A 144,179-nucleotide genomic window follows, 5' to 3' on the forward strand; every position below is an offset into this window, starting at 1 on the left:
AAATATCAATGAACTATAATATCTTAAAGGTGCTCTATGTAAGTTTTTGACTGTACTAAAGCATAAAAATACCATAATATGTTTGCAGATATTTATTAAACGTGCTGAGTTCACATACTCGTTTCTCTGAAAACCAGTGCTACAGCCAGTTATTTTACTTTGAAATTTGCATTCCGTGTCAGAATTTCTGTTTTTGTTTCGGTCTGTGCAAGAACAAACTGGGAAAATACAGCAGATTGCAGCCATGAACAAACTGGGTCAGAGATCGCAGACTCTACCCGACCTAAAAAGCCTCAGCATCCATCTAAAAATCTCGCAAGTATATTAAAACCCGATATCAGCTCATCATAAATCAATAAATCAACTAATTATCTTACAGTGTGTAAGTCTCCTCGTCTTCCAGTGTCAATTGAGCTTGCACCTATTGCATGTCTTCAAACTGGCAACCCACGAGAAGTCTGAGGAGGATATAAAATCATTGTATATACTGTACCTCTTGCTGATCATACTGCACCTTTGATTTGATTTCAATTATCCGCCCACATTGGTTATCGCCTTAAATATATAAAGCGTCTTTAAAAAGAAATAAAAAGATGATAGGTGCCTGGCAAAAAAATGAAAAAAGGAGGGTAGTGAGGGAATGTGAAATCATTTACATGTAAATGAGTAATGAGGGATTGTGTAGGTCATAAACGGTGTTTCGCATGAATGATAAAGTGCTCTGCATTTTTCCATTGTATTGATGTCAAACTGGGAGATGGAGAAAGGTCCCTGGTAGAACAGAATCAGGGGTCTCTCCAGGGTCACTGAAGGCGGAAACCAGGTCATCCATATTTAAAACTTTCCAGGCCGAGCATGGATGAAGGTCTCTGGCACTCTAAAGAGAGTAATATAAACTTCAGGACTGCAGGCAGTAGTCTACTGAGGGACCAGAGTCATTAGCTTAGATACTAATGGCTGGTTGGTCTACTTAGCTTTGGCTTCACCTCAGGTCTGCTGAATATGTACTTACGCTGAAAAAGAGAGCAAGAAAGACTGAAAAGGACTGGTCACTAGCATATGTTGTGATTTGGATGCTGGTTCATCAGTCTCTTCAGTTACTTTGCAAGTAAACAGGACAACTAAGATGTTCCACTAGCTAACAACCCATCACTACTATTAGATTGGGCAAAAATCAAAATACTGGCTCAATTGTCTGTCTGTCTATCTATAAATAAACCTATATATATATATATATATATATATATATATATATATATATATATATATACACACACACACACACACTCACCAGCCACTTTATTAGGTACACCTTGCTAGTACCTGGTTGGACCAGCCTTAATTTTTTTTATGGCATAGATTCACAATTTTTGTGGCATAGATAACTGCCTTACATTTTTGGCATAGATTCAAAAAGATGCTGGAAATATTTTGGTCCATATTGTAATCACGCAGTTGCTGCAGATTTGTTGGCTGCGTATCCGTGATGCGAATCACCCATTCCACCACATCCCAAATGTGCTCTATTAGATTGAGATGTGACTGTGGAGGCCATTTGAGTATAGTGAACTCATGTCATTGTCAAGAAACTAGTTTGAGATGATTTGAGCTTTGTGACATGGCGTGTTAACCTGCTGGAAGTAGCCATCAGGAGATGGTTACACTGTGGTTATAAAGGGATGGACATGGTCAGCAACAATACTCAGGAAGAATGTGGCATTTAGGTCCAAAGTGTGCCAAGAAAATATCCCCCACACCATTACAATACCACCAGCAGCCTGATGGATCTATGCTTTCATGTTGTTTACACCAAATTCTGACCCTACCATCTGAATGTCACAGCAGAAATTAAGACTCGAAATGTTTTTCCAATCTTCTATTGTCCAATTTTAGTGAGCCTGTGTGAATTGTAGCCTCAGTTTCCTGTTCTTAGCTGACAGGAGTGGCACCGGTGTGGTCTTCTGTTGCTGTAGCCCATCTGCTTCAAGCCTTGACCAATTGTGTGTCACAGATTCTCTTCTGCGTACCTCAGTTGTAACAAGTGCTTATTTGAGTAACTGTTGCCTTCAAACCAGTTTCAAACCAGCTCAAACCAGTCTGGCCATTCTCCTCTGACCTCTGGCATCAACAAGGCATTTTTGACCACAGAACTGCCACTTATTGGATATTTTCTCTTTTTCGGACTATTCTCTGTAAACCCTACAGAAGTTTGTGTATGAAAATCCCAAGAGATCACCAGTTTCTGAAATACTCAGACCAGCCCATCTGACACCATGCCATGTTCAAAGTCATTTAAATCACCTTTCATGCCCATTCTGATGCTCAGTTTGATCTTCACCATTTCTACATGCCTAAATGCATTGAGTTGCTGCTATATGATTGGCAAATTAGATATTTGTGTTAACGAGCAGTCAAACAGATGTAGCTAATAATGTGACCAGAGTGTATAAATATATGTCTTAGTAGGTTTTAGTTTTTAGTTTATTTAGTTGTAGTTATTTTAGTACTTCAACTTTAACTAAACAAAAATGAGGAAATATTGTAATGGCAACTAGCAGAAATAAATTACATTTAAGCTTTTTATATTTTATTTTAGTTCATGTTTATTTTATTTTAAGTAATGTTTTAGTAGTTTTAATGACCCTGGTTCAAATCTGCTCAAATCTCAAGCTCTATTAAAATTCAAATATAATTCAGGAATTTAAGAGGCATTCTCAATTCAATTCTTCTTGGCACACAACCCAGAGTAAACCAGCCTTGACAAGAAAGGAAATATTTGTGCTGTTTTAGTCTTTTCCGTTGGTAAATTGGCCCACTGCACCCTAACATACCCTCTGTCCTTCACCATTAAACCCTGACCTAATGAGTACTACACTCCTCATGGAAGTATCCTATAATCCTCCTCTCAGCTTGTGTCAGGGCACTGGATCGGGTGCAACTAAGAAGCAGAGTCTACAAACTCACAAAGGCGATTATGGACTTATCCAATTTTACCTCCATCCCTGACTCAGCCCCCCAAACACCCCAAACATCCCACCCAAAAAAAAGAAGAAAAAAAAAAAAAAGATGTTTTGATTGAGTCAGTGAGGCAGTGAATTTGATGGAGCTTTTAAAGCCTGTGATCTCCTGATCTAGCTTGGCTGAACATCAGGCAGTGACCATGTTTAGAAGAAATAAGACAAACACATTCTGAAGTCTGCACACTCAGCGGGGGTTTGCTGTCCTCTGAGGGACATTGTTGCTAGTTGGGTCAAGGTGACCCAAACCAGCATGCTGTACACCACAAACTCATATCTCCCAGGGGTCTACATGCTCTCCACACTGCTTCCAGGCAGCAGATAGAAGGTTTTGATCTTGATTTTAAAGCGTGACCGATATTCTTGCGGGAACACAAGTGCCACGCATCTAGAGATCCTATAGAGTTTTAAAGAAAAACAAAAAAATAAAAATGTTATATTCCCAGCAGTGTTAGTAGCAACTTACTAAAAGTAGCAACACTACTAACTTAACTACAGTACATTTTTCATATACATGCTTTCAGAAGGTGCCTTTATACAAAATGACATACAATGCATTCATGGTTTACATTTAAAGTATCAGTATTTTTAGTACACTCTAAAAATGCTGGGTTAAAAACAACCCAAGTTGGGTTGAAAATGGACAAACAACAAAAAAGGTATTTTATCTCTGTATTGAGAACAGCTTTACAACAGAGTGAGAGGAGGCAATAAGCGAATATGCTCTCCAAAACTATTTTCTCTCTTGTGGCATTGGAAAGTCTGATTCAATCAAGTGAATCAGTTTGTGCAGGTAGTTCATAAATGAACTAATCATACATTGCATTCAAAAGACATATTAGAGTTCAAAAGAGGACAAATTGTTGGTGCGCATCTCTGTGACCAAGACAGCAAGTCTTTGTAGTGTATTGAGAGCTATGCTATCCAGGATAATGTGGGCATACCACCATTGCAAGCCAGTGTTGAACAATCTATTCACACAGCCACATATTGTGTTTGAAAAGGTACACATATCCTCCTTTATGTAGTATGCTGTAGTTTTGGTTTTTACCAGTGTCTACAGATCTGAAATAGGTACCAGTGCTCTATCGACCAACAGCAGTGGATGTGAGGCTGCAGTAAATGATGCTTTTATATGGTGCTTCAAATTGAATTAACTCCCCCAATGGATTTACAGCTTCTAGCATAATGAAGCCTGAGAGCAGACTCTCCTGCACAGTAAAACACCTGATCTAATCTCTGTCATTCCCTTCCCCTCTTTCTCCTTCCACAGTGTTCATTTAGTCTTTCTTACTTTTTACCACACCACACTAGCCTGGTGATCTTTTGTGTGTGGTTTGCTCTTTGACCAGAATTTGCTGGCAATCATCACTGTGGTTTTTGATACACATTTATGATTGATTTAAAAGTGTTTTAATGGAAAGTGCTGTATTGTTGAGCAAGTGTGCAAGTCTGATAGGCTCTGTTCAGAATAAGAATGACTATATGCTCAGATAAGAATCTCCCTCATTCAAACCAACCTCTGCGGCCTCCTGCTTTTGTCAAAATACTCAATAAAGGATTTCACAATAATGATGTTGACTTATCAGTTGGCCGTCTATTAAAGAAGGGTGATGTGATAGAGCATGTCCTTCCCATACGTGAACTGAAAAACCTAAACCCAATCTTTCAGCAGTTACAGAAAGTCCGAGAGACTTTATGACAAAGTCATTCTAATTAACCTTGAATAAAAGCAACAGCACAAAAGCATATTGAAAAAAAAAACAGCTTCTTTGTTTGAAAAAATGACTATCTACTCCCTTCATTTCAGTCCATAAAGGCAATGTGAAAGGACACTCTAAAAGGAGAGTCTAATGGTGAAATGATCTGGGGTCTTTAAGAGTCAACGCACAGCATATGGACCACATCTCTGCATTAGCAGTCACTCATGACCATTGAGTGCAAACAGCAGCAAAGTGCTATTTGCACATACTGTGAATAGCATGAGGTGACTATTTTCATTTTGTGTGAATTACACATATTTTACAGAATTCATTTTGTTCAAATAGTTTCTGGCTGTTAATTTTCATTTCAGGCCCCATGTGCCGTGAAAAGGTACATTAGGCCAACTATGAAAAACCATATAAATTAAACAGATTATACATCCCTTTTTTTTTTTTTTTTTTTTTTTTTTTTTTAAGTGAATTTGCAGAATGTAATGTTAGAATTACAACATTTGAATGCATAGTTCTGCTTATTTGTAACTGTAATTCTGCATTTGAACATTGCAACAAATTAAGTTGTTGTAAATGTTTTAGTATATTGTTCATATTGCGATCTCCTATATCTTCAAGCAATCCACAGGCACTTGTTAGGAAAGAAGAAGAGACTAAAATTTTGTAGCAGCTCAGCTATGACATTTTTGGGGTCTTTTTGAGCAGTACTGATTTCCATAGTCTTTCATTCAGTCAGCAAAATCCCTCAGCTTTCTGTTCCATACAGTGACAATGCCAGAGAACGTAACGTTCATCGCGCCACTCTTCCCTTCTCTACTTCTAACTCCTCTCAACAGATGGACGTTAGAGTTGGCTTTCTTCAGAATGCTTGTTTATTTGAAGGTAACTGCTCAGAGTTTCTACTCAGCACTGTTTACTTTGTTCCTCTAGCCACGGCACCATTTACCTCAGAGAATTTATTGTCTATACTCATCAGCAAAATCAAAATTCAGGGAAAAGCTGGCCTAATATGACATATTCTGAATTACTATGCTAAAGCACTTCACTCAGAGCAGTTTCCTTTGAAATCTCAGTGAAGGTGAAATACAGGTAGATTGTTGATGTATTTAATTTACAGTTGTCAATTTAACAAGGTAATCAACTGTAAATAATAATAATAATTAAAAAATATTTAAAAAATAATAATAATTATATACTAAATGATTGATAATAATATGAAAATATACATAATATAAAAACAATTACATTTTTGTAAGGCTGTCATCTTTGAATTCTCTTAATTTCAGGGCCTTTTCTTAGCAAATATCGGTATATAAATATATGTATATAATTTTGTCACATAACCTAATTAGTAAAGACTGAGAATAGCAGTCAATTAGCCCTGCAATATCTGCCACATCAGATCTCTTCTGAATAAGACTTATCTAAAAGACTGAAGCTCAATTGAGCAGGGAGAATTCAGCTGGAGAGGTGAACTATGGATGAAGCAGTGGGCCTCTAGTTAGATATACAAGCAGTGCCTTTCTCTCTCTCTTGCAGTCTCTCACTCTGTCTGTTTTTCCCTTGGGTGGTAGCACAGGGAGAACACACACTGACACACTGTGTTCTGAGCAAAGTGAGACTGACAGCTGCTGGAGCTCACCTTAAACACACTTTAATTGAATTACCAGCCAAGCACATAGCCAGACACGTTGGATGCACTGACTGAAAATGTGGGGGACAATTTCTAATTTCATTTTCTAAGCGGTGCAGAAAGCTTTGCCTGATGAATTTCATGAGCTGGAATTTGTGCCATGAGTGCTTCATACACATTGCATACAAGCAAGCAGACTTCTTATGGAATGATTTGAATATCACTGTCTCCAGTGAAATTATTACCTTGGCGTGTGTGCCATGAGTATGCTATGTATTTAGTATAATAGGTCAAGGTATCACGGTAACTGCACCTGCAGGTTCGTACACATTTCAAAAGTTTTGTAAAATACATATTTGTTCAGTTAAGCATTTTAAAATACTGTATAATACTGTGTGTGTGGCAATGTAAATGATTAAAGTTAATACTGTAGCTAAAAATGATAAAGTGTTACCTATTTTAAAATGGACATTTCTTTTATTATACCATGTCGTTTGTTATCTGTGTTTAGCAATGAACAAAAGCTGACTTTATTCAATAAAACTGATGTTACTGTATAAAAATGGTTGGGCTCTAGGCTACCTACACAATAATGCAAGGCAGCTTGATTTTAAACTTTCAATCTTATTTTTATTTCAACTTAAAATGAAAAAAGTACAATCCGTGATATAGCAATTGTTGTTGTTATCAAGAAAGTTTCATTCATAATGGTTGCATCCGAAAGCTTAGGCAGCTGACTTGTTGGCTGCATCTGAAATCTGAAAAATGCTGCCTTCAGAGGATGCATTCCAAGGTAGGAAACCTTCATCTGAATGATTTTTAAAGGCAGAACAAATGTATTCTTCGCTGCCCTTGATATCCCACAATCCCATGCATTCTATTCTGTGAAAGTTAAGGGAAAAATGAAAATTATCCAATGATTTACTCACCCAAGCCATCCTAGGTGTATATGACAAACTTCTTTCAGATGAACACAAACAGAAATATATTTTAAAAATATCCTGACTCTTCCAAGCTTTATAATGGTAGTGAATGGCGCTCCTGATTTGGAAGTCCAAAAAAGTGGATCCATCCAACATAAAAGACATCCAGCTCCAGGGGGTTAATAAAGGCCTCCTGAAGTGAAGCGATGGGTTTTTCTAAGACAAATATCCATATTTAAAACTTTATAAACTAACTAGCTTTGGCAGACAACCAGACCATGCAAGTCGACTTGCGCCAAAAGAGTAACCAATGACGCGATGTATGACGTAGGATGTAGGAGTAGCATAAGCTATAGGGCTGGCCAAAAAACTCAAACTCCTCTTCTCTTAGATCAAAATCCTCTGACATTTCTCTCATTTTAGACTTCTAATTCATGGCCGGTGTTTTGTTTTGCTTTATCTTCTGCGCTTCCGCATTCGTCATTGCATCATGTGTCGAGTCAGGGGTTACTCTTCCACCGTTACTCGATTTTCATAGTCCGTCTGCTGGGAGCTAGATTTTTTAGTTTATAAAAATTTAAATATGGATATTTTTCTCACAAAAACCCATTGCCAACCCAGGCCTTTATTAACCCCTGGAGCCGGATGGATATCTTGATGGATGGAGGCACGTTTTTGGACTTCAATATCAGGAGCGTCATTACCATTATAAAGCTTGGAAGAGTCAGGATATTTTTTTTATATAACTTTAATCGTGTTCATCTGAAAGAAGAGAGCCATATACACCTAGGATGGCTTGAGGGTGAGTAAATCCCTTTAAGCAAAAAAATAAAGATGGTGTTTGAACATTGCATTTAGCTGTCTGTTTCTGTGTAAATGTAAGTTTTTTTACTAACGTTTTTGCACTTTTTGTTATTTCTAGGGAGAAAGTAGTATTGTAGTAATTAAATATTTGCTTAGTTATCAAAGATCGCTCTATTTTGTTGTATGTCATTAAACCATTATGCTGCCTAAGAAGTCTGTCCGAAATCAGTTTCGTGAGGCATCAGTTTTCGTGCCTATGAAGTCATTGCCTGATAGGGCAACGAGGCAACAAGACAGCTGCCAGCTGGGAATGACTTTGTGACATGTGCACATTAGCCATGTCCTGTTTGCCGCCTCCTGTCAACATGGAGTTCCATTATTTCTAATGCGCGCTATTTTTATGTAAAGTGTTGCTCTTAATCAAGCAACAATGTGAATTTGTAGCATATTACTGCTTGAAGGTATGAGGAAAAGACGGGCGCAGGAAGCTGACCTTTTTGGTGGCTGTGCATCTCTAAGGAGCATCTCAATACTACCCCTCCCTCCTCCAAAAAGCAGAAGAGTGTGGATGAAGGTCCGTAATAATAATACACTGAGTTCCTTCAGTGTATTTAATAAATGTGTTGTTTCAGTTTTACTCCATTTTAATTTTGCCATGGCATTCTGACAACCCCTGGCCTCTTGATGTGATGACGTAGACGCAAAGTAATCAGTTTAACGTGTTTATAGAAAGGTTTATCCCACCCCTCTCAAACGATTACAATTTCATTCGGTTTGGGCATTTTTATTCCGACTGAGGTGTTTATTTTGAGCATTTTCATTCGGATTGGACTTTTAAACCAATTACATTGCTCCATGTAAACACACTGTCTCATTGCCCTATCAGGCACTGACTTCAAAACCACCACCCGAAACTGATTTCAGACAGACTTCTGAGGCAGCATAATGGTCTAATGATCTACAACAAAATAAAGAGCGATTTGGTGATAACTAAGCACATTTTTTAATTATTACAATACTAATTTCTCACTAGAAATGAAATCTGAAGTTGAAAAAGTTGTTCACAAACACACCTCCAAATGCAACTTTCAGACACCATTTTATAGCTCAACTGTCACAAAATCAAACGCACAGGATAGTGGGATATCATAGGTAGTGAAGGATACATCTATGCTGCTTTAAAAAGTCTATCAAATGAAAGCATCTCAGTAAACAGGATGTTACACAATCATTGGATCCAGACATGCCTTGTTGCCTTCCTAATTCTGTTTCTCAGCTTTCAGATGCAGCCAGTGTTTTCACCTTTTTTTTTTTTTTTTTACATCATTTGTTCACTTGAATTTATCATCCATTACTCTGATGAAGGGGGAACACACTAATTAGATGTTCTCAAATGCAAATTCATAATGATCTGAAAAAGTGATTATACTTGTAACCTGTCAGAAATTAGGCATTTCATGTTGGTGCTTATTACCTGAAATTATGCTTATTAGCATGACTAAACACCAAGTAGTTTTCATAATTCTCAAATGCAGACATCAAATTACCTAAAAATGAAAATTCTGTCATTGTTTACACAACCTCACACTGTTCCAGCCAGTATGACTTTCTTTCTTGCATGGAGCATACATCTTCTTTCAATATAGGCTAATGAAAGTGAAGGGTGACTACAGTTGTAAAAAGGATGCAAAAGCACCAGGAATGTATCACTGACAAGGTCTGTATGACACGTGCACAAGGTTTGTAAAATTATTTGATCATTTGAATCTTGTTCTGTGAACTGGATCAACTGATTCACTCTAAAGATCCAATTCAAAAGAATGATTCATTTGTGAATTAGACATTGCTACTTTTCACATATGTGTCCTATATGGAGAACACTGTATTCATTGAAGAGATCCAATTCATTCATAAATCAGAATTTGCTAATCATTTCACGAGCCGTAAGAAAAAGATCAGATTCAAAATAACAAATTATTCATAAAATGTATTGCTATTTCTCTCGTGAGTCATGTGAACCACTTTATTGTGCTTTTATAATGCTCAAATTAATTGTAAAGAATATTCTTCAAAAATTAATTTGAAGTGAGAAAGTCACATGTATTTTCACATTTGGGAGAACTATTCTATCAATTTGTGTGTTAATTTTCAGGTTTTAATCCTACAGTCCCAGTCCCTCTCAGTTCCTGTCATCTCTCCTTTCCTATAAGTAAGAAAAAGACCAAAACTAAGATCAGTTACAAGGAACCATCCATCCCTGCTTACAAAATTGCTTGACTGAAGGATGTAAGGCACTAGTAAAGCTGAAATTTCTCCATGTCTTGAGTGGACAATTTTCTCACCTCTCACTGTGGCCTCATCCATCTCCTAAATAACACCAGACCATTCCTAAATCTACACGACAGATGGAGAAAGCCCCTATCAACAGCAATTCTGCTATCCTTTGTCTATACATGTATATGTGTCAAGCACAAGGCTGAAAGACAACATCAGGCACCGGTGACAACCCATGTGTCATCTGAAAAAAAATCTCTGCCCTTAAGAAGACTGAGCTTGAAAGAGACGCTCTTTTGCGGCACATAAGTCAGCCTCTGAAGATAAACAGGTCTACTATGGCTTTCCAGGACTCACAGATGGAGGCATCAAAAGGGTGAATGTAAAAAAAAAAACCTGAATGCCACAGGAGGGGAAAAAATAGGAAAAACTTCTCAATGTACACCATATATGATACATTTGTGATTAGTGAAATGATAGACTGACATGTCACGTTAATGTAGGAAAATTACATTTCCATTGAGAACACATATGCTGATGAAATGTACCTTGATTCAAAGTTTGAAGGCGAGTTTACACCAAGGATGATAAATATAATGATAAAGATACATTATTAAAAAAAAAAAAAATCTTTCTAAATGTAGTTGTCCACACGACAACTATAACGATAACAGCACAGGGAAACGACATCACTGGAATCACAACAATTTTTTTTTTCAGAAGATGAACGATAAAAACTTTGACAGCCAATCAGAATCTGTCCTGAAAGAGCTCCAGCATTTAAAGTGACAGATGTCAAAACAGTGTGCTTATAATAAACAGAACAATATTTCTGTCAGGACCACTATCGTCAAAGAAGACTGACATTTAGCATACAGTTTGGATTGGTGGTATGGTTCTATTCTGGGCAGCCTTGCATGGGTAAAAGCAGGGAAAGCAATGATAACCCCCCTTAGACTAAACAGAATTGAACCAACATTGTAGATATCATTAATGTTCAATAACTTAATGTACAACATAATTAAATTAATAAAAATTAGTCTGATTCAAAGAGGAATATCAGAAGGCCAAGTCCTGACTAAGCGAGAGGAGGAGCTGGGGATGGTAATTAGCTTCTAAACAATGCAATAAGCTGCTGATAATATTGAATGGACCTTAGGGATTCTGTGATAGGCAACATATTCCTATAGGTAGACGTGGATCAGCTGATGCAAGCTTGACTGACATGCCCTGACATTGCCTTAGTTATCTTTACAGTTGTTGTTCTTGGTGTGAACAGGATGGCTAAACACCATAAGCTTAAAGAAATGTCACACATTTACAATTTTTATTTATTGAATATGCTGTGTAAATATTCACAGTGCATGTTTTAAAAACAAAGCATCAATACGCAGACCCTTCTTTAGTAGCAATTAGCTCAATTTTTAGAATTGTGTACACAATGGTCTGGAAGAATCTAGCAGCATATGTCACTTTGCAAAACAGCTTCAGTTCAGCAAAAATTATATACTTTTGTAACCTTTTCCACCTGTTTTCCAATTTTTAGTAATAGCTGTTCTGAGAGCTGCTTTAATCAAAGCATGTTTTTTGTGAATAGCAAATTCTACATTTGCAGGGCTTTCAAAATGCTTAGAGAACCTCATGCCAACACCTCTCTGATCTTGCCTCACTGATTGGACTCTAGGTTACTGACTCCAAGCTGCTTTTAGAGAAGTCATTACCCTAGGGATTCCCATACTTTTTTCCACCATGCACTGAGAATGTATATTATAGTGCGTTCAATAACTAATAAAAATGCATAATTTTTTAAGCAGACTACATTTTGCAGATTTTTGTAACTTAGCTGAAGATCAGATTCAAGTGATTTGTTTTTGCTTTGTTTTTTTATGACCAATTTATGAAGAAATCACAAATTTGTCATATACTTTTTCCTGCAGTTGTAGAAGTGATGTTGACTGATCTGAGAAAAAATTGTTTATGCATTTTATGTTCTGTATTTTCTCATTTCACAGACATGGTTTTGTTTTCATCAAATGTGCAGAATCGGGCCACAGTTAATATAAGGTGAGCACATTATGACTGTTCTCTCAAGCACAGGGCTGAAGGATCACATCTGAATTTGTCATTTCATCTGCAACGGTTTGAAGCCGTTCTGTCGATTACTTTTGCAAACCTTACAATGTCTAAAGGACTTTGGCAGCAAAACCTGAAGCAAATTTTTGGTGCAGGCTGCTTTCAAAAATATGTTTACAGCCTCTTAAAGGGTTAGTTCACCCAAAAATGAAAATTCTGTCATTAATTACTCACCCTCATGCCGTTCCACACCCGTAAGACCGCAAATTAAGATATTTTTGTTGAAATCCGATGGCTCCGTGAGGCCTGCATAGGGAACAATGACATTTCCTATCTCAAGATCCATAAAGCTACTAAAAACATATTTAAATCAGTTCATGTGAGTACAGTGGTTCAATATTAATATTATAAAGCGATGAGAATATTTTTGGTGCGCCAAAAAAAAAAAAAAATAGTGACTTATATGGTGATGGCCGATTTCAAAACACTGCTTCAGGAAGCTTCAGAGCATTATGAATCAGCGTGTCGAATCAGCGGTTTGGATTTGAGCAGTTTGGCGGTTTGACACGCGATCCAAATCATGAATCGACACAGAGGAATCATAACACTCCGAAGCTTCCTGAAACAGAATTTTGAAATCGGCCATCACTAAATAAGTCGTTATTTTGTTTTTTTGGCGCACCAAAAATATTCTCGTCGCTTTATAATATTAATATTGAACCACTGTACTCACATGAACTGATTTAAATATGTTTTTAGTACATTAATGGATCTTGAGAGAGGAAATGTCATTGCTGGCACTGAGCCATTGGATTTCACCAAAAATATCTTAATTTGTGTTCTGAAGATTAACAAAGGTGTGGAATGGCATGAGGGTGAGTAATAAATTACATTATTTTCCTTTTTGGGTGAACTAACCCTTTAACTTTGAAATTCTGACCCACTGTTGTCTGAAATTACGTTTTACCACCTCTCTGGACCAAATGTTTTGGATTAAATGTAAGTAGATTTATTGCTTCTATCTTCTCAAAAACAAACAATGTGGTTGATCCACATTTTTTGTTGACATTTAGGCACAAAGAAAGCACAGTAAATCGATTGCAGCTCCAAATAAGATGACCTTGTCCTAAGAGAGACAGGGATTGATCAATACCTACACTGAGAAGGTGACCTCTTACTTGAGTCACCTGGGCACTAGCTCTTCAGGGATGTGTGCTGTACATCTGAATGAGTGGAGCATGTGCTCTCCAAAAGAACTAATGACTTCAGCTTCAAAAATAACCCCCTTGAAACAATCCGTCACAGCTGGAGTTGAGCACGGTTCAATCTGCATCCCGGTTTAGAGGTTTATTTCTGCTCTGGCTCATACACTCTGGTGACTATATGACAGGCACTGAGCTTTCAGCACACCTATCAATCAAAAAACGTGCATAGAGACCAACATATTTATCAATGAGGAGAGAGCTGAACTAGTCCATCAGTTCTCTTTTAATGACCCCCACCTGGTGTAAACATAAGGACTGACTCGGCTCGCTCTCTGGTTCTCTAATGGTGTGGACACTGGCCAGCTCAATGGTGTTTCCATTAGAAGTTCACTGCACCTCCAGCTTTCATCCATCTAAAAGGCTTCCATTTGAAAACATCTTGCACCGTGAAAAAAAAAATAAAAAATAATAATCTTTGAATCCACAAAAATCAGTATTTCAGCACAAAAAATCTGCACCTTTCTGGCAGTGTCCGAAAGCTGAAAAATGCTGTAAACAGAGGTGGAAAGGCAACAAGGCATATCTGAATTCAATGTTTGCATCGCATCCCATCTACTAAAATGGCTTCATCTGGTTGGATTTAAAAGCACAGATTTTTGCAGCCTATGATATCCTACAGTCCTTTGGGGCAATGTATGCAAAAACTGAAAGAAGTATTTATTTATATTTTTTATTTAAAACATTACATATATACACTACCATGCAAAAGTCTCTAATGCTTACCAAGGCTGCATATATTTTATTTAAAATACAGTAAAAACAGTAATATTGTGAAATATTATTACAGTTTAAATGAACTGTTTTCCATTTTAATATATTTAGAAATGTAATTTATTCCCATAATGGCAAATTCTCAGCAGCTATTAAACCAGTCTTCTTCAGTGTCACATGATCCTTCAGAAATCATTCTAATATGCTGATTTAGTGCTCAAAAAACAATTCTTATTGTTGAAAACAATATGTTTGTGGATATTACTGTAATATTTTTTTCAGAATTCTTTGATGAATAGAAAGTAGTGAAATAGCAGCAAAGTAAAAAAAAAAAACAACAACAGTATTGTTGAAACAAAAATCTTTTGTAACATTTTAAATGTATTTACTGTCACTTTTGATCAATTTGATGCCCTTGCTGAATATTTTTTTTGTTTTCTTTTGTTTTTAAATTGCACTGACATAAAACTTTTGATGTGCAATGTGTATTATAAATAAATGTATTTTCAACCACTTCCAGCCACTTCAACAGATATATATTTTTATGACTCAATATCCTTTAATACTGGTTATCACCAAAGTGCATGTAAATTTGTTTTAGATCAATGAACTTGGCATGCCTTGGAAGCCTGTCTAAAGCAACTTGTACAAACTTGTCTATTTTTTTGTTTGTTTTTGTTTTATTATTTATTTTTAACTGTCACTGTCGTGGTGTATATTTTCTGGCATAGAAAGGTAACTTCTTTTACTAATAGAAGTGGAAGCAAATGGTAAAGAGTTAATTCATTGTTTACTCAATTATTCGATCCAGAGTGCTTTCAAACAAACTCAAATGGATCAGTACATTACCATCAGAACGAGGTTTCTCAGCAGTATTGACACACAAACACTTTATATTGCCAAATAAAAGTCATCATACTTCCCTTCATCACATCATGCGCCTCCGCTCTCCACAGACAATCCTAACTTAAAGACTTTCCTAACCAACAGCAAGTGTAACAGTCAACAAGCAATAGTACATTTGGTTGAGTGTTTGGGTCTGATTTCTGTTTAGGACACAGTGTTATACATGCTGTGGACATTAAAAACCATCATACAAGTCACATTATCTGATATTCAAATTGTCAGCTGCATCGCTGAAGAGGCGTCGCATCACAGTTTGGTATAGCAATTCAAAATATGTCCATGCACAGTATGCATCGCTCCCTGTTATTTCCGAAAGGCCTGGGCTTTACACAATTCAGAGTCTCCATTAAAGTCCATTAAAATACAGGCAGCTAAGAGAGGGAGGTGTAGAGGTTGATGGATTTGTTCATTAACCACGCCGCAGTGTTAAAAGCATGCTGGCAGGATTAGTGACAACATTGCTTGTTTAAACAAATGCCTCGCCATTCGTGTTTTTCACTTCTATTTAGAACAATAAGGGGCAAGGCGTTTTAAAAAGACACATATGTGAGGAAGAAACACGGTACCAGCATCTCTTTTTCTTTTTCAACACTTTAGTCTCTCTAGAATCAATCAGCTATACTGCTGTGACATGACCACACAGGTCACTAGAGGGAAAGATAATTTTCATGAAAGCATACTTGTTTCTTCTCTCTTTATCTCTTCATAAAGTAGAACTCACCAAGGGAAGTGGCAATGAAAACAAAAGCAGCATCTGGTGTATGCTCACTTTTTTGACCTTTGCTTCTCATCATTAATCAAAGATACAGCATGGGCCTTTTAATGGGGAATACCACAACACACTCTGTAAAACTCTATACAGTGAAAACAGATCTCTACAGCTAAAAATGTTACTGGTTGCATCTAATATTTTCTAGTTGGCTTTTTCCTTTGCATTTTTGTGATTCCTCAATTTCCTGGAAGATGGCTGCCTTGACTGTGGACTTCAGAAAACACAGTGGACCAACACCAGCAGATGACATGGCAGCCCAAATCATCACTGACTGTGGAAACTTCACATTGGACTTCAAGCAACATGGTTTCTGTGCCTCTCCACTCTTCCACCAGACTCTGGGACCTTGATTTCCAAATGAAATGCAAAATTTACTTTCACCTGAAAAGAGGACTTTGGACCACTGAGCAACAGTCCAGGGGTCTCATTTATAAAACTGTGCGTAGGATCCCTACTAAAATTGTACGTACGCGCAAAAGCTAGATTCTGCGTACGCACAAAAAAAATCAGATTTATAAAACCATGCGTACGCCAGAACCTGCGCACAAATCCCTTTATAAATCCCAGTCAGCAGAAGATTGTGCGTACATGCATCTCCACCCTGTCTCCTCCCCGAAATCACCATATATGGAGCTTATGACGCCTAGTTTTACTATGCATAACCTCATCTGCATATCATTTCCATACACGTTCCCATCCACGTGACATCCACGCCATCAAAGGTACAAGACAATGGAAAATATTAGATATGGATTATAAATGCCATTTGTGCCACATTATATTGATAAAGACCATCCAATATCCTTTTTATGTTTTAGAATAAATATATCAAAATATCGATAAAAACAAAATTGTATAAAATACTTAAGATAAAGGTTTTAGAATAGAGCTGATTCATTCATTTCCACTGGCCAAATAGTATTTTAATAGTTTTAAACAATTCAAATCAAATTTATACAGTTTTGCTGTTAAGGTGAACACATCTTTTAGGAAGTTTATAGGCTATTTTTAGTGGAAATAGATCGGCCTACTTATTTATTGCAGTCGTCTGATCTCGGCGCGTCACTGACAAAGTATTTTAAAAAGAAAACATGCAAATCTTACCGTTTTCCTCATATTATATCCTTCAAATGGTAATTGTTTGAAGATCCTTCACACGACATCAACACCTTATAAACTGGACAACGGACCGTTCGACCAGCAGTGTCTTCCATAATATCGAAGTTAAGTGTGCATTGATCATCGTTCTCGCTAAAATATTTTGTCATACCATCTGCAGTTTAGTTTAAAGAGGAATTATTGTGCTCCCAGCGCTCCTCGCTGTCATTAAAACAGCGTGTCACAGGAAAAGTGATCTAAAGTAGCACATCTACTATCTGAATTCATATCACTTTTGTTTAACTTCTGCGTAATGTAATTTCAGTGCTTATCGGCAATAGTGAAGTGTAATATTAATGTAAATGTTTATCAAATGAAAACGTGTTTCCACGCGAGTTTAAATAATTCTTTTATTTATTTAAACTGTTATTGTGGACATGAACTGTATTTATGATTATGACTCAGAATGAGGATTTAAAGTGGTTTTCCTTCATCTGCCGTCAGTCCCTCAGCTCACCATCAGTGTCGCCAAACTGCTCTGTCTCCAAAATGTTCGTACGCACGGCTCAAAGTTTGCTTAAAGGTGCGCACATTCTCCCGTCAAGTTTATTTTTATAGATCACAACCTTTGCGTGGGAACTGGCGTGCGCACGTTTCCAGCCCCGTTTTGTGCGTACGCACGCTTTATAAATGAGACCCCAGTTCTTTTCTCCTTAGTCCAGGTAAGACGCTTCTGACGTTGTCTTTGGTTCAGAAGTGGCTTGGTACATGGAATGTGACAGTTGCAGACCATTTCCTGAAGATGTCTGTGTGTGGTGGCTCTTGATGTACTGACTGCAGCTTCAGTCCACTCCTTTTGAAGCTCTCCTAAGTTCTTAAATCGGCTTCGCCTGACAACCTTCTCAAGCTTGCGGTCATTACTTTTACTTGTAAACCTTTTCCTACCACACTTTTTCCTTCCAGTCAACTTTCCATGAATATGCTTTGGCACAGCACTCTGCGAACAGCCAGCTCTTTCAGCAATGACCCTCTGTGGCTTACCCTCATTGTAGAGGGTCTTGATGATCATCTTCTGGACAACTGTCAAGTCAGCAGACTTCCCCATGACTGCTGTTGGGATTACTGACCTAAACCCAGTATTTATACCCTGAGAATGGTAATTTAATAGAACTTGAAATTAAATATTCTAATAATTTGAGATACTGATTTTTTTATTATGATGAGCAGCAAGCTGTAATCATCAAAATGAAAACAAAAAAAAGTCTGGAAATATTTTACTTTATGTTTAATACATCTAGAATATATTGAAGTTTTACTTTTTGAATTAAATTACAGAAAAAAAAAAAACTTTTTCATGATCTTATTTATTGAGATGCACCTGTACATAGCGAAGTACACAGAAACACTTATTACAACTAACAGTAAACAAATATATACAGACCTTATGCCTTTTCAGGTGGTGCTTAATAAACTGGTAAACTTTATATCCGTAAATCAACTCCGATGAACTGTAATAAAGTGCTCTCACCTTCATTACTGCCATATCCAGTATCACTCTGGAGACTGAATGTTTTGTATTGTCCCTTTGTATTGACATTGGTTCACTGGTGTGAAATGATTCGCACTTAACGAATTTCGGTAGAGTTGAGGGAGCATTTTCTTTGAAAACAAAATTAATCCACCTCGTCTTCAGTGGCTCAGATTTCAGGAGTAATTGGAGAGAGCTATGTGGATTAATCCATCCAGCTACAGAACACCTAAAACGCTTGGGAGACATTCTCGTCAGTGCAGCAATGGCAGACTGTGTAAACTCGCAGTGAACTTGCTCAGGGCAGTTCTATGTTAAAATGGCAGTGTCTGTCAACATTCGTGGGCGGGGCCTGTGGCTAATGTGACGCCACACTGCCAGGGATCTGGAAACGGGTTTTTCCTGGAAACTTGTTCAGAGACGCTGCTTATGATTTATGGGGATTTAAAAAAAAGGAGTGGTTGGATTTTTATCAATATAGGGTGGCTGTGTACACACACTGCCAACACATATTTTTGTTCAAACACCATGCAAAAGTGAATTTTGCATAATAGGTCCCCTTTAAGATGTGTTTTGGTCGATCAGATCACAAGTGGATGATGCTAAATACAGGTTTAAATGAGGTCTAAAACATTTGAGCTTGTCCACTTTCGACCACTTCCAGAAGTAGTCGAAAACGCATTCGACCAGATTGATTACGTAGTGTAGACGCTCATGTGGTCAAATGTGTTTGAACAGCCACAAGAGACTGCCTACTAAGCACGTTAGCCAGACGGGATTAAAACTTTGCCGACTTTAGACCCAAGTTTGGTTTGAAGATTAAAAACCGTACAATGTTCTCTCACCATTCCAGTCACGTTCATATGTAAATTGCGCAAGCTATTTTGTCCATTAGATCGAAACATCTGAAAAAACCCATACATTTACCCACACATAGACCCTCCCCTCGAAGAAATCAGGACTGAAGTGGTTGAAAATGAACAAAAGAGAAGGATTAAAATACCAGGTGTAAAAGGGTACAGCGCACCCGGAAAGTATTCACATTGCTTCTTTTTCCACATTTTGTTATGTTACAGCCTTATTCCAAAAGGGATTAAATTAATTATTTTCTTCAAAATTAAAACAATACCCCATAATAACAACGTGAAAGAAGTTTCTTTGCAAGTTTATTAAAAAAAATAAATAAATAAATAAAAAAATATAATAAAAAAATAAATCACATGTACATAATGTACATACACATGTACAGCCTTTGCTCAAAACTTTGTTGAAGCACCTTTGGCACCAATTACAGCCTCAAGTCTTTTTGAGTATGATGCTACAAGCTTGGCACATCTATTTTTTGGCAGTTTCTCCCATTCTTCTTTGCAGGACCTCTCAAGCTCCTATCAGGTTGGATGGGGAGCGTCGGTGCACAGCCATTTTCAGATCTCTCCAGAAATGTTCAATCGGGCTCAAGTCTGGGCTCTGGCTGGGCCACTCAAGGACATTCACAGAGTTGTCCTGTAGCCATTCCTTTGTTATCTTGGCTGTGTGCTTAGAGGTCGTTGTCCTGTTGAAAAATGAACCTTCACCCCAGTCTGAGGTCCAGAACGCTCTGGAGCAGGTTTTCATCAAGGATATCTCTGTACATTGCTGCATTCATCTTTCCCTCGATTCTGACTAGTCTCCCAGTTCCTGCCGCTGAAAAACATCCCCACAGCATGATGCTGCCACCACCATGCTTCATTGTAGGGGTGGTATTGGCCAAGTGATGAGCGGTGCCTGGTTTCCTCCAGACATGACGCTTGCTATTCAGGCCAAAGAGTTCAATCTTTGCTTTATCAGACCAGAGAATTTTGTTTCTCATGGTCTGAGAGTCCTCCAGATAGGCTGTCATGTGCCTTTTACTTAGGAGTGGTTTCCGTCTGGCCATTCTACCATACAGGCCTGATTGGTGGAGTGCTGCAGAGATGGTTGTTCTTCTGGAGGGTTCTCCTCTCTCCACAGAGAAATGCTGGAGCTCTGTCAGAGTGACCATCAGGTTCTTGGTCACCTCCCTGACTAAGGACCTTCTCCCCCGATTGCTAAGTTTGGCCGGGCGGCCCGCTGTAGGAAGAGTCCTGGTGGTTCCAAACTTCTTCCATTTATGGATGATGGAGGCCATTGTGCTCACTGGGACCTTCAATACTGCAGATTTTTTTTCTGTACCCTTCCCCAGATCTGTGCCTCAATACAATCCTGTCTCGGCAGTCTACAGACAATTAACTGTTAACTGTGGGACCTAATATAGACAGTTGTGTGCCTTTCCAAATCATGTCCAATCAACTGAATTTACCACAGGTGGACTCCAATCAAGTTGTAGAAACATCTCAAGGATGATCAGCGGAAACAGGATACACCTGAGCTCAATTTTGAGTGTCATAGCAAAGGTTGTGAATACTTATGTACATGTGATTTTGTCGTTTTTTATTTTTAATAAATTTGCAAAGATTTCTAACAAACGTCTTTCACATTGTCATTATGGGGTATTGTTTGTAGAATTTTGAAGAAAATAATGAATTTAATCCCTTTTGGAATAAGGCTGTAACATAACAAAATGAGGAAAAAGCGAAGCGCTGTGAATACTTTCCGGATGCACTGTATCTGACTTCCTTTGTCTACTTGTGATCTGATTGAACAAAACACATCTTAATACCAGGTGTAAACAGGGCCAAAGAGTCTGAAGATTCAGTCTTTCTAAACTCCTCCTTTCTGAGAGCCTACTCTGCTCTGATTGGCCAGACGGCCCAGTCTGTTGTGATTGGTCTACTGTTTACAGCGCGTCAGAAACGAAATGCCTATTACCACATCTGAATTTCAGCACTGGATGCTTCCTCATAGCTTAATACAAAGAGATATGCACAGTGGCATTGTTTTTCCATATTAATTCATTTTTTCAAATTTCAATCAACACACCATTTTAAAATTTCCTGATATTTCCCGGTTTTCCATTACTGTGGGAGCACAGTGCATAATGATTGATAAAACATACATAAGACATACAAATTGATAACATTTTCCTATCACTATTTTCAACCATTATGTTGTACCTACACCTTCTTTCTTGTATTTCAATACATTAAACTTTTACAGCATACATTATTGAGCACTGGTCAGCTTGACCCACAATGAACCCTACGCTGGACCGACCACCGGAGTAGATAAAGTTGAGCCAGTGCCAGAATGACTGTGATTTACCAAACCTAGAGATCTATCACAGCATTAAATGACAGCACACACACATTCACGCTTCTTTCCCTCCGTGTCAACACACGCATCTACACACTCCAATAGCTTCTCTAATACCCTGTATTTTCCGGTTTGCAAGAGAGAGATTGGATTCTAGCCTGAGCCTTTCTTATGAGTTTGTGCACAAATAAGATTGAAAATTGTATCCGCATAATTCCAGATTGCATTACAGCAAATACATTGTATGCTCTCCTCAAGGGGCTATTTCTCAGAATATCAATGATCGTGTAAAGGACAGTGGAGAGAAGAAAACCTCAAAGACGAGACAAAGAAGAGGAAAAGAGCGAGGAAACCGAGGAGATGATATTTATAAAATTTCAGTGAAATTACAGAAGTAGTAGTGTTGCTGCATTGAGCTGAAATACTGTATAAAAACAAAGACGAAAACAACATTCACCCCCTACATGAATTTCTGAGAAAATATTTGAACACTAGGTTCAACAGACAAATTACATTACAATGCTGCCTCATTTTGCCTGTTGCTAGGTAAACGATGTAAAATCTGCATATATAAACTCCAATATCTGTGGAAGAATGTGTTCAATTTGCTCTCCAGGTCTCTCTTACAGTAGGGTCATAGCAATGCTGTGAAGTGCTCCCAGACCAGCTGTGAGAACGTGATCTGTCGGTGGATCACAGTGAAAGTTCATCGACTGAACCCACGATTCTTAGTTTTCCAATAAGATATTGGTCAACACCACAAGAGCAGCCCTGAAGCAACGAGTGGGCTCAGAATCCAGCATTTCCACTGTTAATCTTATAAACAATTTATTCCCACCCACACCCTCACTCGCTTTTCTCCTCGGTATTGTGGGCTGGCTATACTCATGGTAACCGCATCTGTGAAACTGAACATGCACAGTTTACAACATATGGAGCTCAACATTTCTCTTTTAGATTTTTGAACAGCTATACTGACATTACTTTGCCTGATTCCACTAATACAAAAAGTATTAGAATCATGATATTCTTCCAGATCTTGAAGTAAAAATACCATGGTATGAAAATGATAATCAGTCAGTACCACGGTATAAAAGTATCATTGTATAGGTAAGAAAATTCTCAGGAGCAAGTTTTCTAAATATGTGCCACTGTTGTATGCAGCATTTCCAGCCTACACCATAAAAAAAGTACCATGCATAATCTTATTAGCTGGAGCATAATGATTTCAGGATCATGGAATAGTACTCCTGCATTTATGTTTCATCAGAAAATGTGGCGATGAGAGTTTTTACCACAGTTTGAGGATGGTCTTGATTTCTGAAAGAACTCTACAGCAGGACATCCTCACAGTGTATTCCTAAACCAAGCTGCCTAGTAGCTGAAAGCTTTTTTTCAGGAGCCCATGGGAGAAGAGAGATCAATAGAGGAAGAGGGAAAAGAAAGTGAAAAGGGAGAAAGAATAACTCTGAGCCCTTTGAGCACAATATGGGGCCTCAGACTGAGTTATCTAATGGATGCTCTTTGGCTATTCGAATGGAGGAAGAAAGACAGAACAATTCCTTCTCTGTTGTCATTCTTCATGACCTGATAGATTTAATGGAAAAGGGAATTCTTTTCTACAGCTTGTCCACATAGAAGGACCCAGTCCCAGACTACCGGGATGAGCTGCGGTAATGGGGAGCTGGATGTGATGAGATGTCAGGTCAGACTCCTTCTCTAGAGATGTCACAAAACTTGTCCTGCTGGGATTGCCGGTGACAGGGCCAGTGGGCTGCACCCAAGCAAGAGGCAGGTAATGGGACAGGCTTAATGGGACTGTCCTCGGGCGAAGTCATCGCAAAGGTCTCACAGAAACACAAACAAAGAAATGCATACACTCAATGGACGATGGACACACAAAGGTCTCAGGTTTGAAACTATCAGTACAGATGCAGAAGCAAATAAATGTGTGACCAAGACTAGCCTAAAGCCAAACCACATGTGATGACTTGTATTTATAAAATTGCAGGGGCTGCACAATCGATACTTGCTTATTGGGAGTGTAGGATCAAAGGAATGAACAGAGATAGGCCAGAGGGAAAGTAGCTACAGCCATAATTTCAATAGCGAGTTCAAGTTTGCAATCTGAGGTGTGGGAGGAGTGCAAGACATAAAATGCATCTGGAAAAAGCTTCAAAATATGTTTGCAAAATATAAATACAGAGGTGCCCGCCAATGCTAAGGTGGGTGGCCTTAATGCTGAATGTGGGAAAACATAGAAAATTGATGCAATGTTCGGAAAACCTGATGAATGCATGTTACAGAGGGTTGAAAAAACAACATCTGTACCAGTATGTTTTTAAATACATTTCTATACAAAGGCTCACAATTAGCAGTATTCATGTACTTTTTGTGGTTTACATTATTTATATTACAACTATAGTTTCTTTTGTTAAGTCTTGTACATGTGCAGTACTGTTTAGTTATTTTTTTTTCTGCAGCCAATAATGTTTTATTTAGTATTTTTATGGATTATGGTATATGTGCCACTCAATACTCAATTGATCAACTGATTAGTCATCAGAAAAATTATGTATCTAAATCATAAAACCGGTCCTGGATGCTGATCGATACAATACACCTGTTTCATCTAGTCACTGTACACATCACTGCAGAACCTATAGAATAACACATGGATTCTGTATGCAACTTTTTACAAAAAACTTTTACATACATATATGTATGTTAAAAGTGTTTGTCTAAAATTGTAGGGTATAAATTAAGGTTACACTTTATTTTGATAGTCTACTTTAGACATTCAACAAACCATAAGTAACTTTGAAACTACATGTCAACTAACTCTCATTAATTTGCAATTACATGTCAGCTAACTGTCATTAGTAGTGTTAGGTTAGGGTTAGTAGAATAAGTTGACATGTACTTGCAAAGTTACTTATTAGTGGAATGTATAAAGTGGACTATCGAAATAAAGTGTTACCTAAATTAAAGCCCAAAAATTGACTGCCTGAAACTTACATTCAGATATAATTTTGTTTGGTTTATATAAAAAATTAGGTCCCATTGAAATCTCAACAAAAACATTCCCACTAGATCAGTGGTTCTCAAACCTGTCCTGGAGACCCCCCCACCACTGCACATTTTGCATGTCACCCTCATCTAACACACCTGATTCAAGTCATCAGCTAATTAGTAGAGACTGCAAGAGTTGAATTGGGTGTGTTAGATGAGGGAGACATGCAAAATGTGCAGTGGTGGAGGTTCCCCAGGATAGGTTTGAGAACCACTGCACTAGATGACACATTTTACACTTCCATACAGAACTATTTTTCTTTGCTCACATCTTACCTCACTTAAAGGAATGATTCACCCAAAAATTAAAATTCTTTCATTTATTACTTACCATCATGTTCTTCCAAACCTGTATGACTTTCTTTCTTCTGTGGAACTCAAAAGAAGATATTTTAAAGAATGTTGATAATAAAACAGTTTGGTTCCACACTGACTTGCATTGTATGAAAAAAAATATTTTTTCAGAAGTAAAAAGTTTGAAATGACTTGAGGGTAAATAATTAATGCCAACATTTTCATTGTTGGGTGAACTACCCCTCTAAGGGTATAAGTGATCCAGGACTGCCACCTGTGGTCTCTTAAAAAATAGGTTCATGGGGCTCCTGATACTTTGCTTTAGTTCCTCAGTTCAACTTTGTGTGAAGTGGCATAGAACAAGTAAGGTGCTGGTGCTCAGTTCAGTCCATTGCTCAAAGTTGCCCTGAAACAAACTTAAAAAACAGTTAAGCTTGCCAGAGCTCCCAAAGTGTTTCCTGACAAGTTAAAGGGGGGTGACTCAACTGTTTCTGGGTTCTGCCCAGTGTCTCTTCTGTCAGCCTTTAGGTTTGTGTTTCTAATCCAATAACCAATATATATTTTTAACCACATTGCATGCATCAGCATTAGATACAGGACCTGTGTTTCAAAACCCAGCCAGCTACATTGCTGTCTACTGCCATCATAGGTAGCATCCCAACCATAAGCAATTTAGAACAGGCTACATAGGGAGCAACTCCATTTGTCGTAAATAGCATTCTTCAGAGAAGGTTGCTAAGCTAATGCTCATTGTGTTGCTAACACAATATCTAATAAGCATAACAGAGAAAAATGTTGGATTAAAAAGATACTTTGAACTATATATTATCTATATATTGAACTATATAGAGTTATCTATCTGTACATTTATATTCTGCATCTAGCTATTTCTGCAATAGGGGTATTATAGTTAACTAAAACTAATAATAACACCATTAAAAAATATATTTTTACAAAATACGTAAACTTTATTTGGTAACACTTTACAATATGGGTGCACTAATATGCATTAATTCATGCTTAAAGGATTAGTTCACTTTTAAATAAACTTTTGCTGATAATTTACTCACCCCCATGTCATCCAAGATGTTCATGTCTTTCTTTCTTCAGTCAAAAAGAAATTTAGGTTTTTGATGAAAACATTCCAGGATTTTTCTCCATATAATGGACTTCAATGGGCACCAAACGGTTCAAGGATCAAAATGACAGTTTCAGTGCAGCTTCAAAGGGCCTTAAACGATACCAGATAATGAATAAGGGTCTTATCTTTTTAATCATTTAAAAAAATAAATAAAATAGTTTAAGATTTATAACCACAAATGCTCCCCCTTGCTCTGTTCTGCGATGCGCGTTCTTGACGTCACGTAATACGCAATTACGTTGAAAAGGTCACGCTTGACGTAGGCGGAAGTACCGACTCAGTGTTTACAAGATGAACGTGCAAATACTAACCCTGCATCCCAATATGCATACTATCCACCCTATCCGCCCTAAATAGTATTGAAAATTACTAATGTCACATACTATTTAGGATGGATAGTATGCACATTGAGACGCAGGCTCAGTCAAACGCCGTTTACAAAAAAAGGTAAAACAACTAATGGTTCTTCCATCCTGTGTTGTCAGTGCCATCAGACTATCATACCCTTCTCCATCAGAACAAAAACACTTCTAAAGGGGGTCGCACACCGGACGCGAAGCTTGGCGCCGCGCAGCATGGCGTCTCTGACAACTCACAGGTATCGCACACCGGCCGTGCACGAGCTTCACGTCCGGTGTGCAACCCCCTTAAAACGCTGTTGGCCTATTTGCACGTTCAATCTGTAAACACCGACTCGGTACTTCCGCCTATGTCAAGCGTGACCTTTTCAACGTAATTGCTTATTACGTGATGTCACGAACGCTCATCGCAGAACAGAGCAAGGGGAGCATTTGTGCTTATAAAACTTAAACTTTTTTATTTCTTTTTTTTTAAATGACCGATCGTTTCGCTAGATAAGACCCTTATTCATTGTCTGGTATCGTTTAAGGCCCTTTGAAGCTGCAATGAAACTGTCATTTGGACCTTGAACCGTTTGGTGCCCATTGAAGTCCATTATATGGAGAAAAATCCTGGAATGTTTTCATCAAAAACCTTAATTTCTTTTTGACTAAAGAAAGAAAGACATGAACATCTTGGATGACATGGGGGTGAGTAAATTATCAGCAAAAGTTTATTTAAAAGTGGACTAATCCTTTAACTAATGCACAGATAATCATGTGTTAAAGGTCCCGTTTTTCGTGGTTTTTTGAAGCTTTGATTGTGTTTATAGTGTGCAATATAACATGTGTTAATGTTTCGCGTGTAAAAAAACACAGTATTTTTCACATAATTTACTTATCTGTATACCGCTGTTTCCACTGTCATAAAAACGGGCTGATGACTTCCTTGTTCTATGAAGTCCCTCCTTCAGAAATACGTAACGAGTTCTGATTGTGCCAGAGGTTCCTGTGTTGTGATTCGATAGCAGTTTAGCGGAAAGGTCCCGGAAAGGTCACGCCTCTTACCATAACGTGGAGATGCACGCGCTCAGTGTTATTGTAAACATGTCTTTAATTTTACCCTATCAATCTGAGCCGGAATCAGACCCGGTGATTGGACTGCGGGATGAAAATAACAGCGTTTCGACGACATGGCGACAAACACACACAAACGCAACTCTTGTGTATTCCTGTGGGCGGAGGTTAGTCAAAAAACTGTTTTAGTGACGTCATTAAAGAAGGAAGTAGAGGGATGTAGTCCAAACTGGCCGTTCGATGTAGGCGACTTCTGTTAAATAAAATATCTCGCTTGGCATTGAACTTTGAGCTTTAAAATTTTACAGATTTTATTTATACTCTAACAACAACATTACACACTAACTAAAGTTTGAAACATGGGATCACGAAGAACGGGACCTTTAATGACTCATGAAGAACTAAACCATTAATTAATGATTACTGCATCAGCAACTAATAAAGAGTCTATATGATTAATAGATTAAGTAATATATGAATTGTTATTAATTAAATGTGGCATAATGTATAAATTCCTTAATAACAGATTTTATTAATTAATAGTGTAAATTGATACGTTAGTTACCACAATGGGTTGAAGCCATGTATTTCAACTTCAAATTATTTGCTTTAATTAATTATTAGCTAATGATTTGTAAATGTATCATTATGTTATGGCTTTACTTGTTGAGGTACATGACTATTAACTAATTGTTAAGTAATATGTTATTATGGTGTTGACATCCACACTATAAGCCATGGATTTCGATTTCCAGCCATCAACAACTGGGATTCCACTGTGCCATATGAACTGCCGCATCCAGTACCTCGTAGTTCATGGCGTATGAAGGTTAAGCTTGAGGTCTAGGATGTAGACGGGCACTGCTATTTCGTAACACTGGGTCTAGACCGGACAAAGGCAATAGAACCGATGATAGTCAATGATACTACACTGGATGCAGCACAACGCTACACGACACAACAAAACACAGACAGTAAACTGATGCCATATTCTATTTCTGACATACTCCAAGCTCTTGCGTAACTTCTGTTATGATGATGGACAAATAGAGTTGCAATGGTCTGTCATGTCCAGTGTAGAAAGCTGTTGCAGCATGATGTGATAATGGTCACGCACGGTGTAACAGTGGCCAGTAGTACAGATTCTGGTGTGCTGATATTTATGTGCAGCCCAACTTACCTATCTTTCAAACATATTCTCTGACATTATACTACTGCATGTGCAACTTTCAAAAAACCATAAATGACATATTACTTAACAATTAATTAGTCATGTGCCTCAACAAGTAAAGACATAACATAATGATACATTTGCAAATTATTATTTAATGATTAAATAAAGCAGACAACTGGAAGTTGAAATACTTGGCTTTGACTAATTGTGGTAACTAACATACAGGTGCTGGTCATATAATTAGAATATCGTGAAAAAGTTCATGTTTTTATTGTAAATTATTTTAAAAAATGAAACTTTCAATTATACTAGATTCCCTACATGTAAAGTAAAACATTTCAAAAGTTTTTTTTTTTTTTTTTTTTTTTTTTTTTAATTTGTTGATTAGAGCGTACAGCTAATGAAAGTCCAAAATCCAGTATCTCAAAATATTAGAATATTTGAGTTTCATTAAATGACCATCCCTACAGTGTAAATTCCAGGTATCTCTTGTTCTTTGAAACCACACTAATGGGGAAGACTACTGACTTGGCAATGGTCCAGGAGACAATTATTAACACCCTCCACAAAGAGAGTAAGTCACAGATGGTCATTACTGAATGTGGTGGCTGTTTACAGAGTGATGTATCAAAGCATATTAAATGCAAAGTTGACTAGAAGGAAGAAATTGGGTAGGCAATGGTGCACAAGCAACAGGGATGACCACAAGCTTGAGAATACTGTCAAGTAAAGCCGACTTGGGAGAGCTTTACAATGAGTAGAATGAAGCCGGAGTCAGCGCATCAAGAGTCACCACACTCGGACATCTTCAGGAAAAGGACTACCAAGCCACTTCTGAAACAGAAAAAAACGTCAGAAGCATCTTACCTGGGCTAAGGAGAAAAAGAACTGGACAGTGGTCGAAAGTCCTCTTTTCAGATAAAAGTAAATTTTGCATTTCATGTTGAAATCATGGTCCCAGAGTCTGAAGGAAGACTGGAGAGGCACAGAATCCAGGTTGCTTGAAGTCTAGTGGTGAAGTTTTTGAAGTTAAGTAATGATTTGGGGGGCCGTGACGTCTGCTGGTGTTGGTCCATTGTGTTTTATCAAATGCAAAGTCAATGCAGCCATCTTCCAGGAGATTTTGGAGCACTTTATGCTTCCATCTGCTGACAAGCTTTATGGAGATGCTGATTTCCTTTTCCAGCAGAACTTTAGCACCTGCCCACAGTGCAAAAAACACTTCCAAGTGGTTTGCTGACCATGATATTACTGTGCTTTATTGGCCAGCCAACATGCCTGACCCCTGAATCTATGGGATATTTTCAAGAGAAAGATGAGAAACAGTCGATCCAACAATATACAGATGATCTGAAGGCTCAATCGTGCCTCAGCAGTGCCACAGGCTGATCACTTCCATGCCACACTTCACTGATGCTGTAATTTGTGCTAGGAGCAAGTCATTTGCTGTAATATGTGCTGCCGACCAAGTATTGAGTGCACAAATGAACATACTTTAAAGAACTTGAACTTTTCTGTTTTGAAAATCCATTTTTTGATTGATCTTAGGAAATATTCTAATATTTTGAGATACTGGATTTTGGACTTTCATGAGCTGTAAGCTCTAATAATCAAAATTAAAAAAAAAAAAAAAAAAAAAAAAACTGTTGAAATGTTTTACTTTACATATAGGGAATCTAGAATATATGAAAGTTTCATTTTTAAAAATAATTTACAACTTTTTCACGATATTCTAATTATATGACCAGCACCTGTATTAATTTACACTATTAGATACTAAAATATGTTATTAATGAATTAATACATTATGCCACATTTAATTAATAACAACTCATATATTACTTAATCTATTAATCATATAGACTCTTTATTAGTTGTTGATGCAGTAATCATTAATTAATGGTTTAGTTCTTCATGAGTCATACATTAACACATGATTATCTGTGCATTAGTTAAGCACGAATTAATGCATATTAGTTACATTAATGCACCTGTTACAAGCGCGTGTAGTTGCAGCAGGGAACGAGTCTGAATCGGACTTCTACAAATATAGGTGATTTATTAGACAAAGAAACAGAACAGCTCACACACAAACGAGGTATACAACAACAAGAATGGACAGGGAGTGCAAGGAGTGAGTCCAACTTAAAGGGAGTGCTAATGGCGAGGAACAGGTGCCTGGAATCCAGGGATGGCGGGAAGGCTGATGAGGGAAGTGCAAACAGGTGATGAACAGGGAGGAACATGGGAAATGGAGTCCGGGACAGGCGTGGTTGTAACAGAACCAGTATTGTAAAGTGTTACCAAATTATTTAGACATATTTAAAAAAATAAAAATATTTTTTTATTAATATTTTTTTATTAATAAAAAAAATAGTTTTTTCTTAATGATACTAAAATAACACTGGTACGCAATGCATTCTGGGATGGCCTTCTCCATGAAGTATACATAACATACTGCCTATAATTTGGCTGAAAATTATAGGCAGCCTTTGTGTCATGAGCACTTCTATGATGCCTTTAAAGGTGGAGTAAGTGATTTCTGTAGATTCAGACACTTTAGATGCACCCCAAAATGCATAATGCCAGAGTTAATGTTTTCAGCTGAAGCAAAGCAATTTAATACTTCACAATAATTAAAGCGAAGATGATAAACAAACGACAAGGAAGAACAAAAAATGAACATACTGTACACAAGAGTGTATACAGGTAAGAGTTCATTGTTAGTCAGCAGCAGCACACCAGCTGCAGACAAACAATGACACTCAAAACTATAATGATACTATAACTAATATTATAACAACAGCATATCTTGGTTCTGTGAAACATAGCAAAACCAATGTTACTAGGCATGGAACAGAAACAACGCAACCTCTGTGTCTATTTTCAGGCCTTCCTGCTAAGGTCTCCCAAGCACTATTTTCTAATACTAATGCGAATCCTAAAGCTCTTGTTTGATCATAACCCTTCTTTTTTTCCAGTAACATTCCTCTGACCTTTTCACTTTTGTCTCTCAGCCATCTCCCTTTCTACAGTCAAATTCAAATCTCGCTCTTGCTCACTCTCTCTCTTCCCCCATCATGAGTGTAAACGCCCCCTACTGCTGATTGGCTACAGGTATGTTGTTGTTCTTGGTCCAATCCACTTTCAACAGTCTTTCCTAGAAATCGCTTACTGCACCTTTAAATGCTGCCTTGTAGGAGCAGAACTTGTATCTAGTGGCACATTAGACATATACAGAGACACCATCATTAGAATACTTTAATCAATGTGGGAAAACAAATGAATCCTTTGAGTTATTAAACTTGTCAAGACAGCCAGACATGTATGCACACAAAACCATATTTTATCATCCCCTGCATTCTTCTAATTAAATACTAATACAACAATGAGCGATTAGCTTATTGTGCATGGTATCTGTGGCATTCCACATTCCAGTTTTATACAGTAAATGAGCTTAATTATTTATGATTACAGACTCACTTTGTCTCTCTTTTTTGTGCGTGTGTGACCCTGCACATTTATAACAGTCATTCAATCGTTATACAATTAGACCCTCATTAACTAATGATTCTCTGCACCAAAAATGTCATTACCATTCGCCTCATACCTCATGCACAAAGCTTTCATTTTTTTCTTTTCTTCGCTAAACTGTATGAAAAGTGCACTTCAGTCTCTCAAAGTTCAGTTCAGTTCATAAAACAGGCTTTTGGAGATTGAAACCATGATACTTCGATCTCATTTATACGCTGCTGTCAAAAATACTCAATTAAAATTGCATAAACAGAATGATTTTTAAAGGTTTCATATCTTGAATTTTAATTAAATATTTCAGGTGAATATTTTATCAGATCTGAACAGTGTTATGCTAACTGATGGCTAAAAAGAGACAACTGATTCACGCTAAATTACTTAAAAAAAACAAAAAAACAATCATGACCTACTTGTAATACTGAATGTTGAAATCATATCATTTGAAAAGACTTGCAGAATTTACTTGTATCAGTAACAAACACTGACACTTATAAATGAAAATGAGTAAGAAAAATGCTTGAAAAGTCCAAGGACCACAAGCAAAAAAATTACAAAAGACAGCACCATGAGTGGGCAATAAAAAAGGATATTTTTCAGGCATCAGAATGAATGTGTATTTAAGGTCACTTATTGACCAGTGCTTTTAATGTATTGACCTTGAATGAGATTGGAGCTCAGCATTCGGTAAGGTTATGAACTTCAGCAGTTTTCTGCGCTCTGTGGGGTTCTGATGGACTTCAAAGAGGATTAAGTTCTTAAAAAATGAGGTGATTCTGTTCCGATAGAATCAGAGAGGGGGGCTTCAAATCATGCAAGTCAGAAAAAAAATAAATGACTGAAGGGCATAATTAAAATTAGAGAGATGTGAGCGTGTTTGGGTTTATTTATTTTTGGTCTCAAAAAATAATCTATAAAGGCTTGACTATTTCCTAAGTAGGCCTACCTAAAAGTACAATTTAGAATAGATTCTAATATATTAGGAAGAATCATTGAAGATCATAGGATACTCATTGATTCCACCCTTCTCATTGTTTCTTCTATCACACATCAATAACGTGTAGATCACAGTCTGGGAGTGATCAATACAGCAACTTGTTCTTGTCACCGAGGCTTGAGATTGACATAAACGCAGATACTTGAGCAAAGCCTCATGTCTGGTCATTGCTGCTGAGTGAGTGCATCGAGCATCTGTCTATCTGTGCGTCTGTCTGTCTGTCTGTCTGTCAGTCTGTATGTCTATCTGTCTGTCTGTCCATCCGTCCATTTCTGTATGTCTGTCTATCTGTCTGTCTGTCCATCCGTCCATTTCTGTATGTCTGTCTATCTGTCTGTCTGTCTCCGTCCATTTCTGTGTCTGTCTATCTGTCTGTCTGTCCATCCGTCCGTCTCCGTCCGTATGTATGTCTGTCTATCTGTCCATCTGTCTCTATCCGTCCATCCATCAGTTTCTGTCTGTCTGTCTATCTGTCCGTCCATCTGTCTGTATGTCTGTTCATCTGTCCGTCTGTCTCTGTCCGTTCGTCTGTCTATCTGTCCATTCATCTATTTGTCCATCTGTCTCTGACTGTCCATCAGTCCGTTTCTGTCCGTCCGTCGATCTGTCTGTCTATCTGTCTATCTATCTATCTATCTGTCCATATGTCTATCCGTCCGTCCATCCATCCATCTAATTTTGTATGGCACCTGTGCCACATAGATTTTCACCAAAAACTCAATTTGATAGACCACCATGGAAAAAGTTTATGAGAGTTCTGTAAAATTAATAGATCTATTTTATTGCCTTAATATAAGATGTTGTTTTGTCTGCAGAATGGTGCCACACTAAAAATTGTAATACAAAGTAAACACACACACACACACACACACACACACACAACTAATAAATGGTCTGTATAGACAAAATAAATTAACTTTCAACATCAGATATAAGCCTGCAGCCATATTTTGCGGTCCCTGAGGGTTATATGTTGCACTGATAAACAAGATGAACCACCCTCCTTGTCACTATGAGTTAATTGCCTCTAGGTTCCAAAACTGGACCACAAATGTTTATGCGTATTATGTATTCATGTAGTTCGCTATCAGTGTTTATAATTCTCACTTTCCCAGTCCAGAAACAGATCCTAATGTTCCATAAACCCTTGAGGGTCAGGGGTGAGATTGTTGCTATTTTCTTTCAGCATGAATAAATAATTGACCCATTTACATAACATTTAGCTGCACCAGAAACATCACTCCACAAATTGTGCTAAAAAAAAAAAAAAAAACCTAACAAAATGTTTGTGAGCATTTTTTTCTCGATTGTACTTGAACTATATAATACTAATACATGTGCCTTGAAGGAGAGGAAGAGGGCAGTGCTGGACTGAGCTGACCTGATTCATGTTACTCAGATTCATGATACTCAGATGCCTTCATCTCATTTTCATTCTCTGCTTACTAAACATCAGCAGTACTATTTGAGGGACATGAGAACATAAGGCACACACGTCTGTGACAGCACCAGGAGAGACACTGCTCGAGATGTGTTTTTATGAAGCCATAAACATCGGCCCATCTGCTACTGCCAATGATCTCAGCAGCAGTAAGAAGTGCAGGTTTATGACTTCATACAAAGCCTACAGCACTGAATATAAACGAGCATGAGAGACACAACCTGCAGATGATAGGAGAAACTCATTTGGCAGGTGTGCATCACATGGGCCTCTTTTGAAATCTTGGTTTTACTTTCTGAGTTATAAAACATACAGATGAGATGTCCCGTTTGGCTTTTGTGAGCCCAGCTTTGAATTTAAATATGCAACATTCTATGCACAATATATATTACCATGTCTGTTTGTGGTACTAAGAATGGCAGTATTTAATGAACTCTGGGTTCTTTTTGTTTTCATCCATTTCATGGCTTTTTGTGTTTTGGGTGATTCAAAATGTGAGATAAATGCTTTATTGTCACACTAAATAATTATCTGGAAAACTTAGTAACACTTAGAATAATGGTCCATCATTAATAAGTAACTATGTAGGAAGTAATGCAGGACTAACGAGTAGTACTATATTAACACTTCAGCTACTACTATTTAATAATATAGAAACAAGCTTAACTAATCAGCAAGTAATATCAAATTTAGAAGACAGTTATTAGCTAATCAATAATTACCTAATGAGATTAGCATTAATAACTATTAACTAACTGACAAATTGTAAAGAACATTATCGTGTGTCTGAGACGTAATCAGTTGTCATTTTTACTCTGAATACAGTCATAAAATGCATCACTAATTACTCAAGTGTTACCTAGTCACTATGTACTAGTGATCTGGACCATTATTTTAAAGTAAAAAACATCTTTTTCACTTTAAAATAATGGTCCAGATCGCTAGTAGTTCCTGCATAGTGACTAGGTAACAGTTGAGTAATTAATGATGCATTTCATGACCACGTTGAGAGTAAAAAAATATAATTGCTCACATCTCAGACACTTTAATGTTGTGATTAGTAATTAATTAGTAATTTTTTATAATTTGTCATAGTTACCTATTAGTTCTTAATGATGCCAATCTCATTCTGTAATTACTGATCAGCTAATAAGGAGTTATCGTGGTCCTAAATTTGATATTACTTACTGATTAGTTAAGTTTCTATATTATCTAATAGTAGTAGTGTTAAAGCAGTACTACTGACTTGTCCTCCATTACTTCCTGCATAGTTACTTATTAATGACGGACCATTATTCTAAAGTGTTACCGAAAACTTCAGTGTGATAGAAGAAAATTGTAGGCAATAAAGACACAATGACCTTGAAGCACTATTTCTGTTCTCCACAAAAATAAATTCATTATCTGTTCCACAAAAGGCAAACATCATTCTAATTTTGAATAACATACGCCCTGCCACTCAGAACCTGAGTGCATACATGAGAGGAACTTTAGCCTTGAAACTCATACGAAACACTAACTGCTTTACATTAAAAAAAACAGCGACAGTAATGGCTGATGTTATGATATAATGGCTGATTTGTCAGTTCTAATTGGAGCTACAATTGTCTGAAATGGTGTCACCATTGCAGTGATTAGAAATGATACACCACTCACCCTCTTGACCTTCCTCTACAGACCACACATGCTCTCTCTTTTTACATAGCTTAATTGCATCTTGCCCACTGAGAATGTGGGTAATTCAATATAACGTCATGTTCTCACACTAGACTCGTCTGGATTAAATGTCCATCAAACTGCTGCAGTTTATCATAATACGTTTCAAGGCCACAGATTACTCTAGAATTACAGAAACAATATGTTCTATTCTAGCCACAGGTTTTAGAGATGAAATGTAAATGTAGAGGTTCAAATAAATCTAAATGTGTCACAAAATAATAAAACATATCCCATATTCCATTTAAAGGTCTGTTCGAACAAAACTGATATGAATTACTGCCTAGTCGTGTGTTAACTGGCTCTCTGTATTGCAGTCTAATCAAATAATGTCATCAATAAAACAATATTTGTACAGAAAAAAAAAATACATTAAATCAGGTGTCAAAATGATTCAAATATTGTCATAATGATTTGCCTCCATTTGTGGATACCAATGTCTCATAAAAGGTTATATAAACCACCATAAACCAGATTTTACAGTTTGCTTTTTAATCACCACTGCAGAAGCAACTATAACAGTCAACATGTCTTCATCTGATCCTCATAAACATTTAAACGCTAACAGTTAAAAGTTTGAACACACTTCACTGTTTGATTTAAAGGCTTATGCTTAAATGATTGAAATTATTTTCATACACAAATATGAATTGTTCTTATTTTAGTATTGAAAAAATACTTTTTTAGTATTAGTATTTAGTTATTATTTTAGTATTCTATTTTTTAGTCTAATTTATATATATATATATATATATATATATATATATATATATATATATATATATATATATATATATATATATATATATATATATATATGGGTCAGTGACAAATATGGTGCGGCAAGATGAGAAATTAAAAAATCTTTTAAAAACCTGTTTTAAAAGCATGCATCAGGTACGTTAAAATGTATATATTGTGTCTAAGTTGATTTTATGTTGATAAAAATGACATTTGCACAATTTTTTACTAAAGTTAAGAATGAATGTACCTAAAAATGTCAAATGGTGTAACCGCCAAAGAATGAGAAATATTAAATATGTTATCCACATAGATGGCATGTAAGCTCACTTATAGAAATATATACTTCAATTTAAAATATCAAATGAAAAATTATTTTATTAGAGTTATCTCTAAATGTAAATTTTAACGTGTTTTTGCAATATTTGGTGGGACACATGCTGAAAACACATTTGTTTTCTAAATAATCTTTGACAAATTATTTTAAAATTGTTTAAAATCATGTTATTACACTAAACTAGATGATTACATTTTATTCCACATTAATCTTTCTGTAAATAATTATATTTTTTATGAAAAATACTGGTTACGCCAATTGACACAAACCAGTTACACCACCTGACCATGTTACTTCTACAGCCAAAGGCCATTGTTTGTTGAACAAATTGACACTGAAAATCAAGCATGACAGTCAGCAAGTTAAGTGGTTTCAGTGATGAAAAACAACATCTGACAACAAGAAATAATCATAGTAATGAACAGTGAAATCATGTCTCATATATTTTACAGTTAAAGGGTTAGTTCACCCAAAAATGAAATTTCTGTTATTAATTACTCACCCTCTTGTCATTTCACACCCACAAGACCTTCGTTCATCTTCAGAACACAAATTAAGATAATTTTATCTCCCATAGAAAGCAACGAAATTACCCCTTTCAAGGTCCAGAAAGGTACTAAAGACATCGTTAAAACAGTCGACGTGACTGCAAAGGATCAACCTTAATCTTAATGGTTCAACCTTATTATGAAGAGACAAGAATACATTTTTTGTGCAAAAACAAAACAAAAATAGCATCTTTATTAAACTATTTTGTCTCTTCCCTGTCATTCTCCTATGCTGTTGACATGGTAAACACAGTGCAGAAACTCCAGGTTTTACGTCAGAACACCGGCTCATTATTGGCCGGGCCCTGCGTCAGTCTCACACGCATGCGCTGTGCTGATCACGTGATCAGCTTTGGCCAATACTGAGCTGGTATTCAGACATAAAGAAGGAAGGCTTCACTGTGTTACTGTGTCACCTGCGTGAGGATAATGACAGGAAGAGAAGAGATTGTTGAATAAAGTCATAATTTTCATTTTGTTTTTGCGCACAAAAAGTATTCTCATCTCTTCATAACATTAAGGTTGAAACACTGCAGTCACGTTGACTGTTTTAACAATGGCTCTACAACCTTTCTGGACCTTGAATGTGGTAATTTTATTGCTTTCTATGGGAGATTAAAAAAAAAGCTCCCAGATTTCATCAAAAAATACCTTAATTTGTGTTCTGAAGATGAACAAAGGTCTAACATGTGTGGAACGACATGAGCTTGAGTAATAAATGACAGAAATTTCATTTTTGGGTGAACTAACCCTTTAAGGAACAATATCTGATAACAAGAAATCATCAAAGTGATGATTTCTTAAGAAAAAAATATCTGATAGCAGGATTAGAATTCACTGGTGCTCTGTGATGAGCCACTGTTTCCTTGCTTGAAACTATATCAATTTATCTATTGGGGCAAGAGGGGCTCTGTTATGTCGTTTTAATTATAAAATCTTAGAAATTTAATGAATTGTATTTTATAGATGTAAATTGTAGTCTTTGGTTAAATGCACAATATGTAAGACTTTTGGATTAAAATATCAAAAAACCACTTGGACAATTTTATATATTTTGTTGACTTGTGTACTTATATTATGCCAGATGTTTCCAAGAATGTTTAAACCTAGAGAAATAATAACCAGGACATGAGCCATGTCCGTGCGTCGCCTATCAATGACATGATACCCGCGTTAATCTCGGTTTCCGGTTTTATTTTGTCGAAACCACAGAAACACCAAAGACGCTTTAATATATTATGTGTTTTATTAGACAGATGAGCAACTGTTTGGATACATTTGTCGACAGAAATCTAATCATATTATATAGCTAAACACGTTTAGTCTTATTGTTTAAATCTTGTTTTCTTGATTTACTGTGAGTACCATGTTTTACCATGCCTAATATGGATCTAGTTGACTGCAGTGTGCAACAAGTGTCTCATGGCAGCTGCCGAGCGAACGCACAGAGAAGCATTATAACAAATTTGAACACACAAATGTGTGTAATATTTTAAAACAGAGCTGCTTTACATCACATACGCTTGACCTGAAGAAGCAGAAGCAGCGACTGCGGCATAATAAAAGCTGTTGTCGATACGTTTGACGCACTTGTCTTTCATTAGCAATCACTCCATGATTTTATATTGCTTACATTTTTAAGTGAATGGAATAGAAATATTGAAGCTAAACATTTCAATGTTAAACATTAATGTTCTAAACATTAATGTTGTGCAACATAATTATATATTATTTTACTGAATTACAGAGCTTTAATAATAAAGTTGTGGATAAAGCACCACTTTCTCAAAAAAAATAAAACATTGAACATTTGAAAATAGTTCCAAATAGTAGTTTAGTTTATATTACATCTTTAATCAGCAATATGAACTAGTGATTTTGACTAAATTTGCCCCTAACAGAAAGGCTTGTAATAGAAGTCAAATGGTGTAACCGGTTACACCATTTGACATTTCAATTTAAAACCAAATTTGACAGGTATTATCATGGACACCTATGTAAGCACATGGCCTTGTTGGAAATATTTCAAATGTAATTTTTTAAAGGTCAATACACATTTTTATAATAATGATGAATTATCAATGTATTCATGGGGTCATACCATTTGACATGTATACCTAAGAATACCTAACCATACCCTAAAAATGTCAAAATATCTCATATTTTAAAGACAGTTACTAACCTTTGCATGCAGCATTTAGTGTCACCAGGGGTCCCTCTTTGTGATATAATTTCCTGTCACATGGTTTTCTTGCACAATATTAACAAAATGGCTCCTTGAATGGTGGTTACACCACCTTGACACTTCAGGAATTTGACTTGACTCCTATGATTCCCCAAATTATTTATAATATTCAGAACAATGGTGTTAAATTTATTTTTATTTACTATTAAATTGTTCTAATGTAAGATTATGCCAAACTAGATAATATGGTGTTTTATTGAGAATTTCACCTTTTTAAACAAGATCAATTATTTGGTACTAAGTTTTTACGGTTACACCACATTGACATTTTTGCAATCAATCCCCAAATATTCTCTCAAAATTGATTAAAACCAGAAATTTTAGACTTGGTCCTCAAAAAAGAGAATGTATGTAAGTAATTTGCTAATTTATTTTGCAATTTTTACCCTTTTAAATTTAACTAAAACTATAAGGACACAAAAAATGAGCGTCACGTCATTGACCCATATATATATATATATATATATATATATATATATATATATATATATACAGCACTGTGCACAAGTCTTAAGCCACCACACCACCGCTTTTTTTGTTGTTGTTGTTGTTGTTGTTGTTGTTGATGTTGTTGTTTTTGTTTTGTTTTTTAGTAAAGTTTTAATGACCATCAATATTTATTTTTGGTCTTTATTATGATACAAACAGAAAATACAGGGGAAATATATACACAAAATGTGAAAAAAAAAAAAAAAAAAATCAGAACAAAATTACTTCTTTAAGAAAAAATCTGTATTTAGTGTGACCTCCTGGACTTCTTCCAGTTTCTCAAAGAAGAAAATCTGTGAAACTTCATAAGCTGAAAGTTTTCTTGCCTTCCAGTCCTTTTCCATTCCATTTAGGTTTAAGAGAGCCGGTTCCTGCTATTGCTCAAGTGTACGGGAGGTCACTAAATACTTGCCATTTTAACTTTTTTCTGTTTTTTCTGCATACAAATTTCCAGTATTTTCTGGTTATATTCTAATAACGAGTCTGAGAAATAATTCTATATTCTGCCATATACTTTTGCACAGAACTGTATATATATATATATATATATATATATATATATATATATATATATATATATATATATATATATATATATATATATATATATATATATGAAAATATATAGCTGTGGTCCCATGCTAGGGGATTATATTTGTGGGTCCTTGTTATTTAAGAATTGGAAAACCCCTGATCAATGCTACACGACACTGACCCATAAACAGACATCCTGCTATAGATATCAAAGAACATGAACTGCAAAACACACATTACTGAATAGAGCTAAGCTAACTGAATAAATTACTGTATCTTGCACTGGAAATAGAACTGGAAAAAGATGCCAATAACATTAATTTAACTTTCTTTGAAACTTTCCCTTTTTCACAGTCCTGCTGAGAGGCATCTGAAAATAGAGGCAAAATGTCACCATGCAGTGATGACTGATCATGAAAGTGGGTATGACTTTTTGAGCACAGACTCATGTGGAATGATGTGAGCGTGTAATTCAAACTTTAATTGCCTATACCCAGTGTAACTGTTCCCTCTGGCAACAAGGTGTAGTGTCTTCAGAACAGAGAACCCAGAGCCATTATTTCTCCTCTCTGTTCTGCAGATGAACGCAGAGTCCCACTGTACAATATTAGTGTTGACATGTTAATATGAGGTCGTTTAAAAGCGGCCTTTAACACGCCAATAAGTGGCACTACAAATATGAATGCTCTGCAATTGAATAGTGAAACTGTGTCAGATATCTCTATTTAAAGAGTCTAACTGACATAAATTACTTCTTAGATATGAAGGGATTTAGACCAACCATTGAAGGTGTTAGAGAACATATGAAATGAGAAGTAAAATAAACAGCCAATCAAAAGCCAAAATTGTATTTAAATGCAATTATGATTCTGATGTGTTTTATAGGCTGTACTCAAATGCCTGACAGGTTATTCATTACAAAAGGTTACATTGTGAGAATTACTGTCAAACTGGTCAGACTGACAGTCCCTTGCAGTATACTTGGATTAAACCCCTGTGTGGGGCATATATGACTCAGAGAACAAACAGTGTGTTTCTTATATCTAAATGACTCCATGTTGTGTTGAAGCCCTAAAAACAAGTCATTAATGTGCTTTCGGGCAGAAAACAACAGAAAAAAATGTAAATGGAATCTGATTTAGCTCTTGGGAGCTTTTATAATGTGCATGCTGTAAAAGCAACTTAGTAGAAAAAGATGACCTCTCCTGAAATAACATCAGTTAATGCTTCCAGGAATTAGTCATTTGTTCAAAAGTCATTCAGAGGCCTGCGCAAGACTTTAAATAAACTGTTCTCCTTTTAAATTTTCACTGTGACTTTGCCAAATAAGACATGTTCCTGGATCAACAAATTTTGTTGATCCTGGAACAAAATCCCTGTCCTCAAACATAGTCCTAACCCTACTCCTAAACCTAATCATAAGTTATCTCTAAAATCAGAGGGAAATGATAGGTGAACAACACTGATACCTTAACCACTGGCTGCAAGCCTAAACTTTATTAAACTCTGAATCATCCCTCAAATCTGTTTGGTTGGATTGTTCCAGGATCAAGAAATATGTTGATCCAGGAGCATGTTTTTCCATGTCCATCTTAAAGGGGACTATAATGCCCCTTTTACAAGATGTAATATAAGTCTCTGGTGTCCCCAGAATGTGTCTGTGAAGTTTTAGCTCAAAATACCCCACAGATCATTTATTATAGCTTGTCAGATTTGCCCCTATTTTGGGTGTAAGCAAAAACACGCCATTTTTGTGTGTGTTCCCTTAAATGCAAATGAGCTGCTGCTTCCAGCCTGCTTTCCAAAAGAGGGAGGGGGCTTAACAGCTCGCACTTTGGTTGCTCAACAACAACAAAGCTGGAGAATCTCACGCAGCCAAAATGACGATTGTCAGTAACGGTGTTCAGCCTTACATTGTTCAATCCAGAGTCAGACTCTAATGGAGAGACTCAGGAAGAAGTTACAACTTTCAGAATACAACTGGACATTTCTGAATGGATAAATTTATGTAGTTGTTGTGGAGTTGATTCAACTCCTCGACTAGCATGTGACGTCATGTTAATCTTTTGTGCAAATCCAGCATCAAGTTGATCCTCTTTGTGAAGCAGTCCAGCGTAAAATGACGACATGGCAACAACACTCTACTACAGTAACTCTTCCTCTTTTCTAAAGCAGCCCAACATAGCCTCGCCCCCTTTGTTGCGTGTTCTCGTAAATTTTAGGGTTAGTGATGTCACTAACCCGAGAAGAAGCTTGTTGTAGTCCCTACCAGCTCTTTGTTGTAGTCCTTAAACAGCAAATTCTTTAAAAGAAAATATCTCTCTTTGTATTGAACTTTGAACATCTTAACTTTGTGGATATTGTTTATGCTCAAACAGCAACATTACACACAAAAAGCAGCATTGATGGTGTACAAAGATCAAGAGCTTGTTTGCATACACAAAATCTTAGTGACGTGATACTAAACATCTGCCGTATATTGGTCCTCACAGACACTTTATGTATTTGTCTCTTCTCAGCAAAGTCTCTGTTGCATTGAGTATTGTGGAAACTTTTACTGTGCAGATGTTGCCAAAGGTTTCAAGGGGCTATTCCAATATTTCACCACTGAGACTTTTATAACACTTGCATGGGCTTATCGGAAAAACTCAAACTGTTACCTAGGCAACTGCTGCAATACTTAGAGATAAGTTAACAACCTCATGCAGCGACCTTAACCAGTGAAACCCGGTTCAACATCACAACCCATCTTAGACAATTTTCCTTACTTCTCGTTGCTGAAATAATTCAAATGAAATGCTTAATGCTATGTTCTGATTAGCTGTGTCAGTGAGCTTATAATTGCCAGTGGTCTTTCTTGTTTTAACTCAGAGGAAGAACTAATATTGCAGCATGATGCAAGTGCTCCCTCAGTTGATTTCAAATGACACTGCATGTCCTTGCACAATCAACAATTTGGGATTAATTCATTTCCATACACATTTATATCAGCAATACCCCAAAGGCTTATCTGTGAACACCATCAGATTCCAGACATTTTTCCTTTTTTTTCCCCTAATATATTTCAATTACATTTAATTGTAAAATAAATTAAATGTAAAATAAAAATGATATCTCTATATTTTAAATAGAGAATGCCTTTCAAATTAAATTAAAATATCAATTTATCTATTATTTTTTACCTTGGAAAGCAATTTATTAAGAAAAACGTTAGCTTCACAAAGCCTTATTTAAAAACGTTTTTTTTTTTTAAATTGTATTTTACGGCAATAACATATCATTGTGTATGCACTCTACATGAAAAAAGATTGCTGTGCTGTTGTTGAGTAAGGGATCTCATTCAAAACATGTTGTATGAGAGATGTGCTGAGTTGGCCTGAGCACAACACCTCATGAGACCAAAAAAAAAAAAAAGCCTGGCTTCTGACGAGACAACAATCTTTTGCTAAACAGAAACAGTCCAATTCTATTTAAAGTCTACACAGAGATATGCATCAAACGTCATATTATTTCAGCATAAGAGAGAAGAGTTGCCCCCACCATTACGGGGCCCTGGAGCCATGAAGGAGCATCTACACCTGATATAATGTTTCTATACTTCTCTCACTGTGGTCTTACACTGCCCCCTGCAGGAAACTGCACTGTACACAACAACCTTTTGCCATACAAGTTTTTTTCCTTGACTAAAACACATACATGTTCACGCAGATTATTTGATTATGAATTCCTTCATCAAAGAAGCACCAGAGGCAAAAAATTACAAATGATGCAGACACAAATTATAAAGCATTTCCTGCTTAAATGCTCAAAATCAGTGGCGTCATTCAATATTTGTTGTTGTTGTTTATTTTTGGAGGGGGGGTACCAGTTCTGACATTTCCTCCAAATACTGTGAGTAGTAGTGTAATTTTATAGCATGCATGGGGGTCAGGTTCAAATATATTCATTTATATATATATATATATATATATATATATATATATATATATATATATATATTTTTTTTTTTTTTTTTAATTCTATTTTATTTAAACGAACCAAATCAAATCTATCTATCTATCTATCTATCTATCTATCTATCTATCTATCTATCTATCTATCTATCTATCTATCTATCTATCTATCTATCCGGGGCGGTTTCTTCATTAGGGCAAAAGTGTAAAAGGGACGTATTTTTTCAAACACATTCAACCACAGTTACGCTAGCTGTCACTGCTGTTTGCTTTTGTTGGCGAACATAATTGTGCCATATGTAGAATTTCGATCCTACAACTAAGTGTATTTTTATGATAGCTGTAAAGTGACTATTGTAAGGTATAGCCTAATAATTAGTCTGTGCTTTTGTTTTTATTTATTTTCATTTTTAGTTAGTGTATTTAACACATTTAACACATGTATTTAAAAACATTTTGTTTTTAGATTGTAATGTTACAATGTTAGAATGTAGGCCTAATGTGATTTGACCACTTTTTTGCACATAATATAACATAGGCCTATACTCACGGTTAAATTCATGTTTGTTTTCATAGCCTTCAATATGAACATTGTTTGTAGGATAATATTGGGCAGGATGTGAAATAATTTTTTTTTAAATTAAATACAGATTTATTTATTTTTTTAGATCCCAACCCTATGGCATGCTTTAAATGCTGAATTTTCCCTGTTTTAGATAAGCAGTAATGATACATTATTATATCAGTAGTTTTTTTTTTTTTTTTTTTGTCTATCTATCTATCTATCTATCTAGCTGGTCAAATCTGTAGGAAAGCTCGTGTGAATGTGAATTCAGTAGGATGACACTAGATGCCGCTCTGTGCTTGTACATACAGAAACAGACGAGTGAAGAAGTCTTGGGGGTCCTGTTTCATGTGTTTCTGGGATACTGGAGGACTGACGGTGCTGTGAATGTCATGGCGACCAACAGCGAGCAACTTTCTCGTGGTTTCGTAACTGAAACCAATCAAGAATTCAACATCACAGGTGAGTATTAGTGAGTGAAATATTTCTCAAAAATAATGTCTGCTTACTTTAAGAATACGAGGGAAATTACTGAGCTGAAGACTGTTATAACAGACGTGCGTGGCTTGTTTGTTGTAAAGCCTGTTGCGAGTGGGATGCTAAGCTAATACAAGCTAACGAGTCTTTGTCCGCGTGTTCCGAGAAACGCTCAAACAACGGTATTTTTCGACGGGTTACTGCTTTCTACGCACACATAATGTAATAGTATCCAACCAAACAGATTAATTATACAGTACCTGTAAACGAGCAGCCAACGCAGTTTGCAGAACACGCTTCAGTTAGCCATTGTAGGATGCGCGTGCAGAGTTAGCCGCGCGGGAGGCGAGTATCCATTCTGTCTTCTGAATGAAACGCCGCGAAAAAATAACGTAAGTATTATATCCGTGTACATTAACAGTACGCATGTTTATGTTATATCGATATTAAAGCTTACATAAAACTGTGTCGTCTATTCATGAGGTGAATAATATCAAAACAATCAAGCGACATGTCTCGTGCACCGTGCTAGTCTGCTTGCTCAACTGCGTCTAGCACTCATTTAATGTAGTAAAATCAACTATTTGAAAAATTACGAATCTGAGTAGCTGTTTGTAAAAACAGCACTGACTTGGTAACTATATTCTGGCTATACCAAACTATATTATACTGGGAATTGTGTATTCTAAAGTGCTGCTGGTTGCTACTGTCTGTTGTATGTTTACAACCCGTTAACGACGCACTTTAAAAAACTAAAAAATAATGATAATTTTTTATTTTTCGTTGTATCCAAGATTGTCTTAATTCGAATATTTTGCTATTCCACTGTTATAAAACCTAGCTATATAGTTTTGATTTATGAATCGCTAACGTACTTACGTCTTTACTGTCGCTATTCCTGAATATTAAGAATATTGTATGTCCTGCATCGTTTCAGTCTTCTAGGTATTACAACCTATTTATATATCTAGGTCTAAGATATTTAAGCGTTCATAAAAATGTCTGTTCATGAGGTGAATAATATCAAAACAATCAAGCGAGGTGTCTCGCGCCCCCTCTTCACTAAGATAGTCGGCATGCTGCGTCTAGCACTCATTTAATGTGGTAAATTGCAATATTTGTATATTTGCGAATCTAAAATGAAGGATATGACACTTTACACATTTACAGGAAATCCATTTAATTTACTGTGATTTATTTTCTTTTTCTTTTTTTTTTTTCTTTTTTACAGTATATTGGGCTCAAACTATGGTTGAAATTTTGTTAGTAATTGGAGAGAATGAGGAGGAGGTCTTGTGATTTTATAGAAACATAATTATAATATTTATGTTAGTTTGGGTTTGAAAGACAGCGAGTGATAAGTTAACCTTCAGTAGAGGGATGCATTTATTTTTGCTCTTTCATCTTAGTTACTGTTATCGTAGTTACTATAGTCACATTCAGCATGCTGTTTTAGTACCCTCCTGCAACATCATAAATTATATAAAAAATCAGTCCTGATTCACTGGTTGAAAAGTCATCTTTTTGTTTGTTTGTTTGTTTTGTTTTAATTGTGTGAGATTCAAAAGTGATTTGCCAGGCTGATGTTATTATGCAACAGCCCTGCTTATTGAGTGCAAAGAAGCTCTATGTGTTCAGCCAAGTGGGTCAGATATTATGTAAGAAGCCCATGAAACATACTTTCAGTCTTTATATAAATCTAATATGTTTTTGTTTTAATTTTTATATTTGATTAATTTTTAGGTTTTTGGCCCAGCCATTCAAATTTGTATTTGTACTTACAATATTTTCTCTGGGTGCATTACAAAAAAAAAAAAAAAAAAAAAAAAAAAAAATCTGTATATTTATGAAGCTATAACTTAAACACTTGCTGGTAAACAATGGTATGTGGTGATTTGACCCTCTTAAATTGATGCCTTTGTCTGGCTATCACCAGACCAAGCTCAATTTAAAATTGAACATTGGTCTGGAGAGTCTGTATGTATTTTCTACTGCACGCAATTGTATAGTCGTTCAACCAATCGGATCAACGATCCGGGTGACGTACTTTGCAGAGTGACGCGAAAACTCCAGACAGGTTTAAGCTGCGTTCCATTCTACAGGGTCCCTACGCAGTGTTCACTGCTTCCTACTCCCTGAGCACGTTATATCCGGTGAAGTGGACTTCGCTGACAATAATCACTAATTTGGAACACACCACAAACGTCATCAAAGAAAGTCAACGACGGTGTCGCGCAGATTATGATATAACAAATAAATAGATATTATAATTTACTTTCAAATTTAAAATGGTCTCTTAAAGGTCCCGTTTTTCGTGGTTTATTGAAGCTTTGATTGTGTTTATAGTGTGCAGTATAACATGTGTTCATGTTTCGCGTGTAAAAAACACAGTATTTTTCACATAATTTACTTATCTGTATACCGCTGTTTCCACTGTCATAAAAACGGTCTGATGACTTCCTTGTTCTATGAAGTCCCTCCTTCAGAAATACGTAACGAGTTCTGATTGTGCCAGCGGTTCCTGTGTTGTGATTCGACAGCAGCTTAGCGAACCTTGCCCGGAAAGGTCACGCCTCTTACCATAACGTGGAGATGCACGCGCTCAGTGTTATTGTAAACATGTCTTTAATTTTACCCTATCAATTTGAGCCGGAATCAGACCCGGTTATTGGACTGCGGGATGAAAATAACAGCGTTTCGACGACATGGCGACAAACACACTCTACAAACGCAACTCTTGTGTATTCCTGTGGGCGGAGGTTAGTCAAAAAACTGTTTTAGTGACGTCATTAAAGAAGGAAGTAGAGGGATGTAGTCCAACAATAGCAATAGCATTTTATTTATACTCTAACAACAACATTACACACTAACTAAAGTTTGAAACATGGGATCACGAAGAATGGGACCTTTAACAGATTTGAAGCTGTAGCCTCGCATGCCATATGAAAATAAATTCTCATTTTGGTTAACTGTATAAATGTATTCTTAATTCACCGTCTGGGTCTCATCTTGTGCGCTTTCTTTTCCATGCGCAGCCACATAGTAAACACTTCTGAGGTAAATAAAGTAAAATAAAAAATGACAGAGCCTCAGCTGCTTTTCAACACTTTTACTTTGTCATGCCTATTCATACAATAAAATATGCAAATACACTCATAAACATAACCATTCATACTTTCGTTCATATAATAATAACAAAACTTATGAATACTCAAAATTCAAATGTAAATTCCTCCATCGGAGAGCCGTTAAAAAACTCTGCTCCATCGTAGTTCTGACTGGTGACGCGGTGCGCAACGACAGTTGGGTGATTTTACCTCTCTACTTCCTGTGAAGTGATATATCGATGTTCCTTTATTCCCTATGCCGTTCGCAGTGCCCTTCGAACTGAACATGTTTTCTCCCTTCAGAATGAATCTCACTTAAGATGGCGAAATACCCTGTGAAGTCCACTTCGCAGTCCACTTGCGGTTGAATGGAACGCACCTTTAGTTTGTATTGGTTTGTAGCATTGATCAGCAGTTTGCAGAAGCAGCAATGGCATCGAGCGATTTTTGCAGGTTGTGCAAAAAAAAAACATGAAACTGAGTAGTATTTACACCCACTCGAGCGATTTGTTTGCTAAACTAAAGAAGTCATTCAGCATCGTCGAGAGGTTAAAAGAAATTGGATTGATGGTCGTGCTTGCCGTCGCTTCTCTATCGTCATCGTAGGGCTGGACGATATGGCCAAAATTTTATATCATGATATAATTCTTAATTTTGGTCGATACGATATAATTCCGATATCGATATGAACTATATAATAGCTTCAGAAAAACTGCCAAGAACGGCCACAACGGATGTCTGTACCTACAGATGTCTGAAAAATGAATTTGCCAAATCTATGAAATCTCTTCCTATAAAACTATATAATATTTTAGAAATAAAAAAGGTACAAATAAATTTATGTTCAGCTTTTATTTGTATTTAGCCTTCTACAAACATAAAAATAAATATAAGACTCACTCACTTTAGTAATATTAATATCTTTAACATTAAACTATAACAAAACACTTTTTTTGAGATGTAAACAGATATGTATAGGCTGCACATCACTGAAAACACTAAAGGTACTCAATGTTATTCATAAGTGAAAAATAGTTATTTTTGCATTTTTCATAGCGATTTCTGTCTTCCTGTTTGAAAAGCTGAGTCGGAGCAACGTCACAAAATCTGACGTAATCGTGTACTTTCGGCCCAAGTATGGGCATGGTCGAACATGCTGACGTAGACCGTTTTGAGCAAATCTCGACATATATATTCATGACATAAACTCATTTAATCCAGTCACTGCGCTGTAGTATGCATTAGGGTTGCACGGTGTACCGGTACTACGGTAGTATCGCGATACTAAAGCTTCAAAATACTGGCGATGCCATTGTATTTTTTAAACGGTAGTATCGTCAGTACCGTAAGGAATGTTGTATGTGCGGCAGGTACACTTCAATTGAACATGCGTGCCTGCAAAAACATTACAAGAGACTGCCGTTGACTGTCTGCTGTGCCCTGTGTAGTAAATGCTCTGTAGAATTAGCGCCTTATTGTTTTCTGATGCTTCAGTTAATTTTGCAATGAGATAAAGTTGCACTTGCACGTTGTTATTCACAGTGCATTTTATCTGGAGAAAGGGTCTGAAATTCACTTAATTAACATCATAAAATCTTTATATAAGAATGAATTCTCACAGTTTTTGCTCCGTTGCTCATTTGGCCACTTCTGGAAAAGATTAAATAGTTTGTTTCTAGAAACATCTTTGCGAACACGATTCAGACAAATGCAATTCCATTCATCAGTAAGTTATAGCGGGTTTGCACTCGGTTCTTATCAATCATATCAATCGTGATTTTATAATTATAAATGTATTATATGTTTTAATATACATACTGCTCTCCAGTCAGGGTTAGATATTTCAAGATAGGCTGGCAAAAATGCTCCTGATAGTTCGTGACATGAGCAAGAGCGCTGTTTTTGTTTCGTTTCTAAATGAATCTGTTTATGAACAAATTGTGTGAGTCACTGACTCACTAATCCATTCATTAAGACAGTCATTTGCTTCGTTCCTGAATGAATCAGCCGTTTTGAACGAATCGGTTGAATGATTCATTGACTTAATCATTAAAACTTGCTGCCACCTGCTGGCGACTTTAGTCTCCCATCTAAACGTAGGTCTATTCTATCATTTTTTACCATCTAAAAGTAGGTCTATTCTATCATTTTTTTCCACCAACATTTTTATTTCTATATTCAAATTTTTATATTTGAAACATTAATATCATGACATTATTTATGCAATTGTAATTGAAGTTTAAATGCATAAATGCTACATCGTAATGTCAGTTCATACAGCTTCTGTGCAGTGCTAAGATGAATTTTGTTTACATTGATTCATTTGAATGGTAATAAAAGCCTGTTATTCATTCTCATTAATGAAGTATTCAGAGAAAAATCTGGTCTGTTTTCATGTTTTTATGAAAGTTTGGTTCATTTTGTATACTGCATGGTATCGCGATACTACTTGGTATCGTGATACTTCAGCTGGTATAGTATCGTAAGACATTTTTATGGTATCGTGACAACCCTAGTATGCATAAGATTATAATTGCAGTATTATGCATGAGGAAGCATCACTTCTCTCGGAAGTGGATTGTTTAGCTGTAATCTACCAGCACAAATGGAAAATATGTTCGCATGAGATCGCATTACAGCGGCGAATTCAAATAACACAAAAGTGCTGTTCATCACCTCTGCCTGCTCTAGCTGCGTTCAAATACGCAAGCTATAGGCTGTTTTCCTCAGCACAGCACGTGTGTTGTTTGTATTTTGCTCGCGATGCGGTCAGATCTGGAGTTTGAATACGAACACATGAAAAATACGATTGTTTTTATGATATACAGGCGGAGCGTGCATATGCTCGGTTTCAGCGCGGAGCTCCGCGATGAGTTTAATAACACTAGCCACGTGACACAGCTCATACAGGATAAAGTATCCGTGTTTAAAGTTTTTATTTCACACATTTATCTCCTGCACCAAACATTAACCAGCACGGTGTAGTTATGCACACATATTTTCATCAAGTTGTGGAAGCTTGTTCCGTCGCATTTGCATCAGCTGTACTCATTTTGTAAAACTTGCCGCGTTCGCGTTGTCGTTTGATCTTAGCGTACAACTGTTGAGCACTGGCAGGCTGGTGGCTGCATGTCTCTGTGGTGTACGTCATCACGCAAATAGCCAATCGCGTTCTGCTCTTTCTAACGGCTGCGCCTGAAGTCAGTGATGCTGTAATGTATATATCAAAATACCGGAAATGTGTTTAAAAATCATATCACCGTTATCGAAAAAAATTATATCGCGATATATATTGATATTGAATTATTGTCCAGCCCTACGTCATCGTGTTATACCCACCAATAGCAAGCAAGGTGGATAAGCCAGTCTGTGATTGGTTCCCGCAAAAGTGTAACAGATGCAGTAGAAAAGAATGTATGGGTTTCCAGACTGAGTTGCCGGGCGAAATCAAATCGCCGGCAGATCAGGCTGGGTTTACCCAGTCTATTGATGCCTACCAGGACTATCACAAATTATTATTGCAGTGGTGACTGACAATCCCATCACACTGCTTTGGTGACATAAGCAAAATTTACAACAATGCATCACAGAAAACAAATAGTTTGCATAAAACGTTTTTATGATCACAGCCATCCTATTTCTTGAGCCATGAGTTTGTTTGTGTTTAATGGCAATGCATGTGTATAGCTTAAATGTAGACTGAACAGTAAGCTATGAGTAAGGGTAAAGGGATAGTTCATCCAAAAATGAATATTCTCCAAAAAAAAAAAAAAAATCATTTACCCAATCAAGTTTTTCCAAACCTGTATGAATTTTTCTTCTGCTGAACACAAAAGATGACATTTTGAAGAATATGGGTAACCAAACCAGTTGATGGTTGATGGACCCCATTGACTGTGGAAGACACTGGAAGTTAACGGGGCCCATCAACTGTTTGGTTACTGACATTATTCAAAATATCTTAATGTTTGGGTGAACTATCCCTTTAAGTTAGTTATATATTTTTTTTTTCCTTTCAGAGTGAAAACTGAGGGTCAACGCATTTTGTCCTGATTTACAGAGAAAAGGCAACAGAAATTGTCACCAAAACTAAGATTGGGAATCAGTTAAACCACTTTTTGAAATGGAGTGTGCAGTGAACACCGGTCCTGGTAAGTTATTAGGTTTTTAGCCCTTTATACAGTCACAGTGTTAGCAGTTTGCTTTAAACATGTGGAAAGTTGATAATGGCAAAGTGATTGTTAGAATAAGATTGTGAGCTTTCCATGTCTTCATATATTCAAACATTTTCAGAAATACCATGTGTTATTTATCTGATAAAGAGAGATGGTAAGAGATGGTAAAGTCTGGATTGTCTTATAACTTTTGAATGTAACTTTCGTAAAACTGTTAGAATACACTTCTTTCATAAGGTAGTTATTTTCAAATAAATATGTTTGTAAACACTGTGTCTTGCCTCCACAGATGATGAGCCCTCTGAGACTGCTGTTCCCTATGAAGTCATTAATGTTAAGGACGGGAGTGAGACCCCCAAAAAGAAAAACAAGAAACATAAGAAACACAAAAGTAAGAAGAAACGTAAGAAGCGCAAGGGTGAAAAAGACAGTAGCTCTGAATCTGGAGTTGAGTCAGATGGCGATTCCCGAACAAGAACAAGGTTAGATTTTGTTTGTTTGCTTGGCAATGTTGTGTTTGTTTGTTTTTTTTGTTTGTTTGTTTTTTCTTCCCCCTTTTATGCTTTGTTTCTTTTATATTAAATGTAATTTTCTTTTTTTACAGTGTGAAAAAAGATGGATCATCTAATCCTGAGACTGATGCCACAAAAAACTGTACTGAAGGTATATGCGTATTTTCTCGTCAGGCAAATTATTACATATGTATGCACAATTTTGAACCAATTTATTGTGAATTCAATGAGTTTTAATCTGAAAAGTAGACCTACAATTATATGTGTCCTTTCAGACCTCAGTGATGTGGAAGCTGATTCCAAGGTTAAAAAGCAAAAACATCGCGTTGGTAAAAAGAAGAAAAAAAGAAGGCGGAAAGAGGAGGAAAAGCAAGAGAAAAAGTCCTCCTCTCGCTCAAGATCGGGGAGTAGCTCAGCGTCAGGGTCAGAATCGGAATTGGACTCCAAACAATCACAAAAATTGCTGGTGAGTCTTTAAAGTTGGACAGGAAGTCACCGATCACTGCAGCTAAAGTTCCAAAAGACAAATTTAAAGATGGCACACCCCAACTGGAAGATAAAAAGAGAGATATGACTTCTGATCACAGTGAAGAAGAAAGTTTCAAACTAGGAGGGAGAAAAAAGATGTCTCCTGAGCCTGCACATGCACAAATTGCAGAGAGGGACATAAAAGTGGAAGCTGTTGGTGAACATGAAAGTTTTGTTAAAGCTCAAGAACTTCCTGATATTATCCCTAAGCTGGAGAATGTGCACAAAGAGCAAGCTGTGCAGAAGGACATCTTAAAGGAAGCAAATGGGAATCAGAAAGAAAAGAAAAAACTGTCCCTCTCCAGGTCAAGGTCACGATCACTTTCAGACACTAAAGGGAAAAAATCCAAACATAGTCGCTCCAGAACCCCAAAGCAGTCAACCGGTAAATCAGGACGTCATAATGACAGATCATCTTCAAGGGACAGGTCTGTGTCTGCCTCTGGTGGGAAGGAGCGAACAAAACGAAGAAGCTCAAGGTCTCCATCAGGACGGTCACCATCTAAAGTAACAAAGAAAGCTGGACGCAGGTCAAGGTCACTCTCTGGAAGAAGAGGGTATCGCTCTGACTCAAGGTCTCGCACAAAGACCAGAAGATCCAGGACCAGGTCCCCACGGCGTAGTCATCGCTCAAGATCTAGGTCAACTGGAAGACCAATACGTTCACGTTCAAGATCAAAACAATCTGTTTCTCGGAGGAAGAATCGGCGCTCGAGATCGCGGTCCAGATCTGTACGGCGAGGAAGACACTCAAGGTCTCGCTCTCGAAAGAGGACACCTGTTTCTCGGACGAAGCGGTCCAGGTCTAGATCTGTCAGAAAAACAAGGAGGGCACGCTCAAGATCCGTTGTGGTACTTAGACGGTCTAGATCACGCTTGAGAAGAAACAGAAGATCCAGATCAAGATCTGGTCGTAGAAGATCAGGTTCAAGAAGCCCAAGGCGTAGAACTAAGTCTCGGTCCCCTCAACGCTCCAGGCCCTCTGAGTCACGTTCTCCTGCAGTCCGTCAAAGGAGGTCAAAATCTAGGAGCCCTCGTAGCACAAAGTCAGAATCAGTATCTCCTCAGCGATGTAAAAGATCAAAGTCACGGTCATCCTCACATAATTCAAAGTCTGAATACCCTAAATTGAGAATGATTAAAAAGCAAAAAGGTAAACGGTCAAGGTCAGTTTCTCAGAGAAAGACATCAAGATCTAGATCTAGATCCATCTCCAGGGAGCGACAATCATCAGATAGAAGTATGTCCCCTACTAAGAGAGCACACTCGAAATCTCCCACTAAAGAAGATGAGTCCTTAAAGGATGAGAGTTTAAAAGAAACCTCAGAGACTAGACTGCAGGTTTTGGATGCTGTGGAGGAAAATTTGGAAGTAAAAGGGACAGCGGGGTCAAGTGGCTGGATACCAGTGACTACTGAATGTACATCTGTGCAAAAGCCATCAAATGAAGACGTAACATCATCAGAATGTGACACACAATGTAAAAAAATCGAGGAGCCCGAAAATCCCTCTGAATGTGAAGGAAGACCAAACCGATCCAGATCATTGTCCTCAGAGCCAGTTCCTCAACACGGTACTGCAGGGTCAGATGAAGATGATCGATCAGGGAGCTCACGATCACCTTCACCAAATACAGTAAAAGAATCAAAGTTCTCCAACAGAACGTCTCCTGTTCGAAGAAAGCGCTCCAGATCAGCTTCTTCCACCAAGAAGAGGCGGTCCAAGTCAAAGTCTGTCAGCAGCAAGAGGAGGTCAAGGTCTCCTGCCAGAAAACGCAAGTCCAGGTCTCCCTCACATAGTCGTAAAAAAAGGACAAAGTCTCGGTCCCCTGTTCGGAAAAGGAGATCACGATCGAGATCAGCCAATCGAAGGGCAAAATCTAGGTCTAAATCTCACACAAGGACAAAGCGCTCGAAGTCAAAATCCCCCAAGCGGAAACGGTCAAAGTCTAGATCACCAGCTCGAAAAAGGAGATCCAAGTCACGCTCCCCTGCTAGAAAGAGAAGATCTCGTTCACGGTCAAGGGCCCGTCAGTCACGATCCAGAAGGTCACGATCTGTCTCACGCCGAAGGAGACCAGCATTTCGAGGGCGATCTTTTGATAGACGAGATCGATGGAAACGTGAACCAAGCCATTCCCCAATTTTGATTCTCCGTAAGAGGAGGTCCACCTCAAGATCTCGACGCAGTTCTAGCAAGACGCCACCGCGTCTCACTGACCTTGGTAAATATGCTTTTTGCTTGGCTCCCCTTCTTGTTAGCATGAATAAAATAAATTAACTTCAAAATAATAGCAAGAAATGTCTGTCTACATCACAACAATTTTAATTACCTCTCCCTTCAGATAAAGATCAACTGTTGGAGATTGCGAAGGCAAATGCTGCTGCAATGTGTGCTAAAGCTGGAATGCCCATACCTGAAAGTCTCAAGCCGAAGGCAATTCTGCAGCTACCCCTGCCAACCCCAGCTCCAGCACCCTTGTCTTTGCCTCTGCCACTGCCCGTGCCCAATTTACCTATGAATCTGCCAATGGGTATACCAGGTATGCCTGCAATGCCAAACATGACGATGAACGCTGCCGTGGCAAGTATGACTGCGGCAACCATGACCGCTGCTCTCTCAAACATGGGTGCCCTGGCCGCTATGCCCCCGATGCCTCCCCTTCCTACAATTACAAACAAGCCCCCTCCAGCACCCACACCTAATCTTGCAAGTATTGAGGAGGTGAAGAGAAAAGTTGCTCAACAAGCTAACAGCATTAGCATCAAGGAGTTCACAGAGGTGAGATTTTGTTTTTGGTGCCAAGTAAATCATAGATTATGTATACATGTATATTGGGGTCAGTAAGATATAAAATATGCATCTCCTACATACCAGTCAATGGATTTAAAAGATTTTGGGATGAGAAAAAAAAAAAAAAAAAAAATATATATATATATATATATATATATATATATATATATATATATATATATATATATATATATATATATATATATATATATATATATATATATATATATATATATATATAATTTTTTTTTTTTCTTATTAATTAAATATTCTTTCAACATATAGTCTTTTAATAATAACAAATTATTAGAACTTTATTCGAATGTTGTCACGGGCATGAGGTAGCCTATCTATACATTTGTAAATGAAAACATCACATTTACAAATATGAAATAAAAGAGAAACGATCTGAATTTAAAAGACTGGGATGGAATAGATAAAAAATGTTTTCTTGTAGGCCTGTATTACTATTTTATGTTCTTGCATATTCTTTTAACATTTATTGATAAACTTCATTCAAATGCTGTATATAAGCAACATTGCACTCAATATAATATAGGCTAATAGTATAATTTTTTAATTTAGCTTTTTTTTTTTTTTTTGACAATTCAAAATAAATATTAATCCCAGGTTGCTATGGTCATGCTGGTTTGTTTACGAAATAAACTCATGGTCACAAGAAATAGATGTCGTTCCCTCAACAAAGGATCTCCAGGCCACGACTTCACATTGTGTGGCTACGACATAAGGATGGTGTTACCTCGACAAAATGATCTCGTGGCCACAACATATCACGTTTCCCCGGAATTAATCTCTTGTTGGCATAACAAATCTAATTGAACCGAACATGTCCCCTATTGTTTGATTAAAAATATTGATTGATAATAAAAATGGATAGACTTTACATTGTTAGAAAACGCTTCTATCTCGCATAAATGCTGTTCTTTTTAACTTTCAATTCAGCAAAGAATTCTGAAATTTGATCACAAAAATATTAAGCTGTTTACTGTTTACAACAGGGGTGTCCAAACTTGGTCCAGGGGGGCCACTGTCCTGCATAGTTTAGCTCCAGCTTGCCTCAATACACCTAACTGGAAGTTTCTAGTATGCTTAGTAAGACCTTGATTAGCTGGTTCAGGTGTCGTGTGTTTAATTGGGGTTGGAGCTGAACTCTGCAGGACAGTGGCCCTCCAGGAGCAGGATTGGACACCTCTGGTTTACAATATAAATAATAGAAAATGTTTCATGAGCATCAAATCAGCATAACTAGAATGATTTCTATAGGATCACGAAGACTGGAGTAATGGCTGCTGAAAATTCAGCTTTGCAATCACAGGAATAAATTACATTTTAAAATATTAAAACAGTAAACAATTATTTCAAATTTTAATAATATTTCACAATATTACTGTTTTTACTATATTTTTTAATACAGCCATGGTGAACACAAGTCTTCTTTTAAAAACATAAAGAAAAAAAATCATTCTGACTCCAAACTTTTGAATGTTATTATATATAACAACTCCTTTTATTATCAGTACTGATTTTTTTGTTGTTGTTGTTGTTGCAAATCACCTTTTTTCTTTTAGAAATGTAAACAGATTGCAGAGAGTAAGGAGGAGATGAGTATTGCACGACCACATGTTTCAGATGATGAAGATGATGAGACACGGGTGAATGTTCTGACATTTTAATTGAATTCTGTAATTTTTGATTCAAACCATTTCTTGGTCTCAGTTGCTTGTATTTACCTCTTGTTTATGTTTTATTTTAACTATTTTACAGTAACCCACTGTCCTTCTACTGCATCTCGTATACAATCCCAGTGATAGACACCTGTGGCTCGCATTTGGGATAAAGGATGAACTCTGCCAGAGGCCTGTTTTTGTCATGTATATGAAGCTTTCATTTACTCACAGGAGTTGGACGTTTGAGCATTTGGACACTTGAAGCTACATTGATTTCAGTGGTTTATTTCAACAGTTATCTTTAAATTGTCAGTTGTTGGAACAACTGCAAGCTACAGGAACCTTTTTTACCATAGACTACCAGATTAGGCCATTCAATATGTCTACCTGCCCAGACTGACGGTGAAACGTTTCGCTTTCAGGCTTGTTTTTACCTTCACTACATATGGTGCCTCTTGATACCATTAAGAAGGACCTCTGGTAGATTTAACTCAGATTTATAGGTGTAAGGGGGGAAGGCGGGTGCCGATTTTGGGGTGCAGCTTAGATCACATGTCGGGTCTGTTGGTCCATACTTAACATAGAGACGTGATTGTTTTAGGAGTATTTTGTTTTTCTTGTCTTTTAAAATTCATTAAGTGTTAATCACTTGTTTAAATACATAGATGAAGATAATTCTGTTTTTTGTTCCTTAACACTTTTGTGAACTTTTAAAGCAAATTAAATGTTAGGGTTCAGAGTTGTGGCTGTACTTGAGTGCTATATTAATGGATGATATTTGCATTGTAAGGGTTCTGACCACAAACTTTCTTTTAGTTACATCGGTTAAACCTTGCTGTGCTGCTTTCTATGGACTGACGTTGTGGTCTGGCTTTATCTAAAAAGAATTTTCACAAAGAATGACACTCATTGATGAGATTGTTTTTGTTTGTTTTTTTTTTTCCCTTCATTTTTAGTCTATCATACAGTGCATCCTTGTAAACAACAGTTCATGATGCGGTTGTGTGGTAAACAATGCTGTTTTTATCTTTGTGAATGAAATATTTGACCCAGCTGCAGGGTGGGATGCTGTATTTTCAGTAGTAAGAACGTCACCCATCACCATTCTAGATGGGGGTGATTAAAATGCGTATGATTTACATAAGATTATTGTTTAGATGTACTGTAAAATGTACTGTATACTGTGTAGGTGTTTTGTCAGTTTTGTTTTTACCTCTCCCCTCCACTGTTTTTTTTTACTATGGTGGAGATCACTTTCCCCATTTATCTAAGAAGAAATGTGATGATGGCACAGATCTTACTAATACACTTAGAAAATGTTTAACTCTTAAGGTAGACACATAAAGGTTAACAGTATTTTCAACATGAAGGGATGATCCACACCATGTTAGATTTGGCACTGTACTGTTGTCCACAGATAAGAAGTGATACAAACTTTTGTCCAGAGCTTCTTTCACCTTGGATAGATGATATAGTGATTATGGATTAAGTTTAAAATGTATTAATATTAACAACAGATTTCAAACTGGAAATATGAAGCATTGTGAATGGTTTCATTTTGCCATTGTTCACTCAAAGGGATAATTCACCCAAAAAAAAACAAATTGTCATTTACTCACCTTCATTTACAAACCTCTATGACTTTCTACTGCAAAACAAGATTTTGAATGACATGAGGGTGAGTAAATGAGGACAGAATTTTCATTTTTGAACTATCCCATTTTTTGAACTATTTAATTGGATAACTTATGAAATGAGTATGGCCATGTTGAGGTCTTCTTGAGGTTAGTCTGGAAAAGTTATGCATCTAAGGTACAAGCCCACATTCCTTGCAACATCCTCAGTTAGGACAAAGCATTTTTTTTTTTATCATCACATTGTGAAACATAATGGCACACTTTGTATATAATGCAACATCAAATATTAAAGGAAACAATCTAATTGACTTTGAAAAGGTGTTTATTATTATTTTCTCATTTCATTTGTATTGATCAAAATAGGATTCTCCTTTCAGTAGCTGTGCAAGGAGACAGCAGCAATATGAATGTGACCTTTAATAACAAAGTAAGCCTTGTCTTTATGGCAGAAATGGTAAGAATACTGTTCAGTTTTTCTCTAGATTTTTTTTACAGTGACTTGGCACACGATAGACTTTACAATGTAAAAATATTACTAAACTAATCAGTATTAAAGTAATAATTTAGATTAATGTTGAAGGCAAGTTAAGGCCTAATCCCTTATTTTAGGAAAATAGTCACTTAAATCTTTTATAAAATAATTTACATGGATATATATTGCAATTTTTTTTTTTTTTTTTTTTTTTTTTTTTTGAAGTATTTGGTTTAACCTGGGTTTGTTTTGACATCCGCAGTGTCAAAAATGTGTTTCTTTACAAATAAAAACAGTACAATTTAAGAGGTGCAATTTAAATGCACGTGTAAAGTTTGTAAACTTAACATGGTTCAAACTTTTTGTCTCATTTTGTGTCAAAAAGTATTTGGACACGTCGGCCACACCTACAAAATGTGTGAATGAATTAGAAAATTTAAAACGTACATATAGCATAGGTTGCACCAATAGCACTATTTATATGGGACATTTCAGCAAGAATATATAAAATATAGAGGCACATTGCCTATGCTTTCATATATTTTGGCCAGAAAATGTTTGAATTTATTATCAGAAAATGATATCAACATGACACATCATTTCACAGTATGTTCCCTTTATAATGTCAAAGAGAGTAGCTTATGTACCAGTGATCTACGGCTTTGCTAGTTCAAGGACAGCATATCTTCGTACATGACCGTAATAATCTCTTTTCATGCACAGTAAATGTAGAGTCTATAGACTTTGATGGCAAATGTTTGCATGTCACATATTTTAATATAATATTTTTTTCACTTCCTGTCATTTTCAGGGATGTCTTACCGCCCCCTGCTGGAATCATTGATTATGTTGAAAAAGGAAACGGGAAGTTGTCGAGTACGTACGTCGACAAAGCTTACTGTTTTCCGCAAATGATGGTTAAATATAGAGGTTATTTATTCTTATAACACCCAACTTAAAAGACAAACATATTATTTAGTTAAAAAAGATCAACTGAACACGTCAATGCCGATTTATAAATCGGTTCCTAAAGTAAGTGTGAGCCGTTTAAGGATGTTGACATTTCCATACAGTATAGACAGATAGCTTAGCTCGCCACGCCATATGATTTACACACAAATTAAGTAGGAATTAAACTTATTTTGCGACCTGGACAGTAGTTTCCTATCTGTTCCATATTAACATTATGCAGCGGTCAAATAATGATGACAGCGAGGCCACCGTGGACGTGCATTTTACCGACCTGACTGATTCACTGGTGGCCTGGAAAGTTCCTGTGGATGTTTTTGCCATTGAAAGCCCTTTAAGAGTGAGTAATACTGAATTCATACTCCTGTATCCTTCACATGAATCTTATTTAGACCTGGCATGCATATATAACCGGAATATATAGACCAAAGATGCATTTATGCGCTGTATATATGTTAATATACTCTTGGACTTTAAAATTGCCATTGCATTGAACAACAAAATATCGAGTGGTATATATTTTCTAGAAAGATAGCTCCAGCACACTTTTTAAACATTTCACACACAAAAAAATACACGCACAAATTAAAATAAATATATATTTATATTATATATATATATATATATATATATATATATATATATATATATATATATATATAAATAATATTTGTATGTATGTATGTGCATATATATATATATATATATATATATATATATATATATATATATATATATATATATATATATATATATATATATGTGTGTGTGTGTGTTATATATTATAAAGCAACAGATAAACTGCACTTTGGCACTTTCTTGTCAAACATAGCAGACATGTCCATATTTAATGTGAACTACAGAAAATTATTATTATTTATTTATTTTTAAGGCATATATTTACTTGGTTTGACCTTGTGCTATCAAATGCAAAAGGTGACGTATATTGACGTGATAGCAGCAGTTGTTTGTTGTAGAGTTGTTGGCTTCACATTTGTTGTTAATGTGTCATTCTACTTTGTCCAGAAGATGCTCTGTTGGATTGAGATCTGGTGATTATGAACTCATGGAAGCAGAGATAACTTGCTCTGTGACATGGAACTTTATACTGCATAATCTTCACAGTAATCTTGTTTAATGAGCCATAAGCAGATATAATCTTTCGGCTAATTATATGATGCAATCATAATTTGATGATTAAGCAGTTGAGATATGGTTGTATAAGTTGTGATTTAAGATTTTAATATTCTATTAATGGACTTGAAAGTCTGAATCGTGGAAAAGACTGGCTTATTTGTTGGTGTAAAGTGACACAACTAGTAAACCTTTAGACTAATGGATTTTTTCAAATGTTTGGACATCAGTGGTGTTACTTTAATTTCCCTGAGAGCTTTTTTCTTCCTCATTGTAAAATAAGAAAATAGGAACTTGGGTAAATAACATTCTCATTGTAAAAGTTTTTGACTCATTCCAGAATTTTTGTGTGGTTTTGATTCATATGGTTTATCAAAACTAAACATTTCAACCATTTATCATTTGCACTCTGTTCTGAAGGTGTCTTATATACGTCCGCCATAATTTGTTTAATGGCTGCTTATGATGTATTGAAGTAGTAGCTGGTGCTTTCAAGAAATGGAAATTTATTATACTCCCCTGCATTCCTTGAGTTTAAGTCTGAAATATTGGAGTGCTTTACAAGTCAAGTAGCTGAGTGAATAAACAAAGCAATAAAAAACAACGCAAATGCACTAATTTGTTTGCTTTTCCCTACAAGATTATTGTGACATTGGAGTATTGAATAGGTGTGTTTGTCATGGCTGAAGAAATTTTCCACTTGACGTCACATTTGTTGAGCTATTACACAAATCCTAGTCATCAGACAACCTTAAGTCAAGTTGTAGACATTATTATTAATGTTCTAGAGAAATGACCTGTTGTTTCAACTACCCTTTTTTTATACAGTTCAGCTTAGAGATTGATTTACCACAGTGACGCACAACACAGTTTTTGTCAGTTTCTCTCATGCCTGTTGATAAATGAACATTTGTTAAAAAGACTTTGGGACATAATACACACAATAATGCAAGCATTGATATCCAAAGTCTAGAAGTTGTGTATAGCACAAGTACATATTTCAGTTCAGGCAACATGTTTCTGGTGTGTGCAATTTCCTAATAGGGTGGAAACCTTGAGTTGAATGGAAATGGGATGAGAGCATAATAGAGATTGGAAAATAGTCTGCTGTTGAGAATGGAGAATATGGAAAACTTGTTCCATTGTTTTTTGCAATGTGGAAACAGGAAGCAAGTTCTAACATTTATTGCAATGAGGATGGTTCTGGTTTTAAAATATGATTTGAAGAGCAGGGGCCCGTTTCAATAAGGAGGTTCAACCAACTCTGAGTTAAAACTTGAACTCTGAATTGACTTACCCTGTAATAGGAAACTCTGAGTTTTCTGTTTCAGAACAGCTGAATTGAGTTAGTTCAATCGACTCTATAATCGACTCTAGAATAATCTTGTTTTTCGTTTGCATTAAGATTATTTTTATTACCACAGATATTGATAATTGTACTTAAGTAAAATTCGCTTAATTTAGATACCCCCCAGGAAACAAGACTAAATATCTTATATCATTTTCTTATATAGAATATCCATCTTGATTTAAGAATTTTTAGATATTTGTACTTGAAATAGGACAAAAAATACTCAGTAAGAAAAGCATTTTTTGCAGCGTGAATGAATGAATTAACTATCTAAACATCACTTGCACTTTAAAAAGGGGGAGGAGACCGAAAGAAACTCTGGGTTTACCGAAGAAAACCTGCTCCCGACCAGGGGTGAGTTTCCCGAAAGCATCGTTAGCCAACTATGGTCGTAAGTCCCATTGAACTCTATTGGTAACGACGGAACTTGCGACCATAGTTCGCTTTGGGAAACGCACCCCAGGTTAGGTTCACAGAGTAAGTTACCATGGTAACTGACTCTGAGTATAAGTTACCTCTCTTTCAAAAACGGGCTTGACTTACCCTGCTTTCACGGGTTTGACATACCTCCCATTCTGAAACGGAAAACCCAGAGTTTCCCTCATTTCAGGGTTAACATACTCCTTTCTGAAACAGGCTCCAGGTCATGTAACCACCATATACATTAGCTAAATTTACGTGGACAACTTTTGTTTCAATCATAATGAAATCATTCTAATAGATGAATATGAATGAAGTGTTTACACGAACACTAAATAAAAGCCGTTTACACCTGGTATTAAGATGCGTTTTGGTCGATCGAATCACAAGTGGACGACAGTAAGTACAGGGGTAAATGGGGTCTAAAACGCTTTGAGCTTGTCCACTTTCAACCTCTTCCAGAGGTAGTCAAAAACGCATTCGACCGGATTGCTTTCATAGTGTAGACGCTCATGTGGTCGATTGTGTTTGAACAGCCACAAAAGACCGCCTACTCTCTGCCTACTGATTTAATGTGTATACGTTATGGGAAGCATGCTAGTCAGACAGGAAAGAATTTAAACTTTGTTGGCTGAAGACCCAAGTTTGGTTTGAAGATGGAAAAATGTACCAATTATCTCACCATTCCTGATTTCTAACATGCACTCGCCGCGTTTGCCATGGTTTTACGGCCATCACAGAAAATGAAGGCAGCTGCTCTTCATGTGTTTTTCCGTTGTCTCTGTGCACGCTCATATGTAAATTGCATAAGCTTATTTTGCCCATTAGATCAAAAGATCTAAAAAAAAACCACACATTTACCCGCCCATAGACCCTCCCCTTGAAGAAATCAGGACAGAAGTGGTTGAAATGTGTTTCCCTCATCTGCTTGTGATCTGATCCACCAAAATGCATCTTAAAATCAGGTGTAAACAGGCCCAAAGAGATCGGGTTGGTGTGCATGTTTATATGTCACAATCGGTATTTCGATGGCAGATTCTTAAACATTTTGGTCCTCTTCATTTTTAAACATTTGTTTACATTCTTGCGGAGGAGCCATATATGAAACTGCTATAAAATAGCTGATATATACTCTTGTAATTGGATAATAAATTTAATTCTATATAATATAATATATAATTATGCTGCCAGTGTGGTCCTATTGTACACACTTAAGTACAAGCAAAAATATTCTGCCAAAAAAAATCTCTTTTGGCTACATTTGGCTGAGTTTTGAAGAGCTGAAATTGTCCGACACAGTAACTTTAATTAGTGATTTTCCAATGACACGTTTTGAGTGTTTCAGCACATATTTTCATGCACACAATGTGGATAAGCTACAACAGGTAAACACCCTTCACCATATGGACGCACTTCACCGGGACCAAAAATGAAGCACGAGTAGCAATATGTAAAATTTGTTAGGCTGAAATATCGAGAGGCAGCTCATTGCTGAATAACTCAACTAGGACTAGTTTAATTTAGAACATGACACCCTGAACAGTATAATGAGTTCAGTTACCCAATTACCCCAGTAAAAAAAAAAAAATGTTTATACATCACTACTTAAAGGGATAGTTCACCCAAAAAGAAAGTTTTGTAGTCATTACTCACCCTCATGTCATTCCAAAACTGCATGAATTTGTTCCTTCTATGGAACATAAAAGATATTTTGAGGGTTTTTGTCTATACCGTGGAAGTTAAGGGTCACCAAAACGTTTTGGTTATGAAGATTCTTCAAAATATCTGCTTTTGTGTTCAGCAGAGAAGTCACAGGCTGGAACGACATTAGGAGAAGTAAATAATTACAGAATTTTCATTATGAATTAACTGTCCCTTTAAATGTGGTAAGCCACACAAGCACTTTAATTGGCTGCATGTTTTTATGCACAAGTTCCACTGGAATACGCAGTTGCATTTTGCATTTTCAGCAGTTCTTTGCTCTTATTTTGACTTGGCTTCTTCTTTCTTCTTCTTCTTCTTTTTTTTTTTTTTACCTCCGTAATGTAGATGATCATCATCTCCGCCCCAGCAAACAATCCCAATTTCAGAACTTATCATTGTAGTATCATCTTCCACCCTCAGTTCTTTGAACTTGCATATTTACAGTGGCACAGTCATAAACAAACTAGTGCAGTACATGCAGTTTTGTGATCCACCTGGAGCATGCTGTTTCCATCTGTTTTCAACCCAAGCTAATGACAGTTTAACAGTGTGTGAGGTCTAAAGTCTTAAAGAGATAGTTCACCCTAAAATGAAAATTAAGTCATAAATTAACCACCCTGGTGTTGTACTAATACTGTATGCCCTTCTTTCTTTTATGGACCACAAAAGGAGAATTTGAAGAAAGAAAAAAAAATGTTCTAGCTCGTCCATATAATTAATGTCAGTGAATAACGACCAACATCAAGCTTTTAAAAAAAAAATGACACAAACGTATCACAGAATGATCCCTTGTGACACATGTTGTATATTCCAAGTGTTCTGGAGGTATACAATATGAAATTTAAGCCCAGATTCACAGACAGGGCTTAGGCCTTAGTTCAATTAAGACATTTATAAAAATGCCTTAGAAAAAAACATTACTGGTGTGCATTTGAGACAGAACAATGGCACTAACATATTTTAAGACCTGTCAGTGCAAGTTGCAGTGCATTTCACTCCGTCTCGCCCAGAAACAGCACACAATTTGTGAGAAAACAAGATTAACAAAAACACGACTCAGAATACAACACCTAGAAATCCCCAAAAAAGTATCCATATACTTTCTTCAGAGTTAAATGTGTCCGGACTGGAACCCTGTTTGTCTTATGATAGTCAGAATGACAGTTGACAGTTGTAAACGATAACTTCTTGTTACGACGAACACAAAGGATATATCCACCTCAGATAAGAAAGTACATGTATTGTATATCATGTTGCGTTTTTGTTAAGCTTAATTGCTCTCAACAGCCAAAAATCGTTCTCCTGCCACGTTCACCATATGCTTATAATAGAAATTTTGTTCAAGTTTCCACATGTACAAACTTGGCATGTTCACGATATACATGAAGATCAAAGAAAAGGACATAAGCATGTTTCATTTTCATCTACTTATAAGGTTTTTTTTATGGCTGTATGTGTTGCAAACAAAGAAGTTTTTGTCTATTGTGAATGTGAGAAAGTGTTGTGGAGTTTAGGCCATTGTAAATTGAAATAGGCTTTATTAATAATATAAATTAAAAGTGTAAAGGCTCTTTTGAATTTATTAACTCAAGCATTGAATGTATTCTTTGCTACCTTTGTTCAAGTAGTTAACTAGTAATCCTTTTCTGGAATGTTTTACTCTTAGTTTCACTGTGTTTTTTTCTAGAGGCAATAAATGTCAATGTGTGTGTGTGTTTTTTTTTTTCTGCGGGATTATTCACATGTCAGCTGATTGTCTCATGATGAAAAAATCCACTTTGGTGACTGCTCTTTCTGTGGAAAGTCTGGAATGAGGTTTGACACTTGCTCTGTGCGACATGAGCCCTCGAGCTGTCATAAACACAGCTGGGTGTCTAGTCAGTGGAAAATGTAAGCTGTTCTCTCTTAAATGTGTCAATTCACATTCCCTGAGTAAACCTATACTGATATCAACCACAACCAGGGTTTTATAAACAAAACACTGACTCATTTAGAAACTTTCTTGGAACCCACTTTCTAATTGGTGCTTCAAAACATGAAGCGTGCCATTTAAGTGGACAAGTGAGTGATATCAGCCTGTAAGTCATGCTCATAGTTTTTGAAAGCTAACTCCTGACCTTAACCTCAGGTCAATTTTGACTATTATTATCATGTAAGCTAATAATATGTATGTGCTCTAGCCATGGCCCACTTTCCACCTTTACACATTAGGGCTGTGTATCACCAACAATGTCACGATACGATACGCATCACGATACTAAAGCCACGATACGATACGTATCACGATATGGTTCAATTTAGAATTTAAATTTATTTTGAGCAGAGTTTAGTAACAGTAATATGTGTTTATTGAATAACCAGTGTTATAACAGTCGTGATAACTGAAAAACTATTTTGTTTTTGTCATTAAAAAAACCAATGATTTAAATTAAATATAAAAAAATTGTCACAAAAAAGCTTCTTTTAAAGTCACTCCCTCAGTAACTGAATTGACAATTATAGTGACACTGAAGCATATCAACAAAGCTCAATGACTAATTTCACTTGCAACAGTAAGTTGACTGTAAGAAAACTAAGTTGGTTAATTATATCGGCTATAATATTATAATAATGTCTATACTGCCTGTTTTTTTTCCATCTGTAAAAATGATTTTTTTGGATATCAACTCAAAATATGTTCTAGAACAACATACGTTTTTATTAACGTGGTCTACAAAATATGGGCTACATGAGTTTACAATACACACTTAACAATAAGGTTCATTTATTAAACATCAGATAATGTATTAACATGAACTAACCATGAGCAATACATACTGTATTAGTTCATCTTTGTTAATGTTAGTTATTAAAAAATACAGTTGTTGATTGTTTGTTCATGCTGGTTTACAGTGCATTAACTAATGTTAACAAGATTTAAATGATGTGATGTGACCGCAAAGGGCACTTTCACTTTCACGATCAAAGTGCATGCCACTGATAAGCATTGTAAATGCAGTATTACAGTATAGCTACACATACCAATTAAATGCGCATGTCTCCTCTCGTGCGTCCTCCCCACTGGACGAGGCCAATATCACTTTCGTTTCGCTTTCAGATATCTCTATTATATATGTCATCACTGCTTTTACCTTTCTAGATGTAATTACCGAAATCAAAACAGTCCATAAACTATATCCTCACGAAAACTTAAGTCAAGCCAGCTCGCGCGTCAACCTGAGAGATCGGCCTCCAAATTTCTCGGTTTCTAAATGGACGGTTTGGCTTGATTGACAAACGCTAACGTTCGGGCATGATTTATATACCATCGACCTGTCCTAAAACGTTAGCACGCTTTGATCGATGATTTGGAGATTGCGTGTTTCTCCGTTCGAGAGCGCATTTCCTGTTCACATTCGCGACAAAACTGCTGATTATTTACGAATGAAAGCTCACAGAAACGTGAATGTGTGCTTGCATTGCTTGCTAGCGTCAATTGACATCACGTGATTGGCTAGATTTAAAAGCAAGACAGACTCGATACGGCAGCTGCTGTATCGATACGCGCATCGTCAGGAGTTCATGACGATGTATCGTTGTATCGATATTCTGAGCACAGCCCTATTACACATATTACTAGATGATGAATTCATTTACCATGAAATAGATAGAAGATCATTTTATTTTCCATTACATTGATTGTAGATCATACATTAATTTGCCGTTACAAAGACAGAAAATAATTACTTCATTTCCATTAGGGTTAGATTAGAATTTTTTTGTAACATTTTATTTTAGGGTCTTTGAAGTAGCTTGCATATTACTAGAATATTGGCTGTTTATTAGTACTAATGAAGCACATATTAATGCCTTATTCTGCACGACCTTATTCTACATTCTTAATCCTAACCCAATACCTAAACTTAACAACTACCTCACTAACTATTAATAATCAGTAAATTAGGAGTTTATTGAGGGAAAATTCATAGTTAATTCTGAATATGTGTTCCCTATTACTAAAGTGTTACCAATTTTTTTATTTGCCATTTGACTAAAATAATGTCCTGTTACTTGGACATAATAATTTTATCCACCATTGACAGCAGATAAAGTAATTTTCAAGTACTTTATTTACCAATACATAAATGGTAAATATAATTTAATATCCTTTACATTGACTACATAATTTAATGTGCTTTTACTTAATAATAATAATAATTATTATTAATAATAATAAAGTAACATCAAATTAAGGCAAATTCAGTTTAAAAATATTATTATAAATACTTTTAAAAACTTTATTTGCTGTAGATTATAGGCTACTTTTATTTGCTGTAACCTTTACGTTTTATAATCCTTATTTGCTGTTACTTAAATGGTAAATAATGACCTAAGTTTGTCATTACAGTGACGGTAGATAATAACATGATTTGTCATAACTATGATGGACGTAATATACATATTTTGGATCCAGTTAGCTATTTAAAGATGAGGAATTTAACTGCATTTACTGTTTGTTTTTTTTTGTACGCTTCTGACTGGAGCGGAATGTTTTTGTGTGCATAATAACACCTGTCAGATGCTTTCCACCCGTATAAAAGCATACACAAAATACAGCAACATAATGCTGCTCTGTTCACCATTTTCCATCCTGTATTCCTTCCACTTTGTTATAATTTGGTTTCATTTTTTTTTTTTTTTTTTTTTTTTTGCTTTTCGCTTTTCCATTCCCTAATAAGAGGCGTTGTTCCACTGGAACTGCATTCCCAGCTTCTGGACTAAAACATCTGCACACATGACTGACAGATGCCTATGGCTAGTGTAGGTCTCTCTGTGCTTATCTCAAACAGGAAAGCTTTTACCAGATAGAGAGGTGGAAAGTTTGAGTGAAAGGTATGCGAAGAATGTTCACTTGAAGGGTTGCACGTTAAACCGGTACTACGGTAGTATCGTGATACTAAAGCTTTAAAATACTGGCAATGCCACTGTATTTCTTTTAAACTGTAGTACCATCAGTACGGTAGTACTATAAGTAATGTTGTATGTGCAGCAGGTGCACTATTTAAAACGTTTGTTTGAACATGCATGTATGCAAGAACATTACAAGAGAGTCTTTTTGAGTGTCCCTACCTTTCTGCTGTGCCGTGTTGCACGTGCTAAGGTCAAGGTTTTATTTAATTTGAGAAATATCATTTGTCGGTTAATAGAGATAAAAGAAATGTGCTTGTGATTATGTGCGTGGACTGCAGAATAGTCAGAGTTAGTTCTGTTCTGTCCAGTTTTGCTGAAACAGTTTGCTGAAGACAACCTGTCCAAGAGCATGAATTACCAGAACCATGTCCTGTGGTCTGATGAGACTAAGATAAACTTGTTTGACTCAGATGGTGTCCAGCATATGTGACGACGCCCTGGTGAGGAGTACCAAGAAAATTGTGTCTTGCCTACAGTCAAGCATGGTGGTGGTAGCATCATGGTCTGGGGCTGCATAAGTGCTGCTGGGACTGGGGAACTGCGCTTCATTGAGGGAAACATGGATTCCAACATGTACTGTGACATTCTGAAGCAGAACATGATGCCATCCCTTCAGAAACTGGGCCGACCTCAAACACACCGCCAAGATGACAACTGCCTTGCTGAGAAAGCTGAAGGTGAAGGTGATGGAGTGGCCGAGTATGTCTCCATACCTGAACCATATTAAGCACGTGTGGGGCATCCTCAAGAGAAAGGTGGAGAAACGCCATGTGTCTAACATCCAGCAGCTCTGTGATGTCATTATGGAGGAGTGGAAGAGGATCCCAGAAACAAGCTCTGGTGAATTCCATGCCCAGGAGGATTAAGGCAGTGCTAGATAACAGTGGTGCTCACACAAAATATTGACACTTTGGTCACAGTTTTGACATGTTCACTTAGGGTGTACTCACTTTTGTTGGCAGTTATTTAGACAATAATGGCTGTATGTTGAGTTATTTTTAGAGGACAGTAAATCTGAACTACTATACAAGCAGCACATTGACTACTCTAAAGTATATGCAATTTTCATTTCTATAGTATTGTTGCTTGAGAAGTTACTTGAAGTGTACTCACTTTTGTGAGATACTACATATATAATATAATATAATATATATATTAAATGATAAAAAAAATCTTACCAACTTTTGAACATAGTGTAATATATGTGTATATATATATATATATATATATATATATATATATATATATATATATATATATATATATATATATATATATTACACTATGTTCAAAAGTTGGTAAGATTTTTTTTATGTTTTGGAAAGTAGCCTCTTATACAGGGCTGCATTTATTTAATCAAAAATATAGTAAAAACAGTAATATTGTGAAATATCATTACCATTTAAAAAAAAAAATCGTTTTGTAATGTATTTTAAAATGTAATTTATTCCTATGATTGTAAAGCTGAATTTTCAGCATCATTACTTGAGTCTTCAGTGTCACATGATCCTTCAGAAACCATACTTATATGCTGATTTGGTGTGCAAGAAACATTGTTTAATTATACAGTACTGTGCAAAAGTTTTAGGCCACCACCAGCCTTGTTGTTTGGTTACTCTTTATTCTACAGTGCTTGTAATTATGCATAATTTACTGTTATTACTATAGTAGGTATATGTAGTAATGTGTAACTACGGCATGGTAAAATAATGTGTTACCTGTTGTTTTAGCAATGATTTAATGACTCACCATATTTATTTTTTGGTATTTATTACGATAAAAAAAAAAAAAAAACAGGAAATATTAAAGGGTTAGTTCACCCAAAAATGAAAATTCTGTCATTTATTACTCACCCTCATGCCGTTCCACACCCGTAAAACCTTCGTTAATCTTCAGAACACAAATTAAGATATTTTAGTTGAAATCCGATGGCTCTGTGAGGACTCCATAGCCAGCAATGACACTTCCTCTCTCAAGATCCATTAATGTACTAAAAACATATTTAAATCAGTTCATGTGAGTACAGTGGTTCAGTATTAATATTATAAAGCAACGAGAATATTTTTGGTGCGCCAAAGAAAACAAAATAACGACTTATTTAGTGATGGCCGATTTCAAAACAATGCTTCATGAAGCTTCGGAGTATAATGAATCAGCGTGTCGAATCAGCAGTTCAGAGCGCCAAAGTCACATGATTTCAGCAGTTTGGCCATTTGACACTCGATCCGAATCATGATTCGACATACTGATTAATAACACTCCGAAGCTTCCTGAAGCATTGTTTTGAAATCGGCCATCACTAAATAAGTCGTTATTTTGTTTTTTTGGTGCACCAAAAATATTCTCATCGTTTTATAATATTAATATTGAACCACTGTACTCACATGAACTGATTTAAATATGTTTTTAGTACATTAATGGATCTTGAGAGAGGAAGTGTCATTGCTGCCTATGGAGGCCTCACAGAGCCATCAGATTTCAACTAAAATATCTTAATTTGTGTTCCGAAGATTAACGAAGGTCTTACGGGTGTGGAACGGCATGAGGGTGAGTAATAAATGACAGAATTTTCATTTTTGGGTGAACTAACCCTTTAACACAAAAAAAAAAATCAGAAGAAAATGGCTTCTTTAAGCAAAAATCAGTATTTAGTGTGACCTCCTTGACTTCTTCCATTTTCTCAAAGAAGAAAATCTGAGTAACATCTTATCAGGTTTTAAAAGTTTTCTTGGCCTTCCAGTTCTTTTCCATTCCATTTAGGTTTAAGAGAGCCGGTTCCTGCTATTGCTCAAGTGTACGTGGGGGTACTAAATACTTTCCACTTTAGCCTATAGCTAAAGTCTTTTCTTTTTTTCCCCCCGTTTTTTAATACTGCATACAAATTTCCTTTTATTTTCTGGTTATATTCTAATAAAGAGATGGAGAAATAATTGTATATGGTCATTATACCATTGCTAAGGCAACATCTAATGGTGGCTTAAGACTTTTGCACAGTACGTATATCATAGTTAAAAATAGTCATGCTGTAGAAACAGTGACCCATTTTTTCAGGATTCTTTGATGAATTGAAAGTTCAAAAGAACTACATTTATTTGAAATAGAAATCTTTTGTAAGATTATATTGTGTCAGTTTAGCATTATTTATTCCTCAATGCTGTCCACAGACAGGCAACACGTTTTTTTGGGTAAAGAACTGCTGTTATCAACCCTATAAATATTCCCAATTTTAATTGAAAGGCCACATGTGTTTACCTTTATAGAAGATTACAGTTAATCTCTGTGCATCAGCTGTACCGTCATCAGTTTCAGTATTTAGTAATGGTCTTGATGTTTACACAATCAAGAGGGAGAATGTGGATAGTGTTTCTAATACTTGCAAGACTCGGAGAGAATAACGTCATGCAGATCGGTGTTAAAAATAAGCCTGACATGCGACAATTGAATGCCACTTAAACGGATAGCAAAAGAAAAACTGCTCTTCAGTAATAACGGGACAAATCCACTGCCCCTGGAGTCAGACAGGAGAAAACGAGAGAAATTAACACCCATGGAAAATATGCTGCGGGGAAAGCTTGATAACACAGCTGCCCTTCTGCCCAGCTCAGCTGATTTAGATTTTCCATAAAGATGGGAGGGGCAGCGTGAAAGAGACATACTGTGAGATGAGCGATACAGATCATTGTTTTACCACACTGTGTGTCCTGAAATAGTGTGACTGAATTGAGCAGAGATTGGCTGAACTGAATCTGAGCTGCATGGAAAGCAGTGGCACATAGTTTCCAGGACTTGCACTCTCAGGGTGTGTGTGTGTGTGTCTGATTAGTCAGCAGAGCCATTGGTTTCAGTACAGAATGGAAAAGTGAGGCGGAGTCTGCAGGCAGAGGCACCCCTCCCCTGCAGTGGGCGGAGCCTGTTGTTGTGCAGCTGAGAGGGGCCTTTATATAAAAGGAGACGGATGAGCGAGCTGCAGTCTTACGAAGCTTTCAAGACGTTTGATCGGTGGTGCAGGAGCACAGACTTTTCCAGAAGATTCTGTCTCAACAAAGCAGTGTCACGTGACCACAGAACGAAAACTCAGGGGTTATATTTTTTTTATGCATTGCTCAGTTTGACCCATTTCCTTTCTGAAAATGCTCAAGGCTCTCTGCTGGACTGAGACCGTCTGAGAAGGACAGGAAGAAAAGCAGCAGCAAAGAGGTTGATTGCGAAGCATTTGTTTCCTGAAGCAGGCGTCATTCGTGTCCTCACGCTGGGGAAGGCAAAACGGACACGTCTCAACCCCTCCTGCCCTTTACGTTCTCTAACCTCTCAAGTCCTCCGGAGGATCCGTCAACGGGCTTCAGTCATGCACCTGAAAACCATGAAGTGCAACCCTTTCTGCCTTATCGCTTCCTTAGAGGATCCGGATATGTTTAACAGACCCGAGGAGAGGGTAAGGCTTCACTGACATGGTGCCTTACAATATCAAAATAGCTTTACACTTGAAATAAATACTGGAATAATTACATTAAACTTGCTTCAGCCATTAAACAGAATGAATTACAAAATGGATCATAGAAAAAGATCCAACAGCCCTTTGAATACCTCATATAACCTTTTGTCTTTGATGATAACTCTTGATTTGTGCTTTATGTGTGGTTTGTGGTTAACTAGATGACCTACTTATGTATCATTTTTGTATTTAGCTAATGATCTAGTTTGTTGGTTGTGGCAGTAGTGCTTAGATGATGGAATAACCACTGTGGGAACATTTAATGAGTGTTTGGCTGGACAGTTTGGGGCTTTTGAATCTGACGTAAGCTCTTACGCACATATTCACACACAACACTTACACAATAGGAAAAAAACAGGATTTATGGCTCATACTCTACTAAATCTCTGCATAGCTTGAAATGGTCCATCAGAACTGTCTGTCTGCATGTTCACAGCGTGCAGTAAGTCTCTGTTACCTTGGAAACCAATATCTTTGTGGAGCACTGACAGACGTGGTCATTTTTAGGATGTGTATTAGATTAGTACTATGTGCGTCAGTACGGTTTAATATAGAAGCGTTTACTGAATATCAATCTGGCAGTATCCTCAAAACCAAGATAAATGGATTCAGCACAGTGATGTCTTACGAGCGCAGCCTCACCACAGGGTGTGTGTTAATCTAGTGGTTTAGGCTTAAGGCTGGTTATAAAGGTTGCCAAGTCTGAGCCTAATTGGAGGCACACTTTTCAAACACTTGACCTCAGATTGCTCCACTGAGAATGTTTATTTGTGTAGTCACCGGTAGTCAAATGTATTAATTTGAGATGTTTTCCTCTCATCCACAGGCTAGTTTTGAGGATCTCTTCCGTGCCTTTGACCAAAACGTCACTTTCCAGTTCTTCAAGAGTTTCCGTCGGGTGAGGATAAACTTTACCAATGCTCTGGCTGCTGCAGAGGCAAGAGCAAAACTCCACAAAAGTGACTTCAACGGCAGGGAGGTGCGACTCTATTTTGCCCAGGTATGTCACCTCAAAAGTAGCCTATAAATATATCTGTGTGTGTAAACAAAGCAACTAAATAATAATAATAAATATTTTATTATTATTTGTATTTATAAATAGAATAATAATAAAAATTGCATGATTTAATAATAATATCTTTATTATTTTTATTATTATTTAAAAAAATATATACTTTTCTGATGATTCTGATTGGTCAGTTGTGGCATTCTATAGTCAGATGTTTGTATAAATGACTTTCCACTTTGCATCAGGGTTAATTTTACAATAATGATGAACAGACTGTATAACTGTAATTGTAATTTTTTATTATTATATATATATATATATATATATATATATATATATATATATATATATTTATTTATTTATTTATTTATTTATTTATTTATTTATTTATTTATTTATTTATTTATTTATTTATTTATTTATTTATTTATTTATTTTTGCATTTCTTATTACTGTTTATTGCATCACACCTGGTTATTTGTCTGCTTTTTGTTTACTGATTATCACAAAAAATGTTCCACCTTGCCCTCTTTCTAGTCTGTTCACATTGGCAGTCCACACCTGGAGCCTCCTAAACCAGATAAGCAGTTCCTCCTGTCTCCTCCGCCGTCACCTCCTGTGGGTTGGGAGCAGGCAAAGGACGCCACACCTGTCATTAACTATGACCTTTTGTGTGCCATCTCCAGACTAGGGCCAGGTATGACACACGTAATGTCTCACTGAATTTTTTTCGGCATGGTCCATACCTCTAAAATAGGTCCGTGATTAAATTAATAATTTCATTTGGCCTGCTTTGAACTTCTAAAAATAAATTCTTTCTGTACGGCAGGTGAAAAGTATGAGCTCCAGCCAGGAACTCCCACCACTCCCAGTGTGGTTGTTCATGTTTGCGAGAACGATCAAGAAAGCTCAGGAAATGAGGAGGATATGGATGGTGGCAGACGTCCACGTCCAAAAATCATCCAGACCCGTCGCCCAGAATACACGGTCACGCAGTGAGCCTAGGGAACCACTCATTGTGCCATAATCTTTGCTTTACTATCACAGGACCCTCTGAGGGATCTGCCGAGGCATGCAGTTGGTTCTCCAGACCACTAGAAGATGCCTTAAGACAGAACCTCAGCCCTGTGGAGAGAGACATAATGTATATGTCCACTATCTCATAGGACAATGGGGTTCACTGCATGCGTTTGATGGTAGAGTGACTCATTTTTCTGCAGGCTGGGGGTTTTCAAGAGTGCTTTCATTGGTAACTGTGGCCATGGAGAACTTGAGTCTCCTATTGTGTAGTGTTTTTTGTATCTTGGGAAGCATGTTGAATCCCAGTCAGTGGGTGTGTTGATATGATTAGTTTGTATTTCCTTTTAGTTTAGCTTGATATTTTCAGGCTCTTATTTAATAACACTCATGTGCAAGATTATTGGAACTTGAACTAGAGTAAATGCTGGCTATGAAGTAAATATTTATGTCAAAAAAATTGGGATTTTATTTTTCCCATTCATATGGCAATTGTATGTCTCATTCCAACATGTGCCTCAGCATGTTCCTAAATTACCGAATCACGATTAAGTGCTCTCATATGACTAATTTTTTTTTTATTTGTCTAGATATCTACAGCTTAAGATTTTTTTTTTTTTTCCCCTCTGGGGGAAGGCGAGGTAGGGTTTACGAGAGTCCATTGTTTTAATGTTTTTAACAAAACTGACTTAAAAAAAATAAAATAAAAAATCCCAATGTAGTCCTTTTAAGATCAATTTAGGATGTACTGAAAGGCATGGTCCTCAATTTCATGCACTCGAGTCATTTGTAGGACCATAACACTGTAATCAGTTTTGATGGAGGACTGTTACACTTTACGAGGATGAACATCAATTGATTTTATTACATGAAGCTTAATAATGTATTTCTGATGCCTTTTACTGTTTGTAATGTCTGTATATAATGGTGTATGTTGTTTTTTTTGTTTGGTTTTTTTTTTTACTTGGTTTTGAAAATGTCACTGACTTGGAAATGGCTTGGGTGTTTGTCTTGTCATAAATAACAGCCATAACATGTCATTAAAATAAGTTGTTTTTCTTCACAAAGTTGTTCTGTCCTTTTTACCTTTTTTTTTTTTTTGAACCAAAACTGTATTTTAGTCTGCAATATTGTGAGTGTTCTGACTTTCAGCCCACATGCCTCTTGAGTTTTATGCATTTAGCCATTTTCAAAAGATGACTCAGTGTTCATCCAGTATGCTGGTATCGCAATAATGACGCAAGTCGAGGACTTTTCAAGGTGATGTCTCTTCTTTTTTTTTTTTTTTTGCCTTGAAATAAAATCCGTAAGTCTCAAATGCCTGCCTGCCTGCCTCAATGTACACCATTGTTCAACTTGCATGTGGAGTTATTTAGCATCAAGGTCAAGCTGGCTGAGGTGATAGAAATACGTACAGTCCCCAGTGACTCATGCTCATCTCCACCAACATATCTTTTAACTAGCTTGTTAAAGTCAAAAAGATACATTGATAAACATCGCTCTGTCCCACATGACTATTATTTATGGGGCTGATGAGTGGTCATTGGTGTCATTGGTCAGCTAGGCTTTGTTCGGATCCAGACTGTTCTCCCTGAAGAAGCTGATGACCTTGGCTTGTTTTAGATTCATTAAAGCTGTTGACATCTTGAGAGGGTTGGATCATTTTAACTAAGTCTCTCTATGTTCATAATGGGGTGGAACCATGATCTCAGATACTATACTGTCTTTCTCAGTCTATTTTTTTAAGGTAAGATACAAGAGTACTAGCAGGAAAGATTCACAACGCAATTTTGGCTTCTCTTGCAGTAAACTAAAAGTTCCTATTACCACCAAAGACTATAAGGTATGTTTGTTATAATTATTTTATATTATATACCTTTCTTTCTTGAGAGAAATGTCAGTTTGTATATTTTATATATATTCCGATTAACTTATGTTTGAGTATTATTTATATGTTAATTATATTTATTTTAATATATAATAAAATGTAATTTATTGCTGCGACGGCAAAGCTTTCCAGCAGCCAGTGCTCCAGTTTTCAGCGTCACACGATCCTGCAGAAATCATTTTAATATGCTGATTTGGTGCTCAAGAAACATTACTTATAAATATTGAAAACCATTTTGCTGCTTAATATTTTTGTGTAAACTCTGAAACTTTTTCACAATGCTTTGAGGACAAGTACGTTCAAATTGAGCAGCATTTGAAATATAAATCTTTTGTAGCATTATAAATGTCTTTAATGTCACTTTTGGTCACTTTAATGCATCATTGCTGCATTAAAGTATTAATTTCTTTTTAAAAATTCTTACATATCCCAAACTAGTGTGTATACATAATTAAAAAAAATAATTTTCCAACATTTAGACTTTAGCATTTAGATTGAAATAGTAAGATAATGAGAACAGGGCCGGGTCTAGGGGGGGGGGCTAGAATTTCCTTGTGCCCCCCCCAAAAATGTGCAGCCAACAATAAAAATGAATAAGCCTACATAAACATTAAAAACGTCTTATCTATTGAATAAGGATCGGCCACTTTAATCACAGAAAAAAAAGTGAATATTATGCTTATAATGATATTTAATCTCACAAAAATGGACTTAAAATCCAAAAACATGCGAACTGGGAAGTAACGAACATTAATCAGAAAACACGTCGAAAACAAGTGTACACCTAATCTTCAAGCAAGTAGCCTAAAAAAATATCACAATGAGGATCACATCTGCATCAGCCGAACATATTTTCTGCATGCTGAGATAGCTGTCAGCGAACATTTCCTCAGTAATTTCGTTAACAATGAATAATTTGAACATTATATCCAGGGGCGGCGCTAGGGGTGGGCTAAGGGGGCTGGAACCCCAAATGTTTTTCCAAAAGCCCTGAATCTTTCAGGTTTGAGGTTTCTGTGCTGCGTGTTTTAAAGAGAAGTGTGCATCCGAAAATACAATGTAGACTGAGACTCTATATCACAAATAAAAAGATGTTTGAGCCCTCTTTCATGACCAGGTACAAGTCAATGCTGTTTCTTTGTTCCATTTGCACTCTGTACATGGGTTGAAGCTCTCAGTTTTGAGCTTCCAAAGTGCACCAGACTGATGCATTTAACCTTAAAATACACAAAAATTTCTTACCGGGGGGGCCTGCCCCCGGACCCCCCTAGATGATGATATATAATGTACATTTTATGAACTTTAACCAAGAATACTACAAAAAACGCTCCTTTCATGTCAGTAAATTAAAATGTCATTGGACAAATATAGATTTCGGTTAAGCCCCGAATGTTTACAATGTCTGGCTCCGCCCCTTATTATGTCCATAAATAATTCACATGGCCTACATAGCCAGTACAAATTAGGCTATAGCCTATAATGTGTTAGCCACAAGATGATTCTTGATAAATTAAAAAAACAAAAAGTTAGCTATGACTATTAGCCTAGAAAATGCTGCCCTACCAAAATTTGTGATTGCCCCCCCAGTCAAGCAAGCCTAGTACCGGGCCTGAATGAGAAGCAATTTCAGTCAAAGGATCAAACATTTGACTGGTTATATACAGTATATTTGGCTATGTAAGCCTTCCATCAAATACAGTAAATTAATTACGTTTACATTTACATTTACATTTATTCATTTGGCAGACGCTTTTATCCAAAGCGACTTACAAGTGAGGAATACAACAAGCGAGTCGTCATGACGAGGCAAATAGACAAGAAGTGCTCATAATACAAGTTATAGGCAGTGCTCAGATTATCCTAAAATACAATAGAGAGGGATTAGAGGAAGTGAAAGGATAGGAGTAAGAAGTTATGAAAAATACTAATGATGGAATCTATATCTGTATTTATATATCGAGTTCCCTGTCTGTATCAACAGTGGGAAGAATGCTACAGCAGAACTACACAGATGTGCATTCTCTGCTGGTATACTGGTTGCAGCACTACTTTAATGAGACATGGGCAACGGGTGCAGCTCCATACGTGCCGCCACATCATCCACCTGTGCATCTGAGTGGAACTCCGGTCCATGATAAAGGTCACGGCATGATCTACATCTGTCTGATGGTGGGACTATTTAGTTTCTTTACCTTTGGCATCATGTTCAGCTATATTCGCTCAAAGAAGGTGGAGAACTCACAGGATCCTTATCATCAGTATATAGCGAAAGACTGGGACAGTATAGCATCTCCTGTGGTCATCAGCAACCCGTCTGCTCTGGGCCACCTTCCAGGGTACAGTGGAAGAGACCAGGAATGGGCCTAGATTTCTGTCGTTGACTTCTGGAGTATAAATTTGGTTTTGTTTCATTAAAATTGGAGAAAAATAACTACATGTCTCTGTTGTTCAATCAATTGAATTCAACATTCAGTTTTGTTTTATAAATGTTACAGGTTCATCTCAACTGCAGTCTTAAGGCTAGTTCAATGTCCCAACAAACACCAGCCTACAACAGTGGTGGGATTTAGTTGGATCTGTGTGTCACTCCTGTTGGCATTTGTTGTCACCAAATGAACTTGGTCAGTTGGCTTCTGTAAGGTCATGGAATGTTTGAGTAGTCTGGTAGGATTTTCCAAGAATACCTTCTTACATAATCTGACTGGATCATGGATGATTGGCATGGCAATGAGGTAAGCTACCAGCTCCACAGAAACCAAAACAATTACTCTGCCCTCTAGAGACTGTGGACAAAATTACTAGTGGCTCAAGATAAAAAAAAAAAATAAAAAAAAATAGGCATCTTTTGGACAAATTCTTCAGTTTCAAAAACGCCAAGACTCCTTAATACTACATGATTAGTATATTACATTAATAATTAAATGATTTAATTTAATAAATTATTAATGTATATAAATATTTCAGCCCAAAATCAATCATTCTATCTATCCATCCATCCATAATTTGCAAGGATTGGAAGATACATTACATTTATCAAAACACTGTTACAACAAAGTCTACTTTGAGTAAATGCTGTTCAGTTTTTGACTATTCCTCTATGAATCTTGAAAAAATGTATCATGGTTTCCACAAAAATACTTAAGCAGGACAACCGTTTTCAAAATTGATACTAATAAGAAATGTGTCTTGAGCAACAAATCAGTGTATTAGAATGATTTCTGAAGGATCATGTGACACTGAAGACTGGAGTAATGTTGCAGAAAACTCATCACAGGAATAAATTACATTTTAGAAAACCATTTTTTATTGTAATAAAATTTCACAATATTACTGGTTTTACTGTAGTATTTTTTTAAATTATTATTTTCATATCAAAAAAAGTATTTATACATCACCAAGATACTATTTATTGCCTTTAATATAAGCAAGACAATAGATTATCACATCATTATTACAGTTATAATAAGAACAAAGAAGGGGCAAAGAAATTTTAATCACACTAATAATAGGCCAATAGGTGAAATGCAGCTCCACATTTTTAATGCAGCTTCATTTAAGTAGATTCTGCACCCATGTGATGAATCCTTGTCTAGTGTGCTGAGATGTTCTTGCGGTCTCCATCTGCTCCTTTTGCTCCCTTTCTTTTTCTCTTTCCTTCTCCTGCCTGAGCAGCTGATCAGTTTTCAGTATTTTCTCCAGCTCTCTCTTCAGGCTATAATGCACCATCTGCCTGCTCATTAAAGGGACAATCAGGTTGAAATTGTCGACTTTCTTATTGAGTTTCCCCAGTTCATCAGCAAACACAGTGCAGTGCTCCTTCCACTGGAGGGTTTCAGAGTGTCTCATGGGTTCCCCCAGCCTGGCCCTGACCTCCTGCAACCTCTCCCTCATTTTAGCAATGGTTTCCCTAATCTCCTTCTGTACCACAATCCATTCAGGCTGGTAACCGTTGTCAATGAGTATTCTGTTGAGGTTGTGCGTCATGGGGTCCATATATGGGTTATGATCAAACTTGTTAAGCGGTTTGCCAGTGCCACTGAGGTTCTGGAAGTCTCCACGGGCCATAGACTCCTGGATGAGGTCCTCAACCAGCCTCTCCACTGCCTGAGTGATTTTGATCTGCTTGCTGCGCAAGCGTGCATCCCGGGTCACCATGGCTCCTTCTTCCGCTGCCGCCTTCTCCATCTCCTTGCGTCTGTACTCCAGAACCTGGTCGGTGGCACGGTCAACGCGAAACTGCCGGTACTGTCGTTCTCTTTGACTGGGAGTGCCAGAACCACGTCCTTCAAAATTGAGGTAATGTCTGTGTTGAGGGGCATTACCTTTAACTTTATCTTCCTCTTCTTCATCCAGCGATTGGGTGTACTGCGAGGCCGACTTCTGCCGGCCGAGGTGGGCAAGCACAGCCCGATAGGCCTCCTCTATCTGGGAAAAAAGAGCCGCGTCTGCCGTGGGAGCACCGGAATCTGGATGGTAGAGTTTGGCCATGCGTAGGTAAGCCTCCTTGACCTCTGTAGGGCCTCTGGCTCCATCGTCAGGCAGCTGCAGCAGACGGTAGCTCTCTTTCAAGCTGCGGCTGATAGCTCCAGAGCTGAGGGCTCGCAGGCTGAGGGAACAGCACAGAGGCAGGAGGGAAATGCGAAGGTCCCCGCTGTGTAACCGTAACAATACCCAGCAGCTCATTGTGCCTATGTGCAAACAGCACCTGAATATACTGAAATCAAATTACAAGATAAAGCTAAATTGAGTTTATGGCACCAAAAAGAGAGAAAACTTAACATTTGAGTTACTTTTATGTATGAATTAATTGCTTTAGCAAGGAACTATCAAACCAAACACTAACAAGTGCCCAAATACTATAAATAGTTTAAAAATGTATTTATTTTTTTATATTAGTTTTAAAATTTGAATAGTATTAAAATGCTAATTTTACTAGCTTATACTTTTTTGGGATAGATTTTTTAAAGCTCCATGTTTGCTGTGCTTGTTTTGTTTGTAGGGCTGCACAATTTGGCCAAAACAATTGTAGTTATATATCAATATAGATGATAAAATAAAAATAAATAAATAAAAATAAGAAATATTTCTATTGTATTACTTTACTGTAAAAAAAGATATTATTACAATTATTATTATTATTATTATTATTATTATTATTATTATTATTTCCACTCTTTATTTTCTTTGTAGTTTTGTAGTGTTTGTAGGGCTGCATAATTTGGCCAAATATTGTGGTTATTTACCATGACTATATTATTAATATTTTATTGTATTAATAAGAAGAAATGTTGTACAAAATAAATATTAATACTGTAATATTTCACTGTAAAACAAGATTTAAGAAAAATATAATAATAATAATAATAACAATAAATAATTAGTAAATGATAATGAAATTAAAATTACAGCACTAAGATTTATGGCTGTGATGTTTTCAAACGTTAAACCATCGATCTTTTATTTTGGCTAAAAACCTTCAATAAAATTAGGGCTTATTTATATTTAACGTGATTTGTTAGCTATATCATATTAGCTTCTTGCAACGTCAAATTTTACAAAGCGTTGTCAATAACTCGTGCGCTATAGTGTTTCTAGATGATTACGATAGACATATTTGATTATTTGTCCACAAAATACTCCAGTGTTATTGGTCAAGTTTGCTGTAGCATGAGAGCTAATGCTCAAAACTACATATCAAACATGAACACTTAGGATCATTCGCCCTAAATACAATACAAACAAAATATAACAAGGACATACTTCAGTGATTTAGCTCGGATTTCTCCCCTGCAGCGTGAGTAAGGTCACCATGTATTTGGGTTATGAATGACACCGTTTTGAACAAATGCACTGGTCTTGTTGTTATATATTAATGTCGAACAGCTTTCCGGGAAATGTAGTTAGTTTTCACGGTAGAGCGCGTTATCGAATTTGTCCTTTAGATGGCGACAAAAATCAACAGCTGAATTGTAGAGACATTCATAACAGGCTTTTTTCACTTTTAAAAATACATTTTTGAAAATTCACTGTTTCATCCACTGTGCAGGACATATCTGCTGCTGTCCTCTTTGTACGGTTATTTAGTCCGGAGAAAATGTGGCCATTCTGGAAACAATCCAGGGGTGTGTTTCCCAAAAGTATTGTGCGCTAAGTTGAGAGACCGTTCTATTATCTACTTAAGCTTTACGATGCTTTTAAGAAATGCAGCCCAGTCTGGTTTGAGATGTTTGTTTTTTGTTTTTGTTTTTCAGCAGGTTCATCATTTGCTCCTTCTAATTGCATAAATTGCAAACTATTTATGATGTTAATAAGTTGGTACTGCACTGCCTTATTAATTAGCCAGGCCCAGATGACATTAGTTAACTTTCTCTCCACCACTGACTGCAGAAGGTTAATGTGTGTTAATGGGTGGAGTGCAAGTGATTGAAACAATGTTTTTCCATATTGCGTTCACATGACCTCTTCTAAACTGGACTGTGTAAGAAGCCAGCCAATTCATGCACATGTAGTGAATTGTGGTGAATGAGCTAATGACATTCTGAGGGGCACAAAAGTCTCTAAGTGCTTCTATTTGGAATTTAAACATAACAATGTTATATTTGGTTTTGTCCCTCTTTTTTGTAATGACAGCAGCGCTCAAGCTGCATGAACTCATCTTATGCCAGAACCTTTCTTTGTTTTTACATTTTTCAAAATCCTAAACTTTAACTTCACTCCTAATCCCAAGATTCAAAGTGGTCTTAGATTTTTCTTTTTTATTATTATATCATATTTATATTTAATCTCATATATAAAAGCACAATTTTTAGAAAGTGTTATCTAGTTGTACCGCCTACATCTAATGGATGCTAGATTAAAATGAAACAAATGTTTACATTCAAATTTCTCTATGAGTGTGATCTGCCATGTGAGTAAGCAATTGGTGAACTGGTTTGCCCAGAGGAACATGGGAGCTTTTTAGCATCTCAGAAATCAATATTGTGAGATCAATGGCTCTCTGCTGAAGTGCTTTTCCCTCGTGCAATCTGTGTCACACGTACACTGGGACACAAAAGAACTGCAAAAAAGGACCACAAAGGCCTCACATCAAGCTCTGCTGCTGGAAAGAAGACTTAAAAATAGCATTCAAAGAAAACACTGATCCTAAGGATAGACTGCAAAATGACCAACTTCACAGATGAAGATTTGGACAACTATTTGCAAAATCAGGTGACCTACTTATGCCGTCATGGGTTATATTGAGTAGTGAGATCGGAATAATTAACTTTTGTTGATTTATGGTTTTTATTTTAACATTTTAGTTTAGTTTATTTCATTTGCAGTTAGATAGCTTTGGATATAGCTTAAATAATTGTATTTTATATTTATTTAGTTCAGATAGCTTAAAGAAAAAGGACATTGTTTTGGCTTGTTTACAAGATCATTTTGTTCTTCTGTATTAATGGAGGTCTGTGTTATTGTCAGGTTGATCTCAGACATCGGCTGGTTTCAAAGTCAGTAGAAGATGTGCAGAAAATCATAAAAGATCTTACGGCTGAGATCAGCTCAAAGGATGCTCGTTTCCAGTCCATTGCAAACTCTGGAGTTCATAATGCCAGCCTCAAAGTAATACTTCATGTAGGCCTCTTGTCTATTATACAAATATTAACTGTATTTCATGGATGCTTTTGTAACATCGTAATTCCTCTGGTGTCCACAATCCGATTTAGGACCAGCCAGCTTTAGTTTCAAAATGGTCTGCGTTACTCCGGGGAAGATGTGCATACAACCCCGCCATCCAAGTAAGCAACAAAACTGTCTGCTGTAGTATCATTTTAACACGAATCTATATTGTACAGCCGCTTTCTCATTGCTTTGTGGATATACTGATAGATTTATGGCTCATTTTGGCAGGTGCTCAGTCCAACTCTGTACCTGATCTCGGTGCCTCTGCAGGGCCTGACGGGTTATAAGGGGAGGCGAACACGTCAGTGGCGTTACTACACGCTGAGTGGGTCTCGTCTCCTCTCACCGGTCCGTGAGCCAGAAAAGCTTTACCAGTGGCTGGAGCTGGAGAGTTTTGTCAACCCGAGTCAGGAGTGGCAGGATTCTCTCATGACCATTGAGGGTGATATTGTGCCAGCCAAGGTGGTGAACGTCTTCAAAAAGCATCTGGAGACATCCATAAAGACCTGCGGACTAACAAGTTAGTGTTTTTATAGTGTCCCCTTGTTTACTCGCACAGCAGGAGAGATAAGACATTTCTAAATTAGATTTCTATCCATTTTTTGAGGCTATTTTGTTTTCACACATTGGTGAATAATGAAAAATCTCAAAATTCTATTGATATGCAACTGTTCTGGGATTACAGATCTATCCATCCATCATTTTATTGTTTTGATCGTTTGTTACGCTATACCTACAATCTTAATATCGTATAGTAGATTCCATAACTATAGCCATTTGCAAGGGTTTTTGCTGACAGTGGTAAAATACTTGCTGATATCTCTCTAATTTATGCCGTTTTATACAGTTAGGTTTGAAAGTTCACACAGAAAATCTGAGACCTAAAATATAATTTAAATCTGAAAATGTTTTAGAATGCTGGAATATGTAATTATATGTTAATATAAGTTGTTAATATAATATGTTAATAAAATATTGAAAATGAGATTTGCTGAATAAATAAGCTTTCCATTGATGTATGGTTTGTTAGGATAGGACAATATTTGGCCGAGATACAAATTTGAAAATGTGGAATCTGAGGGTGCAAAAAAATGTAAATATTGAGAAAATCGTTTTTAAAGTTGACCAAATGAAGTCCTTAGCAATGCATATCCACTCACAAAAATACATTTTTGATATATTTATGGTAGGAGATTTTCAAAATATCTTTATTTAACATGATCTTTACTTAATATCCTAATGATTTTTTAGGATATTTTGACCCATACAGTGTATTGTTGGCTATTGCTACAAATATACCTGTACGACTTATGACTGGTTTTGTGGTCCAGGGTCATATATATATATATATATATATATATATATATATATATATATATATATATATATATATATATATGACAAATGTTTTAATATTTATTTAATAATCATATTATGTTAATTTCTGACATTAGCCACATTAACAGCATTGTTTAATTGAACTTTTCTCTCAAATTGTTAGAATATTATTTGTAATGAAAACAGCTGTATTACATTAGAAAAGTGTTTTCAGACTTTTGGATCCCACTGTAAGTATTTTGATTGCAATCAATGAAAGCTTGTTTGCAGCTATCAGTGGAGATTCCATGAAAGGAAATCTTTAGAATGAAATAGTGTGAAGTTTAAAACGCTCCTGATTTGACAGACAGAGCTTTTAAAGTCTTTTTTTTTTTCTCTCTCTCTCTCTCATGTGATCCACAGGTTCAATATGTTGATGGTAAACACATTTCTGCAAACACATGGACACCATATAGCACAACGTGATGTTAAAGTTTGGATCAACATTCCTACCCAAGAAAAAAAAACAAAAAAACAAGATCATAGAGAAATTGGTCGATGAGAATGTTGTTCAAGCCCTTAACCCTGGTTCTACCCTTAAACTTAATCCTAAAATCTTCATGGTCGATAAGGATGTGGAATCCAGGAATAAATCCTTTTTGAGTAAATCATGTTAAGCATAAATGTGCACTAAAGTGGTTCATTCAACATTTCTTTTGTGCCTTTTTTTTTTTTTCACAGGTAAAGTGAGTATGCTGGAATCAGTTGGATCAGTGGTGCGTGTTGCTGTGGAAACATCAGAGGCACAAATTGAGGTGGAACTGGTTCCTACAGTGGAGCTAATGAACTACTGGCCGAGGAGGGCTCGGTGGCCCCGGCTCTTTCGGAGATGGCCTTCCACAGAGCGCGCTCGCTGTATTAAGGTCAGTGGGTGTATATATATATATATATATATACAGTACAGTCCAAAAGTTTGGAACCACTAAGATTTTTAATGTTTTTAAAAGAAGTTTCGTTTGCTCACCAAGGCTACATTTATTTAATTAAAAATACAGTAAAAAACATTAATATTGTGAAATATTAAATATATACAGTTTAAAAATTTCTATTTGAATATATTTCACAAAGTAATTTATTCCTGTGATGGCAAAGCTGAATTTTCAGCATCATTACTCCAGTCTTAAGTGTCACATGATCCTTCAGAAATCATTCTAATATGCTGATCTGCTGCTCAAGAAACATTTAATGTGTACAATTGTACAAAATATTTGTGTACAATATTTTTTTTCAGGATTATTTGATGAATAGAAAGTTCAAAAGAACAGTGTTTATCTGAAATCTAATCTTTTGTAACATTATAAATGTCTTTACTGCCACTTTTGATTGATTTAATGCATCCTTGCTGAATAAACGTATTCATTTTTTAAATTTCTTTTCAAAAAAATAAAAATAAAAATTCTTACTGACCCCAAACTTTTGAACGGTAGTGTATAATGCTACAGAAGCTTTGTATTTCAGATAAATGCTGTTCTTTTGAACTTTCTATTCATCAAGGAATCCTGAAAAACACAACTGTTTTCAACATTGAAAATAATCATAAATGTTTCTTGAGCAGCAGATCAGCATATTAGAATGATTTCTGAAGGATCATGTGACACTGAAGACTGGAGTAATGATGCTGAAAATTCAGCTTTGCATCACAGGAATAAATTACTTTGTCAAATATATTTAAATAGTACACAGTTATTTTAAATTGTAATAATATTTCACAATATTACTGTTTTTTACTGTATTTTTAATTAAATAAATGTAGCCTTGGTGAGCAGACGAAACTTCTTTTAAAAACATTAAAAATCTTAGTGGTTCCAAACTTTTGGACTGTACTGTATATATATATATATATATATATATATATATATATATATATATATATATATATATATATATATATATATATATATATATATATATATATATATAATACATTTTAAGTAACACTTTATTTTACTGTGACTTTGTTATATGTTACATGTACTTACTACAGTATTAACAGTAAATTTTATATATTTACAAGCAACTAACCTTAAACCAAACCCTAAAGTGAGTACATGTTAACTGTTATTACACAATACTTAAATGCATTAAACTGTAACACTGACACCTTAAAATAAAGTGTAGCCAAATCAAGTTTAACCTGTTTTATTTTCATATTATATTTTTTACAGAGCTATTTTGCTTATCTATCTATCTATCTATCTATCTATCTATCTATCTATCTATCTATCTATCTATCTATCTATCTATCTATCTATCTATCTATCTATCTATCTATCTATCTATCTATCTATCTATCTATCTGTCTGTCTGTCTGTCTGTCTGTCTGTCTGTCTGCACACTCATATATAATTATATATAATTATATATTTTGTTACTCTGTTTTAAGTGTGTGTGTGTGTGTATATATATATATATATATATACACACACACACAAAAACATTATATATATATATATATATACACACACACACACACACACACACAAAAACATTATATATATATATATATATATATATATATATATATATACACACACACACACACACACACACACACTCAAAATATATTATCAAAATAAAATGGAATAAAAAATTAAAACATGTATAAAATAAAATAATATATACAAAATATAAATTCGAAAATATAAATAGTGCAACTTTTTAATATTATTTTATTATTAACTATTTATCAATTATAAACTGATTAGTAAACAGAAAATGGCCTGAGTACTGTATACATACAATTCAATGCTGATCTTGATAAATTCCCTGCAGTCGTTTGGATTCAATCTAATGGCCACATCAAACTACCACTGGCTGCTGTCATTCTCACGGGCAGAGCAGGTGCTGTTGAGTAATATAGATGAGGACGGCGGTTGCCGCAGGAAGTGTTATTGGGTGGTCAGACAGCTCAAGGAGGACATCTGGTGCCCTGGAAGCAAACCCGTCATCACTGCCTACCATCTACAGGTATACCAGCCCAACTGAAACAGGCTCTTTATCTGTTTCCTATCATCTTTCCTGTGATTTAACTTAATGTGGCTGTTGAAACACCATACTGCTTGTATACGAAAGCAAGTTTACACACTTTTCCCACTTACCTCATCTAGACGCTGCTTTTCTGGACATGTGAGAAGTACCCCTGCACCAGGGACTGGAAAGACTTCAGGGGATGCGTATTACGGCTGGTGCAAAAACTACACAAGTGTGTTAGTCAGCATTATCTCCGGCATTACTTTGTACGATCCCACAACCTTCTGAAATACAGCAATACTAATGAGCTTGATGACGTGGCAAAGAAGATCAATAATTTCCTGGACAACCCAGGAACATACGTTCATTAGAAGCTTCCTCTGTGGGTTAGATGGCATAGATCTATGTTAGCTGTGCTCTGTTTTGACTGCATCATATTGATGAGATGATCATGGTAATAGGCTGTGGTTGACTAAAGTATGTATGTCTTTCCTCCTTTTGTCTATTTTATCCTGAAATTTTCACCAGAATTATGATGTCAGCTTTTTTATAGTAGGCCAACATTGTGAATGAATGGCATAAGAGACACTGAATTAAATAATTCAATTAAATATTTTTCTCATCAGCAATGCACACCTTTTATTTCATTTTATTTTATTGGTAACACTTTACAATAAGGTCTCGTTCGTTAACATTAGTTCATTTATTAACTAACTTGAACTAACAGTGAGAAATGTATTTCTTGCAACATTCATGAATCTTTGTTAATTTTAGTTAATTCAAATACAGTTGTTGTTTGTTCATGTTAGTTCACAGTGCAGTAACTAATGTTCTCAATTTTTTTTTTTTTTAAATGTATTAATAAATGTTGAAATGAACATTAACTAAGATTAATAAATGCTGTAGAAGTACTGTTCATTATTTGTTAACTAGTGACAAAACCTATGTAGTTAACTAACGCTAAGAAATGAAACATTATTGTAAAGTGTTGCCATTTTATTATTTTATTTTATTTTGTGTTTTATTTTATTATTTTCAAACCACCTACCATGTCCCTATGCTTTTCAGAAAACAGCCCTGAATAAAACCTTCTCATGTGGCCTATTGAATAAGAAAATCTGTTCAAAAAGGATATTTTACATGCTGATCCTTCATTACATGTGACAGGAACCCTTAGTTCTGTTCTCCAGCAGAGGGCACTGTGATTACAGCAACATGTGTTACATTGTAAACACGGCCAGTCAGGGAATTGCAAGTCAGTAATAAAGAACTGTTATTTTCATTTTTAGCACATTATATGTTTTGATACAAAAATGTAACAACCCATATTAACTGAGACAGTGATCTAGCATGTGTAATCTCAGTGATCTATTAAGCCTATAAATTGTCACAGTAGTAAGTGAATCAGAGTAGACATGCGAGGATTAGCTTCACCCAAAGATGATTTCTGTCATTATTTACTGACCACTGTGTTGTTTCAAACCCATATGACTTTCTTTCTTCCATTTAACATAACAAGAGTTATGTTCACACTGCTCTTCTCTGTACAAAAATAGCATATAGTCACCAGATGACAAGTTTCAAAACATCCACAAAAACATTCAAATCTCAATCACCAAATCTGGTGCTTCACTTGTGTGTTTTGTAACCTATTGTGACCTATTTAATATGCAGAAGTGAGAACAAGACACAATTTTTGAGGCACCCTGTGGTCTGTGTGGGTCCTAATGCCCCAGCATAGTAATGGGGCACTGCACTGCCAAAAAGCACCATTCTTCGGATGAGACGAGGTCCTGACTCTCTGTGGTTATAAAAAAAAAATCCCAGGATGTCCTTCGAAAAGAGTAGGGGTGTAACTCTGGCATCCTGGCCAAAACTTGCCCATTGGACTCTGTCCTCCTAATCATTCCCATCTATGATGATTGACACTATCTCCTATCCACCAATAAGCTGTTGTGTGTTGGGTGTTCTGGAGCACTATGGCTGCCATCGCTTCATCCCAGGTAGACTCTGCACATTGGTGGTGCTTTGTGGGTAGAGAAAAGTGCTATATACAATGTAACAGATTATAAAAACATTTGTTAGTGGAACAAAGTAGTTGGACTTAGTAGGACAAAATGGTCCTAAACTTGTTTCTTAAAAGCATTTAGTCCTGTTACAAATCAGTTAACTAAAGGCCTGGGGCCGTATTCACAAAACATTTTATCTTAGCACTAAGAGTTCTCCTAAATAGCAGTAAAAGTTCTTAGCTAAGAGTTTTCTCTTAAAAACTATTCACAAAGCTGCTGAGACAAACTTTTACTAAGGAATAGACTGAAGTCTTAAGCTAAGAGTAAGGGTGGGGTTGACCTCGTTGCTATGGAGTATACACACAGTGATTGGCTGATGGGGGAGGAGTCAGCGATTTAATCATAGAAATATTGTAGAATGAGGTGTCATGTTTCCATATTAAAATAAAGGTTTTAAAATACAAATGTTGCCATTGTCAAAATAAAATGTTGCCATATTGTTGCCATAAAGGTTTTAAAATGTAGGCTAAGTGTCACTACTTAAACTAGTATATACAGTTATATATATATATATATATATATATATATATATATATATATATATATATTTTTTTTTTTTTTTTTTTTTTACTCTATTCAATCATTTGTAAGTGTGAACTCATGAAAACCACTGGCACAGGTAATCAGACAATATTTATTTATTTGTTAAAGATTTTTTTTGGCGCCTCATTGTAGATTCAAATCTATAAATCAAAATGTATTGCATTTATGAAGAAAAAGTTCAGCACCCAAGGCTCTATCACTATTGTCTCAATGGTGTACAGTGTCTTTGGGTGGATTAGGACTGTTTGTGATTTGGTCTTAGTGACTTAAGAGTCCTCTTGACTACTCCTAACGTTTCACAGACTTAGGAGCTAGTTTTAGCGCTAAAATGCTTTGTGAACAGTGGCGGCTACTGGTCTGTCAGAGAGGGGAAGCTCATTTTCGGCCTACATCAAAAAATTATCTATTTATTTAAAAGTAAATTCATATAATTGTGTTAAATGTATGATGAAAATCAAGCAATTTCGCCAAGCAAATATCAAAGAAATAGGTTGCAGCAGTTTTATTTCGACTGAACTTGAGAAATCCGCGATGGGACTGAGCGCGAATAGCTTCAGTGATTCCTTATAGTACAGAATCGCTGTCAGTCAAAAGGAGATGCAGTCTTTCGACAGACCCTCCAATCATCACGCAGAAGCTCGGAGTCCGGGCCAGCCCACTCCCCATTCACCCCCAGAGACGCTGAGCGTCCGTGGGCGGGACATAATCGCAGCATTTATCCAATGACCGTCTAGTTTCGAAGCGCTGAAAAAAACCGTTCAAAGCAGCCCCATTGAAGTCAATGGACGCTGGGCTTCAATAGGGAAATGCACTGTGACGCTGCGGGAATGTATGAGAAGGAAATCGAGTCAGCCGACCTGCTATATGTAACTGATTCTGAACGAACTCGTCTTTGAGATGAACGTTTTCTAACGCATTTTTAGTCAATAAAATGTTAATACAATAGTACATATTTGACCATTAATTTTGTGACATTATAAGGGAAGCCGAGCTTCCCTTGCAGTCTTAAAGAAATCGCCACTGTTTGTGAAATACTCTTAGAGCAAAAACCCATTATTTTTAAGAGTTTCTCCTAAATCGGCAAGTTAGGAGCTACTTTTAGCCTTAAGATGTTTTGTGAATACGGCCCCAGATGTGTAATGGGGGTTTTATGAACAATTAGTTCTTGCACAGTAGCCTTAATCTAATTCAGTATTATAGCAGAGACAACAGGTGTTTGCTTCTGTGAATTTGATATTGTTAATTTCTAAGCAAACAGTCTCTTGTTCAGCAGATTTGAAGAAGTCAGGTTACATGGTAGTGTTTACTGAGCGTCAATATATGTAGCTACAAAGCTGAATTCTGCACAAAGTAAATTGCATACGATTTCTTAATCTAGTCTAGGGTACCCAAGACTTGATATGAAAAGATGTAAATGGACAGTCTAGAATCCACATAATGAACTTCTTCCATTTGTTGGGCTTTCATAAGGGACCGTTCACATATCGCGTCTTTTCCGCGCGCAAGTCAGTTATTTCTAATGTAGCCGCGCAGCAGGCGCGCTCATAATGGAAGCGACGTGGTCGCGACGCGCATGCAGTGCGTTTTCCCGGTGCATCAAGATGAAAAATTCTCAACTTTTCAGAATGCCGCAAGAGCACCGCAGGTCATGTGACAAGAACCAACTGATCAGCTTCGGCCTTTCCGTATCAAAACATCGAAATCTCAGCCGAACAGCTGATCATAGCTGTACAATGTGGTTTTTATATCTTATCTCCATAAATATAGTTAATGCAAGGGCTAGAAATCAAATTATCCTTTGCTGAAACTTCCTACTCCTCGTGGAGATCGCGGTTCATGGTTGCTTTTAAAATGCCTGTCGTTGGATATACGGCACGGGAGCGCAAGCGGCCGCGTTTTCCGCGCGTTTTTAGACGCGATATGTGAATGGCTCCTAAAGGTTCCAAAAGGGGATTTCCACAGCGATTCCATAAAAGAACCATTTTTTGGTTCCCCAAAGAACCTTTCAGTGAACAGTTCTTAAAAGAACCTTTTTTTTTAATTGTGTGAAGAACATTTTAAAAATCTAATGAAAAATTTTCCACAATAAAGAACCTTTTTTTTTTTTTTTTTTGCAATGGAAAGGATTAGTTCACTTTAAAATGAAAGTTACCGCATGATTTACTCACCCTCAAGCCATCCTTTGAGTATAGCCTATGACTTTCTTCTTTCAGACGAATACAATCAGAGTTGAATACAGAAGGCAGTCTGGCGGATGCTAGTTATTTTACTTTATAACGTTTTAAATATGGATATTTTTCTTACACAAACACATCGCTTCACTTCAGAAGGCCTTTATTAACCCCTCGGAGCCGTGTGGAATACTTTATGATGGATGGATGCACTTTCTTGAGCTTCAAACAGGTGGTTTCCGTGCACTGCCATTATAAATCCTTGGAGCATCAGGGTGATTATTAATATAACTTTGTATTCATCTGAAATAAGAAAGTCATACACTCAGGATGGCTTGAGGGTGACTGAATCATGGGGTAAGTTTCATTTTAAAGTGAACTAATCCTTTAAAGGTTCTTCATGGAGCCATTGATGCCAATAAAGAAACCTTTGTTTTTTTTTAAGTGTTTAATTAATCAACAAAAAATAGTCAGGGAAGACAGTATTTGGTTTTTAATCCATCATAAATGTGTCAGTACTTACATTATCAGACATGGTGCATGCTCATGACACAGGGTTTCTGGAGTTTGTTTATCTGTCAATGTCTATACGAGTGTATATTTTTGAAGAGCCAACCCCCCTTTAAGAGCTACAGTAACCTGACAATAACAGTTCAACGTATCTGTCAATATATCCAACAGCCACCCAGAACATTTTATGAAGTATTGAGTAATATAAAACACCCTGCTTAAAGCATTGTTTTCTGTGTCTCTTCAGTGCAGAAATCCATCATTGAAGTTGATATGCAGGGTATATGCGGAAAAGGGGCTGGGAGCCATAAATATCTTATAACAAAAAATTGTCTGTAATAGCTTTTCTCAGCACAAATTGAATATGTTTTATCTCCCTGAGGTGACAGGATTGTATAATGTCAGAATTGTGAGTTTGTGAAAACTAAACATCAGACGTATAGAAGATTTCCTTCTATAATATTCCTACATCAAACAGATCCATCATCTGTCTGTTTTTCATATATCTCTTTCATCTTTAGCTTAGCAGTAATCTTTTATTCAGAAGGACATTTCTGTGATATAGCTATTCACCTTATTCCGCCATGCCCATTTTTAATACTTCGCTCTTCCGCATTTTGTCATCCGACTTCCGCTAAACTGACGGTAGCTAGATCAGTAGTTAGAAGATTGTTTATAGCGAGCTATAACTTTAGCGAAATTACAAATAACGTTAATGCAGTAAATGTTTTAAATTGGGAGCACGGAGAAAATTTATACGACGATCAGATGGTCTCATATCGTCATTGTTAACGTGGGTAGACGATATGAAGAAGTGGCCAGGGGTAACCAATGGGGACTGTCAGGAGTTGATGGAGCAGCATGTAGAGGGTGTAGGTGAAGAAGAATTATTTTAAAGGTGCTAAAGAGGTTCTTTTTGTCGACTGAGTTTTTGAAATGAGCGCATGGGTAAGAACAACCCCCCTCCTTCACAGCTCATTTAGAGGGAACACCTCCCAAAACTCGTGCACGAGTATCTGAACACGAGTGTTTACCACTGGCATTCGCTGTGTTATTAAGCCGGGCACACATTTAACGACTAGCTAAAACATCCTGACTATGCTCAACATACAGCGATTGTTTCCTGCTCCTGAAACAGATTTATATACTTTCACATGGAATTTGAACACAGACTGTAATCGCAGACTGAAAGCAACTGGCTCTGACTGGACGTGTTTGAACGCGATCAGTCATAAGTATCAATTTACATTCATAATCGGCCTTACAATCGTTAAGTGTGTGCGCGACCTAAAGCCGTGGATTCATTATGTCGGACTCACCGCAGGTGACTCATAATCTGCAGTTGTTACTCCTGTCTCCTGACAAAAACATTGCATGCGGCGCCTGTGGAGTGTGGAAAGTTACTGGAGAGCGCAGCCGCGCGTCTCTCACAAGGAACGTCATGGCAGTGATTGACAAGCCAGAGGGCCAATCGTTTACGTGATGATCGCGTAAACGATTGGCTGATGTTTTTAAGGCCCTACCTCGTGCACAGATGATGTATATTAATATTATTACTTTCAGTGCACCTAATAAATAGTCTTTCATCAGTTAGTAAAGACAATTTCAAGTAATATTGCAAAAATGTATAAAACAAAACATCATCTTTAACACCTTTAAATCAGTTTTGTTAAACAAGAGATAACTTTGTGATTTGTATTTTAGAAAATGTATAATTTAAGTTGTGATAAAACCAGTTGTAAGAGTGTTTTTGTCATCAGGAAGCTAGAGACACCTTTTACTGACCTTCATGTAGAGATAATATTTCACCATTTAATTTGGTATGATCACACATAAGGGCGCTTGGGTGGGCACTTCAAGTTTAGCGCCTTAGCCATTGCCTCAGGTGCTCCTCGTCTTAAGGTGGTGGGTGTAAATTGTAAAGTGCACCGCAACACTCCGACTGCTTCACATTGAGTTCGTAACATCGTTGATGCAATTGTACTCTCTTCTTAATCTAATTGTGCCCCTAACTGAGCATATAATACTCATCTACATGTACCGTTACAGCTATAGGATTACCACTAGCGACTACTAGCTTGCTTTCCCTGCAGCCAGAAGTAAGATGACAAAACAAACGCAATGGCGCCACCTTTGTTGTTGCGGAAAATAAGGTGAATATAGATAGCAAATTGATGCCATCTTGACTAAAAACAAAATAGCTAGCAGCAGGGGCTTACTTCCCATGCTAACCAGCTAAACTAAACAAACGAATACATGATAAAATATATGATAATATACTGTGTGTTTTACTCAAGGTAGTCAGTTTTTAGCTTGTTAGTTTTTAGCCTTCATCAGCAGAACTGAGCACCAATAAGCAAAGATGGCAGATTTCAAATCAGGAACATCGGCAGAGTCCCTCACCAACTAAGCAACTACTTTTAAAGTGAATTGTTACAATATGGCTCTCTCCAGGTAGAGTCATTAGTTAACGTTAGTTGATGCATTAACATGAACATTAATCTTTTTTTAATGTTAGTTTTAACATACGTCTTCCTAACAGTTCTGGAAGGACTTCCTCGCTCTTAACTCTTTCAATCATGTCGGAAAGTTCTGCCCTTTGGGCCTATTTTGTGCCTATAGCTCCTCTAGTTGTGTTTATATGTTGTGCCATGTGTTTTAATGCAGTTTTTTTCACTCTCAGTGAATTTCATGAAACAAGCGGCTCTTTGTTTAGGGTGCCAGGCACCCTCTCATGCATTGCAATAGACTGGGAGACCCTCATCCTACCACTGTCTCTCTTTCACCCTTTCTTTTTCTCTCTATCATCTCTTTCAGTCTCTCTGTTCCAATAGATTGGTTACCATGATTAGACTAGTATCCAATAAAAATCAAATGTGCATGGCTCTTGTTTTGCATCAAGTACATGAGTGCAGAGATGAATTAGCATTGACGTAGATTGAGTTCAGTGAGTGCACACAAAAAGTGGAGAACCCTACAGCTGCCTCAGTGAATGGTTGAGGGAACATTCCCTTGGATGGCGGTAAACATAGTGACCCTCTCTTTCACTCTTTGTTACACGCTTTCTTTCACGCTGGCTTTGAAAAGGGACAATTGTGCGTAACATCCTGCTGGTACGATGGCATAATGGTTTCAGTGTGAGACAGCTTTCCCTGGACATTCTGTCATCTGGGTGGCATGAGGTATAATGTGGAGCCTTGAGGAATAGACTTGTTTCCCATAAACATGACAAATGCAAACGTATTTTCCGCTACTACTATCAACCAGATGTAGTATAAACATTATCACTGAGTGCAAGATAGCTACCATGGCTATCAAACTAAGAGATAGACTGCCCAAAAATTAAAATGTTGTCATTATTTAATCACCCTCATGTCATTTCAAACCTATATGCTTTCATTTCTTCATATAGATCTGTTCCATTTGACCATTTGACTGCTGGCTGTCAAGCTCCAAAAAGCACAAAAAAGGACCACAGAAATATCATAAAATTAGTCTATACAACTTGTGTGCTGTATTTCATTGTTGTCTTTTTATTATGATGTCTTTTTATTATGAAAAAATCAAAATTTAAATCATTATTCACTGACATACCCCCCCAAAAAAATGAAATTTAAAAAAAATCAAATTCTATCTAAATTATCAATTTATCGAAAATTTCAAATGCCAAAATATATTATAAAATGTACTTAAAGGTGAAAGGCCTTTGGGTGAATGCAAAAAGTATTTTTAAAATATATTTTGCACAACAATGTTTTTACTGCATTAAAAATATATAAAAATTTGGTCAAAATATAGGAGTGGAAGTAAGTTTATTATTTATAGGTTTAAATATAAGAGTACAGATTACAACTAAGTAAATTAAATGTAAAATATTTATGTAACTATACAGTGGTGGTCAGAATTATTGGCACCCTTGGTAAATATGATCAAAGACGACTGTAAAAATCTGCATTGTTTACCCTTTTGATCTTCAATTCATAAAATAAGTAAAAATCTAACCCTTCATTGAAGGAAAAGATTTGAAAGTGGGGGGAAAATCACATTATGAAATAAATGTTTTTCTCCAAAACATGTTGGCCACAATTATTGGCACCTCTAGAATTTTTTATGAGTAAAATATCTCTGAAGTATATTCCCATTCATATTTACATTTTTTTTAGCACACCAGGGTGATCATAAACATGAAATTGTCCTGCCATGACTTCCTGTTCCACAGGAGTATAAACATGAGGAAACACAAAGGCCAAATTCCCTTAATCATTCATCACAATGAATAAAACCAAAGAATATAGTTCTGATGTGCAGCAAAAGATTGTTGAGCTTCACAAAATAGAAAGTGGCTGTAAGAAAATAGCTAAAGCATTGAAAATCCCCATTTCCACCATCAGGGCAATAATTAAGAAGTTCCAATTAACTAAAGATGTTACAAATCTGCCTGGAAGAGGATGTGTGTCTAAATCGTCCTAATGTGCAGTGAGGAGGAAAGTTTGAGTGGCCAAAGACTCTTCAAGGATCACAGCTGGAGAATTGCAGAAATTGAGTCTTGAGTCTCAGAAAGCCTAAAAAAAAATTGTCAAACAGCACCTACATCCCCACAAGTTGTTCAGGAGGTTTTCAAGAAAAATCCTCTGCTCTCATCCAGAAACAATCTCCAGCATATTCAGTTTTCAGACAAGACTGGAACTTCAAACAGGACCAGCTTCTATGGTCAGATGAAACTAAAAAAAAAAGATTTTTGGCAGCAAACCCACCAGATGGGTTTGGTGCACACATGGATAAAAAGTACCCCATGTCCACGGTTAAATATACTGCTGGATCTTTAATGTTGTGGGCCTATTTTTCTGCTGGAGGTCCTGGACATCTTGTTTCGATACATGGTGTCATGGATTCTATCAAATAAAAAATCAAAACCTGACCGCTTCTGCTAGAAATCCAAAAATGGGTCGTGGTTGGATCTTCCATCAGGACAATGATCCAAAACAAACATCAAAACCAACACAAAAATGTGTCACTGAGCACAAGATGAAGCTTCTGCCATGGTCTTCCCAGTCCCCTGACCTGAACCCTAAAGAAAATGAGTGGAGTGAACTGAAGAGAAGAAGCACCAACATGGAGCTGAGAATCTGTTCTCCAAACTCATCAGGCATTATAGAAGAAGACTCTGTTTTCTTGGCAAAAGGAGGTTGCAAAAAATTATTGAATAAAAGGGTGCTAATAATTGTGGTCAACATATTTTGGACATAAACATTTTTTTTCATAATTTGACTTTCCCCTCACTTTCAATTCTTTTTCTTTAATGAAAGGTTCGATTTTTGCTAATTTTATGAATTAAAGATCAAAAGGATAAACAATGCAGATTTATTTTTACAGTCATCTTTGATCATATTTACCAAGGGTGCCAATAATTCTGACCACCACTGTAATAATATTTTCTTGTATGTACTGAAATTGGTAATATAAATATGTATAAATATATTTATTAATTTATTGGCCTTTTTGTATATTTTGTAAATATTGAAATATATGACAACATATATCTGAATATATTTTGCCATGGTTAGGACTTGGAATGTAGTGCATGATTCACTGCTTTTAATAAAATGGAAAATAATGAGCTAAAAGCACCATAAAATTAATGATACTTAATACTTCCTGTTTACATGTGTGATATTTTTTGGAACTTGACAGCTTGTAGTTACTATAAACTGTATGAAAACTTTTCTATGTGAATATTATTTTTGTGTCTTTCATGGGAGAAACAGAATACAGAAAATTGTGAGGGTGAGTAAAAATTTCAGTTTTGGGGGAACTATTCCTTTAATGTGACAAGAGTGGATCATCTGTTACATTCAGTGTTGAGATACTTTCACATCTGTTGCATCTTTTTAGAGCTGGAGACAGAGCTAACATCAAAAGGCTTCGATCGAAGATGTTCAGCATCAAGATAAGATTGAGTGGCACCATCCGAGAGAGAGACAGACAGTGGTGACAGGTGCACTGATAGAGAGAAACGCATGGAGTGCAGAGGAAAGAAGCAAGAAAGGCTGGCGTGACAACGGGACTGACGTGAAGATGAACCGTCTGTCGTTGACACAGATATAGACTGACAGTTACAGATATGCAAAGACAGACAGAAACTCAGAGTAAGTGAGGAGTATGATAACTGGAGTATGACAGCAAAGTTGGTGCTTTGAGAAACCCAGCCTATGTTGAAAGAGATTTTAAAAAAATGGAAAACCAAAGAGATTTTTTTATTTAAATGCTTAGATTGTGAGAAGAAGATCTTTTTTTTTTTTTATCTTTTTTTTTATGAATTTTAGATGCCAAGATGCCAAAGTCTGTAGTAAAAAATCTGAGATTTCAATCTCAAACTCAAACTCAAACATTCTCATTAGAATTGCTATTATTTTTATAGTTTGACACTGTCAACAACTCATATGCCTATTTTTATTTTTCCTAAGTATTTTTTTTTTTTGGCAAAACATCTCATCGAAAGTCAATACTTAGAAGGGTAGTTTACCCATTCTGTGGAACATAAAAGAAGATATTTTGATTAGTGTCCTGCAATACAATGGAGGTCACTGGTCACCAACTTTGTTTGGTCACCAACATTCTTCAAAATATCTTCTTTTATGTTCGGCAGAAGAAAATGTGCATTGGGAAAGGCCCAAATTTGACTTGACTGCAGTCAATTAGTATCAAAATTTATGGTATCCCATAATAGCCATTGTCACCAGATTTTTTTTACAGTGTATTTTTAGCAACTACAGCTGCCAATTTTCCACTGTAAATTTAAAAGGATATTTTTACAATGACCCTCTAACCAATAAAATTCAGCACTGACATTTTGGATCCAACACCATATTAAACATATTTACTCCATGCCTTCAGGATTCATAGGAATTTATTCCATTTCCCATTGTATATTAAATGCAAAATAAATAGCAGTTCGACTTTATGCGCATATAAGCATCTGTTTTGCCTTAATAAAGATGGATTTTGTCAAACCTGATTTTTGATATGCCATGTTAATATGAAGTGCCATTCTGTTTGCTGTCATGCCTAAGGTCACATCCCCAATCATTCATTTTCTCATTGTCTAACAAGTTTTGACATGTCATTATAAATAGGCATCAGTAAAGTGAGCCACAGACAGAATGCCCACCAGCACTACTCTTCTAGGAAAGAAGAAATGGCTTGTCCATCAACCAACAGGACCGTTACAGTGGCCATTGTATCTCAGTCTAGGGTACGGATGGTGTTATCTGAAAGCGTGACACGTTTGTGTTTGTTTATAATAGGATCCATGAAAAGACAGTGTACCTAACCTGTTTAAAAGGTCCATTCGGTCTATATTTGGACTTCTATGGACATCTGAAATGGGGAGATGGTGAATGAGCTGGATGGAGATCAAGAGAAAACGGAGCTGGTCTTTGATATGTCCCAATGAGAAAAAATGCCTTTAATGGAATTGTGATCAGATCAAAAGGATTGAAAGGGGAGAATTACAATGCATTTGTCTAAGGTAACATCTGTGTCCCTTTGGCATAAACAGATAAAACACCAAACAGAGGCTTGGGTGCTTGAGTGATATAACCGTTTGTAATCACAGGATTGCACATAAAATAAAAGCAATGCATCAAATGAAATTGGAAAACCCATTGAAGTGGCCTTGCTTTACACCATTCACAGCTCTTTCTCTTGCATGTGACATTGATATTCTCAGGAGTTTAAGAATGTTTGGTGTTAGAAAAGCGTGGCTTAGCTGTATACACAGATTACCACCAAAGCTCTTGCATAATAGGTCCTAAGAACTCATGTTAAGTGTTCAGATTTACAGAGCAACAGCTTTAAAATGCAATAGTATTTAGACATAAGTTAACAAATTATTACATAACACCAATAATGTTATAGGACAACTCCAAAACTACACGGCAACCCCTCTTTGCGCTCACTGGCTCCAGCTCAACACCAGGGTTGTTTCCTGGCGTTGTTCTTGGTTTCCCACGTTGTCATGGTTCCCTTAAAGCAGAGTAAAACATGCAAGGGAGGCAAAAGCAACCAATGATGAAAAGTTTGATGAATGATGAATGTGATTTTTTTTCTTTTGTTGTTTTTAACAAAAATAGTGATTCCTTTAATGGAACAATATGATGATGAGGTAAAGACTTATGTTTAAAAAATAAAATCTTTTTTATCCTATAAAATCTAAACAGTTTTTGTTCACCAACTACACACAGACATTATGGTGGTTGATTATGATTTCACTTTTTTAACTTTAGTTAGTGTGTAATGTTAGAGCATAAACAACATCTGCAAAGTTACGACACTCAAAGGATCATGTGACACTGAAGACTGAGTAATGATGCTGAAGGAATAAATTACATTTTAAAAGATTCAAATAGAAAACAGTTAAAGGTGCCATAGAATTAAAAATTGAATTTACCTTGGCATAGTTGAATAACAAGAGTTCAGTACATGGAAATGACATACAGTGAGTCTCAAACCTCATTGTTTCTTCCTTCTTATGTAAATCTCAGTAATGCTGGATTTGCACAAAAGATTAACATGACGTTCATCTTCGGAACACAGTTTAAGATATTTTAGATTTAGTCCGAGAGCTTTCTGTCCCTCCATTGAAAATGTATGTATGGTATACTGTCCATGTCCAGAAAGGCAATAAAAACATCATCAAAGTAGTCCATGTGACATCAGTGGGTTAGTTAGAATTTGTTGAAGCTTCGAAAATACATTTTGGTCCAAAAATAACAAAAACTACGACTTTATTCAGCATTGTCTTCACTTCCGGAATCCTTTCCATTGAATTGATTCCATTGAATCCTTTCATCTGTCGGCATTGGTAATGCACTTTTACGTCACTGTGGTTGGTTTTGGTGATTAGGACATCCGCGACATGCACACTTACGCACCATTTTAAAAAATATAGCAATACCAAAATACAAACAATGTAGATAGCTTGAATACAGCGTGCGTCTTCCTCAGACTGTAAACGAAGCTCTGGCGCACCAGATAACACGTCAGCAGCGTCACTGCGGAGTCGTGAACCACACTCCGGAGCAGAAGGGGGCGGTAATGCACCAATAAGCTGGATGCCAACCGCCGTAAAACAGGAAAGAAGAAGAAGAAGCGGAGTCATGAATGCGAATTGACAACAGACCCGGAAGAGAATACAATGCTGAATAAAGTCACGGTTTTTGTTATTTTTGGACCAAAATGTATTTTCGATGCTTCAAAATATCGCGGATGTCCTAATCGCCAAAAACAACCACGGCGACGTAAAAGTGCATTACCAACGCTGACAGATGAAAGGATTCAATGGAATCAATTCCATGGAATCAATTCAATGGAAAGGATTCCGGAAGAGAAGACAATGCTGAATAAAGTCATAGTTTTTGTTATTTTTGGACCAAAATGTATTTTCGATGCTTCAAAAACTTCTAACTAACCCACTGATGTCGCATGGACTACTTTGATGATGTTTTTATTACCTTTCTGGACATGGACAGTCTACCGTACATACATTTTCAATGGAGGGACAGAAAGCTCTCAGACTAAATCTAAAATATCTTAAACTGTGTTTCGAAGATGAACGGAGGTCTTACGGGTTTGGAACGACATGAGGGTGAGTCATTAATGACATAATTTTCATTTTTGGGTGAACTAACCCTTTAAAGAGACACACAAAAACGTGCGATTTTGCTCATACCCAAATAGGGGCAAATTTGACAAGCTATAATAAATTATATGTGGGGTATTTTGAGCTAAAACTTCACAGACACATTCTGGGGACACCAGAGACTTACATTAAAACTTGTAAAAGGGGCATTATAGGTCCCCTTTATGTTGTTTGTGATCATATTTTGCTGTATTTTATTGTTATACTCTTATAGTTGTGGACACTTCCATATAAAATTGTACTGAACATGATTTTGTTTGGTTTACAGATTTTCAAAAATATATGAATTATATACAGTTATAAAAAATAAAATTAAAAATTTCTGGTAAAATGTTTTGTTTAAAGGTAGGGTAGGTAATTTTCAGAGAGGCTAGCAATAGCAAGCTAGCTTTGAGAGCCCTTCAGAGCGCTCAACAAAGCCATGCCTCTTACAAAACACATGAATGTTTAAAGCAAGGAGCAAACAAAAGCATCACAGGAGATGGCATTTAGAGTCTCAAGTCTTAAAGGGATAGTTCACCCAAAAATGAAAATTCTGTCATCATTTACTCACCCTCAAGTTGTTTCAAACCTGTATACATTTCTTTGTTCTGTTGAACACATAGGAAGATATTTTGAAGAACGTTTGTAACCAGGCTGCATTGGGGCACCATTGACTTCCATAGTAGAACAAAAAAATACTATGGAAGTCAATGGTGCCCCAGAAATGTTCAGTTTCCTACATTCTTCAAAATATCTTCCTTTGTGTTCAACAGAACAAAGAAATTTATACAGGTTTGAAACAACTTGAGGGTGAGTAAATGATGACAGAATTTTCATTTTTGGGTGAACTATCCCTTTAAAGCACATAACATTACAATAATAATGAACATAAATAACTTAAAGAGCACTGACCTGTACCACCTGACTGCTGCAGATTAATTTCACCATTGATAGTGCTGCCATTGAAACGCATACATTCGAGACACAAACTGCTCAGAGTAACGTCACATAGGCCTACAGGTTTCCATCTCTTCAAAATTATGGTAGTTATGGCATGAATGCAGCATACACTCGTTGTTTTGGTTAAGGAGGAACTTGTAAATGGTGGCTGCTGTTCCGTTTGTGGTGATGTCTGTGTAACTGTGCGTAGCATGAAACGCGCTGATGATGTGTGATGTCTGCGTGGAGGTATGAAAATACATATGCTGGCAGAGAGGTAGGACATCGGACCAAATGCAATGATTGGGTGAACATTTTATGGTCCTATGCCTTCCACAGATTATATATTAATACATTTATTTAGACCACTTAACTTAGTGACTGCAATCAGGATGTGAAGAGACTTTTAACCAGCACAACAAAACTGTTTCTGGAACAAATCGCCTAACCTGCCTTTAACATTAAAGTAAAAGTTGATTTTATTCTGTTCTATTTATTTTATCTCAGACAAGCTATTTATAGTGAACTTTGTCATATTCATAATTATTTAGAGTAATTATAAATGCTTAAGGGGATAAACGTTGTCTGGTGGATTCAAACCTTAGATTTTACACTTCTCCTCTTGTGCACACACACACACGCGCGCGCTACACACAGTTTGCTCTCTTCCTATTGGTTGTTCAGTTTCTACACAAACTCTCATATGAGTTGAGCTGCAGCAGAGTTGCTGCTGATTTGATGCTCTGCTCCTGACATCTGAAAAGGGCTTTGAAAGTGAACATAAAGTTGCACATTCGCCGTGCACAAGCAAGCAAAAATGGGAGTTGGGGTAAGTAAAATGATATTAATTCGCGTGTTATGTTAAGCATTTTTGATATTTAGATTAATGGGTGTCAGGATGCGTTTATGAAAGTTATTTTCTAAAAATAAGGATTATAAGATCGCTGGTGATAGCCTACAAAGACTACAATATTCAATATAAAAAGTAAATATATTTTGATAACACAAACTGTGGTAACGTCTAGTTCAGAGCTTGTATTTGTTTCAAAAACTGAATAGAATAAATATTTCATATTCTGTGTAGTCATCATTATGTTGTATGTTGTTGGGTTGTGGAGTGACTTATTGTTTATTATTCTATGACGGCATTTAATATTTCAGTATATTTGTATTTTGAAGTGGGAGTGTCGTAGGCTGTAGTATGACCTGTGGAGTGCTTGCAGAACTCATTGCTATTCATCACTATTTCCGGCCATATTAGCATACTCAGTGTGGAATCATGATTTAAAACCGTGCTTCCACTGTTTTGCTATAAACTTTCTATTTATTGTAATTGTTCTTGCGTAATGTAATAGTTGCATATGTTCTTACGTCCTAATACTAGTTTTACAGTCACAGGTTGTTGTTTCTATGTGGAGTTTTCTCTCCTCCCCTTAACATGGTGTGCCTTATCTAGGTCAGTACACTCGAATTAACACAAAACTTCCTAATCCTTTTTAATAAGAATAAAGGAAAGATATCAACATGTAGCCTAATGTGCTGTACCTATTTTCACAGTGTAGAGTAGACTCATAGGTTCTTTCACTGTACAACCAAGCAGCTGTGTTTAATTGGGTGTTAAGTGGGATTATTTGTAACTGATGTGACTTTGTTTGAGATCATTCAATGAAATCAAAACCACTGTGGAAAAACATTCTCAAATCCATTTTTCATTCTCACAAACAGTTGCTCCCGTCACACTCCCATGTGTCACCTTGAAGGTGGCATAACATGTTTGCCTGAGGCAACAATTGCAGTGAACTCTGCTTGACTGGACAGCTGAATAAAACATGAGCAGTCTTTGTGTGGCTGTTTATCTGTTGCGTGTTTACGAATGTGTGACCCTCGCAGATATTCTCAGATAAACTAATGATACTCCCACCGTTGCCTACTCATGTTCTCTTTTGGAAATGAAATGTACTGTGGGAAAAAGCTTTGTTGATTCTGCTTATTTCTTTTCATTGGATAGAGGCCAAGATGACATGGTTGCTTCCATGTCCCTAGTTGAGACTGGCTCTGTGCCACAGAACATTATTAGACTTGTTTGTTCCATGTAGCAGATCATGTCAAGAGAAAGCTGATCTCATTTTTAAATACATCAAAGACCCTTGAGAACTGAGGAGGCTGGCAGTAATTTGAATATGTTTTAGTAATCAGATAGTTGGGCTTGCCCTCATCTTCACCACATGAGATATAAGGTAATGGGTGACTATGGAAACATGGTAAAAACATGCCTTTAATGCACAGTTTGCATTATCCACTGCTTTCTTTTATTTATTAAAAAAGGTACATTTGACCAAAAATGACAATTCTGTCATTATTTACATCGACCTTCGTGTTGTTCCAAACTTCTGTGACTTGATTTCTGCCACAAAACTCAAGAGGAGAAAATTTAAAGAATTTTTTTTTTGATGCAGTGACAGTTAACAAGACCTAAATCGTTCACGCTTCACGAAGGATGTAAGAGCACCATAAAGGTGTCATAAAAGTGGTCCGTTCAACCATTTTCTGAAGCCATACAAATAATTCTTTTGGGCCAGATCTTTCCAGTGAATCTGTTGAACCGGTTACTAGAATCAGTCTGAAATTAATTATTAATATTTGAATCTAACTGATCTGGTTCTCGATTGCAATTCATTGATTCAATTATCTAATTGCAGAGATTAACAGCCAGGATAATATTATCCATGAAAAACAGAGTAAATGTCAGTCTTTTTCTCACCTAAATATATAGCAAGACTTTTGGCTGCTTGGAATATAGCGCACTAGCTGAATGAACCACTTTCGTGGTGTTTTAGAATCCTTTTTAGAAGCTTGAGAGCTTCAGAAAGCTTTGTAATTTCATGAGAAAGAGCATCCAGCACAGTCTTCAGAACATCTCCTTTTGTGTTCCACTGAAGAAAGAAGGCTATACGGGTCTGAAACAGCGTAAGAGAGTAAATAATGACATAATTTTCTTTTATTTATTCCTTGCATGAATTATAACCTAACTTTTGCCACAAAATGACTCAGTAACAATTGTCACAGCCAAGATCTATTTAATGTTTCAAACATCTATTTCAGGATGGACGGGACCAGTATGAGCTGGCGGCAACGTCAGATCAAGGAGGGAAGAAAAAGAACAAAGCCAAAAAGAAGGAGAAAGATATGGATGAGCTGAAAAAGGAAGTGGATTTGGTAAGTCTTTACTTACAGTTTTGTTTCAGTTTAAAGGTCCCGTTTTTCGTGGTTTTTTGAAGCTTTGATTGTGTTTATAGTGTGCAATATAACATGTGTTCATGTTTCGCGTGTAAAAAAACACAGCATTTTTCACATAATTTACTTATCTGTATACCGCTGTTTCCACTGTCATAAAAACGGGCTGATGACTTCCTTGTTCTATGAAGTCCCTCCTTCAGAAATACGTAACGAGTTCTGATTGTGCCAGCGGTTCCTGTGTTGTGATTCGACAGCAGCTTAGCGCACCTTGCCCAGAAAGTGCTGCGCATAGTTTTACATGTGGATTATAATTTTCGGGAACCGAGTTAAACATAAATTGTAACCATTGATCTCTAAGTACAGCGTCCCTGGGAAGGCCAAACAAAGGTGAATGGACTGCGGGATGAAAATAACAGCGTTTCGACGACATGTCGACAAACACACTCTACAAACGCAACTCTTGCTCTTCTCTGTGGGAGCGCAACAAGACCACGCCCCCTTTTTTTGTGTATTCCTGTGGGCGGAGGTTAGTCAAAAAACTGTTTTAGTGACGTCATTAAAGAAGGAAGTAGAGGGATGTAGTCCAAACTGGCCGTTCGATGTAGGCGACTTCTGTTAAATAAAATATCTCGCTTGGCATTGAACTTTGAGCTTTAAAATTTTACAGATTTTATTTATACTCTAACAACAACATTACACACTAACTAAAGTTTGAAACATGGGATCACGAAGAACGGGACCTTTAATACACTCTCTCATAATTTTTCCAAGGTTGAATCTTTTGGTATAATATTTATTTCAGGATGATCACAAACTGACTTTGGAAGAGCTCCACCGTAAATATGGTACAGACTTGAGCAGAGTAAGTCCTCCAAGTGGTTTTTCTCTTTTATAAAATTACTCTTAATAGACTTAACATAGTCTTCTCTGTGACTTCATCAGGGTCTTACAAGCGCCCGTGCGGCAGAGATTCTGATCCGTGATGGACCTAATGCCCTCACTCCACCTCCAACTATCCCAGAATGGGTGAAGTTCTGTAAGCAGATGTTTGGAGGTTTCTCCATGCTATTGTGGACTGGTGCCGTTCTCTGCTTTCTTGCATATGGTATTCAGGCAGCAATGGAGGATGAGCCTGCCAATGACAATGTGAGAGGGAATGCTGAAAAATATGTGTGTTCCTTTCTTGGATGTATTATATCTAATCTTGACTATCTCTTTGTGCAATGCAGCTGTATTTGGGAGTTGTGTTATCAGCTGTGGTGATCATCACCGGATGTTTCTCATACTATCAAGATGCTAAGAGCTCAAAAATTATGGACTCTTTCAAGAATTTGGTTCCCCAGGTAGATATTTCTTCCTAATTTCAGTCCTATTTTTTTCCATTCATTTTACCATTTTTGTCTTTAAACCTGATAAACTAATCTATGAGCTTTAATGCATTGTATTTTTGTAGTCTTATGTGTTTTTTGTTCAAATTATAAACCTTTTTTGTTTCTTTTCTAGCAAGCATTGGTTGTCCGTGATGGTGAGAAGAAGCAAATTAACGCTGAAAACGTGGTGGTTGGTGATCTGGTGGAAGTAAAAGGTGGTGACAGGATCCCTGCTGACCTGAGAATCATAGCCTCACATGGCTGCAAGGTTATTATAAACCTCTATTTCTTACCTTAGCTGATCAGTGTAGTGAGAACTTCACATTTCCTTTCTGTGGCAGTGGCATTTTGTAAAAATATCTTTTAAATTGGATGTTTTAAGGTGGATAACTCCTCACTGACTGGAGAATCAGAGCCTCAGACACGGTCCCCGGATTTCTCAAATGATAATCCACTAGAGACCAGGAATATTGCTTTCTTCTCCACCAATTGTGTAGAAGGTATTTTATATTCTTATTTCCTACAGATGTTCAGTAAAGTGTTTCACTTCTATTCTCATAATTGTTATGATTTCATTGTGAATAAATTTATATACCTTTATTTTTTTTATATTGACACTTTTACTTTTATTATTTATTACTCATTATACCATTAGGTGGCAAAAAAGTATGGAAGCCCGTTTCCGCCACTAAAAAAAAAAAAAAAAAAATTGCGACTTTTTATCTCAGAATTCAGATTTTTTAACTCGCAATTGCGTGTTTATATCTCACAATTGCGAGTTATAAAGTCAGAATTCTGAGATAAAAAATCGCAACTAATCTTTTTTTTTTTTTTTTTTTAGTGGCGGAAACGGGCTTCCATAAAAAAGTGATGATATCTTTATGATGATATTATTCACTTAACCAATTTATTTAAGAAATGAAATTAGAAATGAAACAAATGACTGACATCATGAGTGAGTCATTGAAACATTTTATTTTCTGATTGGATTAATTTAGCATGGTGATTCATTCAGGAACACCAGTGGTTAAAGCTGCTGTAGGTAACTTTTGTAAAAAAAAAATTTTTACATATTTGTTAAACCTGACATTATGTCCTGACAGTAGAATATGAGACAGATAATCTGTGAAAAAATCAAGCTCCTCTGGCTCCTCCCAGTGGTCCTATTGCCATTTGCAGAAATACACCGCTCCCGGTAAGAAACAACCAATCAGAGCCAGGAGGAGTGTCTTAGCAGTGTCAATCAATCAAGCTCGCGTGCGCGCTGATCTCACCCCTCCCATGCACAGCGCCAGCGCATACAGGCTTCAAGATTACCGGTGTGCCGCAGCTTTGCTTATGGCGGAAAAACAATCCAAACTGTCAATTCCTCGAGTGGCACCTGCTCATAAAATAAAGACGGGTAAACGGAAAAAGACAGATGACGATGATAAAAAGGCCAAAAAGAAAGAATTAGATAGAGCCCGAAATAAAACGAGGGTAAATATCGGAGCGGCTTTTCCGAGGTGGAGGGAGCTATGTGTCCTGAACGGATTAAAAACCGATGCAGAGTCAGCCACATTTCTGCTTGACAAGTAAGTATCCCTGCTTGATTTGTTTAATTTAAGAACTACACAACTAAGATAATTTCAAAACAGGACTGACAAATTATGTATGGCATGGTTTCTTGTAGATTTCAGGTTTCAGGTTTCTTGTAGATTTCAGGGTGGTCCTTTGCATATAACATCGTTTTATTTCGCCATAAGCAAAGCTGCGGCACACCGGTAATCTTGAATTTGACGCCTGTACACTGTGCATGACAGGAGTGTGATCAGCGCGCACGCGAGCTTGATTGATTGACACTGCTAAGACACTCCTCCTGGCTCTGATTGGTTGTTTCTTACCGGGAGCGGTGTATTTCTGCAAATGGCAATAGGACCACTGATAGGAGCCAGAGGAGCTTGATTTTTTCACAGATTATCTGTCTCATATTCTACTGTCAGGACATAATGTCAGGTTTAACAAATATGTAAAAAAATTTTTTTTACAAAAGTTACCTACAGCAGCTTTAATTCTACTGTGGTTTTATTTGGAACTACTTTTTGTTACCAAAGCAAAAACAAAGTAACTGGCAATATTGTGTCTAAAATGTAATTTACTTAATATTAAAGGATTAGTCCACTTTTTTAAAATAAAATTTTCCTGATAATTTACTCACCCCCATGTCATCCAAGATGTTCATGTCTTTCTTTCATCAGTTGAAAAGAAATTAAGGTTTTTGATGAAAACATTCCAAGATTATTCTCCTTATAGTGGACTTCAATGGACTCCAGACGGTTGAAGGTCAAAATTACAGTTTCAGTGCAGCTTCAAAAGGCTTTAAACGATACCAGACAAGGAATAAGGGTCTTATCTAGAGAAACGATCGGTCATTTTCGAAAAAAATTCAACTGTATATGTTTTATATAAACAGATGATCGCCTTGTACGTGCTTCCGCTTTCTGCATTCTTCAAAAAACCTATGCCGTATGTCCTACACCTTCCCTATTCTACTTACGGAATGAACGCGGCGCCAGTTCCGTTTTTTTCCGTAAGTAGAATAGGGAAGGTGTAGGATATACGGCATACGTTTTTTGAAGAATGCAGAAAGCGGAAGCACGTACAAGGCGATCATCTGTTTATATAAAACATATACAGTTGTATTTTTTTTTGAAAATGGCGATCGTTTCGCTAGATAAGACCCTAATTCTTCGTCTGGTATCGTTTAAAGCCCTTTGAAGCTGCACTGAAACTGTAATTTTGACCTTCAACCATCTGGAGGCCATTGAAGTCCACTATAAGGAGAACAATCCTGGAATGTTTTCATCAAAAATTTCTTTTCGACTGAAGAAAAAAAGTCATGGACATTTTGGATGACATGGGGGTGAGTAAATTATCAGGAAAATTTTATTTAAAAGTGGACTAATCCTTTAACTTCTTGTTTATTGAACTGTTGTATAGAAGCAGTATCATATTTAAATTGTGTCATATGTAAATATGATATACATACACTTCCGGTAATAAGTTTGGAGTTGGTAAGATTTTTTGATGTTTTTTTTTTTTTTTAAGAAGTCTCTTATGCTGACCAAGGCTGCATTTATTTGATTGAATATACAGAAAAATATTATTACAGTTTAAAATATTATTATAGTTTAAAAAAAACATTTCTATTTAAATATATTTTAAAATGTATACTTTCAGCCACCATTACTCCAGTTTTCATTGTCACATGATCCTTCAGAATTAATTCTAATATGCTGATTTGGTGCTTAATTAAGATTTCTTCTTAATATCAATGTTGAAAACAGTTGCTTAATATTTTTTGTGGAAACCATTAATCTTTTTCTGGATACTTTGATGAATGGAAAGCTTAAAAGAACAGCATTTATTTTAAATTGAAATTTTTGTAACATTAAATGTCTTTACTGTCACTTTTAATCAATTTAATGTGTTTTTGCTGAATACAGTAGTAATTTATTATTTTTTTAAAAATACAAGCCTCAACTTTGGTGTCTTCTGTTTCTTGTAATACTTCACATTTGTTTTAGGTACTGCACGCGGCATCGTCATCAGCACCGGAGACCGTACTGTAATGGGCCGAATTGCAACACTTGCGTCTGGTCTAGAGGTTGGGCGCACCCCCATTTCCATTGAGATCGAACACTTCATCCACATCATCACAGGCGTGGCTGTCTTCCTGGGTGTCTCTTTCTTTATTCTGTCTCTCGTTCTTGGTTACTCCTGGTTGGAGGCTGTTATCTTTCTTATTGGCATCATTGTGGCCAATGTGCCTGAAGGTCTTCTTGCTACAGTCACGGTAAGTTTGTTCAAACTTACTTACTATTACTTACAAAGTTAGGCCCTTATATTTGCATGACACCTACTCTCTGTTTCTCATTCTTTAGGTTTGTCTCACCCTCACAGCTAAACGTATGGCTAAGAAAAACTGTTTGGTTAAGAACCTTGAGGCCGTTGAAACCCTGGGCTCAACCTCAACCATCTGTTCTGATAAAACTGGCACATTAACGCAGAATCGCATGACTGTAGCTCACATGTGGTTTGATAACCAGATCCATGAGGCTGACACCACAGAAAATCAGAGCGGGACCTCCTTTGACCGCAGCTCGGCCACCTGGACTGCATTGGCACGCATTGCTGGGCTCTGCAACAGGGCTGTGTTCCTGGCAGAACAGACCGATGTGCCAATTCTGAAGGTTCGTTTTTGATGTGATGCACAGCAGTTATTCTATACTTATTATACTTATACTAACCTATGTCACAGGGTATATGTTCATGTATGGGTCATTGCACAAGTTATACAGTAACTTTTGGTGGGTGTATATATACAGTGGTGGTCAGAATTATTGGCACCCTTGGTAAATATGATCAAAGATGACTGTAAAATAAATCTGCATTGTTTATCCCTTTGATCTTTAATTCATAAAATGAGCAAAAATCTATCCTTTCATTGAAGGACAAGAATTGAAAGTGGGGGAAAAATCACATTATGAAATAAATGTTTTTCTCCAAAACATGTTGGCCACAATTATTGGCACCCCTAGAATTTTTTATGAGTAAAATATCTCTGAAGTATATTCCCATTCATATTTACATTTTTTAGCACACCAGGGTGATCATGAACATGAAATTGTCCAGCCATGACTTCCTGTTCCACAGGAGTATAAACATGAGGAAACACAAAGACCAAATTCCCTTAATCATTCATCACAATGAATAAAACCAAAGAATATAGTTCTGATGTGCAGCAAAAGATTGTTGAGCTTCAAAAATAGAAAGTGGCTGTAAGAAAAAAGCTAAAGCATTGAAAATCCCCATTTCCACTATCAGGGCAATAATTAAGAAGTTCCAATTAACTAAAGATGTTACAAATCTGCCTGGAAGAGGAAATGTGTCTAATGCGCGGTGAGGAGGTTGTTCAGGTCCCACAAGTTGTTCAGGAGGTTTTCAAAAAAAATCTTCTGCTCTCATCCGGAAACAATCTCCAGTATATTCAGTTGTCAGACAAGACTGGAACTTCAAACTGGACCAGCTTCTATGGTCAGATGAAACTAAAAAAAAAGATTTTTGGCAGCAAACCCACCAGATGGGTTTGGTGCACACATGGATAAAAAGTACCCCATGTCCACGGTTAAATATACTGCTGGATATTTAATTTTGTGGGCCTATTTTTCTGCTGGAAGTCCTGGACACTTTGTTCAGATATATGGTATCATGGATTCTATCAAATATCAACAAATAAAAAATCAAAACCTGACCGCTTCTGCTAGAAATAAAACAAAAGGAGGTTGCAAAAACTATTGAATAAAAGGGTGCCAATAATTGTGGCCAACGTGTTTTGGATATACACATTTATTTCATAATGTGACTTTCCCCCCACTTTCAATTCTTTTTCTTCAATGAAAGGTTAGATTTTTGCTAATTTTATGAATTAAAGATCAAAAGAATAAACAATGCAGATTTATTTTTACAGTCATCTTTGATCATATTTAACAAGGGTGCCAATAATTCTGACCACCATTGTATATATATATATATATATATATATATATATATATATATATATATATATATATCTCAATCACACTTTCCACAAAAATATTAAGCAGCCCAACTGTTTTTTAACATTGATACTAATAAGAAATGTTTCATGAGCGGGAAATCAGCATATTAGAATGATTTCTGAAGGATCATGTGACTCTAAAAACTGGAGTAATGATGCTGAAAATTCAGCTTTGCCGTCAAAGGAATAAATCATATTTTAAAATATTTTAAAATAGAAAAGTTATTTGAAATGATAATAACATTTCACAATATTACTGTTTTTAATGTATTTTAGATCAAATAAATGCAGCCATAGTGAACATACTGTAAGAGATTTATTTTAAAAAGCTTAAATAATCCTACCGACCAAAACTTTTGAACTATTATATAAAACCATAAACAGACAGACAGACAGATAGACAGATAGATAGATAGATAGATAGATAGATAGTTTGATTAATTGATTGATTGATCATATCAGTATTATAATTTGTCAGTGTACCGTCCAATAATGATCCTTATGAAAATTGGAAAGTAAAAACATGTATGTCACCTCTTCATTGCGAACACTGTTTGTAAGATTTTAAACGAAATATCTCACTTTTGTGTTTAAATGTTTAGAGAGATGTTGCTGGGGATGCGTCTGAATCTGCTCTGCTGAAATGCATTGAGCTTTGCTGTGGATCAGTCAAAGAAATGAGAGAAAAGTACACCAAAGTGGCGGAAATCCCTTTCAACTCTACAAACAAATATCAGGTACTGGATGTAGGATCTTACATCTCTATATGGATTCTTATTTGGAATGCAAACAAATGAATAATTTCAAATAAAAAATAATAAAATATGGAATATAATTAGTCAAATTTAATGGGTCTGTGTTGAATTGTGGATTTGTGGCCAAAAACATAAAGCTGTTATTTCAAGATTGGTAGAAACATTCCTTTGTGATTTTTCTAATTAATCACACTAAATAAACATGTTCAGTTGACAGCCTGAATTTTCACATGCTACTTATAAAATGCATCTCATCATTATCTGAAATGATCTGATGCATGCATTGATAGTTGTCAGTGCACAAGAACCCAAATGGTGGCACAGAGTCTAAACACCTGCTGGTCGTGAAAGGAGCCCCAGAGAGAATCCTGGACCGCTGTGCTACTATACTGATACAAGGGAAGGAGCAGCCTTTGGATGATGAAATGAAAGAATCCTTTCAGAATGCTTATCTGGAGCTTGGGGGCCTTGGAGAAAGAGTTTTGGGTAAAAGAGAAAAAACTGCTTCTTCAAATAAAAGTTGTGAGTTCACCTGGACTGATCATTCATGTTCTTCTCCAACAGGCTTCTGTCATTTCTACCTCCCTGATGAACAGTTTCCAGAAGGTTTCCAGTTTGATACTGAGGATGTGAATTTCCCTACGGAGAATCTGTGCTTTGTGGGTCTCATGTCAATGATCGACCCTCCACGTGCTGCTGTACCTGATGCTGTAGGCAAATGCAGAAGTGCAGGAATAAAGGTAAAGCAGAGATACATATCCAGCATATGTGCTGAATTTATTATATAATTATAGTATACACATATATTTCTGAACTATTAGGTTATCATGGTAACTGGTGACCATCCAATCACTGCAAAAGCCATAGCAAAGGGTGTTGGGATTATTTCTGAGGGTAATGAGACTGTGGAAGACATTGCTGCTCGCTTGAATATACCTGTCAATGAGGTCAACCCCAGGTATCGCAGTGTGTTAGTTTTACCAAAAACGTTACTGTAACTTGCCTTGACATGAATCTAATAACTCAGTGAATGTCTCTTTTCAGAGATGCAAAGGCCTGTGTGGTTCATGGTGGAGACCTGAAGGACCTCACGGCTGAACAGCTAGATGATATTCTGAAGTACCACACAGAAATTGTGTTCGCCAGAACGTCACCACAGCAGAAACTGATTATTGTTGAGGGGTGTCAGCGACAGGTAATGACTGAACTTCTGAATATACCTAAACAATGGGTTGTGGACCTTTATGCTTCAATTAGACAGACAGCTTAGAACAGGGGTTTTCAAACCTTTTGGTTCCATGGACCCCAAAATTTGATCCCCACTTGCAGGGGCGGACTGGCCATCTGTGTGATCTGGAGAACCACAGAACGGCCGGTACTCCAGGTACTCCCACCACCCGCCACGCACGCAGTCATCATCTGTTTTTTCCCCCCACTAATCTGTTTCACACTCCAGTACTGTAGGTGGCAGCAATGCACCTTTAAGTTGGATGCCAGCTGCACTGGCCGTGGCCGCCAAGTAAGCAGCAAAGACGTTATATGTGTATTCAAGTTAATCTAATATGCTTTTAACACAACATCTAGTCGACATCAGTGCTATTGCTATAATTTGGATGGTATAGTATCATGAGCCACAATTAAAGTTTTGTGACACTCATGCCAGGCGTAATTGTTGTTGTCGTCGAGTTTCCGCACGCCGATTGCTTTGGGCCGGGCCTAGTCAAAGTCCAGGGCCGTTTTTTAGTCCCAGTCCGTCCCTGCCCACTTGTGATAGGCACCCTTTTAAAATAAAAAGGCAACTAAGTATTATGTACATTTAAAATTTTGGAATCAGTAAGATAAGCACCACTTTTTCCAACATTACTAATAGTAATAAATGTTTCTCGAACAGTAAATTCACAAGTTCGCCTGCCCATTCAGTTTGAATGGTTAATGGTAAAACAAACTTGGCTTGCTGTCCTCGAAGTAGGCTCGAACCCGAGGCTCGGCTCGAGCTCCGAGTTAAACCCCCCTATAACAGTACTGCATAGAGGGAGAATAAGAGAAATAGAGGAGGAGATGGGGAGGAGGAGGGATGCTGGAAGAATTGTCGCTGGGATGACGCAGCGACTGCTGCTTATATACGCTCGCAATGATGATTGACAGGACTGAATGTTTAGGCTCCTCCCGAACCTACGTTTGGAACTACATTCAGCATATTAAAGGGTTAGTTCACCCAAAAATGTAAATTCTCTCATTAATTACTCACCCTCATGTCGTTCCACACCCGCAATACCTTCGTTCATCTTCAGAACACAAGTTAAGATATTTTTGATAAAATCCGATGGTTCAGTGAGTCCTCCATTGACAGCAAGATAATTAACACTGTCCAGAAAGGTACATGTTTAAAACATGTGACTACAGTGGTTCAACCTTAATGATAAGAAGCAGCGAGAATACTTTTTGTGCACCGGAAAAACGAAATAATGACTTTATTCAACAATATCTAGTGATGGGCGATTTCAAAACACTGCTTCATGAAGCTTCGAAGCTTTACGAATTTTGAAGTTTTGAATCAGTGGTTCGGAGCGTGTATCAAAATGCCAAAGTCGCGTGATTTCAGTAAACGAGGCTTGGATACGTTTCGAAATTTCAATGGTTCACGTGACTTTGGCAGTTTGATACGTGCTCCGAACCATCAAATTGTAATTTTGAGTTAATGTTAATAAATCATTTCTGTTCCAAAGGGAGCCATTGTGGCTGTAACAGGGGATGGTGTGAATGATTCTCCTGCACTGAAGAAGGCTGATATTGGTGTTGCTATGGGCATTGCTGGCTCAGACGTGTCCAAACAGGCTGCCGACATGATCCTGCTAGATGACAACTTCGCCTCAATCGTCACAGGCGTAGAAGAAGGTACGGGAGACCTTTATTCATATCTTCTCATTGTTGTGGGCTCTTTTATTAGTGTTTTCTCTCCACTCTAGGGCGTCTGATCTTTGACAACTTGAAGAAGTCCATTGCTTACACCCTGACCAGTAACATCCCTGAGATCACACCCTTTCTGTTCTTCATTATCGCCAACATCCCCTTGCCTTTAGGAACTGTTACCATTCTGTGTATTGACCTGGGAACAGACATGGTCAGTGCAGAACACATTGGGTTATTTTCTTTTTCACACTTGTATTTGGTCTTTCTACCTCTACAAGAGTTGACAGTTAATCATTTTTTGTTTTGTTTTGTTTTGTTTTGTTTTCAAGGTCCCTGCTATTTCTCTGGCATATGAGGCTGCTGAGAGTGATATCATGAAGAGACAACCCAGAAACCCTAAAACAGACAAGTTGGTGAATGAAAGACTTATTAGCATTGCATATGGGCAGATAGGTAGGTGGCCATTTTGTGTCTTTGTTCTAGTAGCCTTAATTGTAGAGAATGGTGGTAAATATGCTAAGATTGTGTGTTTGATTCCTGGCAAATACATACATACTGATACATATCTTCAATGTAAAAACATCTGCCAGAATGCGTACGCTACCGTTCAAAAGTTTTGAAAGTTTCTTATGCTCACCAAGGCTGCATTTTATTTGTCAAAATATAGTAAAAACTGTAATATTTTGAAATAGTAGTACAATTTCAAAAAACTGTTTTCTATTTTAATATATTTAAAAATGTCATTTATTCTTGTGATGGCAAAGCTGACTTTTCAGCTTATTTATGTAAAATAGAAATCTTTTGTAACATTAGAAATGTCTTTGTCATTTTTAATGCACATCAACTTAATGCATCATTGCTGAATGAAAGTATTCATTCTTTTTTCACATTTATTTGTATAGCGCTTTTCATGATACATATCGTTTTAAAGCAGCTTTACAGAGAATGCATGTCAACATTACAATTTAGAGAATGCAGTTAGCTAATAATGTAATAATTTAGGCAATTTAATTTACAATCACTGTTAGCAGGTTGCTTGGCTAAAGAGATGCGTCTTTAATCTAGATTTAAACTGGGTGAGTGAGTCTGAGCCCCAAACATTATCAGGAAGGCTATTCCAGAGTTTAGGAGCCAGATGAGGACCCATTCATTCATTCATTCAAAAAAATCTTACTGACCCCAAAATTTTGAAGTAAATGTAAATAAACTACTGTCAGAGATCCAAAGAGATCCAAAAACTCCCATTCCAAGTTTTTGCTGACTAACATGCTACCATACTTTATAAAGGCTTCTCACAATAGAATATTTCAAATATTGCTTCACAATTAAAAAAATATTTTAATGCAAGATCTTGTCTGGTTCTGCAGGTATGATTCAGGCTCTGGCTGGATTTTTTGCATACTTTGTCATTCTTGCCGAAAATGGCTTTTTACCATCAAGACTACTAGGAATTCGTGTTGGTTGGGATGACAAACATATTAATGACCTGGAGGACAGTTACGGACAACAGTGGGTAGGTATTATGAATTATGTCACAGTTGTGAACCATGATTTGCGACATGCTAATAAGGGGGAGGGGTATTCTCATTCCACAGTACCTATTGCTCTATTTTCCCAAAAGAGAAAGAAGTTTTTCTCTTTTTAAAATAATTCTCTTATGCTTACAAAGGCTTCATTTATTTGATCAAAATACAGTAAAAACAGTAAAACGTTCAGCAGCCATTACTCCAGTCTTTAGTGTCACATGATCCTTCTTCAGAAATCATTCTAATATGCTGATTTGGTGCTCAAGAAACATTTCTTATTATAGACAGTTTTTCAGGATTCTTTGATGAATAGAAAGTTCAAAGGGACAGCATTTATTTGAAATAAAATTTATTTGTAACATTATAAATGTCTTTACTGTCACTTTTGATACATGTAATGCATCCTTGCTGAATAAAACTATTAATTTCTTTAAAAAAAAATTACTGACTTGTAAGTGTACGTCTGCTAAAACTAAATCTTGTCAGCATTTAGGAATACACAAGCATATAGTTGTATATAGCTCCAAAACCCTAATTTTTATTTCATGAAGTCGTCTTAAAGGTGCCCTAGATTATGTTTTTAAAAGATGTAATATAAGTCTAAGGTGTCCCCTGAATGTGTCTGTGAAGTTTCAGCTCAAAATACCCCATAGATTTTTTTTATTAATTTTTTTAACTGCCTATTTTGGGGCATCATTATAAACGCGCCGATTTTATGCTGCGGCCCCTTTAAATCCTGTGCTCTCTGCCCACAGAGCTCGCTCTTGCCTTAAACAGTGCCTTAACAAAGTTTACACAGCTAATATAACCCTCAAAATGGATCTTTACAAAGTGTTCGTCATGCTTGCGGCATGCATGTGTCAGATTATGTGAGTATTGTATACTGTTATATTGTTTACATTGATTCTGAATGAGTTTGATAGTGCTCCGTGGCTAACGGGTAATGCTACACTGTTGGAAAGATTTATAAAGAATGAAGTTGTGTTTATGAATTATACAGACTGCAAGTGTTTAAAAATGAAAATAGCGACGGCTCTCTTGTCTCCGTGAATACAGTAAGAAACGATGGTAACTTTAACCACATTCAACAGTACATTAGCAACATGCTAATGAAACATTTAGAAAGACAGTTTACAAATATCACTAAAAATATCATGTTATCATGGATCATGTCAGTTATTATTGCTCCATCTGCCATTTTTCGCTATTGTTCTTGCTTGCTTACCTAGTCTGATGATTTGGTTGTGCACATCCAGACGTTAATACTGGCTGCCCTTGTCAAATGCCTTTTATAATGTTGGGAACATGGGCTGGCATATGCAAATATTGGGGGCATACATCCCGACTGTTACGTAACAGTCGGTGTTATGTTGAGATTCGCCTGTTCTTCAGAGGTCTTTTAAACAAATGAGATTTATATAAGAAGGAGGAAACAATGGAGTTTGAGACTCACTGTATGTCATTTCCATGTACTGAACTCTTGTTATTTAACTATGCCAAGATAAATTCAATTTTTCATTCGAGGGCACCTTTAAGTAATACTTTTAGGTTAGTATTTTACCAAAGCACTTTTATGTTTTTCAGACATATGAACAGAGAAAGATTGTGGAGTTCACTTGCCACACAGCGTTCTTCGCCAGCATTGTGATTGTGCAGTGGGCCGATCTGATTATCTGCAAGACCAGGCGTAATTCTGTCTTCCAGCAGGGAATGAAGTGAGTCTGGGAGAACAAATGAGCTCTGAATGAGCGTAAGCCGTGTTCTTGAAGAGATTTTCATTCATTTATTGTCTATTTACTGCTATTGTCTATGTACAACTACAGGAACAAAATCCTGATCTTTGGATTGTTTGAGGAAACAGCACTAGCGGCTTTCTTGTCTTACTGCCCTGGCATGGATGTGGCTCTCAGAATGTACCCACTCAAGTAGGCTAAAATTGATTTGTATACAACAAACATAGTTATTTCTCGCCTGGTTCTTTGGTTTATGTTCTGCTCTCTATATACAGGCTCAATTGGTGGTTCTGTGCCTTGCCGTACTCTCTTCTCATCTTTATTTATGATGAAATCAGAAAGCTCGTCCTTAGAAGGAACCCTGGAGGTAATCAGGAAACTGTTCTAAGCAATTGCACTGTATTGTAGAATTTAAATGAATACGAATGTATGTCTATGTACTGTATGAATGCATCATTTTCTATTTTTATCTGTAAAAAATAAAACATTTTTCTTTCTTTGCAGGTTGGGTGGAAAGAGAGACGTACTACTAGACCATCATGTTAGCAATACATTTGTGAGCTATCTTTGTGGCGTTACAGTAGTTTATCTCTTCTGAAATTAACCTGTAAATTTTAAAATATTTTTATATAGAACAATTGTAGTACTGAGATCATGCTGACACTACATGCCGTGCTTAGACTTGAAAAACTTGAAAAGTTTTTAATTGTGTAATTTGAATAAACTGTCGACTTCACTAAAGATGTGGTCTCATTCAGTAACTTTCTGTCTTGTAAGTGACAGTACGATTTCTGATTTTTTTTTTTGTATGTTATGTTAATTATCTTGGTACAGTAAGGATGGAATATCCATATTGATGGTCAATATGGATATATACAGTAAATGTGCCAGTGATGTTTTTGTGAAGGTAGCAAGTGATGTTTTTGCAAGTCTGTACTGCGTATTATAGTGTAATTAATTAATTTCTAAATAAATATATTTAAGTGTATTATTAAGACACATCAATATGAACATAGTGCCTATGTTGCTTGTTATATAGTTTGTACTAAAATGTGTTTTTCTGTCTTCATTCAGTCAACTTTCTCACTGAATGGTTCTTTCAAGATGGCTAAGAGCCTAGTAACCCAGAAGAATAGAATCGTGTTGGCATGGATACACAGCAGTAGCCCTAAACTATTTCATTTAGAATTTAAGGAACAGAATGTGCCTGTATTTTCTCTTTGTTTTTCATTCATTTAGAACCCACTGGAATGTTAAACCACTCTTTGCTTTTTGTTATTCTGCAGTGGTGTTACTGGGTTGATTTGGCTTACACACACACACACACACACAAACTAAGCTAACACTGCACAAAAATTCATCTTTCTGAACTACTTTTTTGATAAATCATGACTGCATGATTCATTTTGAGCATGAGCAATATGAAAGGGCAGTGACTTCTAGATCAATACTTTTCAGCCCACTATAGATAAATCATGATTTATTAGTGCAAAGTCCATGCTTTTTGTTTTTGCAGACAAATTAATTACTAAAATTTATCTCAGTCAAACTTTCTTTTTGTGAATGTGATTAACAGATTAACACTAACTAATCATCTCTGACTGAATGTGACAAACTACACTCAAACTCAAGACAATATATTCAAACCACCACATAAAACTGTAGGCAATTAGTTTTTTATAATAATTATGAAAAATTATTATTTTTTGTTTATCAGTATTTGAACATATATAGCTTACATATTATTCAGCAGTATCTTGGCAGTCAAGGTGACCCAAGTCCTGCTGATCTTGATCCAGATCCTGACAGAGCCAGATGGGTCTACAGTCAATATTACTCTCATTAATGTCAGTTCTGTCTTGTTTAATTGCCTTTTTTAGCTTGCATGTATCTCCTTGTCAGCCTTCTTGTTCCACACATTTTTACACCTGTGGCTTGTAATCCTTTTTCAGTCAATGTGAGCCAGAAACCCCATTTTGTGAGCCATAATTTACTTGCATTTTGTCATTGCTTTCCTGATTTCCTATTGAAAGAAATGTTTTAGAATATGAATTGTCTGCATTTGGGTTAAAAAAATATTACCTTTATTATGCAACTTCATATGCATACCAATTGCATGCTTTTGTAGGCCAATGCAATGTGATGTTCTTCTTTTTGAGATGGAAAGTGTTTGACTCCAACCCATATGAGAAAGTAACTCTTCAAAGCACTAGAAGAGGCCTGCAGAGATATTAAGGTGTGGGAGGTATGCTCCCACACCTTTTGGTGTGTTTTGGTGTCAGTATTTAAAAAAAAAAAGAAAAAAAAATTAATAAATGCAATGTCTGAAAAGAATGGTTGGAATTTTATGCATTGTCTTTATGTAAATATAAAACGCCCCAGAAGCATATAAAAAAGTGGCTGTTCAAACAAAAACATTTTTTTCTTAAATGTCTTATAAAAAAAAGCTCTTTACAGGTATTTCCTGGATTGTTGAAACCTTTTCTTTAAATTGCAAATCTCTTGTAGTAAATCATTAGCTGACAACATGCACGAGCTAATGTAACTGCTGTATCACTGCATCAGCAACTACACAGTTACTGCCTTTAAATAAAGCAACATGCAGCAGATCATCAGTGTTTCTCAATCATCACTAACTGAAGCACATCTCTCCAGCACAATGGTAACCTCGCAAAACTAAGATAACAGAAACAGAACATTAAACACTAACAGATCTCTCTAGATCTCTGCAACTTCACTTATTACAAACCACTCTGACTTTATTTCTTTCATACAAATCTTCTTAATGAGGTGATCTTTTATCAAAATTGATAAATGTCACCATTACGGAGGTAAGCGCTTGCTTTAGTTGGGCTCCTGGCCCTTGACATTTTTACTTAAATTTTTCTTCAATTGTTGTAATTGTGTGTTTCTAAAGCACATTTGCAGCAAAAAAAAAAAAAAAAATCTAATCAAGTAGATTTTGGTTGCTCATAGTTGATGTTTTTGTCATCATCCAGTGCACTCAAAAAAAAAAAAAAAAAAAAAAAAAAGATTTTTTGATGCTGTTCAGTTTATTTAAACAATTTATTTTGATTCAGCACCATTGTATCGGGTTTCTGGTTTAAATGTGATCGATTCATGTTAAATTGACTTGAAACGATTACTCTTTGACTTAACTTGATATTTTCATATTGGAATAACATGTTTCAATGTTTTCACTTCCCATCATGCTTTGCAAAGGGGCTGAACTAGGAGTGTAAATGTTGAAATAAAGTGATATTTTAAGCAGTTTTTAGGAAGATGAGAAAATGGAAAGACTTTTTAATGTTTACTGTTCTATTATGTTGGTATTTAAAAGTTTCTGTTAATTAATAGTTTTGGGGTTACCATTGTGGTGAATTGTTGCACTTGTACTTGGGTTGAGTACGGTGGCCCAGTAGTGCACAACACAACGAAATAAAAAAAAAAAAAACATAAGTTCACAACACAACGGAATCAAGCCACAACACAACGGAATTAAACCACAACACAACGGAAATGCTCCCGACCACTTGGGGGCTCTCAGAGCTAGGTAATATTACTATTCCTTGCCACTGTTCTATAAAGTCGACAGTTTTACAAAGATATCAATACCATGATTAGTTTTAAGTATGTAAGCATTGTATATCGACATGGTATATTAATTAAAAATCAACTACGTTCACAATAGCTTCATATTTATACTTGTGAATGATTTGACGCGATACCACGGCGCATGATAAAGGGAACATCCACCAATTCCACCAAGTGGTTAAAACGTATAATTTGTATTCATTAAAATTACTTTTAACATTTAAAAACAGACATGTTCAAATTCCAAAGGTTGTTAGTTCCTGTTGGTAAGACTGACAAGCTTTGGAATTTGAATATGTCTGTTTTTAAATGTTAAAAGTAATTTTAATGAATACAAATTATACGTTTTAACCACTTAGTGGGATTGGCAGACGTTCCCTTCATCATGCGCCGTGGTAGCGCGTCAAATCATTCACAAGTATAGGCCTAAATATGAAGCTATTTTGCACGTAGGTGATATTGAATTAATATTTCATGTCGATATGCAGTGGTTACATACTGTTTAAACTAATCGTGGTATTGATATTACTGCCGACTCTATAGAACAGTGGCAAGGAAAACTAACTTTACCGAGCTCTGAGAGCCCCCTAGTGGTCGGGAGCATTTCCGTTGTGTTGTGGCTCGATTCTGTTGTGTTGTGTCTCGATTTCGTTGTGTTGTGAACTTATGTTTGCTTTTTTAATTTCGTTGTGTTGTGCACTACTGGGCCACCATAGTTGAGGACCTGCTAACAAACTTTTAAATTAGAAACAATGAGAGGATAAAAGAACAGGAAGATGGCTTTATAACATCCAAAGAATTGTTGGTAAAGGCAGAATAACAAGGAGAAATAGAAAAGAAGAATCAATTATATCTAGACTTAGATTTGAACATACAGCACTTAACAGTACTCTAAATAAAATAGGGAAACATCAGACAGGAGCATGTGAGTATTGTAAACAAGAAGAAACAGTGGAACATGTTATAATGAAATGTCCAAAATATAATAGTGAAAGGAGAGAATTGATTTTTTATTTAAAAAGAATTAAGATGAAGTTTAATTTGACAAATTTATTGCAAAGGAACTCACATGAGGAGTGTATTGATTTTTTATTACTATATTTAAAAATGACTGATTTAGATAACAGATTATAGGTGTTTAGAAGTTGATAGGTAAAGGTCCTTGCATTCTTGGTCCACACTCCTAACCAGCAGGTGGCGGTAATGCACCTTAAAGTTGTATGCCAACTGCCATAAAATCAAGAAGAAGAAGAAGAAACTTTCAAATTACTTTAATAAGAAAGTAATCACTGTGGTAGTGCTCTGGGTTGCATTTCCCAAAAGCATTGTAAGTGTTGATTGTAAAAAATGTTGATCCATGCCACCAATGGACTTGTGATCAATTTAGGCTTTACAATGTTTTTGGTTAAGGCAATTTAGGATGAATCCAGTATCACATTTAGATTTCTAACACAGAACATCACGAAAGTTATATAAATCACAAAATTAAACAAGAAGAATTAATTGTAAAAATCAATGTATATGAAAACAATTTATTTTTAATTTTTTTTTTATTTATTGCTTTTTATTTATTTTCCAAAACATTGTAAATTAGTTGGGCTGACACTATTAAATTAAGTTGTGCCCAACCATAGTAAATAAGTTGAATCAACCTTAATAAATTAAGTTGACCCAACGTAAGTACATTAAATTGGAATAACAGAATTGCATAATGCTGAAATAAAGCAACTTAATCATGTGGAAATCCTTTCCATGATTTTTTTTTTATGTTCGTTCAAAGAGTTATTTTTTTGAGTGTGGCTTTATTCAATGATCCCTGAATATTGTATTTTTTTCATGTTGTTGTAGTCTTATGATAATAAAAATCCTACCATGCTTCGATATTTTGAAAGTTTTTATCATTGTGCAGAAATTATCCAGACAGGATTACGTAGACTCACACAGACATCAAGATTCTGCGTATGAACCTCAACAATGGTGACAAAATTTTCAGATAAACAGATTAACTCTGAGCATCACAAAACAAGCTACTAAAGTCCCAAAAAAGATTTTTGTTTATTGTCACCATTGTTGAGGTTCATACGCTGATTCATGATGTCTGTGTGAGTCTAAAAGACACTGCTCAAAACTCTGTCAGCATAATAAATTAAAAAAAAAAAAAAAAAAACTCATAAAAAAAGAAAAACAAACCATAATTAATGCTGAAATAACAGTTAACACACTCTGACTTTAGTCTCTAGAGAGAATCAGAACACTAAATAATGATTGATCATCATTACTAAAAAAACAAATCCATCTAATCTTTTTTTGCTTACAATTTTTGCTGTAACAAGCGCATTTTGAGAACACAGCTAAAGCAGCCAAAAAAAAAACCTAATGTTAAAACTTCAAGAATCAAGAGCCCATCTAAAGCAAACGCTCACCTCCATAATGGTGACTTCAAACTTTATTATTTTCTATAAAACACCCATGCAGAAGAGACGTTCTCAGAACCTTGTGCAACTTTACCTATAAGTTCTCTAAAGGTGATGAAGATTCTGAACCTTTACAGAACATTTGGGACATTTCTAAAATGTCCTCTTTTGGTAATGAAAGTGCTGCAGTTTAAGGTTCCTTATATGACTTTAGGGGGACATTCGAATTTGGTTAATTTTACGGTTACATAAGAATGTTACAAAGAGGATATTTGGGACATTAACAGAACGGTCCTCTGTTGGTTATTTAATGACGTTCCAGATATGAGTTTAGGGGGACGTTCTATTTTGGTTATTTTATGGTCGCACGAGAAGAACGTTACAAAGAGGACATTTGGGAAGTTAACAGAACGTCCTATAGTCCCCTAAACATTCCCAGAACATCCTGAATGTTCCCTGAAGGTCCATCAAATAACGTCCCCCAACACTTAAAAGAACTCCACATCGTGACCGTCTCTGAACATACTGGGAATGTTACTAGACAACGTCCTTAACACTAGTGGGGATGTTCTGAGAATGTTCTGGGAACGTAAAATTTCTAGCGGGGATAACCTGTCACGTTGTAAAGTTCCCAGAACGTTCAGAGACAGGATTTTAGGGATAAAGGAATAGGTTTAGGACTACATTTTCAGACAGGAATGTTGTACCAAGATCAACAAAATATTTTTATCCAGGAACATGTCTTACTTGGCAAAATCATGGTGACCATTAAATAAGTCATCAAAGAAGAGATGTCATCGCAACAGGAAGGGGAAGTTATTTTAATTAAAGATTGCGAGGAGACATGATTTAAAAAAGAAAGAATGTGCAATGATAAATCGTTTATAACAAAAACTGCAGTATTTCATAAGAAAAAGAAAAATTGTCAATTATGATTTCATGGTGACTTTAAAGCCTTAAAAGGCCTCCAGAGCTTTTTTCCACTGTGTGGGTCAATACCTTTATTAACCCAAAGCACTGAGTCTAAGTGCAAGCTTTTGTCTTAATCAAAAAGTCATACATTGTTTTCTACTAAATGTGACTTGGCGGTAACAGCATCACTCTGCTAGCCTGCTCTATTCTAGAGAATAGAGCTTTTGTTGGGCCGAAAATGGGACTTGATTCAGGGGTCCACTGCTCCGTGACAAGAATAAAATGCAGCTCTGAACAAAAAGCTCAGTGGTGAAATTGTAATTTATATTCTCCGCTTTGAGACAACCACATAATCATGGAATAGGAAAGCAGTTTTTTTTATGAAGCTCGTGTAATCAATAGCTGACATATTGATAATACTATTATAATAATGCTGTTTTTGCTTTGAAGGATTATCACTGGAAAGATCAGTTCAAATGTTCTGCTTCTAAGCAATAGGGTTTTGGTAGTATATTTGGTTATTTCATTGCTTATATGTAGGATGAGGCAATAGAAACATCTAAGGTACATGTACAGACTGCAACAGAAGTCCTGAAAAGTGAAGCCAAGGCCCCCAGGTGGTTGGTCCCAGTATAGGACATAAACCCCGCCCTGTTTATTTGTTTTTACAGTCTATGATCAGGTCTCAGGAGAATGATTCAAGCAAACTTTTGACTTTCTTTAAAAAGAAGAGAACAGAAGGTATGATATTACTTTGATATCTATTGAAGTTGTCAAATTGAAAAATTGTTAACACTTTACGATCACAACGCATAAAGATTTAATTGATTTAAAAAGATTAAAAAATAAAGAACTGTTTTAAATAAACTGCAGAGATAATGAGACATGCTGTGGAAGCGATTTTAATTCTCTGTGCTGTTTCTCTTATTGTGACAGTCATTTTTTTTCGGATACGAGATCTAAATGTTGGTCGGTTTTCTGGGTTACGAGATCTCAATGATGGTCGGTTTTATTCGGTCATGAGATCTCAATGATGGTTGTTTTCTGGGTTAGGAAATCTCAGTGACAGTCAGTTTTATTCAGTTACGAGATCTCAATGATGGTCGTTTTTTTGGTTACAAGATCTCAATGAGGGTCGGTTTTATTTGGTTACAAGATCTCAATGAGGTTTGGTTTTATTTGGATACGAGATCTCAGTGACGGTCGGTTTTATTCGGTTACGAGGACTCAATGACGGTTGGTTTTGCTAGGTTGCAAGGTCTCAATGACGATTGGTTATATTTGGTTATAAGATCTCAGTGACGGTCGGTTTTATTCAGTTACGAGATCTAAATGACAATCAGTTTTGCTGGTTTATGAAATTTCTTTGACCGTCAGTTTTATTTGGTTACGAGATCTCAATGATGGTCGGTTTTGCTGGGTTATGAACTCTCAATGCCAGTTGGTTTTATTCGGTCATGAGACCTCAATGACGGTCAGTTTTGCTGGGTTACGAGATCTCAGTGACGGTTGATTTTGCTGGGTTATGAAATCTCAGTGATGGTTGGTTTTATTCGGTCATGAGATCTCAGTGACGGTTGATTTTGCTGGGTTATGAAATCTCGATGGTTGGTTTTATTCGGTCATGAGATCTCAGTGACGGTTGGTTTTGCTGGGTTATGAAATCTCAATGACGGTTGGTTTTGCTGGGTCACGAGATCTCAATGACAGTTGGTTTTATTCGGTCACGAGATCTCAATGACAGTTGGTTTTATTCGGTCATGAGATCTCAATAACAGTCGGTTTTGCTGGGTTACGAGATCTCAATGACGGTCGGTTTTGCTGGGTTACAAACTCTCAATGCCGGTTGGTTTTATTCGATCATGAGACCTCAATGACGGTTGATTTTGCTGGGTTATGAAATCTCAATGATGGTTGGTTTTATTCGGTCATGAGATCTCAGTGACGGTTGGTTTTGCTGGGTTATGAAATCTCAATGACGGTTGGTTTTGCTGGGTCACGAGATCTCAATGACAGTTGGTTTTATTCGGTCATGAGATCTCAATAACAGTCGGTTTTGCTGGGTTACGAGATCTCAATGACGGTCGGTTTTGCTGGGTTACAAACTCTCAATACCGGTTGGTTTTATTCGATCATGAGACCTCAATGACAGTCAGTTTTGCTGGGTTACGAGATCTCAGTGACGGTTGGTTTTGCTGGGTCATGAGGTGGGAAGTCCAGGGATCAGAGAGTAAAAGTCCTGCCATATTTTTATTCCTCCCACTGAAGCATTAATGAGATAAATAAGTGTTTAATTGAGTGATGATTGACCATTATTGAAGACACCTGATGATAACAAGCAGAATCACCAAAGGAGAAAATCACAGTTTTTAAGTTACCATCATCAAGGTCAGGGTTTGTTTTAGTTGAGCTCTTGACCCTTTACTTTTTAATATTAGATTTTGTTTGGGCAGTTTTAACTGCATTAAAACCAACCAGACAAGCAAAGTTAAAAGATGATCAGGTGGTGTTGGTTATGTTTTCACATAATCGTTATTTGCTCTGAACTCATTTAGAGCCCAGTCTTAGTTAGATTTTAGGTTATTGATTACAGGAGCACTGTGATTCTACAGCAGAAGATCAACTTTATCAATAAAAAAATTTATATTTTTTTAAAGTTCTGATTTAAAAAAAGAAAAAGTTTCATTTAAACACACAGACATCAAGAATCAGTCTGTGAATCTCAACGGTGGTAAGAGTAATAAAGCATGTTGCAATGCATTCTGGGTGCCACCAATCAAAATTCAGCCATGCCTCCCATCATGCATTGCTGCATGAATAAATTATGAGCTGAATTGTCTTAGTAATTTTCTTTATTCTCACTATTTAAATTTTGCTGTTTTTCTGTGAATTTTTAGTAGCTTGTTTTCTAATGTTCAAAGTTGATCTGTTTATCAGAATATCTTGCTTGTCACCGTCATTGAGATTCATACGCTGATTCTTGATGTCTGTGTGTGCCTAAAATAAATCAATACATTTTTTTGTGATAAGGACAACTTTCAAAAAAAATCTTTGTGATGATAAAGTTGATCTTCTGCTGTAGAATCACAGTGCTGTTGTAATCAATAATGTAAATGTAACTAAGACTGGGCTCTAAATGAGTTCAGTGATTCAGATCAAACAATGATTATGTGAAAACATAACCAACACCACCTGATCATCTTTTAACTTTGCTTGTCTGGTTGGTTTTAATGCAGTTAAAACCACACAAACAAAATCTAATATCAAAAAGTCAAGGGTCAAGAGCTCGACTAAAACAAACCCTGACCTCGATGATGGTGGCTTAAAAATTGGGATTTTCTCCTTTGGTGATTCTGCTTGTTATCATCAGGTGTCTTCAATAATGGTCAATCATCACTCAATTAAACACTTATTTATCTCATTAATGCTTCAGTGGGTGGAATAAAAATATGGCAGGACTTTTACTCTCTGACCCCTGGACTTCCCACCTCTGTGAGATCTCAATGACAGTTGGTTTTGCTGGGTTACGAAATCTCACTGACGGTCGGTTTTCTGGGTTACGAGATCTCAGTGGTGGTCAGTTTTAGTCGGTTATGAAATCTAAATGACAATCGGTTTTGCTGGTTTCAATGATGGTCGGTTTTATTCGGTTACAAGATCTCAATGACCTTTGGATTTATTTGGTTACGAGATCTCAATGACGGTCGGTTTTGCTGGGTTACGAGGTGTCAATGACGGTCAGTTTTATTCGGTTAAAGATCTCAATGACGGTCGGTTTTTTGGGTTACAAGATCTCAATGGCGGTCAGTTTTAGTCGCTTATGAAATCTAAATGAGAATCGGTTTTGCTGGGATACTAAATTTCTTTGACCTTCAGATTTATTCGGTTGCGAGAGCTCAATGATGGTCGGTTTTGCTGGGTTACAAGCTCTCAATGACGGTTGGTTTTATTCGGTCACAAGATCTCAATGATGGTCAGTTTTGCTGGGTTACGAGATCTAAAAGATGGTCGGTTTTGCTGGGTTACGAAATCTCAATGATGTTCGGTTTTGCTGGGTTACGAAATATCAATGACGATCGGTTTTATTCGGTAACAAGCTCTCAATGACGGTCGGTTTTGCTAGGTTACGAGTTCTCAATGACAGTTGGATTTATTTAGTCATGAGATCTCAATGACTGTCGGTTTTAATTGGATACAAGATCTCTATGACGGTCGGTTTTATTCGGTTACAAGATCTCAATGACGGTCATTTTTAGTCGCTTATGAAATCTAAATGACAATCGGTTTTGCTGTGATACTAAATTTCTTTGACCTTCAGATTTATTCGGTTGCGAGATCTCAATGACTGTTGGTTTTGCTGGGTTACGAGATCTCAATGACAGTTGGATTTATTCAGTCATGAGATCTCAATGACTGTCGGTTTTGCTGGGTTACGAGATCTCAATAACGGTCAGTTTTGCTGGGTTACGAAATCTCAATGGCAGTTGGTTTTATTCGGTTACGAGATCTCAATGATGGTCGGTTTTCTGGGTTACGAGCTCTCAGTGGTGGTCAGTTTTAGTCAGTTATGAAATCTAAATGACAATCGGTTTTGCTGGGATCCTAAATTTCTTTGACTGTCAGATTTATTCGGTCACAAGATCTCAACGATAGTCAGTTTTGCTGGGTTACGGAATCTCAATGACGGTCGGTTTCGCTGGGTTATGAGATATCAATGACGATCGGTTTTATTCAGTTACGAGATCTCAATGACGGTCGGTTTTCTGGGTTACGAGATCTCAATGATGGTCAGTTTTATTCGGTTACGAGATCTCAATGACGGTCGGTTTTCTGGGTTACGAGATCTCAATGATGGTCAGTTTTATTCGGTTACGAGATCTCAATGACGGTCGGTTTTCTGGGTTAAGAGATCTCAATTACATTCAGTTTTATTTGGATACAAGATCTCTATGACGGTCGGTTTTAATCGGTTACAAGATCTCAATGACGTTGATTTTGCTGGGTTACGAGATCTCAATGATGGTCAGTTTTAGTTGGTTATGAAATCTAATTGACAATCGGTTTTGTTGGTTTACGAAATTTCATTGACCGTCAGATTTATTCGGTTATGAGATCTCAATGATGGTCTTTTTTTGGGTTATGAAATCTCAGTGACAGTCGGTTTTATTTGGTCATGAGATCTCAATGACCGTCGGTTTTGCTGGGTTATGAGGTCTCAAGGAGGATCAGTTAAATTCAACTACAAGATCTCAATGACGGTTGGTTTTCTGGGTTACGAGATCTCAATGACGGTCAGTTTTATTCGGCTACGAGATCTCAATGACGGTTGGTTTCATTTGGTTACAAGATCTCAATGACGGTCGGTTTTATTTGGATACAAAATCTCAGTGACGGTCGGTTTTGCTGGGTTACGAGATCTCAATGACGGTCAGATTTATTCAGTTACGAGATCTCAATGACGGTCGGTTTTGCCTAGTTACAAGGTCTCAATGACGGTCAGTTGTATTCTGTTACGAGATCTCAATGACGGACAGTTTTATTCGGTTACTAGATCTCAATGACCGTTAGATTTATTCGGTTACGAGATCTCACAAGCGGTTGGCGTTCAGTGGCTGTCGGCTCTGTTCTGTCATGAGATTTCAAAGACGGCTGGTCTTGGTCCTTGATTCTATTTACAAGATTGCAAAGGCGGCTGGTTTTGTTCCTTCACGAGAATTCACTGACAGCTGGTTTAGTTTGGTTACGAGATCTCACCAGCAGTCGGCGTTCAGTGGCTGTCGGCTCTGTTCTGTCATGAGATTTCAAAGATGGTAGGTCTTTGTCCTTGGTTCTCTTTACGAGATTGCAACGGTGGCCAATTTACATTGTTGAGTACAGCAGCACTGTGATTCTACAGCAGAAGATCAACTTTATCAATACAAAATTTTTTTTGAAAGTTGTCCTTATCACAAAAAAAAATAACTATATATATATATATATATATATATATATATATATATATATATATATATATATATATACATACATATATATAACTATATATATATACATATATATATAACTATATATATATATATATATATATATATATATATATATATATTTCAGGCACACAGAGACATCAAGAATCAGCGTATAAGAATCAAAATATTCTGATAAACAGATCAACTCTGAACATTAGAAAACAAGCTACTAAAAAGTCACAGAAAAACAGAAAAATTTAAATAGTGAGAATAAAGAAAATTACTAAGACAATTCAGCTCATAATTTATTCATGCAGCAATGCATGATGGGAGGCATGGATGAATTTTGATTGGTGGCACCCAGAATGCATTGCAACATGCTTTATTACTCTCACCACTGTTGAGATTCACAGACTGATTCTTGATGTCTGTGTGTTTAAATAAAACTTTTATTTTTAGTTTTAAATCAGAACTTCAAAAAAAAAAAAATCTTTGTGATGATAAAGTTGATCTTCTGCTGTAGAATCACAGTGCTGCTGTAATCAGTAATGTAAATCTAACTAAGACTGGGCTCTAAATGAGTTCAGTGATTCAGATCAAATAATGATTATGTGAAAACATAACCAACACCACCTGATCATCTTTTAACTTTGCTTGTCTGGTTGGTTTTAATGCAGTTAAAACTGTCCAAACAAAATCAAATGTTAAAAATTCAAAGGTCAAGAGCTCAACTAAAACAAACCCTGACCTCGATGATGGTGGCTTAATAAATGTGATTTTTCTCCTTTGATGATTCTGCTTGTTATCATCAGGTGTCTTCAATAATGGTCAATCATCACTCAATTAAACACTTATTTATCTCATTAATGCTTCAGTGGGTGGAATAAAAATATGGCAGGACTTTTACTCTCTGACCCCTGGACTTCCCACCTCTGCTCACAAGCGGTCGGCGTTCAGTGGCAGTCGGCTCTGTTCTGTCTTGAGATTTCAAAGACGGCAGGTCTTGGTTTTCTTTACGAGTTTGCATAGGCGGTCGGTTTTGTTCCTTCAGGAGATTTCACTGACGGCCAAATTAGTTCGGTTATGAGATCTCATGGGCATCAGCGTTCAGTGGCTGTTGGCTCTGTTCAGAGGTGGGAAGTCCAGGGGTCAGAGAGTAAAAGTGGCGGTCGGTTTTGCTCCTTCACAAGATTTCCCTGACGGCCTGTTTAGTACGGCAACAAGATCTTATGGGTGGTCGGCGTTCAGTGGCTGTCAGCCCTGTTCTGTCATGAAATTTCAAAGACGGTAGGTCTTTGTTCTTGGTTCTTTTTACAAGATTGCAAAGGCTGCAGTTTTTTTTTCCTTCACGAGATTTCACTGATGGCCAGTTTAGATCGGTTACGAAATCTCACGGGCGGTCTGCGTTTAGTGGATGACGGCTCTGTTCAGTCATGAGATTTCAAAGACGGTAGGTCTTGGTCCTTGGCTCTCTTTATGAGATTGCAAAGGCTACCGGTTTACTTCAGTTATGAGATATCATAGGCGGTCAGCCTATGACGAGATTTAAATGACAGCCTGTTTTGTTCGGTTATGAGATCTCACGGGCGGTCGGCATTCAGTAGCAGTCGGTTCTGTTCTGTCATGAGATTTCAAAAACTGGTGGTATTGGTTCTTGGTTCTCTTTTCAAGATTGCAAAGGTGGCCGTTTTTTTTCCATACGAGATTTCACTGATGGACAGTTTAGTTCGGTTACAAGATCTCATGGGCTGTTGGCGTTCAGTGGCTGTCGGCTCTGTTCTGTCATGAGATTTCAAAGACAGTAGCAGACAGCGGCTGGTTTTGTTTCTTCAGGAGATGTCACAGACAGCTGGTTTAGATCGGTTACGAGATCTCATGGGCGGTCGGCATTCAGTGGCTGTCTTTTCTGTTCTGTCATGAGATTTCAAAGACGGTAAGTCTTGGTCCTTGGTTCTCTTCACTAGATTGCAAAGGCGGCCGGTTTAGTTCAGTTACGAGATCTCATAGGCAGTCGGTGTTCAGTGGCTGTCGGCTCTGTTCTGTCATGAGATTTCAAAGACGGCCGGTCTTGGTTCTCTTTACGAGATTGCAAAGGTGGCCAGTTTTGTTCTTTCAAGAGAATTCAGTGGACGCCAGGTTCTGTTCTGTCATGAGCACCAGGGTGACACCCCCTATACTGTACACCTTCTTGCAACTGTACTGGGGCATTAGGACCCACTGGCTTCTCTAACATCACTTCCTGTAGCTACCTGGTCTCCCAGGAGAACTCCCAAGAGGTCTCCCATCCAGACAGAGACCGGACTCAACCATGCTTAGCTTTAGTGGGTGTGCAAGTGAATGCTTCAGGTTGACCACTGCTGAGTTTTTCAAGTATTTTTCCAACCATAGACCCTCTTACGTAGAAATATAAATCTCAACAATGGTGACATGCTTCATGCCGCAATGCATTCTATAACATTAACATTAATTAAGTTGAAATTAACTGCATTGCATCTACATGATATATTTTTTTTAATATTTATTTATTTATTTATTTTGATGCTGTTCACTTTATTTATAAGATTTATTTTGATTTAACACCATTGTTTCTGGTTCAAATGTGATTGCTTCATGTTAAATTGACTTGAAATGGTTACTGGAACTCACATGGGGGCGGTGTCCCAGACAGAGATTAAGACTAGTCCTAGAATAAAATGGCCCTTTAAACCAGATTAACAGAAATCTGCTTTCTCTGTCATGGTTTAAAATAGTCCTAGACTTAGTACAGTCCAGAGTTTAATAAACTGATTTCCTGGAGGAAGACTAGAGCTATTCCAGGACTAAATTGAGGTTTAAATTAAACCTACCAGGTTTAACTTCAGATTAACATGTTTCAAAGTAGACACGTCTTACTTGGATATATATATATATCGATGTTGATATACACTGTGTGCGTGTATATATATATCTGGCGCCCCCCCTGCAAACTCTGGCGCCCCCCTAAGGGGGGCGCGGACCCCAGGTTGGGAACCACTGATCTACCCAATCAGCGTGAGGAGGCCTATATAGAAACATCCGACTCACCTCTGTCCCATGACAGTTTTCCAGCATCTATCCTCCACCCTAACTCCTCACTCTTATCTGTTCTTATCCCAGCCAGGGATATGAGGGAAGTACTCTGGGTTCGGGCCACATTCTGAGAACGGTACCCTCCCCTGGACAGCATGCCAAATACACATACTCTTTACTTTATTCAAGTGAGAACTTGTGAAACAGTTCTTAAAAGAACCATTTATTCTTATTGTGAAGAACATTTCAATAATCTAAAGAACCTTTTTCCACTATAAAAACATTTTGTGTTCCATGGATGTTCTTCATGGAACCATTGATGCCAATAAAGCCTTTTATTTTTTAAGAGTGAAGAGTGTAAGAAGAATCCAGACCGCATCTCTTCTTCAATGAAGGGTTCATTGTGTCCACGGAATTTGTATTTTTGTACTATTTGTTTTACAGTTCAAACTGTACTATTGCACACTGTTCTATTATTTTAATATAGTTTCAGAGGGCACATTAAGCTTTCACAAAGTTACATAAATGATGAAAGATGGAAACAGTATTTGGTCTTTGTTTTGGACCTGTTGCTTTCAGAAACAAATCCTGCTGTTAGGGATAGTTCACATAAAAATACAATTGTCATCTATCATTAACTCACCCTCATGTCATTCCCAATCCATCTGACTTTCTTTCTTGAATACAAAAGAAGATATTTTGTTTTGGCCAATAGAATGAAAGTCAGTGAGATCCAAAACAATTTGACAGTTTCATTTTTGGGTGAACTATCCTTTTAACCTAAATTAGTTCACACTTAGTTGTGTGGTTCAATGCTTTCTTGTGTACAGTACCACTATATGTGAAAACGTTGGGTTGAATTATTCGAAAGAAATGCTTAATACTGAGTTATTTACCATTAAGAGTTCAGATATGGCCATTTCAAAACACATTAAGTCAAGATGAGATAGATATAATTGTCTATGCATTTTTCTGAAAAATCCTTACCCTGTTCAGTTCCTTTACACTCTGTTGCCCTCTGCTGGCAATGGTATATCATTCCCTGTTCATGAAAATAAAAATTAGACTATGTATAGATGACATCTATACAGACACTTTTTTCATTCATACATTCACTGTCCAGTCTGACGCACCTACTTTTTTCATAGCTTTCAATTTCACTTATATTTTAATGTTTTGCAGTTCAAATAGACATTTAGTTGTGTCCATGGTCACTATGAATCTTTGACACCCTCCTTGAATAAACTCTCAGGGATAGAAGGAGGTATCCAAATCCTTCAGATCCCAATTACTTTGAATTTCACACCCCTGGCTGAGCTGAAGAGCCTGACACATCTGCAATGCAGTTATCTTCTGAAATGATACTTCCCAGAGAAGTCATTTTCTATTTGTTACAGAATAGACGCTAAGGAATTGCTGGTGGATATCACACTGTAAACAAACACTTATCACCTAAACACACAGTCATTAACCTGTCAGGCATTAACATGTGCTTGTTAGCAGAGCGAATTATCATAAACTCAGAGAACAGCTGAGGCACAGAGATATTACAGTATACATTACAGCTTAAAATCCTGACTAATAGAGCTGCTTATAGAAAAATACAAACCGAAATGCTTAATCTAAATGCGACAAAAGCGAGACTTCCTAGAGCTCAGTGCTTTATTCAAATGAGGGTGGTATGTTGTTTATTTTCAAAGACACATTTCTTTTTGCAGCCCTATATGTACCCTCAAAACATATATATATATATATATATATATATATATATATATATATATATATATATATATATTAGTGTTGCACGATATATCGGTACTAGAAAGGTATCGCGATACCCTGCTTTTAAAAACGGTCCGGTTCTTCATTTTATTAGTATCGGTACTTTGAGTGCCAGCTGTATTTCCTAAAGTGCGACAGCAGGGGGCAGTGTGCGTGCGTGTTTATTCCTCTCAACTGCGCAACGGCTTTTAGGCCGTGTGTCCACCAAAGCGTTTTTAGCCAGCTGAAAACGCTAGGCGCTCTGCTTAAAACGCCTAGCTGTGAGCGCTTGAGAGCGCTTCTGCAGCGCAGCGTTTTTTCCGTTGAGACGCTTTGTTGCTATGATACGGAATATCTGCGGCACTGTTACTTATAACTGATTTTGCAGGTAATTTGTTTCAGACTTAAAATGTTCACACAATGTGAAATTACTTTGCTATGTATTTTCGGAGACCAGCAATATTCATTTCTCATGCATTTTGTTCCGTTCTCTGTTTGTTGATGTCTTTGTACAGCAAGAATGTTGTGACAGTTGGTCGGTGTTGTATTTGTCCCGCCCCTCCTCCACTCTGATTGGACGGCTGGCTAAAAAGTGACAGTGATGAGCGCAGCGTTTTACTCAAAGTTGAGCATTCTTCAACTCGAGGCGACCGGTAAAAAACGCCGAGCTGTCGGCGCTTGAGCGTGAAAAAGACGCTCAGCGCCTCGTTACGCTCCTGGCGTTTAAAAAACGCGGCGCTCCCATTGAAAACAATTGAAAAAGTACGCTAGCAGCTGGAAAAAACGCTCTGGTGGACACACGGCCTTATGGTGGCGAAACGAGAGGTATGGTTGCAAATACAGGTGCTCTTGCAGACCGTCCACAAATTGTTGAGAAAGCAGATGCACTAAGCGAAATATGGCATTATTTTGCTTACATTGCCGACAGTCAGGGCAAGCCCACGGACACCACAAAGCCCGTCTGCAAAAGATGTTACAAAATAACG

General features: G+C 36.6%; 5 protein-coding genes across 8 annotated transcripts; 4 read left to right on the forward strand and 1 right to left on the reverse strand.

Moving 5' to 3' along the window:
* Positions 1–46,446: 46,446 nt before the first annotated feature.
* Positions 46,447–61,356, forward strand: sona (SON DNA and RNA binding protein a). The gene is given in 9 exon segments (XM_048193494.1): positions 46,447–46,584; positions 53,726–53,857; positions 54,171–54,363; positions 54,486–54,544; positions 54,669–54,857; positions 54,860–57,145; positions 57,266–57,702; positions 59,304–59,387; positions 59,500–61,356. Coding segments are annotated over 8 exon segments (3,279 nt in total). The 5' UTR covers positions 46,447–46,584; positions 53,726–53,829; the 3' UTR covers positions 59,503–61,356.
* Positions 61,357–62,369: 1,013 nt separating this feature from the next.
* rcan1a (regulator of calcineurin 1a) lies at positions 62,370–79,620 on the forward strand. 2 transcript variants are annotated; one of them, XM_048193495.1, is made up of 4 exons: positions 62,370–62,820; positions 77,358–77,531; positions 78,078–78,237; positions 78,370–79,620. In XM_048193495.1, the coding sequence occupies exons 1-4, from the start codon at positions 62,698–62,700 to the stop codon at positions 78,537–78,539; spliced, it is 627 nt and encodes a 208-aa protein (XP_048049452.1). In that variant the 5' UTR covers positions 62,370–62,697; the 3' UTR covers positions 78,540–79,620. The 2 variants fall into 2 exon arrangements, with proteins under 2 accessions (XP_048049452.1, XP_048049453.1); XM_048193496.1 differs by lacking the exon at positions 62,370–62,820 and adding an exon at positions 75,991–76,471.
* A 4,225-nt stretch (positions 79,621–83,845) lies between these two features.
* dnajc28 (DnaJ (Hsp40) homolog, subfamily C, member 28) lies at positions 83,846–86,347 on the reverse strand. Its single transcript, XM_048193499.1, has 2 exons — positions 86,206–86,347; positions 83,846–85,159 (listed from the first exon to the last, which is right to left on the reverse strand). Exon 2 carries the CDS (start codon positions 85,126–85,128, stop codon positions 83,995–83,997), a length of 1,134 nt encoding a protein of 377 aa, XP_048049456.1. The 5' UTR covers positions 85,129–85,159; positions 86,206–86,347; the 3' UTR covers positions 83,846–83,994.
* A 95-nt stretch (positions 86,348–86,442) lies between these two features.
* mab21l3 (mab-21-like 3) lies at positions 86,443–93,082 on the forward strand. 2 transcript variants are annotated; one of them, XM_048193497.1, is made up of 7 exons: positions 86,443–87,654; positions 87,910–88,062; positions 88,155–88,226; positions 88,339–88,630; positions 90,169–90,350; positions 92,260–92,454; positions 92,595–93,082. In XM_048193497.1, the coding sequence occupies exons 1-7, from the start codon at positions 87,607–87,609 to the stop codon at positions 92,826–92,828; spliced, it is 1,176 nt and encodes a 391-aa protein (XP_048049454.1). In that variant the 5' UTR covers positions 86,443–87,606; the 3' UTR covers positions 92,829–93,082. The 2 variants fall into 2 exon arrangements, with proteins under 2 accessions (XP_048049454.1, XP_048049455.1); XM_048193498.1 differs by having other exon boundaries at positions 87,910–88,050.
* Positions 93,083–109,044: 15,962 nt separating this feature from the next.
* atp1a1b (ATPase Na+/K+ transporting subunit alpha 1b) lies at positions 109,045–128,111 on the forward strand. 2 transcript variants are annotated; one of them, XM_048193501.1, is made up of 23 exons: positions 109,045–109,200; positions 111,474–111,587; positions 112,411–112,470; positions 112,551–112,754; positions 112,838–112,951; positions 113,112–113,246; positions 113,361–113,478; positions 116,545–116,813; positions 116,902–117,210; positions 119,180–119,314; positions 119,623–119,818; positions 119,897–120,072; positions 120,154–120,290; positions 120,377–120,527; positions 122,059–122,227; positions 122,299–122,453; positions 122,572–122,695; positions 123,610–123,755; positions 125,353–125,483; positions 125,592–125,693; positions 125,777–125,868; positions 126,006–126,057; positions 126,576–128,111. In XM_048193501.1, exons 1-22 carry the CDS (start codon positions 109,189–109,191, stop codon positions 126,032–126,034), a joined length of 3,078 nt encoding a protein of 1,025 aa, XP_048049458.1. In that variant the 5' UTR covers positions 109,045–109,188; the 3' UTR covers positions 126,035–126,057; positions 126,576–128,111. The 2 variants fall into 2 exon arrangements, with proteins under 2 accessions (XP_048049458.1, XP_048049457.1); XM_048193500.1 differs by having other exon boundaries at positions 126,006–128,111.
* The last annotated feature ends 16,068 nt before the right edge of the window (positions 128,112–144,179 follow it).

Source organism: Megalobrama amblycephala, linkage group LG6 (assembly GCF_018812025.1).
Source record: "Megalobrama amblycephala isolate DHTTF-2021 linkage group LG6, ASM1881202v1, whole genome shotgun sequence".
Lineage (NCBI taxonomy): Eukaryota > Metazoa > Chordata > Actinopteri > Cypriniformes > Xenocyprididae > Megalobrama > Megalobrama amblycephala.

Excerpts from the sequence above, each read along its gene's own strand:
- mab21l3 (XM_048193497.1), top strand. The coding sequence starts at position 87,607 with ATGACCAACTTCACAGATGAAGATTTGGACAACTATTTGCAAAATCAG. Across the intron at positions 87,655-87,909 it reads ACAACTATTTGCAAAATCAG|GTTGATCTCAGACATCGGCT; the intron begins GTGACCTACTTA and ends TGTTATTGTCAG. Across the intron at positions 88,631-90,168 it reads AAAGACCTGCGGACTAACAA|GTAAAGTGAGTATGCTGGAA; the intron begins GTTAGTGTTTTT and ends TTTTTTTCACAG.
- atp1a1b (XM_048193500.1), top strand. Across the intron at positions 111,588-112,410 it reads TGAAAAAGGAAGTGGATTTG|GATGATCACAAACTGACTTT; the intron begins GTAAGTCTTTAC and ends TATTTATTTCAG. Across the intron at positions 116,814-116,901 it reads GTCTTCTTGCTACAGTCACG|GTTTGTCTCACCCTCACAGC; the intron begins GTAAGTTTGTTC and ends CTCATTCTTTAG.
- dnajc28 (XM_048193499.1), bottom strand. The coding sequence starts at position 85,128 with ATGAGCTGCTGGGTATTGTTACGGTTACACAGCGGGGACCTTCGCATT.
- rcan1a (XM_048193495.1), top strand. The coding sequence starts at position 62,698 with ATGCAGCGGTCAAATAATGATGACAGCGAGGCCACCGTGGACGTGCAT. Across the intron at positions 62,821-77,357 it reads CCATTGAAAGCCCTTTAAGA|GCTAGTTTTGAGGATCTCTT; the intron begins GTGAGTAATACT and ends TCTCATCCACAG. Across the intron at positions 78,238-78,369 it reads CATCTCCAGACTAGGGCCAG|GTGAAAAGTATGAGCTCCAG; the intron begins GTATGACACACG and ends TCTGTACGGCAG.